Source organism: Artibeus jamaicensis, unplaced genomic scaffold (assembly GCF_021234435.1).
Source record: "Artibeus jamaicensis isolate MK-2021 breed Jamaican fruit bat unplaced genomic scaffold, CSHL_Jam_final contig_402, whole genome shotgun sequence".
NCBI classification, from domain to species: domain Eukaryota; kingdom Metazoa; phylum Chordata; class Mammalia; order Chiroptera; family Phyllostomidae; genus Artibeus; species Artibeus jamaicensis.
The window spans coordinates 11,783,996-11,928,174 of NW_026521818.1; the positions used below are offsets into that span (position 1 = coordinate 11,783,996).

At 37.3% G+C, this 144,179-nt stretch overlaps 1 protein-coding gene across 1 annotated transcript; it reads right to left on the minus strand.

Annotated features, from left to right (window-relative positions):
* Positions 1–32,347: 32,347 nt before the first annotated feature.
* On the minus strand, positions 32,348–110,572 carry DTWD2 (DTW domain containing 2). The gene is given in 14 exon segments (XM_053665280.1): positions 32,348–32,374; positions 32,377–32,455; positions 34,279–34,295; positions 38,225–38,266; positions 38,859–38,917; positions 38,920–38,986; positions 72,837–72,937; positions 72,940–73,028; positions 76,826–76,877; positions 76,880–76,919; positions 82,431–82,520; positions 99,517–99,527; positions 110,327–110,426; positions 110,429–110,572. Coding segments are annotated over 14 exon segments (918 nt in total).
* Positions 110,573–144,179: the final 33,607 nt, after the last annotated feature.

Here is a 144,179-nt window from a genome sequence, read left to right on the forward strand (position 1 = left end):
GGCCAAGCTTGCTTTAACAGCCAATAAGATATTTTCTTTTTTTAAATTTTTAATGAATTTATTAAGGAGGCATTGGTTAAGAAAATTGTACAGGTTTAAGGTATATGATTCTATAACACATCAGCTGTACATTGTATCATATGTTCACCACCAAAAGCCAAATCTCCTTCCATTACCACTTATCCACCTTTTACCCTCTTTTACCCATTCTCACCCACTTGGCCTCTGTGACTGACCCTACACTTGTCTATGGCTAAAAGGGTTTTTTTCTTTGCTTAGTCCCTTCACCTTTTTCACCTGGCCCCATAACCTCCCTCTCCTCTGACAGCTGTCTGTTCTCTGTATTTATGAATCTGTTTCTATTTTGTTTGTTACTTGATTTTGTTCTTTAGAATCCACATATAAGTGAAATCATATGGCACTTGTCTTTCTCTGACTAGCTCATTTCTCTCAGCATAATAATCTCCAGGTCCATTCATGATAGAAGGAGGGTAAGATTTCCTTTTTTATGATTGTATAGTATTCCATTATGTAAATGTACCACAGCTTTTTCATCCAATCATCAACTGATAGGCTATTTCCAAATCTTGGCTACTGTAAATAATGCTGTAATAAACACAGGAGTGCATATATTCTTTCAAATTTGTGTTTTGGAATTTCTAGGAAATATTCCTGTAAGTGGGAGTACTGGGTCAATGGGAAGTTCCACTTTTAATTGTTTACAAATGTCCAAGATTTTATTGCCTATGTTTTCTTCTAGGATTTTTATAGTTTCAAGATGAACATTTAAGTCTTTGATCCATTTTGAGTTTTTTCTTGTGTGTGGTGTAAGAAGGTGGTCTATTTTTATTTGTTTGCACATATCTGTCCAATTTTTCCAACATGATTTATTAAATAGACTATCTTTACCCCATTTTATGTTTTTGCCTCCTTTGTAAATATTAATTATCTATAAAGCATGGGTTTATTTCTTGGCTTTCTATTCTGTTTCATTTATGTGTCTGTTTTTTGTCAGAACTATGCTGTTTTGACTACTATAGCTTTGTAGTACAGTTTGATATCAGGTAGCATGATTCCTCCAACTTTGTTCTTTACCAACATTGCTGTGGCCATTTGGGGTCTTTTATGGTTTCATATAAATTTTTGGAATATTTTGTCTAGTTCTATAAGATATGCCCTTGTTATCTTGATAAAAAATATTTTGATTGCTTAGGTGGTGTGGACACTTTAACAACATAACTCATCTTACATGAACATGGAATGTTTCAATTTATTTGTATCATCTTCAATTTTGTTCTTCAATCTCTTATAATTTTTTGAGTACAGGTCTTTTACATTCCTGGTTAACTTTGTTCCTAGGGTTTTTTATGTAATTGTAAATGGGATTGTTTTCTTAGTTTCCCTTTCTGATACTTCATTATTGATGTATAAAATATCATTGATTTATGGATATTTATTTTGTATCCTGGTACTTTAATGAATTCATTTATCAGTTGCAGTAGTTTTTGGTGGAATCTTTAGCAGTCTCTATATACAGTATAATGTAATTTGAAAATAATGAAAGTTTTACTTTACCCTTTCCAATTAGATGCCTCTTATTTCTTCTTCTTATCTGATTGTTATGGCTAGTATTTCTAGTACTATGTTCAGTAAGAGTGGTGAAAGCAGACATCTCCTTCTTTTTCCTCATCTTAATAGAAACAATTTTAGCTTTTGCCCACTGAGTATAATATTGATTGTGTGTTTGTCATGTATGGTCTTTATTACATGGAAGTATGTTTTCTCTACTCTCACTTTGCTGAGAGCTTCTATCAGCTGAGAGCTGGATTTTATCAAAAACATTTTTTGCATCTATTGATGTGATCATGTGATTTTTATCCTTCATTTTTTAATATGGTGTACCATGTATATTGATTTGCAGATATCGTACTAACCCTGCATCCCAGAATAAGACTCACTTGTTCATGGTATATGATCTTTTTGATGCATTGCTGGATCCAGTTTGCTAACATTTCTTTGAGGATTTTAGCATCCATCTGTATCAGGTACATTGACCTATAGTTTTCTTTATTTGTAGTGTCTGTATATGGTTTTGTAATTACACTAATGCTGGCCTTGTCAAGTGAGCTTCAGAGTCTTCCCTCCCCTTGATTTTGTTTGGAATCGTTTGGAAAGGATAGGTGTTAGTTCTTCTTTGAATGTTTGGTAAAGTTTGCCTGTGAAGCCATTCAGTGCAGCACTTTCATTTATTGGGAATTTTTAAATTATTGCTTTAAATTCATTAGTTGTAATCTGTCTATTCATATGTTCTGATGCTTCCTGATTCAGTGTTGAAAGACAGCATGTTTCTATGAATTTATCCAGATTGTCCAATTTTTTGGTATAGAGTTGTTTGTAATGTTTTCTTACAATTCTTTGTATTTCTTTGGTGTTAGTTTTTATATTTCCTCTTTCATTTCTGATTTTATTTATTTGGGTCCTCTCCCTTTTTTTCTTCTAGATGAGTCTGGTTAAAAGTTTGTCAATATTATCTATTCAAAGAACCAGCTCTTGGATTCATTGATCTTTTGTACTTTTTTTTAGACTCTATTTTATTTACTTATGCTCTGATATTTATTATTGTCTCCTTTCTGTTCCATTTGGGCTTTGTTTGTTGGTTTCTTTCTAGTTTCTTTAAGTGAAAAGTGAGATTGTTTATTTGAGATTTTTCTTGTTTCTTAGGGTAGGCCTGTAATGCTATGTATTTCCCTCTTGGGACTGCTTTTGCTGTGTCCCATAGATTTCTGGTTGTTGGGTTCTCATTTTCATTTGTTTCAAGATATCTTTTGATTTTCTTCCTAAACATCATTGTTAACACAGTTATTGTTCAGTAGCATGTTATTTAGCCTCCCTGACTTTGTGTGTTTTTCAGTTTTCTTCTTATGACTGATTTCTAAGTTTGTACCACTATGGCTAGAGAGATGCTTGATATGATTTCAGTCTTCTTAAATTTATTGAGACTTGTTTTGTGTTCTAGCCTGTGGTCTCTACTAGAAAATATTCCATGTGTACTTAAAAAGAATGTATATTCTGATGTTTTGGTGTGAAATGCTCTAAAAATATCATCAAATCCACCTGGTCTAGGGTGTCATTTAATACTGCTGTTTCCTTGTTGATTTTCTGTCTGGAAGAACCAGTCATAGATGTCAATGGGGTGTTAAAATCCCCTGCTATGTATGGCTGTGTTACTGTCCATCTCTCCCTTTATGTCCATCAAGATCTGCTTTATATTTTTAGATGCTCCCATGTTTGGTGCATAAATGTTTTCAAGGATTATATGCTTTTGTTGGATTGCTCCCTTTTAAATTATGTAGTGTCCTTCTTTATCTCTTACAATAGCCTTTGTCTCAAGGTCTATTTTGTCAGGTGTAAGTATGCTACCCTAGCTTTTTAAAATTTCCATTTGAATAAATTTTTCAGTTCCTTTACTTTTACTCCTGAGGTTGGTCTCTTTGAGACAGCATATATGTAGGTCTTGTTTTCTTATCCATTCAGCTACCCTATGTCTTTTGATTGGAGCATTTGAGCCATTTACATTTAAAGTAATTATTGATAGGTACATATTTATTGCCATTTTATTCTTTTAAATAGACTCCTTTTTTTTTTCACTCTTCTTCTTAAGGAATACCCTTTAACATTTCATGTAAAACAGGTTTGGTGTTAATAAATTCCTTTAGCTTTTTCTTGCCTGGGAAGTTCTTTATTTCTCATTCAGTTTCTTGTTCAGTCTTGCTATGTAAAAGTAGTCTTGGTTGAAAAGGTCCTTTCTTTTGATCTCTTTGAATATTTCTTACCAATCCCTTCTGGCCAAAAATGTTTCTGTTGAGAAATCAGCTGACAGTCTTATGGAAGCTCCCTTAAAATTTACTGTTTTTCTCTTGCTGCTTTTAAGATTCTCTGTCCTTAACTTTTGGCCTTTTAATTATGATATCGCTTGATGTGAGCCTCTTTGGGTTCTTCTTGTTTGGGAGCTCTGTGTTTCATGGACCTGTCTGTATTTTCCTTCGCCACATTAGGAAAGTTTTCATTGTTTCTTTAAATAGGTTTTCAACTTTTTGCTCTCTCTTCTTCCAGCACCCCCATGATGCAGATGTTGGTATACTTGCAGTTGTCCCAGAGGCTCCTTACACTACCCTCATCTTTTTTGTATTATTTTTCCTTTTTGCTCTCATGATTGAGTGTTTTGTGTTATCCTATCTTCCAAATCACTGATTCAAGCATCTGCTTTATCTAACCTACTGTTCATTCCTTCTAGTGTATTCTTCATTTCAGATATTGTATTCTCTGGTTCTAACTTTTTAAAATGGTTTCTATGCCCTTTTTTATGCTTGCTATCTCTTTCTTGAAATTCTCACTAAATTCCTTACATCCTTATAACCATTTTTTTGAACTCTGTATCTGCTAAATTGTTAGCCTCCATTTCAATTAGTTCTTTTTCTGGAGATTTCTCCTGTTCTTTCATTTGGGGTATGTTTCTTTGTCTCCCCATTTAAGCTACCTCTTTGTGCTTGTGTCTATTTATTCGTTAAATCTGCTATGATTTCCAGTCATGGTACGTGGCCTTATGTAGCAGGTGTCCTGTGGGATCCAGTGGCACAGTCCCCTTGATCACCTGAGCTGGTTGTCCAGGAAACTCCTTTTGTGATTTACATGGATCCTCCTGTTATAATTTAGTCTTGATTTCTATTGGTCTGTTCTTGTGTGGGACTGACCCCCAGGCTGGCTGGCTTTGAGAAGTGATCAGTACCCAGTGCATGAGCTGCTGTGCAGGTGCTGAGCACAGAAGTAGAATCTGCCTCAGCAGCATCTGGTGCCTTCCAGGGTCTTCTTTTGGACATGCCACTTATGAAACTTAATTGGATGTTGTTCTGATGTTATCTGAAGCTGGTCACTCAGTGTGTTGCTTCTGGCAGCTCCATCCTGCTGAGATTGGCCTTGTGCAAAGAAGGCTATGCATTGCCCAGGCATGTGAGAAAAAATGGCCTCCATCCTAGAACCACACAACAGGAGGTATCCTGGTGGCTGTCCCTTCAGCTCTCTCCCCAGAGCCATAAATCCCAGTCTCTCCTCACACAACTCTAGCCTACTCTGCCCTCCCTGCACCAAAGTCCAAGATGAGTGGCTGGAAATAAGATTATTTTTTGTGTTGGCTTCCTAAGAGGGGCACCTATGTCCCTAGCAGACTTCACCTCTTCCTGGAAGACAGAATCCCCCTGATTTTCATAGCCATACATTATGTAGATGCCTCTTCATGGCTCTGGTACTCTGGACTGGGAAGCCTGGCTTGGAGTTGAGGCTCCACATTTCTCAGGGGGACCCTTTGAAGCTGAACTATCTCTCTGGAGTCTCAGCTGCTACCTGTGGGAGTGGGGCCAGGCTTTTTTGCATTTCCACCCTTCCTACCAGTCTCAATGTGGCTTGTTCTGTAAATCCTTGGTTATAAGACTTCTCTTCATCTAGTTTTCAATTGGTTATTCAGGTTGGTTGCTCTACATTTCAGTTGTAATTCCAGTTTGGTCCCAGGTGGAGGTAAGTATAATAATATCCACTGCCATCTTGGATCTCTGCCACTAAAATTTTGAGTATAGAATAGAATAGCTAATATTTAGCCAGTAAAAGTTATTTATTTATTGAGTCTATAAACTCCATTTCCATATAAAGGCAGGATTTTACACTAGTAAAAATATAATATAAAAAATTAAAGAATAAAGTGAAGACAAAAATCAAATTTTAATTGGTAAATACCTGTATTGGTGTTGGTTGTCCAACCATTTGTTGTATGGGTAATAGACAGCTGTAACATAATTTGCTCTTGGAAAAATGTGCTAGGCACCAAGCTTCACACATGATCCTCCACACAGACACAGTGGGCCCAGAATAGATGGAGCCTCCTTTAACCCCTTCAGTTGTTGATATTTACAGAGAAGCCTCCCTTTTGCCCCAGATGAGGAATAACAGACCATGAACAAAATTAGTAAGGGTCAATAGAATAAGAATCTGCAGTTAATCAACCATAGAAGGAAAGCTTCAGTGAAAGGAGCCAGACCCCTGTTTTCTCAGTATAATCAAATGCCTGACTCATGGAGACTCACGAAATTGACTTGTTTTTTATTGGTCTAATTGACTGATGCTTGAGTATTACATAAACCTTGTATGTCCCCAAGATAAGACAACTGTACTACATTACCAAAACCAGACATCCAATTACTTCAATCCACTTGAAAATAGCCCAGTGGAATGGATGGATATCTTTCCCGCTAAGATAGGCCTTTGTTTTGAAAGTTTCAGGGAGCTCTGTGTGAGCCATACTGAGGAACACCTTCTATAAGTTCTGCCAATGAGATAAATCTTTAGTTATAGAAAGTAAAGAAGAAATTATAACTACAAAATACATTACATATGTAATGATTACACTTGATTCTGTTTTGTTTACTCAAAGCTGACTCTAGTATGATATTTTCTAATTTTAAATCTATAGAATATTAAACACGAAAGGGAGTTTAGAATTTTTGTAGCTTAATTAATCACCCCAAAGAGAAACCTAGTATACAATATTTCTTGAGATTAGATATAAATGTGCATAATGAAAGAAGAAAAATAATTTTTGAAATAAAAATAAAATCTCAAAGTAGCACATTTCATTTTTAAGTAGTTCTAATTATTTTTTTAAATGCTCCTATAAATTGAAGCTAAATAGGATTCTTGAAATTTCTACTCAGTGTCACCTTCTGGAAATGCATGTGATTAATCTAGTATATTCACTTGCATACAAAGCTATATAACTGAATTTTGTTACATTTCACTTTTGCCCAATTTTTAGTATTTCTGATTTAAGGAAAACCTCACTTTAACTTCTATATTTATAAACAAACATTTTTCAAAAATTTTTCTGTGTATAATTAAAATGAGTAGTTTCTAAATATGTCTTATCCAGTATCTCTATCGGTAAATATTTTGAATAATTCAGATATATATCTGTGCATTATATACATGTTTTCCTTCATATTATATTAGTATAACACATATCAATATAAAATTTAATAATATTGTTTAGGAAAATAAAGAGTTCTATATACCCATTAAACATAATGGATTGTACATACACATTCATTACTACTCTCTTCCCCACCCCCAAAAAAACTGACAGCAGAACATTTAGAGATGAGAAAATTAAAATCTTACAATAATAGGGGTGGGGGAAGGAGATTGAGGGAAATAAAGTGACTGGAAAGGTCATCTCACGACACTGATTTCAGAAGGACTTAGAAACTAGAGACTGTGTCGAAGTCTTAGTTGAAACATGAGGATTGGTTGAAAGAATCCATCTACTTTCTATTTGGCTAAATGACTCCCCTCACCTCTCACCACAACCTATTTACATTCTAGCAGCAGACAGTGAGCTTACCCTCTAGAAAGCTTTGTATGGCTCAGTAAGGCACTTTGCTGATAATGACGAGGTTAAAATACTGGGTTGGCCAAAAACCCTGTTACATTTTTTTTATAACATAAAAAACACATTTTTCATTTTCACCCATGTAACTTTTAGTGACTTGGATATTTTGAGTATGTCAGCTATCTCCTGCTATTGGCCTCTAGTGGGTAGAGGCCAGGGGTGCTGCTAAACATCTTCCAATGCATAAGACAGCCCCACAGCAAAGAATTATTTGGCCAACTATCAATAGTACTAAGAAACTTTGCAAACCACTTTGACACACGTGATCAGTCACAGCACCTTCTCCACACACCACGCAAATCTTTTCATGCATTTCAGCTGCACTTGTACCTTTCTTGAAATAATAAAGCATAATGTACTGAAAATGTTGCATTTCCTCCATCTTCAATATTAAAATGGCTGCACAAAAATTAACTGATTTTGATGGTTTTCTTAAATGTATGCCGACAGGACGGCTGTCACAATATGTCTAACAAAATTGTTTTGAATGAAGGTAAAGACACCTAAGCACTTCCGGAGCCATCATACAGAAAAAACATAATGGACTTTTTGGCCAACCCAATAGAAAGGCAAGACCTCCAACCCCGCTTCTCTTACTCAGCAACCAAAATTCTAGAAATGAAGTTTATTCCATCCATGCATGAGACTGGATGTTCCTCTGAGGAAATGAAACTGCTAAAAGAAAGCTCCACTATTTGGTTATTCCAGCATGAAAAAACCTGCCTTACTACCCTATCATGAAGCTCACACATAAGCCACAATTGTACACATGGAAATTTCATTAAGCTTTTTAGTGTCTCATTTTTTAATATGAACAAAGAGCCAAGGAGCATCGGAAAGCTGAGGCAGGTTTCTGACATACAAAACATAGACTAGAACTAACAGAGAAAAAAGGCGCTCAGAAAACATAGAGCACAAGTTTAAAAAAATAAAAAGGCAAAGAAACCAAAAGAACAATCTACAATTAAAGCTCTAAAAAAAGATATTATATTCATGAAACAAAAAAATGGGTTATAATCAAAGAATAGTCATAGAAAAAGAAAGACATCTTAGAAATAAAAATGTTAGCAAAGAGTAGTTCACTGAAAGTACTGGAAGATAAGGATAACAAAATACAACAGAAAGTAGAACTAAAAAATAAAGAAATGGAAAAGATGGAAGAAATAGGAAAATTAAAATCAATGTGGAAGTTCCCATATATAATTAATTAGAGTTCTATAAAAAATGTAATAGAGAAAACAAAGGGAAATGAAACAAAAATAATACAAAAAAAAGTTTTCAAACTGAAAGATATGAGTGTCTAGATTCAAAATAACCACCTAATGCTCTGTACAATAAATGAAAATAGACTTACAATAATGCATATCATCTTAAAATAAATAATCACTGGAGGAAAAAATAACATTTATAAAAGTTTCCAGAGAGAAACAAAAGATTGGGAATCAACATGGCATTAGATTTCTTGACAGCATCTCTAGAAGCTAATCCCAGACGAAGGGATTGAAACAATCCCTTATGAAGAAAAATAAATTTAACTATATACTATCCTCATCAAAACTATCCATCAAGGCATTTTTAGACATGGGAGTTCTTCAAAAGCTTCTCTCCCACATGCTTTTTATGAGGGATCCATAGGAGAATGGGATCCACCAAAATGAGGGAGAAAAGCAAGCAAAAAGGACATTAAATAGTTCAACAAGGTAGGAAAACATCACCACCAATAGCAACAACAACAACAAGAGAGGCACAGAGAATCAATTCCGAGAGGGTCAAGAACAGTCAGGTATGTTGTACTGCACACCTAGAAAGCAACCAATACACTGCCTTCATAATGTAAACACTGAATATTAAACAAAATTTATATATCATCCTACTGAGACAACAACAGTAAGGCAAGAATATGAGTAAGCAGAACACATAATGACAAAACCTTCATCTTTCATAAAAAGTAAACAGATTATGTCTACAATAGAAAAGTCAAACAGAAGTATAGGGATAGATGGCAAAGGAAATAGCCTTTGGGGAAAAGAAATGAGTGTGGTAATGTGTATAACCAGAAAATGCTAATTTTCTGTTAAAAATTTTTTAATTTTTTAAGCTTTGTAAATGTATTTCATTCCCACAAAGGAAAATTGATGGCTCCGATATTTTTTTTTTGGCAGGGAGAGGATTATGGACTCTAAACATGCACATTCCATTTGGATCCATCATTTTATATAATAAGATCAATAAGATCTTATTTCAATAGCAAGGCTTCCTACAAGCTCTGCAAAAGAGAAGGGAGTCACCGGAAAATGTAGAATTCAAACAGAATGCTCTAGCCTATCTCAGATAATGCATTAATGACATTTCAAGGAGAATCAGGTAGTCTGCCTGGACTAAGTCAGCCCTAGGAATTTCCTTTTCCTATACAAAGCAAAGATTCTGGTCCCACAATTCCCAGAAATACTCCACATGGAACACGAGTTTAAAATTCAGGCCCCATGGTCTGCATGACTCCATGAATTTCTATTTAGTAGGAATTATAGCACTGATACCCAGGAATCTGTATTTTTACAATTGTCACAGGTGATTTAATGTCACCAATGCTCATGTCTTTAGAAAGACCATCAGGGTGTTCTTCCTAAGTTTGCTTTAAGGGCAGGCTTTAGCAAAGTTTATCTGTAAAGGACCAGGCAGTTAATATCTTAGGCTTCACCTATCACACAGTCTTTATTGCAGATGCTGATTGCTGCTACTGTAGTGTGAAATTAGACACAGCTAATATGCAAATAAATAAATGGGGCTATGTGCCAAGAAAAATCTAATTGGGAAAACTGAAATTTTAATTTTATATTGTGCAATTTTGATGTGTTACTAAATAATATTCATTTTATTATTTCTAACCATTTAAAGATGTATAAACCATTCTTAATTCTATGGCCTTACAAAAATAAATGGGAGCCCTGATTTGGCCCATGAGCAGCAGTTTACTGACCCCTGCTTCAGGGCACCCCACAACCACTGGGTGAGCAGTAACCCCAAGGGCAGTACCTGGGGAGAAGGGAGCTCCGGAAACCAGAGCTAGAAAAGATCTGTGATTTGATATGAATCAGCCATGAAACCCCTGTTACTAACAAAGCAAACTGAGCAAAACTGATCCTCCCTCCCTTTCACGCATACACAATTAGGGAGAATGATTTGTGAATTACTCGCATTCCCTACAGTCTTATCCCATTCATTCAGGACTTTCCTTGATAATTGTATTCATCTATTTCACCCAAATAAAAATACTAGGTGGGAAAGTTGAAGTTCACAGTGATTTCCTCAGTCTTCTTTCCTTCTAAGATCAGGATTGTTTTCCAGAATCAGGCTTTCAAAGGGATTTAATATTGTGTTAACTGTATGAGTTTTCAGGTTATTGAAGTAAGTCAGAATTTGGGGCATCCAGTAATATGTTCAAATTCTAAATTTCTCTGAATTACTGGTTACACTCACACAGAACCAGAATCTTAGCATTTAAATGAATCATTAATTCTTCTTGTCATTCATTTGATAATATTTATTGGATGCAAGAGTTAGTAAGATTTATATCATTACACTAGAAGCTGACTTAGAGGAACTGGTCTCTATAACTGAACATGTGCTCATAACCACAATGATTTCTACATTATTTTCTGGGGTTTCCAAAGCATTCTTTTGACCAAAACACTAGATGATTCTTCTCTAAGGTTTTGGGCTTCCATTACGATGATGTGGTACCTGAAAGGTTTTCTCTCTCTCTTATTTTTTTTCTTTTCATTCAGACACATGTAGATCAACAACTAATTCAATTAAAGATTAGCCTCTAAACGTCCGAATTAAGTTTCCCATCCTTAAGGTTTAGTATGAAAATACACAGCAAAGGCTGACATGCATCATTTTGCACTGTGTTATCATTAATGTGTTGTCATTGTCTTAGATTGTTTTGTGACTAACCAAATAAGCTTATCAGTACATTTTTATATCTTCAAGTTGTAAATGAGGGCACTTTGCAGAAATATACTTAGTTAAAACTATTTTATCAATTAAAATGTGCATATTAAGAGCTTAAATTATATATCTTTGATTTCATCATGAAAGGCAACTCATATTCCAAAATGTAGTGCAACTTAATTTTAGAAGTTGAAAATAAAAAGGAAATGAGTACCTCTGTGCAGTGTGTGTAGACTTAGTCAAAACTGAAATAATTTCATGCCCTTGGAAATGAATCATTTATAATCTGCTAGCAGCTCTGCCCCATGTGCCTCTTAGGTGCCCCTTCACATTGAAATAAACAGTTTTCAAAAACTCAATTAAACTGTAATTTATTCCATCTTTTGAGTAATTCTTTATGATTTGATCAATTATGCTACCTTGAAATTCCTTGAAATATTAAAAACAAATGCAAATGTCAGTAGCAACCAGGAGAGTGGATGTGTCGAAGGGCAGGCAAAAGTCTGGCACTGTAACCCTATATTCAGTTGCATCTCCCAGGTGCCCGAGCTATTTCCAATCCAGTCTGAATCCTCAAACCACATACACACACACATGCATTTCCTTCCTCCCTCTCCCTCCTCTTATCTCCCTCTCTCTCCCCATAATATCCTCTCCTTCATTTACTGCTCTAGACTCACTCTACTCCTGATGCTGTCCAGAAGAGCTAGCCACTTTTACACTTACATTTATCTTCCAAAATCAAAATAGTTCCTCAGATGTTCACTCGGTAACATAAGCTTTTAACTCCTTATCTCAACTTAGCAGTAAAAATAAATACAAAACAAAGCATCAAGATTTCACGTAAAAAAGTCCTCAGACTGATAGGAAAGCAACAGAAACATAACCACTTTTGCTTTAGTCTCTGGCACACATCTCCAATACCCTCTACTGGCCACTCCCAAGTATAAACATTCTAGGAGGGTACTGAGAACAATGAAAGGTGAGCAGCCTCTGATCGTAGGATCAGTTAGAGCCAGTGCTTCATGTGACTCCACTAACCTGCTGTCTCTTTCTATGGCCCATGTGATACAACTAATGAACTATTAAAGAACGTGTTCATTCTTAACTTGGTTACTATACATTCCTTGGGGTGTGTTCAAAACAGACACTATCCCTTCAAAGCAATTTCCTCAGCATTCCTATACAATGAAATTTTCCTCAAGAACTGGACTTGGAATCAAAATTATATAATATGTTTCAAGTGCAAATAGAAGCATCAAGATATATCCTCACCCTGCCTCAGCCCCAAGAAACAAAGATTTTGAACCAAGAAACTCAGTTTCTATTAAAACATTGAAATATAATTGTCACCTGAGACTTATACCAATATTTCTAGCAAACTTCCATGTCCATGGTAAAAGCTGAAGAAAAAGCTTAGAAGCAATATTCTCATGACTGTTAACAGTGTCCCATTTTTGTATCGTTCAATTCAACAGACATGGTGGGAGCCATATATCCACAGCTACACCTACAATAAACAACCTAATGATACTATTGAAAGAATGAAAACACCTTTCTCAGTCCTAGTTGTCTACAGGGAGATACATCCTTGATAGGACACTAAACAAAAGTTGCAGGCTCACATGAGGGTAGGAACCAGGCAGGGCACACGCATGACTGGTGGGCCAGGGACAAATGGGACCAGAGAGTGCCTGTTACAGGGGTTAAGCAAGGACCCCCACCTGACAGCTGCTGTGAAAGAACACAGGCTCAATGAGGCCAAATCTCCTAACTTTTTGAAAGAAGCAAGAAACCTGAATTTTTAAGTGAGATTTCCAATGTGAAATGCTGGCAACTTTTTTTTTTTATTTAACCATGTGCAGGTTGGAAAAAACTTGCTAGTCCATGCTTCACCAGTCGTTCATCGCAGCCCCTCCAACTCCGCCATCAGGAAGCAATTCTCTTAAATGATGAGCCTGTGACAAAACTGAGGCAGGCAGTGCCTCAGAATGCTGTCCCAATTAACTCCCTTCCTTAGGGCTAATGACTGAATACTTTGGTAAAAGGAATGTAGAGTCGTGATTAGAAGTAGGTTAAGGCAACATTCATTCTCTTCTTTCAAGATCGGACTCAGTGTATGAGAGAGAGTAGTAAACTAGGTTGAAAATGCAGGAGGCCCTAAGGAAGGGTGGCTGGCCTTACATAAATGGGTGACTTAGAGGTGTTAGCAAACACCTCTATAGAAGGCTGAGGGGATGAAACAAGGCTGGAAGCCCAAGCTCTACCAGGTTACACAGCTGTGATCCTAAGGCTTAAATTGCAGTTCCTGACTATGCCAGGGGAAGAGCTGATGCTTCCCCCCAATAATTTACCTGCAAATTCCCACATTCCAAGGTCTTGGCCCCTTGCCCAGAGCCTTTCATTCAATCCCATTGTATTTCTGTGCTCTGCCTCAGAAAGTGAAGGACAATGAGGGGTTCACATCTACTATTGCTCCTCCCCCATTTGGCTTTCTCCAAAATATGCTATAACAGGCCTGGGTGTGCAGTCTGGTCATTCACTATTACAAGGCCTTCAAGTAGATCTGGATAAAATTTTAGGGGGAGGGCAAGGTCTAGGCTTTAGCTGAGAAGTATACAAAGAAGAGTTTCTGATGTTTAAATATGGTCAAGCCCAACTCCCAAAGGTTGAAGGAAAAATGGGGATTCAGGCAGGACAGAAATCTAGCTACAAATGCATTTACTAGCGACTCTCCTTAATCAGAACTTTCTGTAATCAGTGACAGAGCAGAGTCCAGTAAAAGAAAGTGAGATGGTTTTACAACTAACAATGTGAAGCTGATTATTGTTGCTATAGAAAAGAAGACTGGTTACAGCAGAGAATGCTGTAACATTACAACTTGCATTTACACAATGGAATACTGCACAGCAGAAAGAAGAAAGGAGCTCCTACCCTTCATGGCAGCATGGATGGAACTGGAGAGCATTATTCTAAATGAAATAAGCCAGGCAGTGAAAGACAAATAGCATATGATCTCATCTATAAGTGGAATCTAATGAACAAAGCAAACAAAGGAGCAAAACAGAACCAGAGACATGGAAGAGGAGCGGAGAGAGGGGGATAAGAGCGGAAAGAAAGAGAAGGGTCTAATCAAAGAATATATTTAAAGGGACTTCTGCCAAGATGGAGGTGTAGGTGGAAGCACTGTACCTTCTCACACAACTAAGTTTAAAAACAACAAAGTTTTAGCAACAAAAACGCAGACAAAGCACAGAAAATTGAACTACACAGAAGTCTGACCACACAACAAACCCTTCAGCCAAACCAGTAAGAGGGGCAGAGCCAGCAGCAGAGTTCTGGAAAGATCCACCAGATCGACCCAGGTGTGCAACTCAGGTGCACCATCAGCCATGGGCAGATCCCAGGTGTGGAGAAGCAGGCAGACCCACTGAGGGCTCAAGGCTTTGGACCCACTGAGGGCTGATCACGATCACACATTTGCGCACAGATAAGCCGGTGAAGGAGCTAGCAGTGATACGGACCACGCAGGCCCCAGGGGCAGGAAGTGGCAAAAGGGACTGCCATTGTCCCTCTCTGACCCCACCCCCACATACAGTGTCACAAACCAGCTACCTGGGTGGCCCCACCCTGGTGAACAACTAAGGTTCCACTCCTCATACATAACAGGCACAACAGATCACAACATGGCTCAAGAACAACTCAGAGTCCCAGAGCTGATAAATCTAAGTGACGAAGAAACAGCAAAACTTTCAGATGCACAGTTCAAAACACTGCTGATCAGGATGCTCACAGAACTGGTTGATTTTAGTCACAAATTAGAGGAACATATGAAAGCTAAACTAATTGAAATGAATGGAAATGCACAGGAAACCACCAAAAGTAATGGAAAGGGGACTAGGACTCAAATTAAAGGAGTGGACCAGAAGGAGGAAAAAAATGACCAAACAGAAAAGGATGAAGAAACAAAAATTCAAAAAAATAAGGAGAGGCTTAGGAACCTTCAGGACATCTTTAAACACTCCAACATCCAAATTATAGGGGTACCAGAAGGAAAAGAGGAACAGCCACGGGTGGAAAATTTATTTGAACAAATAATAAAGGAGAACTTCCCCAATCTGGCAAAGGAAATACACTTCCAGGAAGTCCAGGAAGCTCAGAGAGTCCCAAAGAAGTTGGACCCAAGAAGGAACACACCAAGGCACATCATCATTACATTGGCCAAGATTAAAATGAAGGAGAGAATCCTAGAAGCAGAAAGAGATAAGGGGACAGTCACCTACAAAGGAGTCCCCAACAGACCGTCAGCAGATTTCTCAAAAGAGACCTTACAGGCAAGAAGGGGCTGGAAAGAAGTATTCCAAGTCATGAAATCCAAAGACCTACATCCAAGATTGATCTATCCAGCAAAGCTTTCATTTATAATGGAAGGGCAGATAAAGTGCTTCCCAGCTAAGATCAAATTCAGGGAGTTCATCATCACCAAGCCCTTATTATATGAAATGTTAAAGGGACTTACCTAAGAAAAAGAAGATAAAAAAGATGAACAGTGAAAGGACAGCAAACTCACAGTTATTAAAAACCACACCTAAAACAAAAGCAAACTAAGAGGACAGCTAGATCAGGAGCAGAACCACAGAAATGAAAATCACATGGAGGGTTAGCAACAGGGGAGTGGGAGAAGGAGAAGGGGGTAGAAGGTACAGAAAATAAGAAGCATATATGGTAGGTAGAAAATAGATAGGGGGAGGGCAAGAATAGTATGGGAAATATAGACTCTAAAGAACTTGAGACACATGGTCATGAACTAAAGTGGGGAATGATGGGGGAGGGGTGTGCAGGGTGGAGGGGAATGAAGGGGGGAAATAGAACAACTGTAATGGCATAATTAATAAAATATATTTTAAAAAGAATATGTTTAAAGGACCCATGGACATGGACAACAAGGTGGAGAGCTACTGTGGGAGCTGGGGGTGGGTGAGGCAGGAGGGAGTAATGGGAAAAATTGGGACAACTGTAATTGAACAACAAAGAAAGAAAAGAAAAGAAAAGAAAAGAAAACAAAAGAAGGAAGGAAGGAAGCAAGGAAGGAAGGAAGGAAGGAAGGAAGGAAGGAAGGAAGGAAGGAAGGAAGGAGAAAGAGAAAGGAAGAAAAGAAAGAGGAAGGAAGGAAGAAATGGGAGATCATGTGGCATAAAAAAATTATAACTTGCAACTTGCAGCAACATCATCAAAATCAGCCAAGATCAATTAATAGTCTTGCTATTCTACTTGTACACTCCTGCTATTTCAGGTCAGCATAAAAGTGACTGGTTATAATATTGGTCAAAAAACAATAAATTTTTGTTAAAAGATATTTGGACCTGTTAAGTTTATCCAGATGAAGTTATGTTAAGGTAGAGCTCACTGGCCTGTTCAGAAGTTTTAAAGTAGAAAAGATATCCACAATTATACAAGAAGTGGTAAGTTGTCTAATTACCTGTAAGAACCATGACAACTTTCAACATGAAAATGTTAGAAAGATAATACTTAGTTTATCAAGACAGATTTGATTATAGAGGAGTGAAATTTAGATGAAAAGAAAGATAATTGTGAAATAAAATAAAATTGTGAAACAAGTTTAACAATTATTTTGTTGTAGACTTTGAGCAAAAAAATGAAAACAATTTTTGGCCAAAAAAATTTAATGTTACAGAAAATATTAATCAGTAAGTAAATGAGTCAGAAAAAAAATCCCCACTTCTCTGAAAGCTTTACAATGTCATAAGTAATGTAAATGTTTACTTTTTCTTTCAAATTAGTGGAATCCTTCATGAAAAATTCATGCTACAGGGGCAATCAGGCTTAATGTACGGAAATGGTAAGGCATCTGGGTTCTTTTTCAACTCAAAAGAAAGAAATATTTTCACAGTAAGTGTAGGTTTACTTCACTTTATTATTCTCAGCTAAAATGTTTGAACACTTGGATAAATCAAATCAATAATTAAGAGGCAACTTTCTCACCTTTAAGAATATAGAATTTTTTTTATCTGGGTCCTAGATGTAATTCCAGTTCTAAAATATCTCATGGAATGTATAAACTCTTGAGCGGACAGGGAGAGGGACTTAATATTCTCAAGACTGATGTCTATAGGTGCAGCATTTTAAGGGACTTGAACTCTTCCTCCTTTGAACTACCCTTTGCCTCCCTTCTCTCCTGTTACCTCCAGTTTGTAAGGCTCTTTGTAAACCAGTGAAGGCTTTTTTTAAAATTTCTCATTCACGTATTTTTAATCAGGAAAAGGTAAGTAAGAAAAACGCTACATCTAGAAAGGCAATCCTAATATAGATCAGAATGTTAGGATCCAGAACACCCATTCTGTACAGGGAGTGTCACCATGGGTCAGCCCGCTCCAGGCTCAGCAGAGTTTCCTTTGGGTGGTAAACTGATAATATACAGCAACAGTCAGGTACCCTTAGGAGCTCCTATTCCACCAGTCCTAACAGTTGCTCTCGCTAATGGTTTTCCTCGGGTGAAGCTGATCCCCCTGTACTCTAATGTAATGACTAACCATTAGCTTCCACCTTCAGCACTCAGCTAAAACAGTCACAATCCAAAGTAAAGGGGAGTAATTGGGGAGTGAACAGAAAGGCTTAAATTTAAGTGTAAAAGCCTTAACCAATAAACTTAGCCTTTCCTTCAAAAGGCAATATTTTAAAATTCCACATACTGCAGAGACCAACGTTCACTCTTCCTGACTTTTGGGCAAATTAGACAGTCTGAGAGCAGAATATTTGATAATATGATATAGGTTTTATCATTAATTATCTACTTAAAAGGAGTGGGAAGATCCACCATGGACATGTTTGAGTTGCTGCCACAGAATATGTTATGGAATTCCTATCAGAATTTTTAAATCTGGCACTCAGGAGCCTGGCTTCTAATAAATCAGACAAAGTCACTACAAGTTGAGAGAGAGAAAGAACTTTCTAGATTATTTTTTCAAATATACAGGCAAATAAGTTGAAGGAGGAGCAAGAAGTTGATGAAAAAACTTTATCTTATAAAATCCTGCAAATTTGCATAGCTGATTGGTGGGATCCTAGCAATGCATAATGAGAACTTTTTTGTGAATTAGGAAACTCAGATTTCAGATTTTGATCCTTTGAGAAAATGTTTTGCAGAAGGAAGAGACTAGAGACCTATGTGACATTTCTTACTTCACTTACTCTATGCAGTCCTGAGATAAAAAAAGATTCTTCCCTGCAATTCCCATGACCTTTAGGCCACTTCCCAGCAGGGATCAACAAGCAACTACATATTCTCTCTCTCTCTCCTTCCCTTCCTCTCTAAAGATAAATAAATAAAATCTTTAAAAATAAAATAAAATAAAATAAAATAAAATAAAATAAAATAAAGGCAGTTCTGTCAAATGTATGATGTCCATTAATAAACAATTATTATAGGATTCCTCATATATCACTCTTTTCTTTTCCATATTATAAGGATATATTTGTGGCCTCTTTATTCCATAAATTAATTTCAGAAATGTTTATCCACATGTTTCTTCACAGATATTTTTGGCTATGCCTGCTTATCATAAACATCTAAATAATTAATGAAAAATATCTCATCAAGTCTTAAAAAATACATATACTTCCATTGGTATATGTTATGTATAGCACTGTACTTACAATCAGAAAGTATATTTTTTTCCCTCACCTTTTGAGGAAACTCTGTATTCACGTCGAGTAAGGCTGGTACAATGCCAGACAATAAGCACTGAAGCTCCTTCTGGCTCGATTTTAAGAGATTGTTTTGACAGCTATAATTGTGGCATACAGAAATTCATTTCAAAGACTATTCTTCAGGACTAAATTTATTAAATATTAACTATGAGCATTAAGAATATCATGCATTTTACATAGAATATTTTGGTTCCAACGTGATTTCCTCACTGTAATCACTCGTCAGCCCAACTCCTTGTCACTATCCTACTTGAATTAGAGAATAGGCAAGGCACTTTCCTGTGGAAATCAGCAAGTTAGCTGGAGCGACCTCTCTGCAGGAGGGTGCTGTAGACATGTATTACTATCCTTCCAAATTATATTCTGATGATAATAAAGTGAAGTGGGATAAGAAAAGAAAATTAATTTGCTTTATTAAAAACATCTAATGAAGCTTTTATTCACTTCTGACAGGGAATCACCACATGTTGAGCAGCACTCTGGGCTCAAGAGAAAAAAAACAGATTCCATTTTCCACTGAAAAAAGAAATGGATGTGACATGATTTCTGAAGTGGTAAATTAAAGAATTAATGACTGGATCACAGCAATAGACACAAATACTTTAATCAAACAAGTATATTTAAAATATTATTGTTGTATGCTTCCTTATAAAGATCCAGAGAAGATTATAGGGTTTACTAAAGACTACAGATGCCTACCACTGTGATTCAAAGCATTTTTAAGTATTTTTTTCTAATAGACATTTATAACTAGAAAGAGAAATAACTGGATGGTCAGGTTGTACAAATGGCTTTTTTCCTTTAAGAACATGACTTTTTTTAGGAACATGTATTTATTTGAGAATGTCTTAACACTATCTAGTATTCCTATCTAGAATCCAAAATATTGGAAAATGCAAGTAGCTAGGTCTTTTTTACATACTTAAAACAGTACCTGATACCTACTGTGTGTTAAACATATATTTGTTTAATGAATACTAAATAAGATGGATTAGAAAAGGAAGAAAGTTGAGCTCTGCGTGGTATATTTTTTCCACCCTTTTTCCTTTTACCTTGTCTTTATACAGGGTGGGTCAAAAATTGTTTACAGTTGTTCATATGAAAAATAATAAATCACAATAAAAGAATAAACTCTGTTTTGTGTGCTCACAACTGTAAACCTACTTTTGTGGTGCTCTGTAGCTAAAGTGCCCAGGGCTTCCTATAAAATGCATGCAGTCGGGGCTTGCTTCACCAACTGTCACTAATTCTTGTGAAACTGCAAATCAATTCATTGATTTGGTGGTGTGGGCAAAACATACACAGAATGGACAAATCCTTCAGGATTTGTACTGTATCTTAAAATTCATGGCTGATCATCAATAAGGTGACTATGTATTATAATTTCCACATTACTATATTACTATTTTTCTAATATCCCATCCAATAGATAAGTATCTTCATTTATATAATAAATTAGACAATTAACCTAATTGTCCATAAACTCTCCTATCCTCTGAGTGTCTCTCTGACCATAACTGCAACTTGCTGTTCCCTGAGGACATTGCTTCCACTGCAGCCCTCTCAAGTGGAGGTTACTCTTCCGCTCACTTGACTCACCCCTCAAAGCCTAGAGGTAGGGTATTGCTCTTTGATGGCCATTGTCACCTTCCATGCTACTTGCTGGCTGGCCTTCTCTTCCTTTTTTGTTAATAGCCTCTAGCCCTGCTGAACTGTATTATCAGACTGTATTACACCTCACTCTCACTCACTGGTAATTTCAGCACCTACTTCCCACCACTACTCATTGTTCTTAGGAAATCACACACCTCAAAAGTTACACATCCAATTCAATAATCTCTTGATTTTTTTGAACTATCTATATAAAAAATAAACTATTCCTTTATCAAACCTCAGCATCATTTCTATACACACTGGATATTGTTATCAGTAATAATTATACCACCATTGAAATTTCTATTTCAAACTTCATATTCTCTGATCCTCACTTACAAGCTTATTCATTATAGAATACCTATTCTGATAATTCTTTGACCTCATTAAGACTTCTAATCAATGACCATACTAATTTCCACTGTCCATGATCCAGATATCCTTCTTCCCTCTTTACCCAGCCTAGATTCCATGGTTTATCATTATAACACATTATCCCAATTCCCTGACCCTCTCTTTCCTTTGTGCCATCTAAAAACATCCCACTCCAATTATCTGCTTACTCCAGAACCATGCACCACAGCAGAATGTCACACACACACACACACACACACACACACCATATAACCATGCTGACCAGGTCTACTTCAAATTTGCACTCATATCTAAAAGGGGTACATAAGTATGCCAAACAACCCAACTCTCTCCCCCAGTAAATCCACTCTCTAGGTAACTATTCTATGAGCTCTCTATACACATCTCAATACCCCCCCTCACACTTAGTTGATAAATTTGCTATGCTATTCACAAAAAAAAAATGCAATCAAATAAAAATTTTCATATATTTTCTTCAAGCAAGTCTGCCAATCTATGCACATAGCTATCTCTAAAGTATGACATATCTCTAAAAAATTCCTCTTCTTTGGCCTCTCTGAACTATTATTTCTCTAAAAAAATTGTAAGTTATTTGTATGTGTTTCCTTATTATTTAGCATAAAACTGAAATGCCACCCCCTCCAGCAAGGCCTTTCCCATTATTGTGACTAAAGTCTCATCACACTATCTTACAGGACCCTTTGCAGTAGCTGTTATCAACACATAAAATATTTTTTATTGTTCTTTAAGTACAGTTGTCTCCATTTTCTTGTCACTACTTTCCCCTATTCCACTCATCCACACCTCACACCCTTAATCCTTCCCCCCTTTGGCTTTGTCCATTGGTCCCTTTATACTTGTTCCTTGAAAACCCTTCCCCTTCTTTCCCCCATTATTCCCCTCCCCCTTCCCCTCTGGTTACTGTCAGTTTGTTCTTTCTTTCAATATCTCTGGTTATATTTTGTTTGCCTGTTTGTCTTGTTGATTAGGTTCCACTTATAGATAAGATTACATGGTCCTTGTCTTTCACGACCTGGCTTATTTCACTCAGCATAATGCTCTCCAGTTCCATCCATGCTGTATCAAAGGGTAGGAGTGCCTTCTTTCTTTCTGCTGCATAGAATTCCATTCTGTAAGTGTAGCATAGTTTTTTGATCCATTCATTTACTGATGGGCACTTAAATTGCTTCCAGCACTTGGCTATTGTAAATTGTGCTGCTATGAGCATTGGGATGCATAAGTTCTTTTGAATTACTGTTTCAGGATTCTTAGGGTATAATCCCAGCAGTGGAATTGCCTGATCAAAAGGCAGTTCCATTTTTTTATTTTTTGAGGAAATTCCATACTGTTTTCCACAGTGGCTGCACCAATCTGCATTCCCACCAACAGTACACTAGGGTTCCCTTTTCTCCACAACCTTGCCAGCACTTATTTGTTGATTTGTTTATGATGGCCATTCTGACTGGTGTGAAGTGGTATCTCATTGTGGTTTTAATTGGCATGTCTCTGATGGCTAGTGATGTTGAACATCTTTTTATGTGTCTCTGTGCCCTTTGTACATCCTCTTTGTAGAAGTGTCTGTGCAGGTCCTTTGCCAATATTTAAATTGGATTGTTTGTCTTCCTGGAGTGGAGTCATGTGAGTTCTTCATACATTTTGGAGATCAAACCCTTGTCTGAGGTATCATTGACAAATATGTTTTCCCATACAATTGGTTCTCTTTTCAATTTGCTGATGTTTTCTTTAGCTGTGCAGAGAAGCATTTTAATTTGATGAGGTCCCATTTGTTTATTCTTTTCTTTATGTCCCTTGTTCTAGGGGACATATTGGTAAAAATATTGCTGCATGGAATATCTGAGATTTTCCTGTCTATGTTCTCCTCTAGGACTTTTATGGTGTGGTGACTTACATTTAAGTTTTTTATCTATGTACTTTTGTGTTCAGTGTAAGTCAATGGTCAAGTTTCATTTTTTTGCATATAGCTGTCCAGATTTCCCAACATCACTTATTGAAGAGGCTACTTTTACTCCATTTTATGGAGTAAATATGGTCAATATTCATTGACCATAGAGACTTGGGTTTATTTCTGGGCCCTCTATTCTGTTCACTGATCTACGGTTTTGTTCTTATGCCAATACCAGGCTGTTTTGATTACAGTGGCCTTGTAATATAGTTTGATGCCAAACTACTTTGACAATATATACATATATATATACATACATATACAATATATACATATATACATATGTAGTCAAACTACTATATATGATGTCCTACTTTGTTCTTTCTTCTTTCTCAGAATTGCTGAGGCTATTCATAGTCATTTATTGTTCCATATAAATTTTGGAAATGTCCATTGTATATCTCTGAAATCTGTCATTGGTATTTTAATAAGGATTGTGTTGAATCTATAAATTCCTTTGAGTAGTATAGACATTTTAATGATGTTAATTCTTCTAATCCATGAATATAGTATACCCTTCCATTTATTTGTGTTTTCCTTAATTTCTTTCTTCAGGGTTGTATAGTTTTCCAAGTACAGGTTTTTCATCTCCTTGGTTAGGTTTATTCCTAGGTATTTTATTTTCCTTGGTGCTATAGCAAATGGGATCTTTTTCCTCATTGATGTTCCTGATATTTTATTGTTGGTGTACAAAAATGCCTTCAGTTTCTGAATATTGACTTTGTATCCCACTCTTTTGCTAAGTTCATTTATTTGGTTGAGTAGTTTTTGGTGGAGCCTGTGCAAAGAAAACAAAGGATTTTCTTCATACAATATCATGTCATCTGCAAACAATGACAGTTTTACTTCCTCCTTTCCAATTTGGATGCCTTTAATTTCTTTTTCTTGCCTGATCTCTGTGGCTAGGACCTCCAGTACTATGTTGAATACAAGTGGTGAAAGCAGACATTGTTATCTTATTCCTGATCTTAATGGGAAAGCTTTTAGTTTTTGCCCGCTGAGTATGATGTTGAGAGTATGATTTTGGTCTGTTTCCAACCACCAAAACTTCAATTCTTGGACACAAGGATTCTGTTTTCTGCATCACTGTATTCTCTATTACTTAAAATAGGATCTGACACATAGTAAGAGCTAAATAAAACATCTATTAAATAAATGGTTTATTGAACTGGTTACTGAGAAACACTTTGTAAACCAAGATCTATCTACCTACTAATAGACATAAAAGACAGAACTTAAAGACACTTTTACTACATACTGAAACCTGATATTTTTATGGATACCCAAGGCTACTTCACTAATAATATCATCATGTCCATTATCCAAAATAATGGTAAATGCATGAAGAGGTGTATTATCCAATAGATTCTTTGATTCTAAACACTATGAATAATTCATATATCTCAAATTAAATATTTATATTTTAATAATGCTGTTATTGAGAATCACCCCAAAATAAAACACAGCAATTACATTTTTACAATAACTTTTTTCAATTCAGATAACTTTTTTTCAATTACAGTTTACATTCAATATTATTTTGTATTAGTTTTAGCTGTATAGCATAGTGGTTAGACAATCATATACTTTACAAAGTCTTCCTCCTGGTATTCTCCGCACCCACATGGCACTGTACATAGTTACTACAGTATTATTGACTGTATTCCCTATGCTGTATCTTATGCCCCCATGACTGTTTTGTAATCACCAATCTGTACTTCTTCAATCCCGTCACCATTTTTATTCAGTCCCTTTACCCCCCTCCCTTTTCAACCATCAGTATGTCCTCTGTATCTGTGAGTCTGTTTTTGTTTGTTTATATTGTTTTTTAGATTCCACATATAACTAAAATAATACAATATTTGTCTTTCTCTGACTGACTTATTGTTCTAAGCATAATACTCTCTTCTCCTGTTATGCACAAAAAATAAAGGCATTATTCAAAACAATTAAATCGTTAGTAATTTGATTATTACTTTTAAAATAAAAATTAAGTTTAATACTTTATTAATAGCTTACCAAAAATTAGGTATTATATGTCACACATGTTCAGCTCTAAGTAAATACTATTATATCTCATAGCAAAGATATTAATCAACTATAAGCTAAAATGAGGACTGATATTCTTAAAAGTAATAAAATTAATTAGCACAAATGAAAAACCACTGAGTGATATCATAATCCATTTTTCTTATTGGATTGGCCAAAAAGTTCATTTGGTTTTTCCATAAGATTGCTCTAGTAGCACTTAGTTGCTTTTAATTTCATTCAAAACAACTTTGTTAGATCATATTATGACAGCTGTTATATCATTTTAATGCATAATAGTATGCATTAAAAAAATCAAAATTGGTGAACTTTTGTGTAGCCACTTTAATACTGAAGATGGAAGAAAGTGACATTTTTGGCATACCATGCTTCATTATTTCAAGAAAGATACAAATGCTACTGAAATACACACACAAAAAAATTTGTGCAGTATATGGAGGTGCTGTGACTGATCGAATGTGCCAAAGTGGTTTGTGAAGTTTTGCATTGGAGATTTCTCACTGGATGATACTCCACAGTCGGGTAGAACCAGTTGAAGTTGACAGCGATCAAATCAAGTCACTAATTGAGAACAATCAATGTTACACCATGAGAGAAATAGAAGACATACTCAAAATATCCAAATTAATAAAGTTACTGGTGAAATTAAAAATGTGCCCTGTATTTTATGGAAAAAAAACTAAATGTTTTGACCAACCCAATACTTTAATATACTGCATAAACACTTCATAAATTAAAGAACTAGTCAATTTGTTAGTGTATTTTACTTTAAATTTATTCATTATTTCTATTAATCTTTACTTTTACCTCAAACACAAAATGGATATTTTTCTTCTATAGGAGACTCCATATGTCATGGGTAAAAAATATCTGTCATTGTTTGCCACATATTATTGGAATTTTCAAGAGTTCTGAGATTAACTAAAAAAGTATGAATTAAAATACATTAATACTGGTTTTGTTGAAGACTATAATTGAAGATATTTCATAAAAGGAAAAAAAGCTTATGTTTTAAATCCAAAATCAAGGTTTTTAATGTACATTTAAAAATCTTTCTTCATTGATTCTGATAAGAACTAACTTTAGAAATAAAACTATTTAATAAAGCCAAAATCAAATGCAACTTATATTTATAAAATCTGATGACCATGCTATAAATTATTGCATATCAACCTATGTTTCCCATAAAATTGCATACACACAAAAAAATGTTGTAAGAGATTTTCCACCTTGTAAATAACATATTTGGGGACAGAAATGGGTAAATGTGGTTTGCATGCATAATTAAGAAAAAGTAGTATGTCTGTGGTGGAATAATCCTGGGGCAAATGTGCTTTTTAAAATGTTTAATTCCTGCCCTGGCCAGGTGACTCAGTTGGAAGATGATCCTGTACACCAAAAGGTTGTGGGTTTCATCTCCAATCGGAGCACATACTTAGGTTGCTGGCTCAATCCCTGGTCAGGACACATATGGGAGGCAGCTAGTATGTATGTTTCTCTCTCACATCAATATTACTCTCTCTCTCTCTCTCTCCCCTTCTCCTCTCACTAGAAAAATCAATAAACATACCCTTGGGTGAAGATTAAAAAATAATAATAAAAAGTAAAGTGTTTGAATTCCTTAATATACTTGTAAATAACAATAGTAAATTATAATTTGTATTTAAAGAATATCAACTTTTTTATTCCCTTATTTAGTTTTTTATTTTAATTGTTGTTCAAGTACAGTTTTCTGCCCTTTATCCCCATCCTAGCCCTCTCCTGCTCCCTCCTGTCTCCACCCCCCTCCTTGTTATTGTCCATGTGTCCTTAACACTAGTTCCTGCAAACTCTTCCCCCTTTTCCCCTGAAATTCTCTCCCCTCTCCCCTCTGGTCACTGTCAGCCTGTTCTCAACTTCAGTGTCTTTGGTTATATTTTGTTCATTTGTTTGTTTTGTTGATTAGATCCCTGTTAAAAGTGAGATCATATGGTATTTGTCTTTCACCACCCAGCTTATTTTGCTTAGCATAATGCTCTCCAGCTCCATCCATGCTGTCGCAAAGGGTGGGAGCTCCTTCTTTCTTTCTACTGCATGGAATTCCATTGTGTAAATGTACCATAGTTTTTTGATACATTCATTTACGGATGGGCACCTAGGTTGCTTCCAGCATTTGGCTACTGTAAATTATGCTGCTATAAACATTGGGGAGCATAGGTTCTTTTGGATTAAAAATCCTTTATTTAAAAGTTTCTTTAACAGCCCTGGCTGGTCTAGCCAGTGAATTGAGCATGGGCCTGTGAAGCAAGAGGTCAGTGGTTCAATTCCAAGTCAGGGCATATGCCTGGGTTGCAGGCCGGGTCCCCAGTTGGGGGCATGAGAGTGGCACCTGATAAATGTTTCTCTCCTACATCGATATTTCTCTCCTCTCTTTCTTTCTTCCTTCTAAAAAAATAAAATCTTTAAGAAAAAAGAATAGTAGGAAAGCAAATAGGATAATGAGGATGATAAGAGAGGAAGAGGAAGAGTCTGGGAAGAATGAAAAAGTGTGAAGAGAAAGGGGGAAACCTGGGCAACCACAGTTAATAAAACTGGATTGTATAACAAAATTTACTAAGAGGTAGAACTTAAATGTTATTGCAAAAAAAAAGGTGAAGTGAGGTGAGGAATGTGTTAATTAGCTTGATGGGGGAAATCCTTTAACAAGGTATATGTATCAAATCATCATGTTGTACACTTTAAATATTTTACCATTATATCTGTCAATGATGCCTCAGTAAAGGTGAAAAAAGAAAGGAGGAAGAATATGCTAAGCAAATCCAATAAATAAAAATTTAGAGTGGGTAAATTAAAAGGTAGTGATTCGTTCTACACTATGGGACACAATGAAACGTAAAGTTTCATTACATCTAAAACAGTAATATTTATCCATAAAATATTCACTCATACCTATTTTTCAGGCATAGTAAAAGTCCAGAAATACAGAACCCTTAGGTTTCATTAAGTCACACCTAATTTTTCACTTAGAGCATCAAAACATTTACTTTTATACCAATGACAGCTGTATCAAAAAGTCAACTACTTACCTCCCTGATTCAGCATCATTCGATGGAAAGGAGTCTCTAATAACTCAGTCATACTTTTAAACAACCAATGTTGGGCTTTTCTACATAAATCACTATGATAGTGATTTAGGAAAAGAAAAATCTAACATTGTAATGGTCATGGCTAAGGAAACATAGGTCGGAGTCTTAAAGTGAGGCAACATGATTTTTTCTATTATAAGTCTCATATTCCACTTAAAACATATTGTCATCCAAGGTACAGAAAGCTGGCAAGCACTGTGACTTGCTTCATATACTGCAGTCCTCAACCCTTCATAGTGACGTGTGTAAGAAGCTCTCAAAATACCATGTATTACACAGTGATCTCAACCCGCCAAACACAGTCACCCTGTATATAAGAGAACACTACTTTCTGATTTACATGGTTTAAATAACAATTCACAAAACAATCTCCCCACAAAGTGTAAGTAAAGTATACATGTAAGCCTACTGTCAGTTACAAATCCACAAAACCAGGAATTAGTCTAGGCAAATCAAGGAAGTAAAAAACATCCGAATTTAAAAGCCAACTAATAAAACAAAAAAGTAACATCTTTTAAAAGCCAAACTAAATTTTTCAGTTAACCACCTCACATAATACTACATACTTTGAGAATATTGAGAAACTGAAAATATTCATCACAGATTTTAAAACTTTAAAGTTTAACGAGAGCAAGTAACTGAAGAAAACCTGTATAGTAAATTAAGTGGAATTATATTGCTGAGAGGTCAGTAAAAATAAAAACTCAGTAAAACAATGTAAGAGGTCAGTAAAATAATTGAAAAACTATATATGTTTTCATATTAAAATTTTATACATTTCCAAAATAACTAAATTTTAAACTTTGTTGCATTATAAAATACCCTAAAATTTTGTATTTAAAAGATAAAAGTAGTAATTACATAAAAATTAAAGTAAAATTTTAAGATTTAAATGGTGTCTTTTGCAGGAACTTTCTTTTCCTCACAAGTGTGTTAAGAAATGATTACACATTATTATATACTATTTCTTTTCTATTATACCTAGATAATCATTTGATAATAGGTGGTTTAGACTCGTGAGTTAATTTGTTTTTAAATCCAAGAAAACTCAACAGTAAAAGATATAAAGCTACATTTTAATACTTCAAAATACTTTCTGCAGTCTCCCCAAATATTTATCAGCATTCTAATTATGACCACCATTAAAGCTTTTAATAAGGGTCTACTCCAGGTCAATAATAAACTACTGAATAAGGATAAAAATGGTTAAAAATATCTTGGTGTATGTTAACATATTTTATATGTATCTGTAAAAGTCAGCTTGATATATATTAAGCTGACTTTTACATCTCATGTTCAGCTTTTCCTTACAACTTAAGACTGGATACAGGAAACTCTAGAAGTCACAAAAACCAAAACTAAGTCCCCTCATATTGGCAAAATGTGTACGTAACTGTACAAATGGGTAGATTTAAGTTAAATATAAGTACCTATTAGATACATGTCTCTTATTCTATACAAAAATCTCAGGAAGTATTTTCTTAAATATGTGGGAGAAATTTCTTCTCCCAAACTGAAAGTTTATGCCCCCTAAAAGATTTAAATAGGCATAGTTACAGAAATAAGATCTTGAAATTACAGTTGTATTATATTCTGCTTCAGTTACTTCTATATGAAAGCATCAATAAAACTAATTTATCTGAGTCAATAAAACTGTGCAATGAATACTGAAAATTTAAACTTCTCCAGAGTGATTAAAAATAAAAATGTGTGCTTTTTCAAAATTACACACACCTCCTTAAAAATTAGGGCTACTACCCAGAGCAATCTTATCAAAATACCAAGTACATTTTTCACAGAAATAAAACAAACAATCCTAAAACCTGTATAGAACAACAAAATGACCCAAACAGGCAAATCGATCTTATGAAAGAAGAATAAAGCTGGAGGCATCATGTTTCCTGATTTCAAACTATCTTACAAAGCTACAGCAATCAAAACAGCAAGATACTGCCATAAAAACAGACACAGAGATCAATAGGACAGAATAGAAAATTCAGATATAAACCCATGTACATATGGTCAGTTAATTTACAACAAAGGAGCCAGGAATATACAATGTGTAAAGGACAGTCTCTTCAACAAAGGATATTGAGAAAACTGGACAGCCATACACAAAAAAAGTAAAACTGGACCATTATCTCACATCATACACAAAAATTAACTCAAATGAGTTAAAGACTTGCATGTACAACCTAAAATGATAAAAATCCTAGAAGAAAAACGGGCAGTAAGCTCTCCAACATTAGTGTTGACAATAATTTTCTAAAAATCTGACACCAAAAACCAAAAATAAACAAGTAGAACTACATCAAACCAAGAAGCTTCTGCACAGCAAACAAAACCATCAACAAATTGAAAGGCAACCTACTAAATGTAAAAAATATATACACAAAGCATACATCTGATAAGAGGCTAATATCCAAAATCTATAGAGAATTCTTACAACTAAATGGCAAAAAATTCTTATTTAAAAATCAGTAGAGTATCTGAATAGACATTTTCCTATTGCATACAAACAGATGGCCAACAGGTACATGAGAAGATGCTCAACATCACTAATCATCAGGGACATGCAAATCAAAACCACAATAAGATCACACCTGTCAGAATGGCTATAATTTAAAAGACATAAAATAAGGGTTGGTGAGGAAAAGAGAACACTTGCACACTATTGGTGGGAATGAAATTGGTGCAGTCACTGTGGAAAATAGTATAGAAGTTCCTGAAAAAATTAAAAACAAAACTACCATATGATCCAGCAATTCAACTTCTGAGAATTTATCTGAAGAAAACAAAAACAGTAACTCAAAAAGACATGCATATGTACCTCTTTGTTCATTGCAGCATTACTTACAATAGCCAAGATATGAAAACAAGTTAAGTGTCCATCAATGGATGGATTTAAAAAATATTTATATGGATATGGAATGTTAATCAGCCATTAAAACAAAATCTCATCATTGTGACATAGATGAACCTTAAGGGCATTATGTTACATTAAGTGGTATAAGTCAGAGAAAGACAAATACCATATGATATCATTTATATGTGATATCACTTTTTTAAAGGTACATAGATACAGAGAATGACGGTTGTCAGAGATGGAGTTTGGAGGAGGGCAAAATGGGTGAAGAGGATCAAAAGGCACAAGCTTCCAGTTAGAACATAAATAATTCATGGGGAATATAACATACAACTCGATGATTATATTACAGTAAATAATACTGTACTGAATATTTTAAAGTTGCTAAGAGAGTAAATCTTAAATGTTCACAAGAAAAAAACTATGTAAGGTGACAAACATTAACAAAAGTATTCTGGTGATCATTCATAATACACAAATATCAAATCAGTATGTCATTTACACCTGAAACTACTATAATTTTATATGTCAATTGCTCCTTAATAAAAAATTAGGGATATTAATAGAACCTTTAATCGCATTAGCTGAGTTTAAGTTTAGTCCCTAAAGAATACTTAAGTCTCCTTATTCTGTTATATTGTTTTATGAAATAAGTAAATTCAATCTAAACTACTTGATTATTATTACTTTGTTACTTATTTCAAACTATAACGTTCATGTACACTATTGCAAATTGATGCCAGTACCTTCTAATATAGGTCTACACCTAATTATCTATCAAACATTAATGAAAACATTACCATTCCCATCAGACATAATTTCCTTCCACTTTAAAATAAAAACTTCTAACTCAGCTCAACAACGAATCACATCTCAAATTATGGATTTGAAAAAATGTAATAGAAGCATAGGTTAAAAATAAATACAAATAAAAATAAAATCTTGCTTTTCACTAAGTCAGTGTGATTTTTGTTTGTTTGCTTTTATGACTATATGGATTATGTCATTCTTCTGGGCAAGTTCAATGGGCAGCCCTCATTCCTTAGAAACTCAGAAAACCCCCGCAGGCTTAAACTGTCTGAGAACTTAATCTGATACTGTCAGCCAAGGACACCAGAAGTAGCACTGTACGAACATTTGTACTAAACTTTAACACTGTTCATTAACAGTGTTCCATTTTCCTGAGTTTGTGTTTGTTCTTTGGCATTGGCTTAGGATATAGTCCATTTTTCAGAAGGGCGAAGCAAAGTCTGTTAAGATTTTTTAAAAATCTAAAAAAAGTCTGGGACAAGTCATGGTATTCTACCTAGAATTTTTCTTCAGAAACTATTATTATTATTATTATTATTATTATTATTTATTTGCTTTTGATTACAAAAAGCAATAGGTACTCTAATAGATATAGGATGATTTCCAAATAAATAATTTATTTATATCCATATATTTTTTAAAGATTTTATTTATTTACTTTAGAGAGATGGGGAAGGGAGGGAGAAAGAGAGGGAATGAAACATAAATGTGTGGTTGCCTCTAGCACACCCCATAGGGGGTATATGGCCTGCAACCCAGGCATGTGCCCTGACTGGGAATCAAACTAGCGATGCTTTGGTTAGCAAGCCTGCGCTCAATCCACTGAGCTACACCAGCCAGGACTATATCCATATCTTATATTCCACTAAGTAACTCCAGTAAAAAGACCCAAATTGATTTTCCATATAGGTGATAAAGTCTGAATTTAGTTTTATACATTAAGGTATTCAAACCCCATGAAAAAGTGTTGCAATTATAACTCAATCTGTAACAAGCAGACTGCAAGAAATTTGTAGATAATAACAATCAGTTGATTCGTTTTTGCAATCACAGGAGGCTGCACGCTTTCTGCTCCCTGAGAACACTTAGATGATAGCAGAAATGGTTTACTAATGCACAGTAGTCCGTGCACCACAGACAAGTTTGGTATCTAGGTTTTAGTGCATTTAAAATAATTCTAACTGAATAGCACAGTCTAAATTTAAATACCTACAGGACCAGCCATTTAACATAAGCATGTGATTTGGGTGGATCCATAGGATAACAGAGAATGGTGGAGGTTGTAAAACACCTGGAGTATAAGCCTTTCCTAATGTTATTCAAAGTAGTGTTTTTAAATAAAAACACTGTACTGCTTTTTATAACATACAGAGACATCAGTGTTTTAAACACGTTTTGAGTCAGATGCTTTCCTTGAGCCTGAGACCCCTTATCTAAATTTTTAAAATAATAGCAACACTGGATTAAGCAGATTTTTAATTAAAAAAAAAAACAAAGAAACAAAGCCCTGGCTGATGTAGCTCAGTGGACTGAGCACAGGCCTGTGAACCACATGATACTGGTTCGATTCCCAGTCAGGGCAGATGCCTGGGCTGCAGGCCAGGTCCCAGCAGGGGACTCACGAGAGGCAACCATACATTGATGTTTCCCTCTTTCTCTCCTTCCTTTCCCCTCTAAAGATAAATAAATAAAATCTTTAAAAAAATACATATGATGATGATCAGAAAGACAGGAAAAAGCTGGGTCTCTGATGCATTGCCAGCCCTGGCAGTTCCTATTTACAGGAGAAAAAGAAATTCCTATATAACTCAACCACTGCAGTAAGTACTCTGTTACATAAGAAAAAGACCAGTATGTTGGAAAAGTCTGCATGACAGTGCTGTAGAAAGCCCCTTAGATATGTTCTCATAATTTCTTTTACTATCTTCATTTCTTCAAACAAGAGAAAAAATGTGGAAATTAATATATATTACTTCACAGAGTCAACACAGTAGAATGATTGTATTCTGAATTACTGTAGTTAGGAAATATATCTATGACTATATACAGACTAAGACAATTGAAGTTCTATTGCAATTTTATTACATTAAATTCTTAATGGACAGGAGAATAGTAATATTCCTGTGGTTAAGGGCCCCCCAATTTTTACCTCCTAAAGATAAGTGTCTATTAATTTTCTGAGGTAACTAAGGAATGAATTTTGGAGACAGACCTGAATGAGATTCCCCACTCCACCTCTGTGGTAGTCAGTAGGGCTATTCACAAATATGCCTGTGCTCCCTGGTACGTGATCAGACTGGATTTTCTAGCCCCCTTTGAAGTTAGGCATGGCTATATAAGTAGCTTTGATTAATGAAATGTGCTCACAAACAGTATGTGCCACCTCTGGGCGGAAGCTTTGAATGCAGTATATGCTTCATCACCTCCCCTTACCCCTTCTTTGGAGGGGTACCACGTCTTGAGAGTGGCTCCAGCAGCCTGGGTCCCTAGATGACTGCAATGAGCAGAGATCCTCCTGGCAATTCCAGTGGACAGGCAGCATGCAAGAGGCATAAACCATCAATGTACTATGCCAGGCATGTCAAACTCATTTTTACCAGGAGCCACATCAGCCCCACTGTTGCCTTCAAAGGGCAGAAGGTAATTTTAGGACAGTGTGAATGTAACTACTCCTTAACAATTAAGCAAGAGCTTGGTACTGCTGCCTGGTAGAAACAAGGTACGGGGCGGAATAAAACAAGGCGGAGGGCCAGATTCCAGATTCGGTCCACAGGCTTTGTGTTTGCCACCTATGTACTATGTATGCCATTCTAATTTTGGAGTTCTAAGTCACTGGAGCCTAATCCAGTTCATCTATTTTAACAGTGAATTTATTGGGGTGACACTGGATAATGAAATGATACAGGTTTCAGGTGCACAATTCTGTATAGTACATCATCTGTGTATTGCCTGCATGTTCACCATTCCAAGTCAAACCCCCTTCTATCACCATCAATCCTCCCTTTACCCCTTTTTACCTCCCCCACCCTACATCTCCTCTGGTAATCACGATGCTGTTGTCTGTATTTTGGGGGTGTATTTTTTAATTCTTTTCTCTTTTTTTACATAATTCCTCACTTTTTTTGGACCAGCCTCACAACCCACTTCCCCTCTGACAGCTGTCAGTCTGTTCTCTATCTATAAGTCTACTTCTATTTTGTTTGTTAGTTTATTTTATTCATTAGATCCCACATATGAATGGAATAGTGGTATTTGTCTTTCTCTGACTGGCTTATTTCACTCAGAATAATGCTCTCCAGGTCCATCCATGCTGTGGCAAAGGGTGAGTTCCTTCTTTTTTACAGCCAAGTAGTATTCCAGAGAGTAAAGTGTATCACAGTTTTTTTATCCACTCATACTCTGATGGACATGTTGGCTGCTTCCAAATCTTAGCTATCATAAATAATGCTGCAATAAACACTGAGATGCATATATTCTTTCAAATTAGTGTTTCAGACTTCTTCAGATATATTCCTGGAAGCAGAATTGCTGGGTCATAATAATCCAGCCTGTCTTGACTGATGTAATCATGTACTAGCTATATGTCCCCAGACATTATATAATCTCTCTTTGCCTGTTTTCTTCATTTATGAAATGAGGAAAAAAATGTCTACCTTGTAAGATTGTTATTATGGTACAGTAAGGTGATGCATTAAATGATGTTTGACACACTACTTGACAATAAATGATAATATTCCTATATAAATAGCATTATACCTGAGGCAATGTGAAGCTATGTGAGAGATAGACTGGTTCTAAGGAACAAAAAAATCCTCTTATGAAATTAACAAGTTAGAAAAAGGTTACTTGAGGGAGAGTCAAAGTTTTATAAATCCTTTTATCTGCAAGTACAAAGTGAGTTTTCAAGGGACCATTTTTACCAACTACTGGTGCTGAGTAGAGCTAAGGCACTTAGGCTATGGCACCAAGCTTTGCCATGTTATAAAAGTTCACAAGGTAAAACTTCGTAAGTAGAGATGGTTCTACAATAAAAAAAAATTCCCAAGATCAAGGCTTCCAGGGTACAAAAAGCCCTGGTCGATATCATTGTAGCTGAATGAAAATCACCAGCATTTAGTTCAAAATTTTTGTCAATCCAATCAGAAAGGCAAAAAAGGGCAAAGGGATTGACTATTTGAGCATCTAGTATCATGCAATTAACACACAATATTCCACTGAATTCTCACAACAACACTATGAGGTTAACTATTTTTATATTACAGATAAGAAAACAAGCACAAAGAGATTATATGAACTGCCCACTAGCAAAAAGTAATGATGGTAAATGATGAAGTATTAACTGAAACCTGCTTCAAAGCTCGTATCATGCTACTTCAAGTGTTAGAAGAACTGCTTGAAAATAAAAGATGAGGATGAATTAACAGAATAAGGCGGCCATTATTTTGAGGAGCTCTACCTCTACAGAATGAAGCCAGCTGAAAAAGTACTAACCTCCCCATCATCTTAAGGTTTTATAACGATGCCACTAATTAAAGGAAATTGGGGAGAAATGTATGACATAGATTTCTTCCCCAGGAAAGAAGAAAAACACCTATGTTTACAGCAGACAGTAATTGTGTTTCTCAGAGGAATGTACCAACTTTTTTCTATTATTGCTAGATTTGAATAGGCTGAACTTGGGGTTCCCCCACTAAGGTAATTCTGCCATCTGTAATAAGCAACTTGGGGTGTTTCATTATGCATTTCTTCTGCTTATACTCCAGCCAACCACCTTATCACCCCCTCACAAACCACACTGGTCGTCAGACCCTCTTTTCCTCCTCCTAGTGACTATGGCATGATGCTGCTGACGGAGGTAAACAGAGAACTCCAGGGCCTCACCATTACTTTGGCGTTTTATGTTCAATTTTATCTGTAGATAACAATAACAAAAGCTAAAGAGATGAAGGGCCGTGTCTCCATTGTGTACCTCAAATTTTGTCCGGTGTTAGGTGTTACACTCGGAACATAAGATAGGTTCCCTGCTAGAATGGTACATAACTTAACACCAGAAACATGTCTTATAAAACTGGGAAAGGGAGAAGCAGTAATGGCATTAGCAGCAGCAGTATTAGCACAAACCCTATCCTGAACCCCAGCTGCATTACAGTTATTAAACCACCACCAATATCACCACTAAAGCTGCTCTGTAGGATTGTAGTCAAGACTGAATTCCAATTGTGAGAATAAGGGATGCATGTCCACAGAGGACTGTTTTCAGAACCCAAAAGAAGGTGAGGACAATTTAAATCTATAGCTAAATAATATTATATTTTCCCCTCAAGATTTGAACTTTTAATTGGTCCTTGGTCTGACGGTGGCCGATCATAGTTTTCCATCAACCAAAAAGGAAACACAAAGGCTGCGTGGAAAGCAAGCTTAAACAATATTAAGACACTTAAAAACATCATAGTTTATTTTTTGTTGTTCATTTGTTTATTTTCTCTCTCAAAAACTTAGAGGAATAATGGTGAATAGACCAAAAAAAGACAAGCAGAGTAGTACATTAAGTGTTATCTGCCTGCGGCCAGGTGCACAGACATAGAGAACAAGGTTAGTATGGAGGGAGAAAAATCTGAAAATACTTCCTAGTCATTTGGGGTAAGGATTTGGGGTCCCTCATGAATATTTTTCTCAAAGGAGATGAACAGAGAAAGTGAAACTGCCTAGATCCCAAACGAAGCCAGCTGATAGGGACACACACATACAAAAAGCATACCCATGAAGAAACATCTCTGACTCTGACATTTCCATGTCTCGGGGAAGGAGAGAGGAGAGGAAAAGACAAGTGAATGCCTGCTCCTGGCATTCTTTAAGTCTCCTTGCTCTGAAGGCGTTTTTGGTCTTGCTTGGTAACAAGCCCAATTACTCTGACTTGAGCTTGTACCCACTATTGAAATTTTCTTCATGGCTAAGGCACCTTTTTATATAATAGTAACCATAGTATTTAACGAGAGAAAGAGAGAGAGAGAGAGAGAACGCAGGAAAGAGTATTTGGTGTCTGTGTGTGCATGTGTGTTAGTTAAAAAAACTTAATTTAGTCATATTTGTTATCCTCTGATTTTTCTTCTTGAGTTGTATTTATCACATTTCAGTGATTAAAAAAAACCTAACAATTTAAATTTGATTTCGCTATTTTTTTCTTTTGCCAGAAGTGCAAAATTACTTACATGTTCCAAAGACTGAGATGTTAATGAGTGCAATAAAACATTCTTTACTGATGATTATTAATCATCTATGAATCATCAGGCTTTCATGAAAATTAAATAAAATGATGACTGCAGGTTATAATCTTTTCAAATTTTTCTTAAGAAGTTTTATCTTTTTTACACTCTAAGTATGGTTAATAAGATAAACAGGAAGTTGGTATACCTCCTCAAATAAAAGAAACAAAGCAAAAAAGTAACATGTCCTTCTTTTAATTAAAAAGAAAAAAAGTAGTGTACAGAAGCATGAATACTAAAAGGGAAATACAAAATACTAAAAGAAAATTCTAGGCCCCCAAAACCTATATTTAATGTTGTGATACTCATATGTAATTTAGCATATTGTAAATGTTGTTGTTTGCACAGCTTAGAATAAACATATAAATAATTTTAAATAATGGGATCTGGAATGCTAAACTAACAGAAAAACACCAGAGAGGAAAAGACTATAAATATAGACAAATCTCTATCACAGATTCATTCCGCTTTTCACTTGAGTTACAAATTAAACAAGCTCTGCATTTCCAAACTTTGTAAATAAATTTTAACCAAAATCCTACTTCCAAAAAACTACATAACCTTCCAAAGACACACATACCTCTTGTATGTAATTACTTTTCTCCAAAATGGAAAGAGCAACAGCTACGCACTCCAGTGCGACAGAAACCTATGAGCTGGTTGCCCCCGAATCACATGCTGACTAGAAATGCTCGTTTTCAACTGCACCTGAAACTGGAACACAGAATAGAATGTCATTTTTGTACTAAATTTAAAACTATAAAGTCTACATTCTAAATACTAATTACTGCAATTTCCTTCTAAAATTTCCAGTTTAGAAATAGTAAATGTACCTACATTTTTTATATATAATACCCTTATGCTATTGTCAAATAGTAGCAGGAAGAGGATATCTTCGCATATATCTGACAAAGAAAATATACTCAAAATAAAGACAAATTCCTACCAAGCAAAAATGGATTGACTAATAACCCCTTCTCAGTGGGCAAAAGACTGAATAGACTTCACAAAGAAGATATAAGAATGGCAAATAGGTATGTGTAAAAGGGCTCAACATGATTTCATGTAATTAAAACACAATATTTCATACTCCCCAGAATAGTTAAAATCAAAATTATTAACAACACCAAATGGGGAGAATATGGAGCAAATGAAACTCCCATACACTGTGGTGGGGGTGAAAATGGTTTACTCACTTTGAAGAATCTATTTTATGGTTTGTCCTCCCACTATTTCTTAATGTAAATTGATAGGTGTATGTCTGTGTGGGTGTGAATATATATAAACACAGAGACATACAGATACCCACATATGTATGTATGTATATATATATATATATATATATATATATATATATCCTCTCTTTTTAGATAAACACAGCATACTATGTATATTTTATTCATGAAAATAACATTTTAGCTGAGAATGACTGAGTCAGATGTAAGAAAGACAATAGAAATTTGAGTGTCAACAATTTGGCTATCAGATTCCTATTTTAATTTAATTAAGTAATCTTACACTCATAAAGCCATATTCTACCCCACACTCTGATCAGAATCACATTTAAAGATGCATGGATGAGAATTTCAGTTTTTACTCATAAAACATATAAGCATGAGGACTGAAGGTAGACCGACTATACACAGCACCTTCCTAAAATCAGGTGTTTTATTTTCTAGGATCACTAGAGTCCTATGAGTCTCTCATTCCTACACCATCACACATGGCATCTTGTCCCTCAATCCCTTCCCTCCTTTGTTTCTCATTCAGTCCCCAAAGGATGAGAAATATGGGTCTTCTAATAAAAGTGCTTTTTATTCAAATAATTCTTCCCTCCAACTTGTTTTTTTTTTCCTCAGAAACAGGAAGAGAGAAGAGAAGGAAAGAAGAAGAAGGGGAGAGGAGAGGGAGAGAGAAAAAAAGGAGGGTGGGAGGAAGGGAGAGAAGTGGGTATCATAAAAGATTCACAACAAATGTATTTGGTTTTAGAACACATCCTTTAAATTACATTTGACTAATAATGTTTTAGATATGATCATGTTAAAGTTATTCTGCATTTCTACCAATAGACAAGATGAAAAACAGATGTGAGGAGGAAAAGAGATGGAGAGAAATGATTAAGAAATATGCATAATGATAAAAGAAAGCCTATGATTAAATAACTGTAAGAATAATTCATGATGTTGATTAACCGTCATGACTAATGGCTTAATATTTCATCAGGTCAACCTATATGGACAACTACTGTTTCAATACTCAATTTCAAATCATCACTTGAGGAATTTATAATAGTCATCTGATTATAAGAAAACCTTTGGAAAACATGCAAAATTCACAGTAAATTTTGTTTATTGGAATGACTTTGATTTTTAAAATAAATTTCTTATTTCAAAGAGGTATTTTAATTCTTACTGTGACCCACATGGCTAGATGAAAACTCGGAATTTGACATTTATCATATGCTACACTTCATAAGTTATATAAATGTCTAATCATGGGGTTGTACACCGGAAACTAATATAACATTGAATGCCAACTGTAATCTAAAAATTTTTTAAATTTACCCTGACTGGCATGGCTCAATATGCTGGGAATTGTGCCACAAACCAAAAGGTCACCAGTTCAATTCCCAGTCAGGACACATGCCTGGGTTGTGGGCCACATACCCACCTGGGGGCGAACGAGAGATAACCGATCAATGTTTCTCTCACACACTGATGGTTTTCTCTCTCTCTCTTTTCCCTCCCCTGTCTGTAAAATAAATAAAATAATTTTTTTTTAATTTTAAGGAAAATTACTTATGGCCAAGATGGAGGCATAGGTAGATACCCTGTGCTTCCTTGCACAACCAAAATAAGGACAACAACAATTTAGAAACAAAACAACAACCAGAAATGACAGAAAATTGAACTGTATGGAAGTCGGACAGCCAAGGAGCTGAAACAGACACATTCGTCCAGACCACTAGGCGGGGCAGAGTTGGGCGGCTGAGCGAGCAGAAAGGGGCCGAGGCACAAGAAGTGCTGACACCAGGCACGCAAGGCACCCAGGACACAAGACGGCAGAGGGCGACCCCTGGACACGCAGGCAGCAGCTGGCAGACCCCAGACGTGGGGTGGCAAGCGGGGACTGTGAAGTGAGGCACTGTGCACAAGCGGCCCCACATTCGCGTGCAGATAACTGGGGAGTGAGGCAGACTGAGAAACCCAGGGTCCTGGCACTGGGGAAATAAAGCCTCCAAACACAGATTAAAGACAACTGTGGAGGTTGAGGCTGAGGGAGAGACTCCCAGCCTCACAGGGGAGTTCAATGGAGAGACCCAGAGGGTCCTAGAATGCACACAAGCCCACCCACAAGGAACCAGCACTAGAAAAGCCCAGTTTGCTTGGGGGAAATGGGGAAAGAGACTGAGGTTGAACAAACAGCTGAGCAAGCACCATTGTTCCCTCTTTGACCCTGCCCCCACATACAGCATCACAACCCAGCGACTTTTTTGGGTTGCCCTGCCCTGGTGAACACCTAAGGCTCCACCCCTTATATGTAACAGGCATGAACAGACAAAAAAAAATGGCCGAAACAGAAGAACAGATCAAAGCTCCAGAAATAATACAACTAAGCAACCAAGAGATAGCCAACCTATCAGATGCACAGTTCAAAGTACTGGTTATCATGATGCTCACAGAATTGGTTGAATTTGGTTTGGCCGCAAATTATATGAAAAAATGAAGGCTACACTAAGTGAAATTAAGCAAAATGCACAGAAAACCAATAGTGATGGGAAGAAAACCAATAGTGATGGGAAGAAAACTGGAATTCAAATCAATGGAGTGAACCAGAAAGAAGAAAGAAACAACCAAACAGAAAAGAAGGAAGAAACAAGAATTCAAAAAAATGAGGAGAGACTTAGGAACTTCCAGGACATCTTTAAACGTTCCAACATCTGAATTATAGGGGTACCAGAAGGGGAAGAGGAAGAGCAACAAGTGAAAAACTTATTTGAACAAATAATAAAGGAGAACTTCCCCAATCTGGCAAAGGAAATAGACTTCCAGGAAATCCAAGAAGCTCAGAGAGTCCCAAAGAAGTTGGACCCAAGGAGGAACACACTAAGGCACATCATAATTACATTAGCCAAGATTAAAATGAAGGAGAGAATTCTAGAAGCAGCAAGAGATAAGGGGATAGTTACCTACAAAGGAGTTCCCATCAGACTGTCAGCTGATTTCTCAAAAGAGACCTTACAGGCAAGAAGGGGCTGGAAAGAAGTATTCTAAGTCATGAAAGACAAGGTCCTACATCCAAGCTTACTCTATCCAACAAAGCTTTCATTTAGAATGGAAGGGCAGATAAAGAGCTTCTCAGACAAGGTCAAGTTCAAGGAGTTCATCGTGACCAAGCCCTTATTATATGAAATGTTAAAGGGACTTATCTAAGAAAAAGAAGATAAAAAATATGAACAGTGAAAGGACAGCAAACTCATAATTATTAACAACAGCACCTAAAACAAAAACAAACTAAGGAAACAACTAGAACAGGAACAAAACCACAGAAATGGAGATCACATGGGGGAAAACAACAGGGGTGGGGAAAGGTACAGAGAATAAGTAGCATAGATGGTAGGTAGAAAATAGACGGGGAGGGCAAGAATAGTATGGGAAATGTAAAAGCTAAAGAACTTAAGACACATGGACATGAACTAAAGGGAGGGAATGTGGGTGGGAGAGAGTGTGCAGGGAAGGGGGGAATGAAAGGAGGAAATGGGACAACTGTAATAGCATAGTCAATAAAATATATTTTTAAATTTTTTAATTAAAAAAAACTTCCACAAATTTTAATTTTCCCACTCTCAACTTGGAAACAGCTTCTATTTCTTTGCATTTTACAAAAATCTATTTCTACTGCATTTCTATTTCTATTGCATTTTACAATAGAAAAAAATTGAGGAAATTTTTAAAAAGCTCATACATAACTAATAAACATCTTCATAAAACTAAATAAAAAGGATCTTTTTTAAAAAATCAAACAGCTGGACCTAAGGGTGTTAAAACCTATCTTTCAGCAATCAACCCGAAGGATATATTTCACATATATATAGATAATTATATATTAATCCATTATATATCACCATTACTAGTATAGGTTATAAAATTATAATAATATATATCATTTTAATGTCCAAATTTTGGAAGTCATGCTGTACAAAAACTGCTTCAGTAATTTTGAACTCTTTGGAAGTTGGTTCTCTATGGGTATAAGCTGTTTGAGTGCTCTTATTATAACTTCTTTCAAAACAGGAAAATCATTGGTTGGTGTAGAATTCTACCAGTATAAAGTGAGCACTCAAAATTCCATCTCAAAAACAGCCAGCTCTTCCACATCTTATTTCTAGACTTCTTATTTCTAGGCTTCAGATCTTTTTCACTGATTCTCTGAATTGACTAAAATTTGAATTCCTGGAAATTCTTTCGTTGTTATAATACCCTCACTTCTCTTCCATTAAATCTTAAATATACAAGGTCTCTCCAGAAAATGTCCAGCCATGTGATATGAAAAATAAAGACATTTATAAGCCCTGGCTGGTGTAGCTCAGTGGATTGAGTGCGGGCCTGCGAACCAGAGTTTCGCAGTTCGATTCCCAGTCAGGGTACATGCCTGGGTTGCAGGCCAGTTCCCAGCAGGGGACTCACGAGAGGCAACCACACATGGATGTTTCTCTCCCACTCTTTCTCCTTCCCTTCCCCTCTCTCTAAAAATAAATAAATAAAATATTTTAAAAAAAAAGAAAAATAAAGACATTTATTGATGAAGATACAATATACAAGAAACATTGTACATAGGACAACAACACCTCAGTCCCTTTCAAAATAGCCATCTCGGGATCTCACACCTACCAATTGCCATTAGCTACCCTGTTGTATTTTCCTGAGTCTCCCTGATGGTCTGAAATCTCTTCCCTTTCAAAGGTGATTTTAGTTTTGGAAAAAGCCAGAAGTCACAGGGCACCAAACCTGGGTTGTAGAGGGGTTGAGTCACCTGGGTGATTTGATGTTTCACTAAAAAACTCTGCATGAGATGAAATGCATGAGCTGGTGCATTGTTGTGATGAAGCTACATCACCAGTTGCCCTTAGCTGCCACCTGCTGAATCATCTGAATATTTTCCACAAGCTTAACACAAAATTTGATACAGATTCATTGCTCTACTCACTACCATTTTGAATGTAGGTACCACACTGTACACGTGCTCATTCAATGGTGTCTACCATCCCCACTAACTAGTACAGTGAAGTCTTGAAGTCATCATTGTTCATGCACGTGCATTCCAGTCCACTCTCCTTGGCTGCCAGGTTACATCGATGTCAGGCAAACTGTTCTTGTTATATTAACAATGTTTGGACTTTTTCCAGACTAGACAAATATAACGGCTGTTGAAAAAGTTTTCGTGACATTTACTTTCTTTGTATGACTATACAACTTAAAACATTGCATGACATTTATTCCCTTTAGAATTATTTTCTCCAAAGTGCTCTAAAAATGTCACTTTGAATTAAAGCATAATGTTTGGAAAGGATAACTTATTTATGTCCTTGATGTAGATTTAAATAACATGCTGAGTTTTGCTCTAGTTGATTTTTTTCTGTACCCTAAAGAAATTGCTGAAAATATTTAGATGTAACAATTTCAGATTTTACATTTATAGAAAACAATGCTAGAATTGTATAGAATAAAAGAAAGTAATCCTTTTAATATTCTTAGAAAAGGACTGGATAAACACTACATATTTTATATGTAAACACAGTTAGTGTTTGATCCATATGATCTAAGTGCTTTCTGTAGATATCTCAGCTTAAATGTAGACGTACTTTTTTCAGGGGGTTTTCCTAAAGTACCCATTTTTTGCCTCTTAAATCCATTTTATTTTTTTTTACTTTCTTTACTTTATTTTTTATTTTATTTATTATAGCTGTCCCGCCTTTTCCCCCCTTACTCTCCTCTGCTCCATCCCCCTGACTCCCAGAGTCACTCCCTGCTACAGATACTTTTTAAATAATATGATAAACTGTCTAAATTTCTAGTTCTTGTAGAATCTGTGTGCCATCCATGACTTCTTCCTTCCTTACAATTTTACTAATGTCCCTCAGAAGAGGTAAATTATGACTAGTATTTATTTCCTGATCCTGACATTTTAATGTAAAAGTTAATCATTGATTAAAGTAGTGTTTTACCAACTTAAGTTTAAATTCAGACACAGATCCCTAACATCTTTATACAGGTCCTTTCTTCACTTCTCATTTTCACATCTGCTTCCCCAGCAAAGTCACAATCCCCCAGATTCTTAAATCTGGGTGTAATTAACTTCTGGGTATAATTCATAGCTATATTTAATTTTCTCGTGGTTGTGCTCATTAATTCAACCAATGTTTACTGAGTACTAGCCACTGTGTTGGGCACTGTTCCTTACACCAGATGACAGTGGCAAGTAAGCAAAATAGACAATCCATGTCAGGGTGGAGCTTACATCATGTGGCAGTAAGTAGCCATGTAGAAGTACATAATTACAAATTAAAATTGTGTAAGTAGAATATAAGAGTGCTTTAAAATGGGGATGAGATTGAAGTTGGAGTTCACAGAGAACTTTCTAGCATTTGAGAACTAAAGGGTATGTAGTAGTCAGTGAGAAAAGAGAAAGGTAAGGAAATGTTCATACTTAGTCTGGCTAGTAGGTAGTGATGGAGGTGAGGAAAAGGGCAGTATCGATGAAGTGGACAATTTATAGGCCATGTTTAGGATTTTGCTCAGTGGAAAGCTAAGGATCTTAATCTGAGTGACAATGTGGTCATTTTTGTTAAAGACTTTTTAGAGTAGTTTTAGGTTCACAGCAAAATTGATTGGAAAGTACAGAAAGTTTGTGTGTGTTTTAAAATATTTTATTATGACTTTGGTTTTTCCTTCATGATAAAATATAATGATGCGGCCATATAAAACTTTAAATTCAATATATTCCATTGAACATAGGAGGGAATATCAGGATACATTTGTGATAAAACGTGGTACTTCCTTCACCTATAATCCACCCCTGCAAATCCTGTATGATTCCTCTGAGTGAAGCCCAGAGTCTTATGCCTCTTGCTCCAAACACTGCCTATTTATTATTTATTTGTTAGATTGAAAGGCACACTAGTTTGTTTTTTAGAGAATCACTTGCTGACACATAGAAAATGATGTAGGAAGACTTAAGCGAAAGCAAGATGTTCAGATAGGAGTTTGCAAAGATTCAGAGTGGAAATGATGGTGACTTGAAAGTGATATTGTTGGAGAGAAACTTACAAATAAAAGTTACACTATGTCAGAAGTAGCTGCAAAATATGTTTTAAAATAATTTAAAATTCATGCTAATAATTACAAGATTTTGTATGTTTGTGTATCTGGTTTAGAATGTTGACCTTGTCTAGTAGAAAGAGAACTAATTACTATAGATGAAATTAGGTTTCATCTGTATTAGTTCTATATGATATAGAACTAGTTAATATAGATTAAATTAGGTTCTAGACATTGCTAATAAATTAAATATACACACAGAGTTTTTACATGGATTAAGGAAGTGATGAGAGACTTAATAAGATAGAAGTAAATTAAACTACAGAAAAAGCTTTCATTAAGCAGATAGTGAAAAACAATAAAACAATAAACCACAACTTGTTAAATATTGTGTATCATCATAGTGATACTTTTATTATAATTAATGCCTTTCCGCAAAGAACTGTGGAATTAACATATGTCATTAATTTACCATCAATAGAATTTTCATTTAAATTACTTGAAAAGATGAGTAATAAGCCTTGGGAAAATTCAGTTTCAATTTGAAATTAGATTATTTTTCCTAATGAAAAGAAATTCTTGTAATTTGATAAGAATTCTCCATTTCACATTCTCTTCCCACATTCTCTTCATTGTGGATTTCAGCTATCAGTGTGTCATCACTTTTTCAGTGATAATTTTCTAAGTTTATATGTGGTTTATATGTCATTAAAACGAATTAATTTGTCAAATACAGGATGTAACATTCTGCATATATTTTTCATAGTACAAAGTTGACAGAATGCTGCCATCTCTCAGAGGAGAACAGATCGTATCGTTAATGGCTACTACACAGGACTTTATGTTGTGCTTGAATGGATCATTTAAGAAATACCAGTTCAGTTTTGGGATTTCACTAGTTTGCTTAAATTGTCTGAAAAAGTAATTAATAGTACAAAAATATAGGTATTCTCTAACATCTCAATGTGTTGACTATACTTGAATGGACAGTAGTCAATAAAGTTAAATTCCACAACACCACAAAATATAATGCATGTTACATTTCTCTTTAATAACTTTTCAACTCTCACACAGAATGATTACTGAATATTTGAGTTTTAAAAACTTATTTATCAACCAGCAGCTATTTATATTCCTATCATTTTGTTAGGCTGATGAGAAGATAGTAAATTCAGGGTTACAATTTAGCTGAGTATTGTCCTTTAAACAATGGTCAAATATTGTGTTTGCATTTATATTTACTTGACCTTGTACGTGCAGTTGGGTTTGTGTTGCTGTACAATGAAGATGGAAAGAACACGCATGTGATTCAGTCAGGGTACTGACAGTGTCTACCTCAATGATGGGAGATAAAGAGAATCCCAGAATATTAGATCCTGAAGGAATCTGAGAGATAGATTTAAACCAATTATTTCACATATTAGAAAAGTAAATAACCTATGCAATGTTACACAATTAATGACAACTATCCTCTGCTTTCCAATTTGATATTAGTGTTTTGCATCATAGAGACAACTTTTAGTAGTAAGAAAGGAACATTTGAGCTAATACTTATCAAGAGAATTGTAATAATGTGTTTTATTTTCAGATGTGCATAAAATATATGTAGAGTAAGGAACACTTGCCACTCTTATAACAATCGTTCAAGTCTAGACAGAGAGCACTGATGGCACCCCCCCAAGGCCAGGCCCCTGTCCCCTGGGTATCACTGTCCCCACTGCTACCATTTTTTTTACCCCTAGAGGGAACCAGAGCCTGACCTTATTGTAATCGCCTCTCTGCTTTTACATGTGGATGGATGCATACCTAAATGATATTGTTCTGCCTGTCCTGAACATTATGTAAATCAAATCATACTACAGTGCTCTCTTGTGTCTTATCTTTCTTCAGCACTGTATCCTTAAAATTCATCCATGTTACAGAACATTCCTGTACTTGTTCATGTTCATCGTCATGTAATACCCCATATGTGAATATATCATAATTTATCCATTCTGTAATTGATGGACCTTGAGGTTCTTTTCAGAGGTTTGGAGCTACTAAAATAAATGCTGCTATGAGTGCTCTTGTGTGTGTATCTTGATGCACATGTGCAAGAGCAACTCTCAGATATATACCTGGAAATGAAGTAGACGGGTCATGGGTTAAGCACAATTTCATCTTTACTAGATTTAATCAAAGTGCCATACAGTGATGGTAACTATTCATGTAACTCCCAGCAATGCATGGGAGTCATCCTCACAAACATTTGGTAAGCTCAGCTGTTTTAAATGTTTTGCCAGTCTGATGAACATATAGTACTTTTTTATTTGGTCTTAATTTTCATTTCCACAATTGTTATCGTGGTTTAACACCTTTTTAATATGCTCAGTAGCCATTTAGATTTTTTTCAAGTGCCCTTTGACACCCTTTAACCATTTATTTAGCTTTTTGACTTTTTTCTATTGATTTCTAGGAGTTCTCTATGTATTCTGGATTTTAAATATTTGATAGTTAGTTATGTATATTGCAAAGATATTCCCTCTATGCTTGTCTTTTAACTCTTTTCATACTGTGTTTTGATCATGGAATTTTATATTTTAATATGGTTGAATTGTTCAGTCTTTTTTATGGTTAGTATTTTCTGCACTTTGTTTATGACATTTAATCTTATCTCTAGCTCAGAATCTCTTATATTATCTTTTAAAACCTTTAGAGTTTTAACTTTTACATTTGCCTAAATCTACCTGTAATGGGGGTGTTTTTTTTGGTGTGTTTGGTGTTAGTTATGGGCCCAACTGAACTCATTCCCATATGGCTGCCAGGATTGCTGTGCATTTATTGACCAGCATCACTTACTGGAAAAAGCACTTTAACATTTGTTGCATGTGTGCATGAGTGTGAGAACATATTTCTATGCTTTAGATTCTGTTCCACTGGCCTGTTGATGTTTGTCAATTCCATACTGTGTTAATGTCGCTTTACAATGAGTTTGACTGATAGGCTAAGTCCTTCTACTTGGTGCTTTTGCCCTTCACCTTAACATATAATTTTAAAGTAAGTTTTATGAAACTCCACAAAAACCTCTTCAGATTTTTGGTGAGGTTACATTAATGCATGAATCAAACTTTAATAATTAACATCTGTATAATAGTCTTTGATTCTAAGAACATAGTATGTCTCCTCTTATTTAGGTTTTCTGCAATATTGTTCAGTAAAATGGAGTTATTGAGACACTAGTATATAGACATTTAGTATTTTATATATTTGGTTCAATTGTAAGTGAAGAGTCAAACTATTACTTACAAATAATCCAAGGGTTAAAAGTGATGATACTCTGCAACCCATAATTTCTTATCTCTTAGGTACCTGTACCCTGCATTGCTCAGAGGAACATGATGACCTACTGTTACCCAACTCTTTTTATGTCTGTCACTCTCACTGCTGCAAAATCAGTTAAACATTATAGACAAGTTACATGTGTGCAGAGGTAGAGGAAGATGAGAAAATACATTGAAAACAATGGTCAGATAAAACAGTTATGTATGAAATAGACATTTTCTATTTTAAAAGTTATTTTCAAAAATCATTACAAATCATGGTCTGCCTTTTCTGTTACATTGTGTTGTTTAGGAGTGTTTCAAAGAAATATCTAAAGATATAGATAAAAATCTACTTTGGTGATTATTGTATACATGATACTCAGGATATGTACTTAAAGGCTGAAAGAATAAAAAATTAATATACTCCTTGGCTATAAATGTTTTGTCATGGGGTTCTAACTCTAAGAATATTTCATTTACTTGGCAAAGTAATTTGTCCTTCTCTGATACTTCTAAGACTGCTTTTTTTCTTTCCACCTATTCCATTGCTCTTCTTTAATCCTGTAAAAGCTGACACTCTTCTCGTTTTGTCCTAAATTCCATCTCATCCTGTACCCTTGGCCAGGCTACTCATCTGGCTTTATTGCAGTCAAGCCAAGTTGACTTCACACTTATGAGGTCTGTCCGGAAAAAGCCCAGCCATCATTAATACAAAAGAACGGTTTGCATGGGCTCAGGCATCATTGTGCTACAAAATACGTTTTTTGTATATTGTGTCTTCTTCATTAAATGTTTCTATTTTGCTTATTATGTGGTTGGATGTGTTCTGGACAGACCTCATATACACACATATTTATTCCACCATTAAAGTGGATATACTGAAAGCTTCTAAATTGTCAGCCCAAGACATATGTATAAACTTGATATAAAGGGAGGCACTGTTTCATGCTCATCATATCATTCCCATGTTTCTGAGATATTTAACATTCTATATAAAGTTTTAAAATTTTAAATACTTTAAAATAATCATAGAGACTTTTAATAGCCATAGAATTTATATTTTGTTCCTTTAAAATTAAACTGTTTATCATCTTTAACTTTTTCTAACAACATGTTTAGTTATAGGCTCAAAAGAAATCTTAAAAAGATGAAGTGTCATGCAGACCAAGGACACAACTTATAAAATAAACCTTTACTTAAAATAAATGGTTTGGGAACTATTTAATCATGCTGCATGGCAGTAGATAATTAAGTACTACATGTGTAACAATAAGTATAAATTAGCCATCTTTTGATCAACCAAAGGTCAATTTTAGTTTTAAACTTAGCTATATGTGACCAGTACAGAAAATGATTGCCCAAATTTGGACTAATTAAAATTCTGGTGAAAAATAGAGACGCTTAACAGAAAGTCTAAAAAGACAATAAATAGTGGGTCTGGTGATTTTAAAAAACAAATGTCCTTAGTATTAAGTCTGACATGACAGCTTAATATTATGGTATTTATTCTTCCAGCACTGTAGTTTATAATATGCAATTATAAAAATTTTTAATATCTACAAAATGAAATTTGTAATATTTGAGTTATAAAAGTAAAGACTAAAACTGACATCCCTGAATCTCATAATAATGATTCAAGAAATAGAATATAACCAAAATGATTGATACCCAAGATACTCTTTCTATGTCCTTCGTGCATGCGCGCATGTGCACACACACACACACACACACACACACACACACTATAAATAGGTTGATGGATGTATACACAGATCCATACCTACAATTTTACTTAAGAATGTCCTTAGCAAATCAGTAAAAGTTCTCCTAATAAACTCGACCTCCTCTGGAATAACTACTACCCCACATTTTTAATACATTTTGCATTTAAGTATCCTAAATAAAACACATTGTTCAATTTTGCCTATTTTTGAACACTCTCCCGTGACTTGTCTTTTCAACAACATTATATTTTAGGAATGCATCCACACTGATTCCTATAGCAACAGTTCATTCATATTCATTTCTGTCTAACAGCAGCCCTGTATGTGAACTTGCCACAATTAACACATTCCTTGAGACATTTGTTTAAGAGTTATTTGCTATTATAAACAAAATAATAAAAACTTATGTGCCCTGGTATAGAAGTACAGGAGTTTCATCACAATATACACCTAGAAGTAAAAACTGTCACCAAAGTATTGGGTTATCATAGATAAAGAGAACAGACTGAGGGCTGACAGACGACCGGGGGTTGAAGGACTGGGTGAAAGGGTGAAGGGACTAATTAGTATTGGGTTAGCCAAAAAGTTCTTTTGGTTTTTTCTGTAAAGTGGCTCTAGTAGTGCTTAGGTGCTAACTGTAACTTCATTCAAAACAATTTTGTCAGATTGTATTGTGACAGCTCTCATATCAGTGCATTTTTTATAAATTATCAAAATTAGCCATGGCTGGTGTAGCTCAGTGGACTGAGCACGAACCTACAAACCAAAGGATCGCAGTTCGATTCCCAGTCAGGGCACATGCCTGGGTTGCAGGGCAGTTCCCAGCAGGGGATGCAGGAGAAACAACCATACATTGATGTTTCTCTCCCTCTCTCCTTCCCTTCCCCTCTAAAGATAAGAAAAGAAAGAGAGAAAGAAAGAAATGTTAAAAAAAAAACTGACAGAGGGGAAGGGGGAGGAGATAATGAGGGGAAAGGGTGAAGTGTTTTCAGGAACAACTATGAAGGACACATGGACAAAACCAAGACAGGGTAGATTCAGAGAAGGGAGGTGGGGATGGCTCAGATGAGGGGGAAAGGTGGGGGGGAAAGGCAGAAAACTGTACTTGAACAATAACTTTTTTTAAAGTAAAAAAAAAAGAAAAGGAGTATCAGAAAGGATATGTAGAAAGTGGAACCCTTGTTCACTGTTGGTGGGAGTGTAAAATGGTACTGGCACTGTGAAACATTGTGATAGTTTCTTTAAAAAGTTAAGAATAGAATTACCAACTCATCTAGCAATTTCACTTGGTATGCAGCCAAAAGAACTGAAAGCAAGTCTCCACAAGAGCCAAAAGGTAGAAAAGCAACCTGTGTCCATTGACAGATTAATTCATTTAAATTTCTAGGTAGCTTTGAAACTGGTGAACTTACTTTTAGATAGAATGCTATCCTAAGAATATAAATTAAAGCAAGTCACCCAAATGTAAAATCCTGATTCATGAGCTTTGTGCCCTAATTTTATTAATTACTCTTTCATTCAGAAGTAAGTAAATAAGTAAAAAAAAGTATTTAAAATATGTATAGTTCATTTCTGAGAAGATAAAAATAGAGCAAAATACACAGATGACTAAATGTGAAATTTTGCAGGGTGTAAAATTCTTACACATTATATAACAATTTTATCAATAATGAGATTTCATTAGTAAACTCTAGTGCAATAAAAGATTTTTTAAAATATGTCTTCTTCTGAGCAGATTTAGCTAATTTTTCACATTTGTATTCAAGATGTTTTCCAGATTTATAAAAAATTATCATAACTTTTAAAAATTATTTTCATTATTAGTATGGTCATATAGTAGAAAAATCAAGTATTTTTAAGCCATCTGTTCCCACTCCACAATCTGCATTACTTCTGAAACAGAGGCAGTTTTTACCCACCATGCCCTGTAACTGAGACACATAATCATACCAGTTGCCAAACTACACCAAGCCTGCTATGCAAACAGCTCTTCTTTCTCTGAATTAATTGTGTACAATGGGCCAATTTAACATATTACTTCTCCAGGATTACCTTTGCCAGCTGATGGTTGTTGCAAGAAAGTCTATAGTGCATATACTGCCACTCTCAAAATGTGTGTATTCTCAATTGTAAGAACGCAAAACATTTCCGAATGGTGCACTCACCTGAAGGAATGCAAGCAATCAGAGGCTTAAAGACCATCAGTATCATGTTATGGCTCACTGGAGGTTATAGCAATTAATAGATACAAGCACAGACTCATTTCATGTTACTAGATCCTTACACATATTACCACAACCCAGTAGGATACATTGGATCAGGCATTAATATTTAATAACTAAAATGTATTACAAACCTCGCTTACAGAGTAGTTGAAATGGCCAGGATAACCACGTTACTAGTGACTGAATTAAGACCAAACTGGCCTTAACTCAAACTTATTCTCAACCTCAAGCATCCACAAAATGCCCACAAACTTTTAAGACAATAGTCAAGCTCAATGCTAATGAAAGAAAATATATTGTAACCTACATAAGTAACATTAAATTTTCTAAGGTAAGACATTTTTAAAAGCAAAATGAAAAATGTGAAATTAACTACAATATATTTTATTAAACCCAAAAGATCCAAAATAAAAAAAATTGTTTTAACATGTAATCATTATAAAAATTGAGATTTTTATTTTCTTTTCTTAAAACTAAGACTTTGAAAGTCATTGTGAATTTAATATATACAGAGCATATTAATTAGGATGCTATACTATAACCATAAATATTTAGTCAGTACTTAGATTTTATCGATATGAGTTTAAAAAGTAGTTCACACATCTAAGTTGTTCCACACATACTTCAAAGTTTTCCAATAACATATCCATGCCCCACATAAATATATTCATTCAATATTTGCATTTACATTGACTAAATTGGTTCATCTTTTTAAAAATTGCTGCTTTTATCACTCGGCTGGCTCAGTGAACTGAGTGCTGGCCTTTGAACTGAAAGGTCACCAGTTCGATTCCCAGTCAGGGCACATGCCTGGGTTGCAGGCCAGGTCCCCAGTTGAGGGCATGCAAGAGACAATGGGTGGATATATCTCTTGCACAATGATGTTTCTCTCCCTCGTTTTCCCCTCCCTTTCCCTCTCTCTAAAAATAACTAAATGAAATTTTAAAACATCACTGTTGTAACTTAGAAGCAAAAGCATATCAGTTTAAAAACTATGATTGTCTAGTGAGCAAATTCATTAAATCTTGTGTCAACTCAGTTTCATTAACTCCAAACTCAAAAAGGGTATTGCATAAGTTGAAAAATCACTTCAAATGTATCAATTACCAACAAAGCATTCCTCAATTTTTTTTGCAATTTCCTTGCCTTGAGCTTCAGATTTACCCATATAAACTATGAAATGGTGAAAAAACTTTAATCACAACACCATTTTGTTGTTTTGGCTTGAATATGTGGCAAACATTTGTGACTTGGATTTAACAATACAGAATTTTTGTGTAAAATCTTCTACTATGCAACCAACAAGAATTATCAAATAACAAAAAAATGATTAAGTTCACTGACTTCTATTTCTTTCAATAGTCCCACCATTAGCCAGTGATGATTCATAGCATTTGTACATATATATGGAATTATTTTTAGCAAGTGAATACATGAAACTTTTTAGAGAGACTATTGAGAAAAACAAAGTATAAATGTATTCAATATGTAGCACCCAATGAAATGAAACAATAAATAAAATATTTCTTGACAACTCCAATAAATCTGAATTTTTGACCTACTATAACTGGGATACTGTCTACGTGAAATAAACTAATTTTTTCATATTTGGCTGAAATTCTTCTTGGCCATATTTGAAAGAATCAAAAAATATCTATGCCCTGAATTCAATTTTTTAGGTTACAAACTAACTATTTTTCTTCCTATATTTGAATTTATCCAAAGTACTTTTTACCCAAATTATTAATTAGGCTGTATCTCTTTTATCACATGGCATCTAAGGCTAAATAAAAGTATCTGCAATATTTCCAAATTTGGATCTTATTATCTCATGAGCAACTGTAGGGTGGCTAAATTAAAAATCTTTCATTCTTTTTGTAAAATATCTTCTTTCTAGCCCTGGTTGGTGTAGCTCAGTGGATTGAGCACAGGCCTGCGAACCAGAGGATCGCAGTTCGATTCCCAGTCAGGGCATATTCCTGGGTTGCAGACCAGTTCCCCGCAGGCCAGTTCCCAGCAGGGGATGCATGAAAGGCAACCATACATTGTTTCTCTCCCTCTCTCCTTCCCCTCTAAAGATAAATAAATAAATAAAAATATTATTAAAAAATAAAAAGGTCTTTTTCAGTTTAAAAAAATAAAATAAAATAAAATATCTTCTTTCTAACACTATTTCCACAACAGAAATAATTTCTTTTACCATCTCACCATCTAAAAATGACTTACATGTGCTCATGTAATTTTTTAAAAACCTAAGAAACCTCTTAAAAACTTACTGCAAATAATAACTTAGAAAGATCTCCAGAAAAAAAGGTCAATATACAAAACTGAACTGTATTTTGATATATTAGCAACAAACAATTAGAAACTCAAATCAACAACATTCATGTCATTATATATAATAGCATCAAAAATTTGAAATACTTATTGATATATTTAATAAAATACTTCTATGTGCAAGACCTAAACACTGAAAACCATAAGCTTGCTAAAACAAGTAAAGAAGAAAAATAAACAGAAAGATATAGCATGTTCATGGATTGAAAGATTCAATTTTGTTAAGATGTCAGTTATTCCAAAATTGATCTATAGATTTAATGCAATCCAAATCAAAATTACAGTAGGCATTTTGATATACTAACAATAGAGTTCTAAAACTTACATGAAAACACAAATGGTTAAAAATTAGCCAAATCCATTGTTTGAAAGATTTTATTTATTTTTAGAGAGAGGGGAAAGGAGGGAGAAAGAAAGGGAGAGAAACATCGATGTGAGAGAGAAACGTCCATTGGTTGCCTCTTGTACCCACCCCTACTGGGGAATGAACCGGCAATCCAGTCATGCTTTCTGTCTGGGAATCAAAACTGTGGCCTTTCACTTCACAGAACAATGCCCAATGGAGCCACACTAGAAAGACCCAAATCAAAATTTTAAAAGAACAAAGCTGAATGACTTACAATACCAGACTTCAAGATGGACTAAAGGTACAGTATTCAAGATAGTCTGTTATCAGTATAAGGAAAGACATAGAACAATGGTATTGAATATAACATATAGAAATTGACTTATACAATAAAGGTTCAACTAATTTTCTTTGAAAGGATGCTAAGGCAATTCAATGAAAAAAATGATAACATTTTCTACAAATGGTGCTGGAATAAATGTTGGATGTTCACATGGGAAAAAAATTAAACTCAACTCCATCTCACACTTTGAACAAAAATTAACTCAAAATTGATTATATAAAGGCAAAACTACAAATGTTCTAATAGAAAGCATAAAAAAACATGATTTGGAGGTACAAAACTGTTTCTAAGGACACTAAAAATATGAACCATAAAACAATTACAAATTTTACTTCACAAAACTATAAACTTCTGCTCTTTGAAAGATAATAGTTACAAGTAGAAAGACAAACCACAAAATGGAAGAAAATATTCATATTGCTCATATCTGACAATGTGATTGTATCCAAAATATCCATAACTGAATTTTTAAAAGAATCCATAAAAAGATATATGAATGGTCAATACCCCAACTGAAACCACAGTGATATACTACTAATCATCCAGTAGAATGACTAAAATTTTTTAAAAAGCAAGCATGTGGCAGATAAAAATCAGATATCTCAAGATTAAAGGATCCCAGCCCCACACCAGGCTTCAAGCCCATGGTTCCAGTGCCAGGAAAAGACATCTCCCTAACTTTCAGCTATAAAACCAGCAAAGATTGAGGCAGTGGAAGATAGAAACTGCTGGACTCCCTGGCAGACCCCCTTAAAGGGACCATTCACAGACTTATGCAGACTTACTCCCTCTGAGCTCCAGCACAGGGGCAGCAAATGAAAGGCATCAGACACATATGGGGAGGAACTAAACTGTCCAGCACCAGGGCTGGGGGGCCACTTTCGTCCAGAAGGAAGTGTTGGAAAAGGCCATTGTTTACTTTCTGAGCCCTCCCCCAATGGAGCCACAGAGCCTGAGGGCAATATATCTGAAACTCCATCAACCTGGCTCAGTTTGCCCTAACTTAATAATTCTCTGAGGCCTTGCCCTACCCAACTTTTGGGCTCACCCAAGCAGCTTCTAGTGGCATTTCCAGTGAATAGCTTGTCTTGGCGCATGCTTCAGATCATCCTAATTTTTCTCACACAGCAGCATCTGTCTTCAGCAAGCCTGGTACATCTTGCTAAGTTGCCCCAGACCCACCACTAGCATTAACTGGCATTGGTTTACAGCCTGGCCTCTCCTTGGAACCTACAAGCCCACCACACGTAGCAGCCATCTGCAGATCTCTTTGTAGCTTACACTGCGTTACTCCAGACAGACCACTGACCATGGCAAATTTGGTTGTACTAACAGCAATCAAGGCTCAACTACAACAGAAAGATATACACAGTCCACATAGTGGGTGCACCTTGAGTACCCAGTTTGGGTAATAAGGGAGGTTGTGCCACTGGACCCTGGACACCTACTATATTAGGCTACTCTACCAGGACTAGGGGATGTAATATGTCCACCTAATACACAGAAACAAATACAGGGAGGCTTCCAAAATGAGGAGACAAAGATACATGGCCCCAGTAAAAGAACAGAACAAAATTCCAGAAAAAGAACTAAACAAAATGGAGGAAGCAAGGTACTAGATGCAGAGTTTATAACACTAGTTATAAGGATGCTCAGTGAACTTAGTGAGAACTTCAACATCATAAAAAGGGGTATGTAATCCTTAAAAAAGAACCAGTCAGAGATGAAAGATACACAAATGAAAATAAAGAACAATTTACAGGGAATCAACAGTAGAGTGGATGAAACCAATGATCAAATCAGAGATTGGAAACATAAGGAAGCACAAAACACCCAATCAGAACAACAAGGAGAAAAAAAATCCAAAAAAAAATGAGGATAGTGTGAGGAGCCTCAGGAACACCTTCAACTGTACCAACACTCACATCATGGGGGTGCCAGAAAGAGAAGAGAGACAGCATGAAATTCAAAACCTACCCTAAAAAATGACAGAGAACATCCCTAACTTGGTGAAGGAAGTAGACATACAAGTCCAGAAAACACAGAGAGTCCCAAACAAGATGAACTCAATGAGACCCACAGCAAGCCTCCTCATAATTAAAATGCCGAAGGTTAGAGACAAAAACAGGACATAAAAGCAGTAAGAGACAAGCAGTTATTTAACAAGGGAGCTCCAATAACACTGTCACTGATTTCTCAAAAGAGACTTTGTAAGCTAGAAGGAATTAGCAAGAAATATTCAAAGTGATGAAAATCAAGGACCTACAACCAAGATCACTCTACCCAGCAAAGCTATCATTTATAATCACAGGACAGGTAAAGAATATCTCAGACAAGAAGAAACTATAGGAGTACATAATCACCAAATATGCATTATACAAAATGTTAAAGGATCTTCTTGAAGCAGTAGAAGAAAGAAGATGAAATAAAAAAAGAAGATAACCACTGCCACCATCACCATCAATAAAATGGCAACAAATACATATCGATCAATAACTGAATCTAAAAAATAAAATACGTAAGTAGAACAGAAACAGAATCATAGACAGAACATTTTGATGGTTGCCAGATGGGAGGGGGCATCAAAGGAATGGAGAAAAAAGGTGGAGGTATTAAGAAGTACAAATCAGTGGTTACAGAATAGTCATGGGGATGTAAAGTACAGCACAGAAAACAGAAAAGCCAAAGATCACATACGTATGACCCATGGACATAGACAATGGTGTAGGGATTGCCTGAGGGGGTGGATTGGGGGATGGATCAAGCAGGGCAAAGGGGGAAAAACTAGGACAATTGTAATTGTATAATGAGTAAAATATATATCATAAAGCACATAAATATATAACTACAACTCATTTATACTTAAAAAGAGATCAAATACTATATCATAAACTGATACCCAGATTTCTATAAACCAAAAATTTACATTTTGAAGTGAAACTGAATATTTACAGTTGAATTTATAGTAACAATATATCTGACATGTGCACTGACAAGCAGTACCCGCAGCATCATGGATGACATATGAGACAAATTCACACAGACTACCGAGTCCTATGGAGGAAAAGGGCTGGCAAGCCTACTCCCTCAAGGGAGGAGAGCCTCAAAACAGCCTCACCACCCTCTCAAGGGGAGAGCGGCTTGGAGCGGCCTGGCAACTCTCTCACCAGGGGAGAGAGCACCCCGACCCTTGCCTAGTCAGGCTTTTATTGGGATTTTTGCACAGGAGTTCAGGTATAGCTTATTAATCATTGTCAAGCAGTAAACAGTAGATAGTATACAAAGAACCATTAGGGTTTCTTCTAAATCAGGGCCTGCCAGCTAAAGGGCTACAGAACTTTGGGAACATAAACTCTTCTTCTGCTGGGGCCCTTATCATCTAACTAAAAGCATTCTTAAACAAAGCAAGTCTCACAGGGTTTCACATATTCCTTCTCAGGCCTAATTACCCAGGGTGCCCACCATTCCCAGCACAAGGCTTGCACCACCCTCCCCATTATAGGTTTTTAGGCTTAAGTGGATTAGAGCCAATAAGTGCTTCTCCCAGAGGATATGGGGACTGGGCTTTGTTATAGTAGCCACAGGGCGTGGGGGTTAAGGGCCTATCACTCCCTCCTTGTCGCAGCCCTGAGTCCTGCCATGATGGCCTCCCAAGTGATGGAGTATGGCTTAGGTTGCCCCCCCAGGGGGTCCCACCCATCACCAACTTCCTATCATGCTTTGGGGGCAGGGGGATAAAGCAGGGGCAGCATCTGCTGCCAGAGACAAGCCTTGTCTCCTCAGTGACTTGCATCCCAGAGGTTGCACACTCAGCCTTAAACGGTTGCAATTCCTGAAACCAGGCAGAGCAGTTCCCAACATATATCCAGATACTTATAAATTTTCTTCAACATTACTGTCTCAATGAATCTTATTCACACTTAGAAGATATACATACTTAAAATGTTTCTGATCAAGGTATACAGTAAAAACAGCACTCATTTGGGAAAAGTAGATTTAATACCCACTAGAACCAATCTATAATATTTTTAATATATATTCTATCATGTATACAGAAATCACTGCCATATGGATCTTAACATTTGGACTGCCTGCAAAGTCGTTAATGATCCAAAGGACCAGATGCTCTAAGCTTATTAATCATTAAAAAGTTGATGATATCCTTTCATGCCACATGAAGGGATTTTTGGTACTACTGTATGATCTTTCTATATATTTGACATAATCATTGGGTGTGTCTATACATTATTTCATATAATCAAAACCAGATTTTATAACTAATTATTCTTTGTTTTTAATTTAGTCATAAAAATACACTCAATATTATTAGTTATACTGAAAACAATGCACCCTAAAAGCTTTCTTTGTCACCAAAAATTTGGTTATTAATGTTCTGTCCTCTAATATAAACTTAGATCAGTGTTCCTACAAAACACTGACAACAATATTGCCTGAAAGGTTTTCCTGGGAAGCAAATAAGATAAAAATTAAATAGCTCTGAAAACTCTGAACCGCCATGCAAATGGTAAGGATTATCACTGTGTTTTCATAAGTACAAAAAGTGTCTATAATATTTCTTCTTTTAAAAATATAAGGACAGAACTTATGAGAAAGGAACATATACTGTGCACCATATTAAGGAGAAATAAACAGCCTTCTTTTATCTACTTCTCCTATTTTCCTTTAATTTTCTTAAAACATTAGTTATAAACTACAATCTAAAGGAGGTACAAATCAGTGCTATGGAGTTAAAAGGAGTTTAATTCCAAACACTAAAAAATTAGTAATAGTTGAGGCTGGTCTAAAAATATATTAAGAATACCAGTATGATCTGGTTCTCTGAAACCCATTAGAATTCTCAAGTAGAGGTCAAGGCCCTCCAAATCTCTAACTAGCTTTCTGACTACCCCTATATGTCTTTTAAAGGTTGAGTATTATAAAATAGCAGACAAAATTAAAGCAGTAATCAAAAAACTCCCAACACACAAAAGCCCTGGACTGAATGGTTTCACAGGAGAATTTTACAAAGCATTTAAGGGTAAACTAACCCCTATCCTTCTCAGACTATTCCAAAAAATCCAAGAAGATGGAAGACTCCCAAACTCTTTTAATTAAGCCAGCTTCAACCTAATCCCAAAACCAGATAATAACATAACAAAGAAAGAAAACTTCATGCCAATATTTCTGATGAACATAGATGCTAAAATTCTCAACAAAATACTGGCAAACCACATTCAGCAATATGTTAAAAAGATCATATACCATGATCAAGTGGGATTCATCCCTGGGATGCAAGGATGGTAGTGTATTCACAAATCAATAAACATAATATATCACATAAACAAAATGAAAGACAAAAATCACATGATCATACCAACAAAAGTGGAAAAAGCATTTGATAAGGTACAGCACCCATTTATGATTAAAACACTCAGCAAAGTTGGAATAGAGGGAACATTCCTCAGCATAATAAAGGCCATATACAAGAGGCCTATAGCCAACATCATACTCATTGGTCATACTTAGATCTTTCCCACTAGGGTCAGGAACAAGACAAGGATGTCCACTTTCACCACTCTTATTCAAAATAGTATTAGAAGTTCCAGCCACAGCAATCAGACAAGAAAAAGAAATGAAAGGCATCCAAATTGGAAAGGAGGAAACAAAACTTTCATTATTTGCAGATGACACAATAGTATACATAGAAAATCTTATAGACTCTACCAAAAAACTGCTGGACCTAATAAGTAAATTTGGCAAAGCAGCAGGATCCAAAGTCAATATTCAGAAATCAAAGGCATTTTTGTATGCCAACAATAAAAGATCAGAAACAGAAATCAGGAAAAAAATCCCATTTGATATAACAACAAGAAAAATAAAGTCCTAGGAATAAACCTAACCAAGAAGGTAAAAGACCTATACTCAGAAAACTACACAACACTGAAGAAAGAAATTAAGGAAGACACAAATAAATGGAAGCATGTACCATGCTAATGGATTGGAAAAATTAACATCATCAAAATGTCCATAATACCCAAAGCAATTTATAGATTCAATACAATTTCTGTTAAAGTACCAATGACATATTTCACAGATATAAAACAAACATTTTAGAAATTTATATGGAACCATAAACAACCCGAATAGCTGCAGCAATTTTCAGAAAGAAGAACAAAGTAGGAGGGATTACAATACCTGATATCAAACTGCATTACAAAGCCACTGTAATCAAAACAGCCTGGTACTGGCAAAAGAAAAAATAAATAGACTAATGAAACAGAATACAGAATAAAAAAATAAATCCAAGTCTCTATGGTCAATTAATATTTGACAGAGAGAAAGAAGCATAAAATGGACTAAAAATAGCCTCTTCAACAAATGACATTGGGAGATCTGGACAGCTACATGCAAAAAAAATGAAACGATCACAAACTTACACAATATACACAAAAAATTCAAGATGGATAAAAGACTTAAATATAAGTCATGACACAGTGAAAGTCCTAGAGGAAAACATAGGCAGAAAAATCTCGGATATTCAATGCAGCAATATTTTTACCAATAAGTCCCCTACAGCAAGAGACATAAAGGAAAGAATAAAGACATGGGACCTCACCAAATTAAAAAGCTTCTGCATGGATAAAGAAAACAGCATTACAATGAAAAGAGAACCAACTACATGAAAAAACGTATTTGCCAATGATACCTCCAACAAGGGTTTCATCTCCAAAGTATATAAAGAACTCACACAACTCTACACCAGGAAGACAAACAACCCAATTAAAAAATGGACAAAAGACTTGAAAAGACATTTCTCCAAGGAGGACATATGGAAGATCCAGAGACATGAAAAGATGCTCAACGTCCCTAGCCAGCAGAGAGATGCAAATTAAAACCCCAATGAGATACCACTTCACACTGGTCAGAATGGCCATCATGAACAAATCAACAAACAACAAGTGGTGGAGAGGATGTGGAGAAAAGGGAACCCTAGTGCACTGTTGGTGGGAATGCAGACTGGTACAACCATTATGGAAAACCAGTATGGAATTTTCTCAGAAAACTAAAAATGGAGATGCCTTTTGACCAGGCAATTCCACTGCTGGGATTATATCCTAAGAACCCTGAAACACCAATCCAAAAGAACCTATGCACACCAATGTTTGTAGCAGCACAATTTACAATAGCCAAGTGCTGGAAGCAACCTAAATGTAGGTTGCTGGAAGCAACCATCAGTAGAGAATGGATCAAAAACTATAGTACATTTACAAAATAAAATACTATACAGCAGAAAGAAAGAAGGAGTCTTACCCTTTGCAACAGCATAGATGGAACTGGAAAGCATTATGCTGAGTGAAATAAGCCAGGCAGTGAAGGACAAATATCATATGATCTCACCTTTAACTGGAACCTAATCAACAAAACAAGCAAGCAGAATATAACCAGAGACATTGAAATTAAGAACAATTTGACAGTAACCAGAGTGGAGGTGGGAGGGGATGAAGTGGGGAGGGAATGGGGGTAAGGGTTTTCTGGAACAACTATAAAGGATTCATGGAAAAAATTAAGGTGGGGTGGAAGTAGGAGAGGGAGGTGAGGATGACTGGGGTGAGATGGGGAGAGGAGGGAGGTAAATGCATGATGCTTGCACCAGCCCGCAGTGCCCACGGTGTCGTGGATGAGACATGAGACAAATTCACACGGACTACTGAGTCCTGTTGAGGAAAAGGGACAGCATGGCTACTCTCTCAAGGGGAGAGCACTGACCCTTGCCTAAACAAGCTTTTATTGGGTTTAATTTGCACAGGAGTACAGGTACAGCTCATTAATCTTTGCCACGCAGTAAGGATCGAACAATAGATAGCATACAAAGAACTATTAGGGCTTCTTCTGAGTCAGGGTCTATCAGCTAAAAGGCTACAAAACTTTGGGAAATGAACTCATTTTCTGCTCAGGCCTTTATCATTTAACTAAGAGCATTCTTAGCAAAGCAGGCTTCACAGGATTTTACATATCCTTTCTCGGGCTTGATCACCTGGGGAGCCCACCCTTTCCAGCACAGGGCTGTACTGTCCTCTATCACTGTTTCAGGCTTAAATCAGGCAGAGAATTTTAGGAGACTTCTCATGGACAGAATGAGGACTCAGGCTTCGTCAAAGCTGAGGGGTGAGGGTCCATCACCCCCTTTCTCCATAGCCCCCCAAGTCCTTCCCTGGGGCCTCCACATGATCATGCCTGTCTTAGGTCATTCCCCCCTTGGGGAATCTTACCCGTCATTGGCTAACTGACCAAGCACTGGGGGCCAGTTATGGAAAAAGGAGCAGATGCAGCCCTCCTGCCAGGGAGATAAGCTTTTTCTCCTTAGTGGCTTATGGTCCAAAGGTCGCTCACTCAGCCTTAACCATGGAGGGTTTACAGCTCCTGAAACCAGTCAGGGCAAATTTTCAACAAACGCAGACAATTGTAATTGAACAACAACAAGGCAATTAAAAAATAAAAGTAAATAAAAGTTCAGTATTGTAAACTATACATATTATCATTACGAAGATTAAATTCCATTAAGAATAAAATTGAGTTCCCCATAAATACTTTAAAAGGTTATGATGTACCAGAAAAAGAAATAATAGAATCTCTATCATTTTAATCATGACATAATCTTATCTACTAATGAATATCTCAAATTCAGTCAAGTAGAATTGAAGAGTTAAGGAGAAACAACATTTTGCCTTAAAATATAACATTTATATTAGATAATTTTTGAACACCAAAACCTGTAGATCTCCTTATTTTTTAATATTTTTAACTGTTATTCTATTATAGTTGTCCCAATTTTTCCCCTTTTCTCTCCTCCACCCATTCCACCCCCCCAGTCAATCCCCACACCATTGTTGATGTTTAGAATTATAGCCAACATCTTTTAATGCACACCATTAGTGTCTATATTAAATTTGGGGTTACTCAAGGCAAGAATAAATAATTTGATTTAAAAGACATGAAACAATCACCAGATACCACTTTATGCCATCATATTACCAAAAATAAATGATAAAAAACAATGATAATATAATAGCTGGGGCTGTTCAGAGTATGAGATCACAGATACTTCCAAAGACTGTTAGTGGAGGCTAATCTGGTAGTAACTTCGGACCTAAAATTAACTTCTAAGAATGAAATAAAAATTCTCACATGTTCAAAAAGCTAAAGTGTTCAAAGATGTTCACTAAAATATAGCCATGACAACCTGAACGTTCAGTGAAAGTAATGGTTAAATGAATTATACTTATAAGCAGTATTGACATAGAAGATCCACAAAATAATGCCAAGTACAAAAAAGAAGTTCTAGAGTAATATCTCTAAATGGGAACCATTTTGTAATACATGTTTATGTAGCAGAAATAAAATATTTTTGTTTGTTTTGTAACCAGCTGCCATTCAGGGTTCTCCCAGTGTGTAGGAAAATTCCTTGAACAAAATGTGGTGTATAAAGAGACAGTGAATCAGGGACTTCTGGTCAAGAGGATGGCACAGATGCAGGCAGGCCCACACCAAGTGGCCCCGGGCCTGGCATTAGCAGCAGCAAGCTTTGGTTCACAAGTTGGTTTCATCTAGGCACCTCCAAGAATGGCTGAAAGAAGAAATACTACCCATACCAACTGTTCTCAGGGATATGAAGAAACAGAATTTCTCATACACTACTAATGAAAATGCAAAATGGTACAACCATTTTGAAAAACAGTTTGGCAGTTTTCCAAAGTTCAACACATTCCTATCATGTGATTCCAGGGATTCCACTCTTAATAAAAGCAAAAGAAAAGAAAGCATATGCCCATACAAATATTTTTAAATAAATATTAATAGCTACTTTATTTGTAATAGCCAAATCCTGAAAACAATCTACATGATCATCAACAGATTCATAGGTAAACAAAGTGCAGCACATCCACACAATAAAATACTATTGGGTAGTAAGAAGGAATGAACTTATGACTCACCCAAGAAGAATGAATTTCAAAATAAGTATTCTGAGTGGAAAAATTCACATTGTACCAAAAATATATAATATATAGCTTTATTCAAATAAAATTCTAGAAAAGGTGGAGAGGAAGGAGTAAATGAATAGTGACAGAAATAAAATTATAGGTTGCCTAAAAATGGGGGAAGGATGGGAAGAAAGGGTTACAAAGCTCAGCAACTTTGGTAAGTGATGGATATATGTTATCTTCATGGTAGGGATGGTTTCACAGCTACATACACATGTCAAGACTTGACAAACCATACCCTTTAAACATGTAGTTTATTGCATGAAAGTTAAAAATAAAAGAAAAAGGACTCTACATTTCAAAATTATACAAAGCAATGATATATAAAATTTTTAAAGGTTTTATGAGAAGAAAGATAAATGTGTGGAGATTATTCATATAGGCATTTGTACACCAGAATAATCCAAACAATGGAACTGTGGTGACAGTGTGTTTACTGGGCTACTAATGACAAGTCAGCGATATCAGAATAGACCAGGTCACTATCCTGTGGGCAGGATGATGTAAATGACAAAGAACAATTTAAAAATTACCTTTGGAGACTATGCAGCAACCATTAAGCAGGAAATACTCCAACATGGTGCAAAAACAGAAATTCAAAAGGGAAAAACAAGGACAGGTAGACCAAATGAAATTCTATATCATGCTCTTCTTTTTTATCTATAACAAATTTTTATGGAAAGTTACCTTGCTCTATATGTCTAAAAGATCAACAAGTAATTCCAGAATAGATCAAAATTTCAATTCAGTTTATTACTGACTGATTGTTTTTATCATTCATTTCTCAATAAAATTTCTGTACATGGAAGGACACAATCAACAGTAAAAAGGCAACCTGTTGCTTTTCTTCCTGTTTCCAGTTCTGCACATAAAGAGCTTGGAAAGTTGCCACTCATCCTAACAATGACCAAAAAAAGCTAAAAAAGCTTTTTGGGGGATGACAATGTATATGCATTACAATCCCATTTTCCTTTTCATGGGGGCATGCCTCCAAATTAAGTCATAGAGATTTGTCCTAGCTCAGGCTGCTCTAACGAAATACCATGGATTAGCTGTCTATCATCATCTTCTGGGAATTCTGTTGTTATGAGACTTAAATAGGAAATTTAGAGCTCAGCTAGTAACTATGTATGGCGTAAAGTTGTACTAGACTTATGGGATCACTTCATACATTATGTAAATGTCTAACCACTATGCCATGCACCTGAAACTGAAAATAATGTATTGATTGTCTATTGTAATTAAAATATTTTTTAAATATTTTTTAACAAAAGAAACCCAGAACTCAGATTTTAAATCACCAGTATTGAAAACAATACTCTGTAAATATTTTCAGGATTCTGCATATTTGGGGCCTTTTGGGCCCAGAGCACTGGCCCATTGGTTAAAGGATGTTTGAATGGGGCACATGCATTAAAAGTGAATGTATATATGTTATTGTATTGTACACAAGCACAGAAAAAATTTGGAGGCAAACACAACATACTCATAATTCTAAACACCTGAAGGTTCGAGGTGGAAAGTATAGTTATGGGGTTACCTGGAATGGAGGCAAAAGCAAATATGAACTTTTACTTGAAAAGTAAAAGTGATTTGTTTCAACAGTTGATAGGCCTCATATTACTGCACATACCAGGAGTCATCAGTTTCCCTCTCCTCCTTCTAATGTAAAATATTTAGTTCATGAAATTATATCTTTTCATGGATTTAATGAGTTGTCCAATAAATATAAAGAATGTGTAGGCCATAATAAAAGTTTCCATGCATAATATCATGTTAGCTGATAATTACCACTTAGATATGGATAAGTGTGTGCAACTATTTCTAATCTCTCATAAGAAAGGTATATAAAATATATCTAAAAGTTATGTAGGCAAAGTATAATTTAAAATAACAAAAATTAAGCCTATTTAATGAAGTCCCAGAGATAAAACACTTGAAAAACATACTGATATGGCATTAGATGCTTAGCCAAATTGCAGCCGATTTTCCAAAGCAGCCCTACCCATTGTAAACATGGTTCCATAAAACATCTTCTCTGTCATTAAAATTAGGGGTTAGTCTTAACCTCTTAATATCAACATCACATTTGATATAAAAAACCTTTAAAAATATGTGTTATAACTCTTTACTGGTTCCACCACTTAGTAGGTATATGACCTTGGGCAAGTCATACTTAGCGTTTCTGCACCACCTCGGTTTCTGCTACTACAAAATAGAAATCATAAAAATACCTACCTTATGAAATTTGTTATGACAATAAAATGACTTAACATTGGTATTTAAAAAGTGACTGGCATAATAACCACTATAAGAATGTTTGGAAAAGTAAATCAAATTAAATTAAATTGATAGAGAACAGATTAACAGGTTTTTGACTTCTGAAAATATTTCTAGTATTTGGTACCCAGGGAATCTTAAGCACTGCATCCAGATTTGAACTTTATTTTGTACTCAAGGCCTCCAGTTTTTTCCTCCTCATTTCTTTTTTGCTGAGTATTAAAAAATCTAATAGTCAATAAACGAACAAACAAAACATAAAATGAACTTCATCAAAATTAAAAGCACTTCAAGAAACACAATCTAGAAAGTAAAAAAGACCCACAGAATGGGTGAAAATAATTGCAAGTCACGTATCTAATTAGGAGCTGTTCTACAGATCACTTACAACTCAACAATAAAAAGAAAAATCACTAGATTTAAAAATCAGCAAAGGATTTGAAAACTATTTCACCAAAGAAGATACACAAATGACTAAGTACATAAAAAGACACTCAACATCATCGGTCACTAGGGAAACACAAATCAAAACCACAATGAGCCCTGGCCATTGTGGCTTGGTTAGTTGGTGGGGCATAATCTTGCAAACTGGAAGGTCACAGGTTTGATTCCCAATCAGAACACATGCCTAGGTGGCAGGTTTAGTTCTCAGTCAGGATACGTACAAAAGGCAACTGGTCAATGTTTCTCTCACATCGATGTTTTTCTCTCTCTTCCTCCCTCCCTTCCTCAGTCTCTAATATCAATAAGCATGTCCTTGAGAATTAAAAATAAAAAACACCACACAATGAAATATCACTTCATACCCACCAGGATGGCCATAATTAAAAACAATATAGAATATAACTAATGTTGGCCAGGACAGGGAGAAATTGGACCATTCTATATTGCTAGGGGAAATGTAAATGTAAAACAGTGTAGCTGATTTGAAAAACAGTTTGGCAGTTCCTCAAAAAAGTTAAATATAGAAGTCCTGCATGACCCAACAATCTAATCCTAGATATGTTCCAAAAAGAACTGAAAACAGGGTATCACACAGCAACTTGGACACAGATATTTATAAAAGCACTATTTTGCAATAGCCCCAAAACAGAAACAAACCAAATGTCCACCAATGGATGAATGATAAAATATAGTGTGTGCATATAATAGTATATTAACCATAAAAATGAATTTCCGATATCTGCTACAACACAGATGAACTCTGATACAAAGGCCCAAAGACTTAATCACCAATATAGTAAGCCTTTGGCATTCCATATTTTACATTCAACTGTTCTGACTTGGCCCTAAGGACACTGAAGTTTTGGAACATGAAATACATATTTTGCTGCAGTACTAGTTTAAAGCATACTTATTGTAAGGTACAGTACAGAAGTCACTTAACAAATAGTAAAAACAGGCTATTCAGTATCCATATCTCAGTGAGACTCTATGGTTCCCTACTTCTAATTCTCCAGAATCTTTTACACACTCTAAATGTAAAAAAAAAAAAAAAAAAAAAAAAAAAAATCCTTCTCAGGGGAAAAGGTCATTTAAAAGTATGCCAATTCCCTATAGAATTGTATACCTGAAATCTATATAATTTTATTAATCAATGTCACCCCAATAAATTCAACACATTTTTTAAAGTATGCCAATTCCCAATGCTGGTAATAGAAGTAAACAAAACTAAAGTTTTGGACAAAATTAAAAGGCTTATCTGAAGAAAATGAAAATACCAACTTAAAAAGATATGTACAAGCCCACTCTAATGTTCACTGTAGCATTATTTTAAATAGCCAGATATGGAAGCAACCTAAGTGTCCACAGATGAATGCACAAAGAGGAGGGAGATTTTGTTATTTTAAAAAACAGGAGAGAAACCTTGAAGGCATTGTGCTAAGTGAATTAAATCAAAGAAAAACAAATATGATATTATACCACTTATATTTGTAATCTAAAACCAAACTAAAACAAACAAAAAACAAGCTCATAGATACATAGAATAGCGGTTAAAAAAAGTCTGGGGTTAGGGATAGGCAAAATGGGTGAAGAGGGGTTAAAGGGACAAAGTCCTAGTTATGTCTTGGGAATCTAAGAATAGTGACTGGTTAATAATACAGTATTATATATTTCAAAGTTGCTAAGGAAATTGATCTTAGAAGTTCTCATCACAAGAAAAATGATAACTATGTACTGTGGTGATGTGAACTAGACTTATTTAGAAATTATTTTGCAATATATGCAAATATTGAAATGTTATGCTACATACCCAAAACCAATATAATGTTATGTTTCAATTATAACTCAATTTAAAAAATTAAAAGAATGATATATTTGAATTTTTAATAGATTAGATATGTAACATAAACCAGTTTGTTACAGTTCTACATAGACACAAGAAAAAAGTTTTCAGGGAAATGTCTCAGCCAGTGAGTGTTCCCAACAGTGTTCTGCTTTCCAAGTGAGAAATTGAGCTTTAAGTGGAAATTTAAAAGACAGTAGAATAAGGAAATGCAAATACTCACTAAAAATGAGTTTATGAAGAAAGCCAAGAGCCTCTACAGACATTTCCATATTCACCTTGGACTGACTCCTAGCAAATGTCAAGAGTCTCCTGAGAAAATTCCTCTGAGGGAAGAGATTCACTGCCATGTGGTCTGGATGTATTAGAAATCCAGATTCAAAGGAGGCCAAAAAACAGGTTTGTATTAGAGTTCTTTCATTCTTTAATTATGTAAGTATGAAGTTAACATATGGTTACATATTTGGAAAACAAACATGTATTTTTCTGTAAAGAAAGCAATATTTGGATTTTAATTCTTATTTCTGTTTTTTTTCTGCTATTTTCTCTCACGCATATGGAGCAAAATATTTATATTACCACAGAAATTGAATGGATCAACTAAACTAAGTAACAGCTATGATAAATTTATGCAAAAAGCAGATATATGGATATATTCATATTGAGGGTATGGTAAAAATGACTAATTATATTAAGAAATGAAATCTCATTAACTTAAATTATACTATTTGTATATTTTGGAAACTTAGACAAGAACTGACCTAAATCTTCATTTTATACTTTTATTTTTTACTTGATGAACAAGAGTTTAAGAGAATTATTAAAATACTCATATAGAAGCAGTCCAAGTGCCCATCAGTAAATGAGTAGGTAAAAAAAAAAAAAGTTGTGGTGCATTTACATAATGAAATACTATGCAGCCATAAAAAAAGAAGGAACTCTTACCCTTTGCAAAAGCATAGATGGACCTGGAGAGCATTATGCTAAGTGAAATAAGCTAGTCAGAGAAAGCCAAATACCATATGATCTCACTTATATGTGGAATCTAATGAACAAAATAAGCCGATAAACAAAATAGAAATAGAAGCATAGATACATGGAACAGACTGACAGCTGTCAGAGGAAAGGGGTGTGAGGGGACTGGATGGAAGAAGGTGAAAAGAATAGCCAAAGAACATATATTCATGGCCCATAGACACAGACAGCAATGTGATGATGGGCAGAGGGAAGGGGGTGCAGGGGCTGGATGGAAGTGAGCAAGGGTGGGGGAGGAATGGGAACACCTGTAATAGTATCAACAAAAAAAAATAAAGTTAAAAGTAAATTAACTAATTTTAAGAAATACTACTGGTTTACCTGTTTGGGCAGTGGGAACAAGGAATTCTTATCAAAGGTGTCCTTAGCCTGGCTCCATGTGCCATCAGTGACGATGCCTGTAGAAGGATAAATAGAAGACCTAATATAAATTCTTCCAAATTAGCAGCTTCAGCCCCTGGATATAATAATAGCATACCAGAATTCTGACAAACCCTTGAAAGTTCAGGATCTCTAAAAGATTTTTTTAAGAAATCTTTTTAACCTCATAGGTTAACAAAAGTTTTATTATTCTTAGACTTCCGCCAAGATGGAGGTGTAGATGGAAACACTGTACCTCCTCCCACAACCAAGTATTAAGCCAACAAAGTTTTAGTAACAAAAACGCAGCCAAAACACAGAAAATTGACCTATACAGAAGTCCAACAACAACGAACCATTCAGCCAGATCGATAAACCAGCAAAAAATCGAGCAGCAAGACAGACCGCGCAGGCCCCAGGGGTGGGAAGCAGTAGAGGGGACCACTATTGCCCCTCTTTGACCCCACTCCCACATACAAACTCACAACCCAGCAACCTGGGTGGCCCTGCCCTGGTGAACATCTAGGGCTCCACTCCTCATACATAACAGGCGCGAACAGACCAAAACATGGCTCAAGAAGAATTCAAAGTCCCAGAGCCAATAACTCTAAGTGACCAAGAAATAGCCAACCTATCAGATGCACAGTTCAAAACACTGGTGATCAGGATCCTCACAGAACTGGTCAATTTTAGTCACAGATTAGAGGAACAAATGAAGGCTAAACTAATTGAAATGAAGGGAAATGCACAGGAAACTAATAGTGATGGAAAGGAAACTGGGACTCAAGCCAAGGGAGTGGACCAGAAGGAAGAAAAAAATGACCAAACAGAAAAGAATGAAGAAACAAGAATCCAAAAATATGAGGACAGCCTTAAGAACCTCCAGGACATCTTTAAACATTCCAACATCCAAATTATAGGGGTACCAGAAGGGGAAGAGGAACAGCCACAAGTGGAACACTTATTTGAACAAATAATAAAGGAGAATTTCCCCAATCTGGCAAAGGAAATAGACTTCCAGGAAATCCAGGAAGCTCAGAGAGTCCCAAAGAAGTTGGACCCAAGAAGAAACACACCAAGGCACATCATCATTACATTAGCCAAGATTAAAATGAAGGAGAGAATCCTAGAAGCAGCAAGAGCTAAGGGGACAGTCACCTACAAAGGAGTCCCCATCAGACTGTCAGCTGATTTCTCAAAAGAGACCCTACAGGCAAGAAGGGGCTGGAAAGAAGTATTCCAAGTCAGGAAATCCAAAGACCTACAACCAAGATTGCTCTATCCAGCAAAGCTTTCATTTAGAATGGAAGGCCAGATAAAGTGCTTCTCAGATAAGATCAAATTCAAGGAGTTCATCATCACCAAGCCCTTATTATATGAAATGTTAAAGGGACTTACCTAAGAAAAAGAAGATAAAAAAGATGAACAGTGAAAGGACAGCAAACTCACAGTTACTAAGAACCACACCTAAAACAAAAGCAAACTAAGAGGACAGATAGATCAGGAGTGAACCATAGAAATGAAGATCACATGGAGGGTTAGCAACAGGGGAGTGGGAGGAGGAGAAGTGGGGAGAAGGTACAGAGAATAAGTAGCATGAATGGTAGGTAGAAAATAGATAGGGGGAGGGCAAGAATAGTACGGGAAATATAGAATCTAGAGAACTTGAGACATGTGGACATAAACTAAAGGGGGGAAAGGTTGGGGAGGGGGTGTGCAGGGTGGAGGGGAATGAAGGGGGGAAACAGAACAATTGTAATGTCATAATCAATAAAATATATATATTTTTAAAATCTTACTATTCTTGTTGAACTTCATTCAGAAATACAGGTAAAAATACATAACAAAGCATTTTGGGACTGGAGATGTAACAATAAATGGGACAGCCTCTGTGTACAGGAAACAAAATAAGCTCGAGGGGAAAGGAGACAAGTTAAAGGGCCATTTAATGCACAGTAAACAGCATCTCCTTCAAACCAGTAAAAGGCATCTACAAAAAAATGTACTGCTGATACCATATTTAACAATGTTCTTTGAGACTGAGATAGAGGTAAATATGTTGTCTTTCACCACTTCTAATATACCTCAGACTGAAGGCCCCAATTATTGCAAAAAGGCAAGGAAAAAATGTTATAAAGATGTGAAAGGAAGAAGTATCAATGACCCTATTTGCATATAATAATGATACTTACATAGAAAGACCTAGGGAATCTACAAAACAATTTCTACAACTTAAAAATCAATTTAGAAAATCACTGAATACACAGTTGATATGTAAAACCCAAATGTTTTCTTACATAGTCAAAAACTTAAAAGTAAGTATTTAATTCTACTTACAAAGGACACCAAAACTAATATGTCTCATAATCATTTCCCTATGGCTATACCACATACTCTAAGAAAAACTTAAATTAATAATTACCACATTAATATTAAATCAATAATCTTAATGAGCTTTAGTTAAAAATACATCAGTGTATAATAATTTACTGAGTAAGCACTATGTTAGTCACTGTGGGAAAAAACTGAACTAGTTAATAGAGTAGGCTCAAACAGGATGAGCTACTTGAAACAGTATCAAAGTTCTCATCCTCAAACACATTCATGGAGGAGTTAGATAGCCATACATGTTCCAACTTTACCACCATAGATACTCAACACTTTTCCAATAAAATAACCAAGGTTCAAGTTGGCAGGTTAGGTGGAACAGGTTCCACCTATATGTATCACACCTACCCAAGAATTACAGAGAAACTATCATTATAAAGAGTGAAAGGGATGTCACAGTGTAAATGATGTGGCTACCCCCAATGTGATGAGCTCTGAACCTCATTTCCATGCTCAACAAAAGGGCAAAATTCCCAATAGCAGCACCAAGCCCAGAGCAAATTTCTCCTCTACGGGCAAGGCGATACAAAATCTACAACAGAAAACTCCATATGAGAAAATTGTGCCTAATCAACAATTTTAGAGAACAGAAAAAATGATTATACAAAGTTCTAACATAATGTTATTTAGATAACATGAAGCTAAACTATAAAGGAAGCTAAAATAACACAGAAAGGAAAAAGCTTGGTCAATTCCCTACGCTTCATAGTAGAACAAGTCTTACTTTGCATTTTCATAAGTAAACTGAAAAAAGAAATCTCCATATTTTCAAGAGACATTAAATTTTGCATCTAAAAATACATTTAACTATGCAGACAGGATCAAAGTAATTTGTAAAAGCTTTTTGAATGGACAAAAAAGCAACAAAGGTGATTCAAAGGTATAAAAAGACTTGAAGAAAAATTTAATATATATATAATATATATTTGTACCTATTTATGATAACAAGTTTGTAATAGAATGTGAGCTAAGATCCAAGAATGCTATATCTTTGTCAATGAAGATATCAACTAATGGCTGCTGTATAATAGACATATCAACCATAAAAATACTGGGTCTCATCAAAAATAATGTTTTAAATATGGCAAAAGAAGGTGTTTTATCCTTAATATATATGGTGTGCCTATAACTACAATAGTAAATATAGTACTAGTTAGTCACTGCATCTTAAGAAAGTTTTAATGGGCTAGAAATAGATATGAGTTTACTTATATTAATGTTCATCATAGATAACACAAAAAAGCTAAACTAAAACTAATACAAATACCCTACCATCCTGAACAAAAATGAAATAAACAGTAAATATACATGCCCTTTTAAGCTCAATAAATATATATTAGTACAGAATTCAGATAATGCCATCATTCCTTTGTTTACTCCAGTTTGGTCTGTTTGGGAAGGTATTTTTGCTTATGTTTTGCTTTGTCTTGTATTATTTGAGAGAAAAGGCAGAACTTAAATTTTTTGACCACTTAACAATGTATCATGTTCTAGGTCTAAAGAATAAGCTTCAAAAAGTCATTTTTTGTAAGATCTGTGTGGAAAAAGCTATTTTAAATTACCTTCCTTCACGGAAGCAATGACCAGTCTTGACTTTACTCTTGTCCTGGGGAAGCATGCTGCTAGTAGAGGTACCGTCTGAGATACTTGGCTTTCCTTCAGTTAAAAAATTAATTAAATATAGATTTTCTTTATTAAATCTATTTTTATTAAATCTTAATTAAAATATAGATTTACTGATCAAAATAAGATTATAATAAGTCATTGTTAAAATAATGAAAATGGAAATTTCCAGTACATATCTTCCAGTATGTAAACTGGAAGATCACCACATAGATCTTTATGCCCAGAAGGCAAGGAAGCATTCAGAAAACAAAACAACTGGGCACGTCCATGGCACATGGAAGCCAATTGTAAAGAGCTCTCAATGGCCCAACTGGAACAATGTGAGCAACAAAGTAATCTAGTATTCAGATCATAACCCAAAGTATAAAATAAATATAGAGGACTTCCGTCAAGATGGAGGCATAGGTGGAGATGCTGTGCTTCCTCACACAACCAAGTTTAGGGACAACTAAATATTAGCAACAGAAAACACAGCCAGAACACAGAAAATTGAACTTTTTGGAAGTCTGATAACAACAAATTCTTCAGCCTGACCAGTAAGAGGGGCAAAACCAGCAGCTGGCAGAGCGGGGTAGCACAGGAAAACTCAGTCAGATGGACTCAGGTGCGCGGAATCCAGGCCCAGGGTTGGACCTGGTGGGCAACTCAGCAAGCAATCGCGGGGAAATAGCAAGGGAGCAGGGCTGCGGGTTGACTGTGGGCGTGCATTCGTGTGTAGATAAACAAGCGAGGGAGTGGGCGCTTGGTCGAGAGCCAGCAGCCCCAGCAGCAAGCGCTGGTGGAGGGCACCGCCATTTCCCTGCTCTAACCTGGCCTCCACATGCAGCGTCATAATACAGCGACCTAAGTGGCCCTGCCCTGGTGAACAACCTAAGGCTCTTCTCCTCACCCAGTGGGGAGAAACAGCAGAGGGGGCCGCCATTTCCCCACTCTGACCCCGCCTCCACTACAACGTCACAACCCAGAGACCTGGGAGTCCAAGGCTCTGCTCCTCACACTTAAAGGGTGTGAACAGACTAAAAATGGTTCAAGAAGATCTCAAAGCCCCAGAGCCTATAAATCTAAGCAATGAAGAAATAGTAAAACTCTCAGATGCACAGTTTAAAACACTGGTGATCAGGATCCTCACAGAATTGGTTGATTATAGCCACAAATTAGACAAATATATGAAGGCGAAACTAATTGAAATGAATGGAATTGCACAGGAAACCAATAGCGATGAAAAGGAAACTGGGTCTCAAATCAATGGAGTGGACCAGAAGAAAGCAAATAATGGCCAAACAGAAAAGAGTCAAGAAGCAAGAATTCAAAGAAATTAAGAGAGTCTTAGGAACCTCCAGGACATTTTTAAACGCTCCAACATTGAATTATAGGGGTACCAGAAGGGGGAAAGGCACAGCCACCAGTGGAAAACTTATTTGAACAAATAATAAAGGAGAATTTCCCCAATCTGGCAAAGGAAATACACTTCCAGGAAATACGGGAAGCTCAGAGAGTCCCAAAGAAGTTGGACCCAAGAAGGAACACACCAAGGCACATCATCATTACATTAGCCAAAATTAAAATGAAGGAGAGAATCCTAGAAGCAGCAAGAGCTAAGGGGACAGTCACCTACAAAGGAGTCCCCATCAGACTGTCAGCTGATTTCTCAAAAGAGACCTTACAGGCAAGAAGGGGCTGGAAAGAGGAATTCCAAGTCATGAAATCCAAAGACCTACAACCAAGATTGCTCTATCCAGCAAAACTTTCATTTAGAATGGAAGGACAGATAAAGTGCTTCTCAGATAAGATCAAATTCAAGGAGTTCATCATCACCAAGCCCTTACTGTGTGAAATGTTAAAGGGACTTATCTAAGAAAAAGAAGTTAAAGAAACATGAACAGTGAAAGGACAGCAACTCACAGTTATTAACAACCACACCTAAAACAAAAGCAAACTAAAAGGACAGCTAGATCAGGAGTGGAAACATAGAAATAAATATCTCAAGGAGGATTAGCAACAGGGGAGTGGGAGGAGGAGAAGGGGGGAGAAGGTACAGAAAATAAGTAGCATAGATAGTAGATAGAAAATAGATGCAGGGGCAAGAATAGCATGGGAAATATAGAATCTAAAGAACTTGAGACACATGGTCATAAACTAAAGGGGGGTAATGGTGGGGATGTGGGGGTAGGGTGGAGGGGAATGAAGGGGGGAATAGAACAACTATAACAGCATAATCAATAAAAAAATTTTTTTTAAAGTTACAACTACATATATACATATATACTTCCTAATATAGAAAAGTATTAGTTAAAAACTCTTTATATACAACACATTCTATAAAATACACATTTTTTTTTTGCAGGGATACAGTCTCAGAAACCATACAGAGCAGTCCCCAACATGAAAGGGCCTCAGACAATAGGCGACCTTGGCCTACATGTCCCAAGAAACCCCAGAACCGACACACCCAGTGGCCAGCTTCAGACCACACCAGAGCACCACTCAACCACCACCACACCACAAATGACACACCCAAAGGGCATACTCAGCAGGCACCAGAGCCCGGCTAAAGCAAATCCTGCTCCATAGGGTTAGCCCCTACAGACAAGCTCTCCCACTGTGGTAATGGCCAGAACTTACAACCAAGCAGCCTGAGGATCAATCTCTCTGACTGACATGTCAACAGCAATCAAGGCCCAATACAACAGGAGGGCACACACAATCCACACAAGAGACAAACCTAGAACACCCAGCTCAGGTGACCAGGGAGACTGCACCATTGGGCCCCAAGGGACACTTACTACATAGGCCACTTTGCCTAGACCAGGAGATGTGGCAGCTCTAGAAAATACCTAAAAAGAAACACAGGGAAGCTGCCAAAAGAAGAGAGAAAGAAACATGTCCCAAGTGAAAGAACAGAATGAAACTCCAGAAAAGAGAACTAAACAAAATGGAGACAAGCTACAGGATGTAGAGTTTAAAAAATTGGTTACAAGAAATGCTCAATGATCTCAGTGAGACCTTCAACAAGAAGACAGGAAACAAAAATGGAGATAGAACCCATCTCATGGGTGGATTATGAAAATGAAAACATATATGGTATGCCCTAAAACAATAAATGACTTTTATATTAAGTACAAAATATAGAAAAGTGAGATAGGCAAAAAAAAAAAAATTGGACCATAATAACTTATAAGTTAGAAACAATCCAGAGTGGTTTCCTTTAAAAACCCCTAAGACCTGACTGCCTCCCATTTGCCTGCCTCTCACTTTGGAGAAAAAATTCAGCCTGGACTTCCCTCCAAGGTTACAGTCTTACCCCATTCCCAAAGGTCATTCAGCAAGACAAATGCTAATGCTGAGACTTCCTAGGAATGAGCCTTCCTAGCACCATGGGACCTCATTATCCAACCAAAAGACTGGTCATAAATGCATCCTTTGGATTAATTTAAGACCAAAAGGGGATGTGCGGACAAAAAGGAGCCACATACAAAACCTGATAAGCTCAGGGGAGGCCTGTGTGGCAGGTCTACAAATCAGAGACTTAAAGAAACCACATAAAATGGTCCCGAATCAAAACTTTTTAACTAAAAGCAGTTCATGGTGGGTAGTTATGTCCTAGTCTAGAATTTTCCGAACAAAGTCAATCTTTACCATAATTGAGCCTAGTTATCTTTTTGCAACTATGATAACATATTTATGGAATGTCCAGTTAACTTCCCTTTTTCTGAACCGCTCAGGAACAACCATGCACAAGAGCAGAGACCACAAATCCCCTCATTATTATTGGAGACCACAAATCCACCCATTTTATTATTATCACAATAATTTTTGACTTAACTACCATGTACCTACCTACATAAAAGAAGTATGCGTCTATCATTTTACTTTTTACCCAATCCCAGAGATTTCCTTGCTTTGCTTTTCCTGACTCCCCAATCTATCACCAACACATTTCATGTGACCGACCCCCTTATGCCTCCTCCTTTGACCATAATGTATAACAAAAAAGGCAAAACTGCCACTTTCCAGAGCATTTTCTCCATATGTTGAGGTTTTGGCAATTATTATCAGTGTGGCTCAAGTAAACTCATAAAAATTCTTTAAAAAAAAGAAGAATCAATCAGAAATGAAAAATACAATAAATGAAATGGGGAATAAACTATAGAAAATCAACAGGAAGTACATGAAGCAAATAACCAAATCAACAATTTGAGAAATAAGAACACAGAAAATACCTAATCACATGAGCAAAAAGAAAAAAGAAAGCAAAAAAATGAGGATAGTTTAAGGGCCCTTTGGGACAACATCAAGCATACAAGCATTCACATTATAGAGGTACCAGAAGGAGAAGAGAGAGAGCAAAAAATTGAAAAACTATTTGAAAGCTATTGATGGAAAATTTTCCTAATATAGAGAAGGAAATAGACATATAGGTCCAGGAAGCTCAAGGAGTCCCAAACAAGATGGCCTCAAAGTGGTCCACACCAAGACACATCACAATTAAAATGCCAAAGATTAAGGCAGTGAGAGAGAAGCAGATAGTTACCTACAAGGAGTTCCCATAAGACTGTCAGCTGATTTCTCAACAGAAACTCTGTAGGCCAAAAGGGACTGGCACAAAATATTCAAAGTGATGAAAAGCACAGACCTACAACCAAGATTACTCTACCCGGCAAAGCTCTCATTTAGAATCAAAGGACAGATAAAGTTTCCCAGACAAGAAAAAGCTAAAGGAGTTCATCACCATCAAACCAGTATTATATTAAATGTTAAAAGGAGTTATTTTTTTAAAAAGATCAAAGCTATGAAAAGTAAAATGGCAATAAATATATATCTATCAATAACTGAATCTAAAAAACTAAGCAAACAAGAACAGAGACAGAATTATGGATATGGAGAGAGTTTTAATGGTTGCCAGATGGGTGGTATGTATGGGGGAAAGGGTAAAAAGGTGAGGGGATTAAGAAATACAAGTAGGTAGTCACAGAGTAGCCATGGCGGTGTACAGCATAGGATGGAGTAGTCAAAGAACTTATACGCTGACCCATGGACATGAACAATGGTGGGGGGACTGCCTGAGGGAGTGGGGGGTATTGAGTGGAGGGGTATAAAGGGGAAAAATGGGACAACTCTAATAACATAATAAAATATAATTTAACAAATAAAAAGAAAATAAAATGCTGAGATTTATTTCTATTTTAACAGAAGACATCAATGAACATAAGCTATAATCATAATTTCAAAAGCACTGATTTTCCCAGCTTTTTACTCACAAAAAATCTCATTTTTCCTTCACACAAAATCACTAGAGTTCTAAATTTATATACCATTCAAAACAGTTTTTATAAAATAACACCATTTTATCTATCTCCAAAGCATATGGTACTACATTACCAAATAGCATATAAAAAAAACTATTTTTCCCCAAAAAAAGCATTTATCATAAATTTACTTCCAGAAATGCTGAAGAGCTGGGAGGAATGAGTATGTTCATATGTGTGTTTCTACTTGTCTACTAATACTCTATTTGAACTTGTGTATTTTACAAAATCTTACCTCTGCTGAATGGTGAATTATGTACAAGTGAGTAGGTGTGTGCAAAGGATGCACTGGTAGAAATGGACACAAAGACACCTTCTGAGGCCACTTACAGGGCACGAAGAAAAAAAAAAGGCCTGTAAATGTTTAAATAAAAAGGCCTACAATGATACAACAATAACCTAAAACTTGAACATAACCCAAATTCATTTCATAAAGACATTTGGTAAAGGCATTCTTTTAAAATGAAACACCACGAATATAGTCTCCCAGACTTTAGATACAAGACTTTGAAAAAACCTTTGAGTAAATTTTTTTTTTACCTTTTATACAAATCAAAGTACTTCAAAAAATCTTGTCTTAGTTATCTGTAGTAAAATAATACTTCTAAGCACTGCCGTGGCCTCTTTATTAATGAAGCAATACTTCTACTAACTTGTATTCCAAATCAAGAACAGATCTCACATTAGAGAAAAACCTAGCAACTTTTCTAAATCATCTGAAGCTGGAGGGAACAATATAATGACAAAAATTAGAACAATGTTTTTATTGCCTAGAACAGTGTTCTAATCAAATTTAGCCATCAGTCAACATGGAGAGCTTAATGATTGTGAGAAGAAACCCAAACAGCAGCCCCAAAATTATAGTTAGCAAGAATTATGTCCACGAAGTATCTGACTATTTTCCCTTGTGCCACTGCTTAGTGCTCTACTACGGGTTCAGAAACACTAATGCTCATTAAAAACGCAGATGGAATGAAAGGGTGCATTCCCTATCTGAGTCCTCCAGCCTAGGGTCTCTCTTCTCCAAGGGCAACCGATGACCAGTTTCTTGTGTGTCCTTCCCAAAACGACAGGAACATACATGGATATTTTAGCATTACATCCTACATTTGATTTGTTCATTTACAGCACAAAATTTAGCAAGCAGCCAGACACAGTAAATCATGGAAGTAAATCTTCACAACAAATCACTATTACAGACAGATGTTATAGGACATTACAATAGTACACAAGTGAATGCTACATAAAAGGGAATTCCCCGGACTTCCGCCAAGATGGAGGCATAGGTGGAGACGCCGTGCTTTCTCACACAACCAAGTTTAGAGACAACTAAATATTAGCAACAGAAAACATAGTCGGAACACAGAAAATTGAACTTTTCGGAAGTCTGTTAACAACAAATTCTTCAGCCTGACTGGTAAGAGGGGCGCAACCAGCAGCTGGTGGAGCAGGGTAGCACAGGAAAACTCAGTCAGATGGACTCAGGCGCGCGGAATCCAGGTGCAGGATTGGACCTGGTGGACAACTCAGCCAGCGACCACAGGGAAACAGCGAGGGAGCGGGGCTGCGGGTTGACTGTGGTCGCGCATGCGTGCGTGGATAGACCAGCGAGGGAGTGGGCGATTGGACGGGACCCAGCAGGCCCCAGCGGCGAGCAGCATCGGAGGGCACCGCCATTGCCCTGCTCTGACCCCGCCTCCACATACAGCGTCATAATCCAGCAACCTGAGTAGCCCAGCCCTGGTGAACCACCTAAGGTTCTGCTCCTCACCCAGTAGTGCAAAACAGCACAGGGAGCCGCCATTTCAGGGCTCTGACTACGCCCCCACATATAGCGTCACAACCCAGCGACCTGGGAGTCCAAGGCTCCGCTCCTCGTACTTAACAGGCGCGGGCGCAAACAGACCAAAAATGGCTCAAAAAGATCTCAAAGCCCCAGAGCCTATAAATCTAAGCAATGAAGAAATAGCAAAACTCTCAGATGCACAGTTTAAAACACTGGTGATCAGGATCCTCACAGATCTGGTTGATTATAGCCACAAATTAGAGAAACATATGAAGGCGAAACTAATTGAAATGAATGTAATTGCACAGGAAACCAATAGCAATGAAAAGGAAATTGGGACTCAAATCAATGGAGTGGACCAGAAGAAAGCAAATAATGGCCAAACAGAAAAGAGTCAAGAAGCAAGAATTCAAAGAAATTAGGAGAGTCTTAGGAACCTCCAGGACATCTTTAAACGCTCCAACATCTGAATTATAGGGGTACCAGAAGGGGAAGATGAACAGCCATGAGTGGAAAACTTATTTGAATAAATAATAAAGGAGAACTTCCCCAATCTGGCAAAGGCAATAGACTTCCAGGAAATCCAGGAAGCTCAGAAAGTCCCAAAGAAGTTAGACCCAAGAAGAAACACACCAAGGCACATCATCATTACATTAGCCAAGATTAAAATGAAAGAGAGAATCCTAGAAGCAGCAAGAGCTAAGGGGACAGTCACCTACAAAGGAGTCCCCATCAGACTGTCAGCAGATTTCTCAAAAGAGACCTTACAGGCAAGAAGGGGCTGGAAAGAGGTATTCCAACTCATGAAATCCAAAGACCTACAACCAAGATTGCTCTATCCAGCAAAACTTTCATTTAGAATGGATGGACAGATACAGTGCTTCTCAGATAAGATCAAATTCAAAGAGTTCATCATCACCAAGACCTTATTATACGAAATGTTAAAGGGACTTATCTAAGAAAAAGAAGTTAAAAAAACATGAACAGTGAAAGGACAGCGAACTCACAGTTATTAACAACCACACCTAAAACAAAAGCAAACTGAAAAGACAGCTAGATCAGGAGTAGAAACATAGAAATGAAGATCTCAAGGAGGGTTAGCAACAGGGGAGTGGGAGGAGGAGAAGGGGGGAGAAGATACAGAAAATAAGTAGCATAGACAGTAGATAGAAAATAGATGGGGGGCGGCAAAAATAGTATGGGAAATACAGAATCTAAAGAACTTGTGACACATGGTCATAAACTAAAGGGGGGGTAATGGTGGGGACGGGGGTGTAGGGGGGAGAGGAATGAAGGTGGCGAATAGAACAACTGTAATGGCATAATCAATAAAAATAAATAAATTAAAGAAAATGAAAAAGAGAAAAAAGGAAATTCCCAACAGCATACTAACTACTAACTACTACAAAACTGACCATGATCTCCTCCTTCTGTAACATTGCTTATGCAGTGTTATAGCCTGAGGTAAAAAAAAAATGCTTATATTAATGAGTGTTTGTAAATTAGTTCAATATAGCTACCTCATTCTGCAAGACACTGTCAAACCTATACTCCTGCTGAACAAATTATCTACACCACAGGTGGCAAACACAAGACCCTTGGGCTAAACCGGCCCTCCTCCTTGTTTTATCTGCCTGGCACCTTGTTTCTACCCAGCAGCAGTGCCAGGCTCTCTCTTAACAGTTAAGGAGTAGTTACATTTATACAGTCCAAAAATTACATTCGGCCATTTGAAGGCAACCGTGAGGCTGATATGGCCCCCCGTGAAAATGAGTTTGACAGCCCTGATCTACACGATCATCTGACACAAAGGTATAAATGTGTTTTACAACATGACCCCACTCCCTTCTCCACCATCAAAACTAAAATGGATGATTAACTCAAGGAAAACCAATATACTTTCCAGTGACATATGAAATGATGTGGTGTGATCACTGTCCTACGCTGGATTCCCTCTCAGAAATGTGAGCAGATTTTAGGAAGGGAGTCATTCAGTGGTGACAAAAAGAGTAAACACAAGTAAGCACAGAAAAGAGGACAGAGTGATCAACTGAGCTAGGTATATTGACAAGCATATCAAGGGTACCCACATCAAGGGTGACCATTGGAAAGAATTCTTCATTCCATACAAGAAAAAAAAAATGAAGAACGTTCAACCTCTAAAATTTTAAGTTTCTGACTTTTTATGTGAAACTCTGTATATGACTGAAATGCATAGATATCAGTAAAATTCTTTTATCAAATGTAATTTGAGATCAGATGGAACCATTTAAAAGTTCAAAATTTAATTTCATATTGATTTAAATATCTGTAAGTTGCATGATTCTAAGAATATAAAAGAATACAAAAATATCCAGTGTCCTATCAGAAACACCAATAGACCCAAAGAACTGCAAAACCCAATCAAGTAAACATGCTGATGGGAAGCTGCAGATTTCTGTGGGTGGCAGGACACTAAGTAAATAAACCATGAAAATGACATCTTTAGCTCATGATATATACGGTGATTCTAAAGTGTTTAGTATGAGTTAGGGTAGTGCAAAAACTACTCCGATATTGGCAGCTCTGGGTTTCATGTCTGATCAAAACCTCTGTTCAGAAAAGATAAGAAAAAAATATAGTCGATTACCCGGGATGGTAATTTCCTTACTGAGAAAACATCTTTGAACTTTAGGAATATTTAGAATTAAGTAGTTTGAAGAGTTTCACTTCCAGTGATACAAGCAAAATTGGCAAAAACTATTTTTAAAAACACAACCATTTAAAGTCTGGAAATTGTCCTAAGGTTGTATTTGAAAAAATAAATATTATTCGAGAACATCTACTAAAATTTGGTATTGGGACAGTTTATGGCATCTGAGCCGTAACCTGTTTCCTGCCTTGCCCCAGCTCCAGTTGACAGAAGCCCCATTCCACGTAGTGTGGCCCACAGAACAGAGCTCCCTCTCAGCTCTTAATCAAGGCTTACTGTGTACCTTTCACAGAGAAAGGTACGTCATCAGCATCCAACTCCATCCCCTCCAACTCCAAGTTAAAGAGGCTCAAGTCCTGGTGACTGTGGCTAAGAGAGCAGAGGCTCCCTTCCTCCGCCCAGGCTCCACCTATAAAACAGAAGCTTTACCACAGGGTGGTAGACTGAGATTGCTGGGGCCACACTATCCTCACCCCGGTTTGCTCATAGGAACCCAGAAGTAGCAAGCCAGAGGCTGCTGCCCAGTCCTGTGCCCGGAACAGAACGGGGCTCAGAGCGTTTGCACTGGACGACAAGCAGACTGTAAGGGCTCTGAAGCTCTTTCAAAAGTAACTGACTGTATTTGAAACAGAGTGTGAGGAAGTTCAACCTTAAGGGTGCCTTAAAAACAGTGCCCCTCTTCACTGAGAGCAACAAGCTAAATCACAAGTCAGCTAGTTCATGAGAAAAAAAACAAGGAGATAAAGCTAAGAGGAGCGCACCTGCAGTCAGAACAAACCTCACAGAGTTGCCACAAAACTACCCTCACCATAATTTAACACCAGACCACTGAGCAGCTTATGCCCTGGGGCACCACACCAAAATGCGGAGCAGTCAGCTGGTAATTAGTGGAGCCTGATGGGCAGGAGGCCAAAAGAAGAAGGCAGCTTTCAAAGAAAGATCTAGGCACTCAGAGAGAACTCTGCTAAAACTCGACTAATAAAACAAACCAAAAAAAAAAATCTGAACTGCACAATTTAAAAGGATAAATGTCATGGTATGTGAATCATATCTTCGTAAAGCTGTTATTTTACAAAATGTAAAGTGCAACGGAAAAAGAATGTTCAACCTAATTAGTAAGACAGGCATTTTTACCACAATTTGACACTATGTTATCTCAAGGTGGGTTTCCTCCCTACACAGTAAGCTACATGAAGGCAAGAACTTGGCCTGCTTTTCTCACTTTTATATCCCAGCTTCTAGCAGAGTAAGCTATCAATGAATACTGCTGAATATATAAAGGAACACTGGAATGCCTTCTCCTCCTACATAATTTCTCATTCTATCCCTTCATTTTCTTGCATTTCAAATGTTGATCTATCCTTCACTTCCTCTGTAATACTTAAGCAGTTTCTGGTATAAATGAAATTTAGAGTCTCAGATCTTCCTTTGTTATAATTTGTGATCATTCCAGTAATCAATAATGTAAGAGGCAAAAATATCTACTGTACAAAATATTGACTAATAAAAGAACAGCCAAGCACTTTATGTGTAAACACTGTAACTGTGATTTAAGCTAAAACTAATTGTTTTGGCTCGTACTGTGACATGCTCATAAAACATCATTGCCTACTTATTTTAAAGCATGTCTCCTTTATTAACCTAAGTCTAATTATATTTACCTCAAACTAATAAAACTATAGCTCTTTAAAACATTGTGCATTACAATTGATCAACTTTATATTTAGCGAGTTATGTTTCAATATGAACTTGTGCTTATTAGCTTGAACTTCAAACAGCAAGTCTCCTCACACTTTCCTCTTCCACAGAGGCCTGCACACACTGCGCTGGTGATGAGTGGTCCAAATGTGAACAAATGTGAAACCATCTCTTAAGAAACTAGTGGGTAAGTGTACAGTAACTGCTCTCCTCATTCTAAAATCCTTTTCCAACAAACATTCTTCCTACACCCAGGTTTAATTCCTAAATATTTAAATACTTCAAATTGATAATGAATTCAATAATACGTAAGTTCAGCAAATTTTTATTCTAATACTCACAGTACATCTAACTGGGCCAGATACTAGGCACCTGGGACAAGAAAACAAAGACCCCTGCCCTCAGGGAGCTTCTTTGTTCTCCGTGTGCGCCGGAAAGCTCCTTCCTTCCTTTGAACTCTGATAGTTTGGGGGGGGGGGGGGGGGGGGGGGGGAACAACAGAAAACTACATATTGAAACACTGTTTATAAATAATGAACACTCATTTTTTAAAAAAGTCAAACCACTTCTAGAATTTGTATACATCTAAGAAAGAAAACTTGGGCACGGGCTTGGGGAATAACTTACTAAGATGCGTCACTGGCCGTGCCATTGTCTTGCTATGTGATCCCGAACACGTCCTGGGGCTTCCAATTCCCTCTTTTATAAACTAGTAATAAAGCTCCAAGAAAGTTCTGGGGGAAAGCTGCTCACGAATTGTAGGCAACTGTTATAAAACTGTAATCATTTACGACTATCATTTTTTTGGCTAATGGATAATAGGATGAGAAAAGTAGAGCTGAGGTTTTCCCCTCTTCCACCTATATAGTAAATTGGAAATGTATTATAAATACTGTTTTCCATCACTGTGGCTTATCATCTTTAAAATATATACAACCCAGTTAATGTAAATTATATTCTTAAAATATAAATAAAATCTTCAAGCAATTTATTTCCCTGAGGAAATTTTATAAAATGAGCTTTTTTCCCCCTTTTCTCATTAAGGATTATAGGGATAAATATGCAGGACTCCTGTCAGGCTGAGACGCCGGCTTTCGCAGCCCATGCTGCAGCACAAGGTAACCTGTCACCTGGTGCGCTGTCTCCAACAGCCTGCAGGCATCTGGAATTACGGCTGGCATGTGACTGGAAATGCTGGAACCTACAACAATATTTTCCAAAACTTTAATCAAATTTCCTATAAAACTGAAAACTATTTTTCTCATAGTACTAGTTTGAATCAATAAAATCTCACACCTTTGCTGGCATAGCTCAGTTGTTGGAGCGTCATCTCATATACGGAAAGGCTGGGGGTTCAATTCCTGGTGAGGACACATAGCTGGGTTTCAGGTTCTCCCCCCAGTTGGGGCACGTATGAGAGGCAACCGGTGGGTGTTTCTCACATGCCTCTGTCTCTGTCTCTCTCTCTCCCCCTCCTCCCTTCTTCTCTCTCTAAAATCGACAAGTAAAATCAACAAGCACATTTTAAACTTCTTTTAACAAAGAAAGAAAATCTCACATAGACAAACTATAAAGATTAGTGAACACATTTGTAAGGACTACTATTTTTAAAGGATTTCTTTTACCCACTTGAAAAGGAAATGTAGGACACAGAAAAATAGTGCACCTCATTTCCGAATACTCAACAAAATTTTTCTAGTCCCAACAGAGTAAAAACGCAAAGAACAAAGGGTTTCATGCCTTCAATAAGTTGAATAGACACTCCATTACAGAGAAAAATGCCAAGTTGGTAATTTTTAAAACAAGCTTTGAAAAACTAAATACCACAGTGCCCTCTACTGTCATGTTAAAGGACCTTAATTTCTATAATAAAATAGTTTTGTACATTTCTGAAACTTTGGTCAATATAACCAAATAAAAAAGAAACAGCTTTTCTTAATTAATATATTATAGTAAACTTTAACTTCATAAAGAGAAGAAAAATAGGTGACTTATACTATATCTAATTGCTTCAAGTATATCTAGAAATAGTATTCTCATACCCCCCAAATTGTTTTTCTCATTACATTATTTTATTTTATAACTGCCTCAGGAGTAGAGGAAGGATAAGCTTAGAACATAAAACCATGTTACAGGAAAGGAACTAACTCTGTGAAGGGAATAAATATCTTCAGTGAGACCTGCAGAGACCTGTGCCCCAGACGACATGCCTAAAGCAGTGCTCTCCAAAGAGGGTTAAGTATAATGACACAACGAGGCGCTACAGAAAGTATTAACATTCCCTCCTTGGGCTGGTGTGTTAGATGATAATGAGTAAGGATGTGTGGGGTCCTGATAGGAAAGGAGAAGTTCCGTAACATGGAGTGTTAACAATGGCACTCCCAAAGAAACTGGAGGCACCCACAAAGACTCTGTTGAGGAAAGTCAAATTACACAATCACAATGAACAAGTACATGGCAGAGCTGCTTCCTTCTTAATCTCACTTCAAAATCTCCCTTGGAATTAAAAATCTAACCGGATATGACAATAACTTTAAAAAGTAGAAATTATAAAGATTAATTGCACTGTAGATTCACATTTCACTATCATTAACTATGAACCTCACCAAAAGGATATATTAATGCCTCAAAATAATGGATAATGATTGTCCATCACAATTAGCAAGACTTTTTTTTTTTAACCCTCACCTGAGGACATTTTTTTAAATTTTATTTAGTTATTTTTCTTTTTTTTATTTAGTTATTTTTCAAGTACAGTTTTTTGTCTATTTCTCCCATCCCAGCCCCCCCTGCCCTGTGCTCCCCACCTCCCTCCCATTTAGGACATTTTTTTTCATTGCTTCAGAGAGACTAAGGGAGAGACGGAAACATTGATGTGAGAAAAAAACATTGATTGGTTGCCTCTAATACACTCACAGACTGGGGATCAAACCCACAACCCTGACTGGGAATTGAACCTGCCACCTTTTGGTTACAGGACAATGCTCCAACCAACTGAGCCACACTGGCCAGGGCAAGGCATTTCAAATAGGTTATTTCATACTAGCTCTTCCTTTTTTTATATTTATTTTTGTGCATGTCTTATGAAGCACATCATACATTAATATATAGAAACTGTATATAATCATAGATAAACATGTAGTATACCTGTTAGAATTATACCTTTTTTTAAAATCAACTATGGGATGTAATAAAAATAATTTAGAGTTCACTGGCCTAGGGATACGCTTGTCCCTTCTACAGAATCTATAATTAAGAAAAATTTTAGTAAGTGTTATTACAATTAAAGAAGCCTTCAGCGGAACCTGACGCTTGAAAACAAAAGCCTTCTGCACAGAGAGATGACTATAAACAGCAGCTAAATAAAGCCCCTCTAGTCAACATAAAAGTGACAGACCAACAACTGGGGAGCTGATCACAAAGTAATCACCTGTGTTGTTAGGCTATTATTTACTTTCTCCTCTTGTATATAAATACAAATATAAAAATGGCAAACATCTTTCTTAATAGTAAACTAAGTTAATCACTCTTTCCTCTATAAACTCCTGGTTTTTTATTTTCATACTTTATCTTAAATACTAGTTATTTAGGTATGTTTTCTCTCATACTTGTTCACTAAAAATTCTAGAGAAAACAATTTCTTGCTTATTTTTCTGTAACCCAAATTGTGTACTTATTGGATACTGGCTATTAAATAAATAATGACAATCAATAAAGACTTTCCACGTGATTTACCAACATGACCTTCCAGGTCCACGTGTAGCAGAATTCTATGCTTCTTATCCACTGGCCAACTAAAGGGAACAGCATAAATGTCCATCCTGACAATCAAGAAGTCAAAGGTTACAGTGGTCCCAAGGACCAGCTATCTCCTCAGTAAAAATATTTTACAAAGAATAGCATATAATGAAGGAACCATGTTAGTAGGAAATATATATATATATATTAAATCCTTACCTAAGAACATTTTTTCATTGCTTTTTTAGAGTGAGAGGAAGGGAGAGAAATATCAACATGAAAGAGAAGCATCAGTTGGTTGCCTCTCGTACATGTCCAGTCTGGGGATCATACAACCCCGAGCCAGAGATTGAACCCACAACCCAGGCATGTGCCCTGTTTGGGAATTGAACCTACAACCTTTCTGTTACAGGACAATACTCCAACCCACTGAGCCACACCAGCCAGGGCCTAGGCAATATTTTCATGAGTCTATTCTTTCCTCTCCTTTCCCTTTCCTAAACTCTGTATTTTAAAATACAGACTTTGTATAGCTGATTTATTAAGAAAGTATTCCTCCTAATTTTATATAAATATTCATTTCTTCAAAATAGCAAAAGGAGATTGAGGATTTTCTTTGATGTGAGAAAGAAAATATAATAAGTTTTAAGTTAGAGTTATTTGAATACAGTAATGCAATGAGTAAGCCACTAATTTTGATGGCCTTCAAAGACATGTTTTTCCACCAATTCAAAAGAACCTATGCATCTCAATGTTCGTAGCAGCACAATTTACAATAGCCAAGTGCTGGAAACAGCTTAAGTGCCTATCAGTAAATGAAAGGATCAAAAAGCTGTGGTACATTTACACAATGGAATACTATGCAGCTGAAAGGAAGAAGGAACCCCTATCTTTCATGACATCATAGATGGAACTGGAGAGCATTATGCTAAGTGAAATAAGCCAGATGGTGAAAGACAAATATCATATGATCTCACCTATACATGGAACCTAATCAACAAAAGAAACAAGTGAGCAAAATATAACGAGAAACATGGAAATAAAGAACAAAGTGACAGTGACTTGAGGGGAGGGGAAACGGGGATAACTGGGAGAAGGGGAAGGGTCATCAAGGAACATGTGTAAAGGACTCATGGACAAAGACAATGGGGGGAGGATGGAATGGGGGTGGTGGATAGGGCCGGGGAGAGCAACAGGAGGGAAGCAGGGGCAACTATAATTGAAAAACAATTTTAAAAAAGGGAAAAAAAGAAGTGTTTTTCATCAATGTAACATTTATTTGTAGCTTTCAAAAGCCCCAGAATGAGGCAATTTATTTATGGTGACCTGCAGCATTAACAAATGCAAAATTATTTACTATAGAATAAATAGAGCCATAAAATACCCTTAATCTCAGAGTCTAGAAAAACTACTACCCTGGGGACTTCAGCCAAGATGGAGGCATAGGTGGAGACGCGGTGCCTTCTCACACAACCAAGTTTAGAGACAACTAAATATTAGCAACAGAAAACATAGCCAGAACACAGAAAATTGAACTTTTCAGAAGTCTGTTAACAACAAATTCTTCGGCCTAACCGGTAAAGGGCGAAACCAGCAGCTGGTGGAGTAGGGTAGCACAGGAAAACTCGGTCAGATGGACTCAGGCGCGGAATCTAGGCGCAGGGTTGGACCTAGTGAGCAACCAAGCGAGCGATGAAGTGAGCGACCGCGGGGGAAACAGCAAGGAAGCAGGGCTGTGGGTTGACTGTGGTCCCGCATTGGTGCGCGGATAGACAAGCGAGGGAGTAGGCGATTGGACCGGAACCCAGCGGGTCTCCACAGCAGGCGGCGGGGAGGGCGCTGCCATTTCCCTGCTCTGACCCCACCTCCACATACAGCGTCATAACCCAGCAATTCTGAGTGGCCCGGCCCTGGTGAACCACCTAAGGCTCTGCTCCTCACCCAGCAGCGCAAAATAGCACAGGGTGTCGCCATTTCCCGTTCTGACCACGCCCCCACATATAGCGTCACAACCCAGCGACCTGGGAGTCCAAGGCGCCGCTTCTCACACTTAAAGAGCGCGAACAGACAAAAAATGGCTCAACAAGATCTCAAAGCCCCAGAGCCTATAAATCTAAGCAATGAAGAAATAGCAAAACTCTCAGACGCACAGTTTAAAACACTGGTGATCAGGATCCTCACAGAACTGGTTGATTATAGCCACAAATTAGACAAATATATGAAGGCGAAACTAATTGAAATGAATGGAATTGCACAGGACAGCAATAGCAATGAAAAGGAAACTGGGACTCAAATCAATGGAGTGGACCAGAAGAAAGAAAATAATGACGAAACAGAAAAGAGTCAAGAAGCAAGAATTCAAAGAAATGAGGAGAGTCTCAGGAACCTCCAGGACATCTTTAAACACTCCAACATCCGAATTATAGGGGTACCAGAAGGGGGAAAGGAACAGCCACCAGTGGAAAACTTATTTGAACAAATAATAAAGGAGAATTTCCCCAAGCTGGCAAAGGGAAATAGACTTCCAGGAAATCCAGGAAGCTCAGAGAGTACCAAAGAAGTTGGACCCAAGAAGGAAAACACCAAGGCACATCGTAATTACATCAGCCAAGATTAAAATGAAGGAGAGAATCCTAGAAGCAGCAAGAGATAAGGGGACAGTCACCTACAAAGGAGTCCCCATCAGACTGTCGGCAGATTTCTCAAAAAAGACCTTACAGGCAAGAAGGGGCTGGAAACAGGTAGTCCAACTCATGAAATCCAAAGACCTACAACCAAGATTGCTCTATCCAGCAAAACTTTCATTTAGAATGGATGGACAGATACAGTGCTCCTCAGATAAGATCAAATTCAAGGAGTTCATCATCACCAAGCCCTTATTCTATGAAATGTTAAAGGGACTTATCTAAGAAAAAGAAGTTAAAGAAACATGAACAGTGAAAAGACAGCGAACTCACAGTTATTAACAACCACACCTAAAACAAAAGCAAACTAAAAGGACAGCTAGATCAGGAGTGGAACCATAGAAATGAAGATCTCAAGGAGGGTTAGCAACAGGGGAGCGGGAGGAGGAGAAGGAGGGAGAAGGTACAGAAAATAAGTAGCATGGACAGTAGATAGAAAATAGATGCGGGGGCAAGAATAGCACAGGAAATATAGAATCTAAAGGACTTGAAACACATAGTCATAAACTAAAGGGGGGGTAATGGTGGGGATGGCGGGTAGGGTGGAGGGGAATGAAGGGGGGGAATAGAACAACTGTAACAGCATAATGAATAAAAAAATTTTAAAAAAAAAGAAAAACTACTATCCTAACATGTTACATACACCATGCTAAATACTTTACCTTCATTTAATTCCCATAAAAACCTGCTGAAGAAAGTAGCATTATTGCCCTAATTTATAGATAAAGAAACCAAGGTTAGACAGGTTAAGTACATTTCTCAAAAGTAAACACAGCTTGGGCTAGAACCCAGTTCTGTCTAATTCAAAAATGCATGCCCTTAATCAATACTTTTTGTCAATTCCATATAAACATTTAATGTTCAATGAAAAGTTTTAATATATAATTTTATGTAGATGTCTTCAGTCCCAGAAGGCCCTGTACCAGAATTAAAACATTTGGAGATAAACAAATAAACCTGAAGCATCTGAAAGAGATGATCAAGAAGTAAAAGATAGAAGCCAAAACACTCATAAAATTCTCCAGTATATAATGACTACAGGTAATTAAGGATATGTGGTTAAAGATTCAAGAATAAATACACAAAGGCCAAGCTGCAGGAACCAACAGTACTGCAGAAAAAATAGACGGAAATTAGCAAAAGAAACATTTCAAACTTGGAAGACAGCGGAAAGGATGATCAAGGTATTTGAGCTGGACCTGGAAACAGAGGATTTCAGACATCAGAGATGAGGAAGAAGCATTTGATACAGAGAGAATAACAGGACAAAGGCATACAGCAAAACATAAAAAACAACTGTTTTGGGAAGTAGTTCTGAGTACCTGAAGAAGGGGTTTTTGAAGGATATGGTGGAGAAAGAGATGAGCAGGCAAGCAGAAGTCTGACCTGCAGGGCTGTGGATGTCACTCTAGACTCTGAACTCCATTCTTTATCTAAAATGTAAGCATGGAAGGTCTCCAGAAAAAGAATGAAATAAGCAGACCCGGATGTTAAAAGTTGAATTAACTTTCTGAAACGGAATTAGAAAGATGGCAAAGTGAAGGTTAGAAAACAACTTCAATTAATACAGAGTAATAGCACTGAAAAAAGCCAGATACTAAAGAAGAGTTTAAATACCACCTACACACCCTGGCCAGTGTGGCTCAGTTGCTTAGAGCATCATCCTGTAAACTAAAAGGTTGCAAGTTCAATTTTCAGTCAGGGCACAAACCTAGGTTGGGGGTCTGATCCCCACCCCTACCACCCTGCTACTCCTTTTCCATTTTCACCCATCCTGACCCCCCACCCCCTTCCTAAAAACAATGAAAAACGTTCTCAGGTGAGGACAAATAAATACCACCTCCACTGTGAAGATCCAGGTAGTGGGTCCCTCCCACCTTTGTCCTCCTAAAACATGATTCATGTTATAATTACCACACAATTGGCTTATACAAAGTCCTCTCCTTAAAGTCCCCTGAAGGCAATAGCCAAGTTCATTCATTTTGATACCCCCAGTACCTATGGATGAAAGGCTCTAGTTTGGAGGCAGTAACTGGCTTTCCTTGATACTGTGGCCAAAAAGCTATCTTTATACTACGATACAGATTCCTAGTATCTTCCTTAGTTTCCTAGACATATAATTAGATCGGGCTGTTTCTCTACCACTTTGCCAGATTTACAAGAGTCAACCTCAAAAGAAGGCTATGAAATGATCAAGTTTAAAAAGCATCAAACAGTTACCTCATCTATGTGTATGGGTTGTGGTTTCTCATAAAGGGTTGTGAGGAATTTCCATATACACTCCATTATATATTTCTATAATGGGTAACTGTTTCTATTGATCATATACCATTTGTATTTTAAGAAAAAAATAATGTTTTCAAGAAGAAGAATTAAATAGATGCCACCTCAATAATCTGTGGTTTTTTAATCTTTTCACCATTTCCTTATGATCACACACACATAAGTTAGTTGATGATGTGCTACAATACCAGTCTCATCTCTTTAGTACATATATAAACAAAGTCAAAAATAATTATGAAAGAAAACAATCGAAAGCTACACCAAAGTTCATTAAATTAATCAAAGTAACCACCATTAGAATCTATCTCCTGGTAGGCTGTTTTCCCTAGTAGATCTCTAGAATTACAAATTTAAAATTCAATCAGTAACAGTGGTATGAGTTATAATTCTGAAAAGGTTATATGTATACAAGGACAGGCAACACGCAAAACACAGAATTATCTTTTGGAGGGTGGGCCCCTTGTAGTAGGCGTCTACTGCTAGGTGAGTGTTCTAGGAACCCATCTATGTCAGTGTACCAGCTGGTGTTGTTGTGAGAGGCTGCATTTGGCTTCAGTGGATTTTTTTTTTGAAGAGTCTCTTTCAATGCATTTGCCCATTTCCTGATGGGTGATTTATGAGCACACCTGCCCACACTGCACTGAGTGTTCAGCAATTTCTGACCAAAAATGTCATGCCCCACCCACCTCCCTATTCACCTGATCTCATTCTGAGTGACTTATTGTTTTGTTTCCCTGGATGAAAAAAGTCTTCAAAAGGAAACATTTTGTCAATGTGGAAGAGGTGAATCAAAAATAGCAGAAGCATTAAAAGGCATAAAAATCAACAAGTACAAAGACTGTTTTGAGTAGTGGGAAAAAACATCTCGATAGGCATACTGAATCAAATGGAGAGCACTTTGAAGGTGACTGAATTTTAAACATGTAAGAATAAATACACAATTTTTTATAAATAAACTGGGTTTTGGGGGGTCTTTTCATACTAGGATTAAGCAAATAATATGACAAAGATATGCCATATATGCTATAAAATAGATAATAGAATATGCTATATGCTGTTGATAATGCCATAGATACTGAGAGTAAGGTTTCTCACTGTCAAAGGAAGAAGTTACAAATAAAGAAGGAACAGAGGCCAGGATGACTGCTGTGGTATTCGATGAACTCATGATATGTGTGTATATATATTGGACTACGTATGTACACAGACACAGAGATTCCAAAGTAGAGATGTAGAAGCACACAGGGGTCAGGATATATACACGGATATTCTAGCTCTACCCACAATACCCAGTGATAATGGACAAACCTCCAGCCCAGATCTTAGTCTGGGAGAGGGGAAAACACAGGGTGGCCTGGACCATCTTAGTGCACCAGAAAGCAAGTTCTCAAGAAAAGATAAGCCTGTCAAAAAGAGTCCTGGAGTGGAACTGAAAGGTCTCCCAAGGGCCCCAGAGAATAATCTCAGAAAAAATAAATAAATAACAGTACCACTGAATTATAACCCAGAGGATAAAATAAATATCCATAATTCCATACAGACATAAATAAATTGAATAAATAGGAAGAAACAGTGTTTCCATATGGAAAATTCCAATCAATAAATATAAAAATAATGATGTAAGTAGAACATTATCATTAGAACACCACAGCAATAACTGTTATAGGCAAGATCTACTGATGGATGCAAAAATTAGCAGGCAGAAATTTGAAGAAAACAGGATATCTGGATAGTCTCAAAATAACCCCTTTCCAACATACTTATTAATTTCAAAGGGGAAAAGGATAACTTTCCAGTAAAGAACTCAGCAGACGCCACCTTCACAAAGTGACTGGGGTTAATCCCATCAAGCCACAGTGACATCACATACTCTGTGCTAACAAAGACATGTCACACTGCCAAAAAGGAATAGCCTCATTCTAATGATGGAGAAACTATGAGTCAAATTCAAACTGAGAGACACTCTCTGAAAATAACTGGCCAGTATTCTTCAAAAGTATCAAGACCATGAAAAGCCATCCTCAAGGCCTGAGGAGCCATCACAAACTGGAGGAGACAAAGATGATTCGACAATTAATGCAACACAGGTTAGATCCTAGACCCGAGCAAAAGGACATTAGTAAAACTGATGGATTCTGAAGCAGTCAATAGTGTTGCATCAATGTTCATTTCTTAGTTTAGATAACAACTCATTGGGAGATAATTCTCCATAAGTCATTTGTATTTCTGTACGTCTTACGAACATTGTCATATGACATACAGAAATAGCTACGCTTTTGTTCTCAACTATGTTTTCAAAGATGTTTATATAGTGAACTGCCTTTGAAGACTGAGATGTCTTCCAAATGGAGCAAAGGGCAGGTTTGCTTGCAACCATTACAAGAGATTCAGGAGCTCTAAATTCAGGGGTCTTTAGCCAAGATGCAAAACCACTGGGTGCAGAGCATCTATCTACCTAGGCCCCTCTGTGAAACCCCTACAGGACTTAGGATAGGAGGAGAGAGCAAGGGAAAGTGTCAAACAGGAAGCTCACACTAGGTGCTGTGCCATGAGTAAAGAAAATCTTTGTCTTTGACCCAAGAATCTCATGTCTTTTGCCAGCACCCATTAAACTGGCAGGCTAACATGTCCACCTGCAGATAAGATAAAACCTCAGACCCTTTACAGTTTGTGACAGCACTATTGTTATGTACAACAACCATACTGGGTTATTGGGAGAAGGGTATGTAGGAACTTCATGTATAACCTTTCATTAAGTCTAAAATTACTTTTAAATTAAGAATTAAATCAATTACTATCCAAATACCAACACTTCCATTTCAAGTAGTGTAGGGGACCACTTTGTCTTGGCCTGGCAAATGTGACTCAGCTCTGTATGGAAAACCTACAGATGCTAAGTGGTGGGCAGGAGCCAGACCTTCAAACCGCCCACAAACCCCAAAAACCAAAACAAAAAGAAAAAGCCAAACATCTCCCCCCCTCATTTTATTTTTTTTTAAACCAAAAATAAAAAGGAGTAGTTGTGCCTGTTCCCTTTTTCCACACAGGGTCGTTGTCGCCTGTGCATTGATTCTCATTGTAAACCACAAGCGGACTCTGCTGGACAGGGTCTGCCACAAAGTAGTAGTAGTAATAATAATAATAATAATAATAATAATCATGGAGTCATCACCACCATTGTGTAATTTCTATATATTACATCAGGTTATCCTCTCAAAGCGTTTATAATTTGTTGCAGAGTGAAGGATAGGAGAAATGGATAGAGAGACAATGGGTAAAGGTGATGTAATGTACAGCATAGTAACTGTAGTTAGTAACACTGTATTTCATATCTGAAAGTTGATCAGAGAGTAGATCTTAAAATTTCTCATCACAAAGAAAAATTTAACTATGTAATGTGAAAAATGTTCACTAGCCTTACAGTGATCTTTTTGTAATGCATACAAATATTGAATCATTATATTGTACACCTAAAACTAAAATAAGGTTATATGTCAATTACGCCTCAATTTTTAAAAAGTCTTGATTTGCTACAGCAACAGTAATCACTGCATTTCTTTTAGTGATTTCTTCTGTTTGAGGGTTTGCTTTAAACATGCAATTTCAAGTACAATACATTAACAATCACATATATGCCCTGTTTGTTAGCTACGTGCCATCAACTTTGTGGAGAAATTAACACCCTTGGGCATTGCTCTTGAGAATGTAAAATGGTTGAAGCTTCTATGGAAGAGTTTGGCAATTCCAGAAAAATTTAAATATAGAACTAGCATGTAACCCAGGAAGTGCACTCTGAGGTATATATGAATGGACAATGAACAAACAAGAGAACAGATAATGGACAAACGAAAGTGGTACACACATACAATTCAACCATTAAAAGGAACGAAATTTCCATACATGGATGGACCTTGAAAACATTCAAAGTGAAATTACAGGCACAGAAGGACAAATATTATATGATTAATTATGTAAAATACCTAGAATAGGCAAATTTATAGAAGTGGAAAACAGAATTGAAGTTATCAGGTACAGGGGTGAGGGGAGATGGGAAATTATTATTTAATGGGTAGAGAGCTTATGTTGGGAATGTTTTTAAAGTTTTGGGCATAGAAAATAGTGATGGTCACATAATATTATGAGTGTATTTAATACCACTGAATTGTATGCTTATAAATGGTTAAAATGATATTATGTTATGTATACATTAACATAATTTTTTTTAAAGATTAGCCTGCCAAGTAACGTGTCCACACAAACATATCAGACACATTTCCATCAGGCCAGTCCCTCTTTACAAGGGGACTCATTTCCATACCTTTTCCCCATTGTCCCTTCACTACTCACCGGACGCTCCCTTCCACGCTTACGTCACTCCACTGCTCCCTCTTTGCCCACAACCTTTCACTAGAGAAAATCAAAAATAAGCAAACAAAAACTCAACAGAAGGAGAAAATTCTCAACAGTGATCTTTTTTATATTATTTTCTTTTTTAATTACGGTTTACATTCGATTTTCTCCTGTTAATTTCGGACGTACAGCATAGTGATTAGAAAATTGTGTACTTTAGGAAGTGCTCTCCCCAGTGTTTCAAGCACCCACCTGGCATCACACATAGTTATTACAATATTATGACTGGATTCCCTATGCTGTGATCAGTGTTCTGTGACTATTCTGTAGCTACCATTTTGCACTTCTTAATCCCTTCACCTTTTCCCCCAGTTCCCCAATTCTCCTCCCCTCTGACAAGTTTGCCTTTCTAACTGAAAAATGAGAAATCACTAATGCAGATGAGAAACTGACCATAAGCAGATAAAGGACTCAGGAGATAAAAGTTCCATCTTAAAAAGAGACAATAATTAAAACTGCTCATCCCCAAAATAATTAAAGCGGCCAAGGACAAAGAAAAATAAAAGAATCCATGGATTACAGGCAAACACTTCACTCAAAACATTTATTATATGCAAAAGGAGAACAAAGCAGCCACACTATTAATTTCAGTATAAATCATTATTATGTGGTGTGCTAATAAAAATAAGAAAGCTACAGCAGCTGTGCCTCTTACTAATCGCTGGACCTTGAAAGTCTATAAAAGGAAATAACTATTTAAATCACAAAGTTATCTTATATATTGAATAAAAATGTAGATGCAAAAGCACTTTGTAACCTGTGTATTCTTTAAGTAATGTCCAATTGTAGACTATACAATTTCTGAATATGTTTTCTCACACATAAGCACTAACAGAATTATAAATATTAATTTCAGGCAAACATACCTCAAAGAATTAATTTGCTTTGATGTTCTTTGAAGAAAACTATCAGAGAGTAGTGATATAATTCTTCTTTTTCTTGGGGAAAATAAATCAAACATTTAGAAAGCTCTAACGTGATTTTTAAAATTGGTCACTCCTCTTTGGAGACTTCATTAAGTTTAAGGGAGAAAATCCCTTTTGACATATACCATCTTTGCTCAACTTCAAACATATTATTAAGTTTACAAAGCAATCTATAAATCAGTTCACTTTCTACAAATATTACAAATGAACTACTTCAAAGAATAAACATATTTTCTATATTGACAGAAAAGAACAAATTAACTTAATAAATTTCTCTTGGGAGTAAAATATTTTTTGAAGTGCGCAAAGAATTAAATTTTCAGATTATCTGAGTTTTTACCCTAAAAATTATCATCAATAACCTAGTTGATTTTAAATTTACCAAAACAGTTTGTTTTTTTAATCCTAAATGTTAACAATTCAACAATCTTAATTATTCTAAACTGCCTTGGGAATTACCAGTCTTCACTTTTACCTGACAAACAGGCAGACTGGCCACAATGATACCCAGAATCAGAAACAAATGCCTAAGCCCTGGCTGGTGTGGCTCAGTAGATTTAGTGCCAGCCTGTGAACCAAACTTTTGCTGGTTCAATTCCCAGTCAGGGCATATGCCTGGGTTACGGGCCAGGTCCCTAGTGGGGGAGTATGAGAGGCAACCACACATTGTTTCATTATTTATCTTTCTCTCTTTCTCCCTCTCTTCCCCTTTCTCTAAAAATAAGAAAAATTAAATCTTTTATAAAAAAGGCATTGATAATTATGCACAGAGAGCTAACACTTCCAGTGGTAATCATATTGCAATATATAAGTGTATCAAATCAACACATTATAAACCATAAACTTAAAAATATGATATACTTCAATTACATCTCAATTCTTTAAAAAGAAGAGGCAGAGAATACTGAAGTTCAGGCAACTTGTCTAAGCTCGAAGTAAACCTACTTCAGCTTAAAAAGTACGGAAATTAGAGATATTCCTGCAGGCGCAATGGCTCCACTTAACCGTTGACTACAAGTACACTGCAAAGAAAATCATACGTCTTCTTCAGTAAATGTGAAGTGTGGAGCAAGGTCAAGTGCTTGCATGAGCTGGGAATCAAGTGCCCTGGAGCTGGAGACACAATTCTGCTGCTCGCTTATTACCTCCACCTCCTCGTGATTTAACAATATCATCTCTAAAGTGTGGTTACAAGAAATGTCATAAATAAAACACCTAGGCCAAGTAGGTATGTTACAGATGGTCAGTGCTTAATAAATGGATGCTAACTACATCAGTGCAGTTTAATAGAACCCCTACAACTTTATACTTTTAAGAAAGAAAATATTGGAGAGAGAAATAATTTTGCCTCCAGGTGTAGCTGTGTCAGTGTGTGTGCTCTCCCTCTTTCAGATGGATAACAAAAATACTCTGTACTTAGCTACTATTCCATTACTTTTATGACCAGTGATTTGCAAGCGGCTTCCACATCTTGTCCTCAGGCACAGAGCAATATCCATGGAAGATATAAAAGAGTAATTAATATGTTTAGCATCTTTACTGAAATGAGGTCCTAACTCTTCCTAGTCAAGCCTTTCACCACTGTATCACCTTCCAGTGTGCATTTGTAATAGAATGGAGTATGAATTATAATACCTAAAAGCCATCTGTAGAAGTCAAGCTTGTCATCCCCATCCAATATAAAAATACTTCAGTAACTGGTTTGGTGGGTTCTTGCATTAGGCTCAAACCACCTAATACAGTTTATCTGGCCCACCCCCATGCAACCACCACTAATCTCTGCAGCCTTGTCTCTCACCTCATTTCTGCCAGTGCTGGGAACTGCTCTGACTGGTTTCAGGAATTGCAACCATCTCCCACAGATAAGGCTGAGTGAGCAACCTCCAGAATGCGAGCCACAAGGAGACAAAGCTTGTCTCTGGTAGCAAATGCTGGCTCTGATTACTTTCCTGCCCCCAATGCATGGTTGATAGTCCATGACGGGTAAGACCCCTCAGAAGGGGGGCAACCTAAGCCAGACACGATCACTTGGGAGGCCATCACAGAAGGACTCAGGGGGGGCTGCAACAAAGAGGGAGTGATGGACCACCCCCCCGGCTACTCTGACATAGCCCAGTCCCCAGGTCCTCTGGGAGAAGAGCTCCCTGGCTCTAATCCACTTAAGCCTGAAAACCTGTGATGGGGAAGGTGGTGCAGCCCTTTGCCTGGCTAGGCTGGAATCTGGGGTGATCATAAGAAAGAATTCCTAACAAACCTGTGAAGCCTGCTTTGTTAAGAATGCTTTTAGTTAAATGATAAAGGTCTGAGCAAGAAATGAGTTTATTTTCCCAAAGTCTTGTAGCCCTTTAGCTAATAGACCCTGACTTAGAAGAAGCCCTAATAGTTCTTTGTATACTATCTACTGTTTACTGCTTGACAATGATTAATAAGTTGTACCTGAACTCTTGTGCAGAAGAAAAAAAAACAGTAAAAGCCTATCTAGGCTAGGGTCAGTGTGCTCTCCCCTTGAGAGGATAGACAGGCCATTCCGAGGCTCTCCCCCCTTGAGGGAGTAGCCTTGCCAGCCCTTTTCCTCCACAGGACTCAGTAGTCCATGTGAATTTGTCTCATGTCTCATCCATGACGCCACAGGCACTGTGAGCCAGTGTACACGTCATGCCCACCTCTCCAAATACATCACACTCTGTACACTGTACCTCTGTACAGGCTGTTCCCTCCAATGGGGACATGCTTTTTATGAATGCTACAGCTTACAACAACAAATTAATTTGGGATCTTTTAAAGATTACTCCATTTATGGATAGATATGTTGTATTTCTAAGGGGCATGATTTTGCTGAGAAGTTGAAATGACTTTACACTTTCTGAACAAAAGCAATTTTTTAACTTCTCTAGGCTGTAATAATTATAGTAATGAGTTTAGAGAAATGAATACTGTTTTAAATAAGTAGCCAAATAATTGTAACTTAGTGATTACTCAAATCTAAGCATGCTTTTAGATTTTTTTTTTTGTCCTCATCTGAGGCCATTTTTGAGGAAAAAAAAGGGAGAGAGGGACATCCATGCAAAAAAAGAAGCATCAATTGCTTGCCTCCTGGATGTGCCCAGACTGGGGACCTTAAGCACCCAGACTGGGACTGAACCCAGAATCACAACCTAGGTATGTGCCCTGACTGGGAATTGAATCCACAGCCCTTCAGTTACTAGATGATAATTCACCCAAACAAGCCACACCAGCCAGGGCAGAATGCGTTTTAGATTTTAAAACTATTATAAGCAGGGGCTTCCAGCCAAGATGGAAACATAGGTAAATATGCTTCGCATCCTTGCACAACCAAAAGAAGGACAACAACAAATTTAAAACAAAAAACAACTAGGACGGCCAAAAAATAGAACTGTATGGAAGTCGGACAATCAAGGAGTTAAAGAAGAAACATTCATCCAGACTGGTAGAAGGGGCGGAGATGGGCAGCCAGGGCAGAGAGGATGGGTAGCAAGGCAGCGGCTGGAAGACTGAGTGGTCCCACATTCATGTGCCGATAAACTAGGAGGAACAACTAGGGAGTGAGAGAGACCAGGAAACCCAGGGTTCCAGCACCAGGAAACAAAGCTTCAAAACCTCCAATTGTAAAAACCTGTGGGGGTTGGGATAGTGGAAGAAACTGCCAGTCTCATAAGAGAGTCCTTTCGAGGGGCCCATGGGATCCTAGAACATACACAAGCCCACCCCACTGCAAATCAGTACAGAAACGTGCAACTCACCTGTGGGTAGTGGGAGAAGTGGCGGAGGGCAGGGCCAGAGCCAAGCAAGTGGCACCGTTCCTTCCCTGGCCCCTTCCCCACATACAGCACCACAACACAGCAAAGTGGGTGACCCGCCCTAGTGAATACCTAAAGACCCACCCCTTATAATGTAATAGGTGCACCAAGACAAAGAAATATGGCCCAAATAAAATAACAGATCAAAACTCCAGAAAAAGAACTAAGCAATAAGGAGACAGACAACCTATTAGATGCAGAGTTCAAAACACTGATAATGAGGATGCTCACAGAAATGATTGAGTACAGAGACAAAACAAAGGAAGAAGTGCAGGTTATGCAAAGTGAAATAAGGAGAAATATACAGGGCCAAGCCCTTATTATATGAAATATTAAAGGGACTTATCTAAGAAAAGAAGACAAAAATTATGAACAGTAAAATGACAGCAAACTCACAACAATTAACAACTGATGCTAAAAAAAACAAAAACAAAAACTAAGCAAACAACTAGAATATGAACAGAATCACAGAAATGGAGATCACATGGAGGGTTATCAGCAGGAAGGAGGAGGGGAAGAATGGGGAAAAGGTACAGGGGATAAGAAGCATAATTGCTAAGTACAAAATAGACAGGAGGATGTTAAGAATAGTATAGGAAATGGAGAAGCCAAAGAAGTTATATGTACGACCCATGGAAATGAACTAAGGGGTGGGAAAGAATGAAAGAATGTTGGTGGGAGGGGGGTGCAGGGCAGAAGGGCATAAAGGAGAGAAAAAATGGGACAACTCTAATAGCGTAATCAATAAAATATCTTTAGAAACAATAAAACTACTATGAGCATACATGTAAAGAAGTTCACCCATGAAACTAATGAAACACTAAGAGCCAAATGAAATAAAATATAAAGAACCCTCAATGTTTATAATTCATTGAAAACACCACATAATCTCCATATTTCTAGAATTGCATTTTCAGCAATTAAAACAAACAAAATGCATAACAAACCAAGAGGGACAAGAGGTTTCATGAGGTAGAAAATTTCACTAGAAAAAGCAAAATGCATAAATGGTGATTCTAAAATCATGACCCTAAAATATTAACTAAATGTAAATGAAAACAAGCTAAACTCCAGCAAGTTACTTTTATTTTTTAAAAAGCAGATCAGGTAGGTGGTATGGAGGGATGAAATGCAGAGCAAAGAGGATTTTAGGGCATGAAAATACTCTGTATGATATTACACTGTAATGGTGGATATGTATTAGAAATTTGTCCAAACTTAGAATACATACAACACGAAGAGTGAACCCTGATGTAAACTCTGGGCTTTGAGTGATGATGACATGCCATTTTGGCTCATCAACTCGAACAAGAGCACCGCTCTGGTGGAGCATGTTGGTAATGAAGGAAACTGTGATGAGTGGGACCAATGGGTATATAGGAAATCTCCATACCTTCCACTTCATTGTTGCTGTAAATCTAAAACTTCTCTAAAAAATAAAGTTTATGAAAGAGGAGAAGCAGATCAAAAAACTCATACACCTTTGCTAACCATAGGAGACTATTTTTTTTAAGTATACACAGCACTTGTAATTAGTAGTTTTAAATAGACTAAAAACTACATGATAAAGCTAGCGTGAAAATTTAGCCTTGGGTTTATATTTGAAACACTTTTCTTTGAGCATTTTTAAGTGTTATCTCCTAACACATTTAGACAACTTGTTTAAATAAATTGTATTCAGCAGCCGTTTTGCTCATATGTACAGCCCCTCCCAGAAACGAATTATTCATTCTCCTCAAAAGTCCACTGAGGATCTACAATACTGGGTTAACCAAAAAGTCCATTTAGTTTTTTACCATAAAATAAAAGATACATTCCATTTTCACCAGTAACTTTATTAATTTGGATGTTTTGAGTATGTTGGCCTCCTCCCACGTGGTATAACACTGATTGTTCTAAGTGAATGTCTCAGTTTGATTGCTATCAACTTAAACTGGTCTGCCCCGCCCTGGAGCATCATCCAGAGAGAAATCTTCAGCACAAAACTTTGCAAACCCCTTTTGACATATTGGATCAGTCACAGCACCTTCTCCATATACTGCATACATCACTTTTTGCATTTTTATCATTCTTGAAATAATAAAGCATATGTCAAAAATGTTGCAAATTTTCTTCCATCTTCAATATTAAAATGGTGAGACAAAAATTACCAATTTTGATAAGTTTTTTTAAACACATGCTGATGTGATACTGTAACAATACAATCTAACAAAATTGTTTTGAATGAAATTAAAGACAACTAAAAACCATCTGACAGAAAAAAAACAAATGAACTTTTTGGTCAACCCAATACTTATACACCTAGAAACTATGAAAGTTCCTTATACTCAAGATCCATTCTTCTAAGGTCTCATGATCCTGTCATGGGAAAAAGTAACAATGTCCAGAGTAGGATACTCCCAGCATTCAAGGAGTACAAACCAACAAGTGTGCCCTATACCCCTTCTTGGAATACTCTTCTCCTGGCTGGATCCTTCTCATCTTTCAAATGTCAACAGACATACTCTCTCCTCAGAATCTTCCCTGATACCCTCCTGCTATTTTCTGTCACAGCAGCCCACACTTTTGATTCCCTGCATTTTTCTCAAAACTGTAATTACATATTTGGTTTCTTATTTATTGGTTTATCATCTATATCTAATAAACAGCCTGAATACTCCATATGAACACACACTCCACTGTATTACCAGTGATTAGCACTCAATAAACACTGGTTAGAGGATTGCATAGTCTGGTACTCAGGAGAAAGGTATGGCCAACAGCAGCAATTTTCAAACAGTGTGCCATCCCTTAGAATGTCAAGTAAAAAAAGTGACAACAGACAACACAACAATAGCCATCTGCTGCGAATGTATCAAAATTATACCTGCTTTTTTTTATCAGACCAGCAAAAAACATATATTTTTGGTGTGCTGCAGAATTTTAGTAATCAGTTTATATGTGTCATGAAATTTTTAAAAAGTTGAAAATCATTGGGCTAGAGATATTGGGGTAGAGGTCATAACTTACCCATGAAAACTGGTAAGATCACCTGTGTGAAGTTAGAAGAAAAGAGAATCTAGATTCAAGGCCTGCAGAAACCTGACACTTAGAGTTTGCATAGGACAAGCAAAGACAACTAGGGCAGAGAGGTCAGATAAATCAAACGGAAGACAAAGGAAGCGGAAGCGTGCTTCAACAACAGAGCATTCAACAGCCAAATGCTGCCAGGAGGTGTAGTAAAAAGTGAACAGAAGAGGATCCACTGGATTTCATCTCATGGAGATTACTGGTGACTTCAGTGAAAGCCATTTCAGGACAGTGTAGGATCTGATGACAAAATGCAGAGCGGTTCCAGGTGAGGAAGTACAACCACTAATAGTTAAAACTGTGAGGGCAGCAGTGAGATAGGTGATAGATGGAGAGCTTCGGGAGCCAAGGAAAATGATCCTGAACACCCAACAAGTAAAGAGAACAGTACAGGTGAATAGCAAAAATTCAAACAAGGAAAGCAATCCTCACAATCCTTTAATGCAGCAGCACGATGGCGTAATCCTGAAAAACACTTCAACAGCTGGGCACACTGCGAGCGTTCAATCATGCTGTTGGTGGTTTAATAAATTGTCTCTTCATTAGACTGTAAGTGCCCCAAGCAGGACATAGACCATGTCTGTTTTATTCATGGCTGCATTCCCACGACCTAGCACAGTGCCTGGCACACAGCAGGTGCTCCATAAATATTTCTGAGTGAATTCATAATTCTGAATACAATCTTAACCACTCTAGTAGCCACTTTGTCTCAATCCTCTCGTTTTTTTTAAGTCTGGCGGAAAGTGACGACTGTCATTCAAGCATGCTCAGAGTCTTGCGGAAAGGTTAAATAATAACGAACCTAAATAAACGGCTTCTTATTAAAGAACTGTGACAACTATTTCAAAGTGATAGCAAGGTCAACCAGCCAGGCCAGCGACTTCCTGGCAGGAGCACAAAGATGCCAAAGCCAGCACTCCTCCGAGCCAGAGCCACAGCAGCTGCCTCCCGGGACCGGGGCGCAGCAGCCTCGAAGCAACCTGGCCTGAGGCTCCGCCCCCACCGCCAGTGGGTCACAGGCAGCAGCTGCATTCAGACCTGCCCTCAGTGGGCTCCAATGGCAGCTCCTGACAGTCCGCACTGGCACCGTATACCTCTCTGCCCGGGGCAGCCACTGCCGGTGCTACGGTGCTGCGTTGCCCTCCCTCCGATCCTCCTCTTTAGGCGTCTTCGACCTCGAGGACGAGGCCACTGGCTGAGGTCCCTGGAAATTCGATCTTCTTTCCAAGGCTACGTGGCAGGAACGCAGATCTGCTGCCAGAGGGCGCCACATGCTAGTGTAACCTTTTCTCTCAGAAAGGCGTGTGCACGCCTGCCACGCACAGGGGCGGGTCCCTGAAGCCTGTGCTCGAAGTCCCGCCCCACAGCATAGAAGGAACGAGCCTATTGGTCAATAGCCAGTGGGACTTTCACGTACGACCAGATCAGGACGTGAGGGTTGGCCTCGGGAACAGTTGAGAATAGGTTAAAGTGGTTGGGACATGTAAATGGTTACCCTCTGAAAATGCCGCAGGTAGCAATGAACCTGCCTTAATTTCTTTCACTTATTTAAAAGTGAAAATAAAATACAGTTCTCCGTTTTCCACCTTAGCATAGCACTTTAAGAACTGGCTGGGTGAGTGGGCACAGCAGTTGCAGCAACTGATGACAATAGTTAATAGCTAAAGTCCAACACAAGGGAGGTTGTATCTAATGAAAACTGAATTCACCCTTGTCTCATGCCAGTTTTGCTCTAGAAGGGCAGAAACTTGTGTCCTGTATCTTGGACTTCTTGATATTTCTCCTGGCATCAAGCATAATGTTATATAGTAGACAGCAAATATCTGTTTAATGAGGTTTTAAATTTTCTGAGGCCTCTAAGATCAAGAGGCAAATGGAGGGCAGGGATTTTATGGATCAAGAGAAAAAAGCCACAGAAAGAGAACTATCTTGTCCAACTCTGCACAGCTCCTGGATAACAGCAGTATAGCCCACAGTTTTGTAAAGCCAAAATGAAGCCCATCTTAGAATGGAAGCAGAAATTCTACTTTCCCAAAATGCTTCTTTTCATTCAGTAATAATTTGTTACTGATACCAATAAAGTAGATTTACCACTAACAGTAAGAGAGCAGTATTGTATTTCTTAAAGTGTTAGTTTCACTAATATGTTCATAACAGAGAACATATTAGGTTCTCTGTTATCTTAAAATTAAGCTTGTGAATAGAATACAGGGCTACTGTTTTCAACTATCTTGCATTCTTTTCCCCTGCAAACAACACCCATCATTTCTTTGGGACTACTGTAAGGGAGGGGTAGGAAAAGGCTGAAATATCTACAGGCGATGGATGTAGGGTGGGAGAAGGACCTGACACTTACGCCAGCTGGAATTGAAAAATAAGCAAAACCCATGGACGATAAAGAGGAAGATGAATCAGAAAATAAATAAACATTGGCTGCAGATTTAGGTTGAAGAACCAACTTTTTAACCACCAGAATTTGATTCTTGTGACAAATTTTCATCTCTCATTTCTAGTTTCAAGATGTGGAATGTTTTCCTAAGTCACTTATGGTCCCTCTGGACTCCCAAATAAACCCTCTTATATTTGACTTTAACACCCCATGTCAGATCACTGGCTCTACCCTTGACAATATTCAAAATCCAACCACATATTATTTCTGCCCTGGGTCAAGCCCCATCACCTCTTGCCTAGGATTTTACAATAGGCACACAAGTGGTCCCCTGCTCCATTCTTGTTTCTGTGTAACCTATTTTCACAGAGGTTGACCAGAAGCAAAGAAAACTCCCATGCGGAAGGAATACAGGTTGAGAAGGGGAAAAAAAGGCATTTTTCTCATGAAAAGCAAGAAATTAGCCCAATATTTAGGTATATGAACTCTGACCTTGAAAGCTTGAGGAAACGTATTCCCCACCCAGCCAGTACTACTTTTTGTGAGGTTACCAGCCTGAGACAGACCATGGAATATGAATAAAGACCATCAGTGACCTAACCTCTGGGAAATGCCAAGATACCAAGAAAGGGGTTAAAAGATCCTTGAAGGAATGCAGCCAACTTCTCAATGCAGCGATGTTGCAAAACAATGTACTGAGATGTTGATCTATGTTTTGTTTATCTTCCAACTCCTAGTAGGTAACCAAATCATTATGATTCTTTGTCTCAGGAGAGTTTGAATCATAAAACTGATTAGAATATCAAGCCTGAGAGTGTGTGTGTGTGTGTGTGTGTGTGTGTGTGTGTGTTGCTGTGGGGGGGGCCTGGGGGCAGGTGCTGATTATAGGAGGGGATTGATAAGTGCCATTGAGGTAAATGGAAAAATTGCTAAAGGGAAGATTTTTCCTAACGGGGAAGGAGACAAAGGAAAACCAAACCCCACCCCTGTGGTGCCCTTGACCCCAGATCTCCCAGCATTGTGAAGACACTGCTGCTACTACTAGAATACATGGGACCAGGATGGCAGAGACAATAGCATCTCAATGGTAGCAAATGATAATAGAAAGTCTGAACAGCTCCCCTGACGTCTTGGCTGAGAAAAATAAGGGTTTTCCGGAACTACTATAAAGGACGCATGGACAAAACCAAGGGGGAGGGAGGAAGGAAGGGAAGGAGGTGGGTTTGGAGGGGGTGGGGGAGGAGTGGGGAGAAAATACGGACAACTGTAATTGAACAACAATAAAATAATTTAAATTAAAAATAATTAAATAAACTCTCTGATAATAATAATAAAAAAAAAACAGCCACTTTTAAATGGAATGAGACCTGCTATCCCAGAGGAACGGCCCTGCGTATCTTACTCCTCAAACTTTTGGAATGTTAAAAGTGCTACTGTTGGTATTTAGCTAGAAAAAGGGAGCAAAGGGAACTAGACATAGAGTTTAATAAATTGGAAAGCATAAGCCTGTTTGCTTGTTAACTAAGAAGCACAGTTTATTCCCCCAGGGGATTACAGCACTGCACTGCCAAGGAGATTAATGCTCCTCCCTCCACCCCTTCAGTACCAGATTATTGGAAGGTACTAGATGAAAGAGGCCTATCCATTTAACTAGAGAGTGGACCTAGCCAAAGCCCAACTTGGGAAGTTGATTGGTCATTTTCAGCAAGCACCTGGCTCTCCCCAAACCCAAGCCCCTGGTTATAACCCCATGGGAACAAATAAACTCTCTCTCTCACCTGTGGCCCACACTCACATGGTACACGCACCTGTTCTCTCCTTGGCCTCCAACACTGCCATGGTCTACTGCTGGAAACACACTAAACTAGTTGGATGCTGAAATGCACTATACAGTAACATGGAGCATAAACTCTGGGCAGTGGCCTTCACTCTGCCCCTACTGAACACAAAATTGTACTTTCTCTGTAATTAGGCAAATGGAGATGAGACATTGGGAAGCCAGGAGGGGAACTCTCTTAATTGTACATCATCATTAAACCATACCACAGAGCCACATTCTCAGAAAATTTTTTTCATTTAGACACTGCAAGAACCCCACTTCCACCAATTAAAAAAAAAAACTGGGCCAAATAACCTCTGGGCTGGGCCTCAAGTACCACTGTATCCCAAACAACTGTTTGCAAAAATAGCAAGAAAGCAGACATTATGACTGCAGAACTGAAAATTAAAGAACTTTAGCCCTGGCCAGTGTTGCTCAATTGGTTAGAAAGTTGCCTCATAACCAAAAGTTGTGGGTTTGATTCCTGGTCAGGGCACATACCTAGGCTGCAGTTTCGATCCCTGGTCTGGGCACATAAAATATCCAGTCTGGGTACATATGGGAGGCAACCGATCGATGTCTCTCTCTCACATTGATGTTTCTCTCTCCCTACCTCTCTCTTGAAAAGTGATGACAAAACATGTATTTGGGTGAGGAAGGAAGAAAGGAAGGGAGAAAGGAAGAAAAGAAAAGTATGCCTTTAGAATTAGCATCACTGTGTTAATTTATCTTCACCTATAGAAATTCCTTCTATTCCTATATTTGTTCTCCTTCCCTTTCTCATAAATACCCTCCTACTAGGTACACTATTTAAGTTTCTGCCTAAATCAGTGCCTCCTGAATAGCTATTGTCTGGGATCTCAAATAAATGTTTGTTGCCTTCCACTTGGGCCTTTTATTTTTAGTAGGTTAACACAGCACACGGTAAACTCTGTGGGGACTTGTCACTGGTAGAGGAAAGGGTCTTGATAGTGTCTGAGACTGAATACTCGGCCAGCCCAACAGGAGAGAATTCAGTATTGGATAAACTTTGATTGAAGTGAAAGAGATATAAAATTTCTTGATTTATTAGTTGTTATTGCCCCTTTAACTAATTTAGTGGCTCGAAACAATACACATTTATTACCTTCCAGTTCTGTATGTCAGGCATTTGACATGGATCTCACAGGACTAAAATCTAGGCCAAAGCAGGCTTAATTCTTCTGGAGGCCCTGAGAGAGAATCCACTTCCTTGCTCATCATTCAGGCTGTTGGCAGAATTCAGTTCCTTGTGGTTGTTATTTACTTGCCGGCTGTCAGCAGAAACCTGTTCCCAGCTTCTAGAGGACAACCATGTTCCTTGACTTTCAGGGAAGGCAAATCATTATCTTTATTAAACCTCGTAGGGTCCCTTTTGGCTGAGCCTGATAATTAAATTGACATAATATAAATCAACAGAAGAAAAGCATACACATTTATTTAATGCAAGCTTTTCATGACATGACAGTCTTCACATGGCATGAAGACCTAAAGAAATTATGAAGCCAATTTGCTTTGATGTAACATCAAAGAGAGGTATAACAAAGAGAGGCAATGGTGTAAAAGTGACTCAACTATGTGCACAGGCTAAAGGAAGATAAGAATTATTTTAACGAAGTCTGTTTGTGTAGAATTCTCTTGATCTCAACTTCCTGGCCTGGATAATTAGAATGCATATTTCTTATGGTGTAGGAAGGACATGTTTCACATAGGTATTTCATCTCCTGCTCTTAAGAAAAATAAGGAAGGTCAAAGTGTTTTCCTTGTATTTGCTGTGTTTCATGAGCCTTTAATGCAAAATAATCAATATGCCAGAGCAGCAAATTTGGGGGATGGCATACTCGGAACTCCATCTAGTGAATGGTCCCCACGCTACATCCTCAAAGGCAGGAATGGCAGGTTGAGTCCCTCTCTTGATTTTCATCTCTCCTGCCTGTTCCCCTTAGTCACATGTCTCTGACTTCGTTTTCTACTTCAATTTCCACTCAGATAATCCAGGATAATTTCCCTATTTTTGTTAAGTGATTAGCAACTTAATTCCATCAGCAACTTTCATTCCTTTTGGCTGAGTCAAGTAACACAGTCACAGGCATAAGACCAGGGAGTGCAGGTCATAAGAGCCACAATCTTGCCTTCCACATTTGCACATCTCAAGTTAAGGTAGCAGATCCATATAAAATTCACATGAAAAAACTGTAAATATATGCCCAGGCTAGTATTGACATTTATATCAGGTGCCAGGATGGAGATTTCTCAGGGGGTGTGTTTTTCCTGTGTCTGACAAATCTTCTGCACAATGGCCAGGCGAACCGCATTTTGGGGGAAGAAGAGTATAGAACATTAACAACTAGACATCAAAGCCTAAAGTGGTCTAAAATGTCAAGTAAAGTAAGGAGGAAATGGTTTCTCTAAACTCCATTTCTTCAGTTTCTTGAGCTACCTTTTCTGAAGAATATATTTCTGACCTTTTTTTGTGTGAATTGGTAGTGAGTGCAGCGATCCTCATATTTAGTGCACGTTCCCTGGGTATTATTCTGACATAAACTCTTCTTATATGACCTTGTCACTGATAAAGAAGTGATGGCCTCTTCCTCAACCTCTGGGCCCCTGGGCCAACTGTTGTTCCAACTCCAGTGAAGGGGTTAAGGATTCTTTTTCTCAGGGCAGAGCCTTCCTTCACAAGTCATGTTTTCCACACAGGTGTCTCCCAGGTCACCCGCACCATTTCTTCATTAGTAAGACCATGGGTGTAATGCTTTTTTTTTTCCTTTCTTTCCTTATCTTTCTTAACATCAACTCTATATTTAAAAAAAAAAAATCTCTTGTTTTCTCTCCATAGGTCTCCTCAGGGATCTATTCTAATTTTTGTATTTCCTGGCTGTGCAGTTTTGCTTTAATATTTTCTCAAAATTCTAGGTTTAATTAACTTGGAAATTCATTATCCCTTATCTACACATATAATTTTGAACTTCTGCTTACATAATTATTTTTTAAAGTATCTTCTTTTCTTAGACTTCTTTGTCTCATGAATTATTTACTACCAAATAATATTGTAAAAGGAGACATTTATTTTATTTTTTGACGTGAATATCCCCACTGCAAGTTAAATAATTAAAATTTTTTAAAATGCCCTGGCTGATATGGCTCAGTGGGTTGGGTGTTGCCCCACAAACCAAAGGGTCAGTAGTTTGATTCCCAGTCAGGGCACATGCCTGGGTTGCAGGCCAGGTCCCCAGTTGGAGCCCTGCAACAGGCAACAGGTTGATGTTTCTCTTCCTCTCTTCCTCTCTTCCTCTCTTCCTCTCTTCCCAGTCTCTAAAAATAAGTAAATAAAAAATTTAAAGAATACAATTCAGGGGACTTGAAACTTTTAAATTTAATTTATTTAATAAAATAAAATTAGCTCTGTTATTAGAAACAACTAATTTTGGAGCAGGAATGGAACTTACAGGTTATCTGACACATTATTTATCCAGCCTAGTTTACACTGGGGTCACCTGAGGAGCCCCACAGTAAGCCAATTAAATCAGCACCTCTGCAGAGGGTGCCCCCCCCCCCCAGTATCACTACTTGTCAAAGCTCACTGGGATTCTACTTTGCAGCTTCAGTTGAAAACCACTGCTCTGCTTAAGATCCTATTTTTTACAGATGAGGAAACTGAGGCCAAAAGAGACAAAAGTAGCAAGGCACAAAATTCAAGCCTCCTGACTTTAAATTTAGTGACTTTTCCATACCTGCCTTGTTCTCCATCATTGGGGTGATTAAAATCCTCTTGGGAACTTTCTCAATTATTTGATAAAGCTCCAGGTTCTACTTCACACTGAATGAAGCAGAATCTGTCATCTTTAGCTAGTTCAGTTGAGAACCAAAGTTAAAAACAATTGCACTTTATCTAGAGTAATGATTTTTATTATAAGAAAAGGGCATAATCAAGAATTCTCTTCTCCATCTTTTAAAATTGATCACTTTTTGTTTTTGTTAGCTTACAGATAGACATATAAATATAATTTTTTTAAATATATGACCATCCTATTTGGGGGAATGTTTTTTTTTAAATATTTTATTTATCTTTAAAGGGGAAGGGAAGGAGAGAAGGAGAGAAATATCAATGTATGGTTGCCTCCTGTATGTTCCCTGCTGGGAACTGGCCTGCAACCGAGGCATGTGCCCTGACTAGGAATCGAACCGTGGTTACTTGGTTCCCAGGCCCATGCTCAATCCACTGAGCCACACCAGCCAGGGTTGGGGGATGTTTTCACCACAGCAGTTATTCATTGTGACTACCAGTCTCCTTTCCCTTGTTTTCTTCATTTTTTTTTAATCCTAAATTCTACTAATGTTGAAATGAGGCAATAAGTAAACGCTAAAATTAAATAGGAAAAATATGATACAGAATAATTACAACTAGAATGAATAATACTACCAAGAAGTTGGTAGGTAAATTGTTTAGTCTAGAAAAGTATTATTTGATGAATGGTTTATTAATAATTTGATTAGTTTTAGGAAAATCACATTTATTCATTTGTCAGGCACTATCTAATAAGCATGTTCCATGCAGTAGCTCATATCATCTCAGCAATAACCCTGCAAGGTGAACATTCTGGTTATCTCTACTTTACAAAGAAGAAACCCAAGGCATACAGAGATTAAGTAATCTGGCCAGGGTCCCATCATTAGGAGTTGTTTGAGAATTTACAAACTGGAATGATTAGCAAAGATGTTTGTGTTTCTCCTTATACAAAACACTAAATTGGCATAAGCAGTTCTAGAAGTCAAAGACATTAGTTACAAAGACCAACTAAGCAGGCGCTGGGGTATCTTTAAATTGTATATTCTATATTAATTCAACCTATCAAGACCACTGGTTTCCTGGTGATTTTCTGAAAATTTTAATTTCAAAATTTGATACTAAAAAAAGATAGATAACCTAAATAGACCAATATCACCAAACAATTGTAAAGAAATTACTTCCAGTAACACCACAGGGGCAGCCGACAGCTGCTGTTCTGCTGCTGAATTTAACCAAGGATGTAAAAAACCTCCTCAGCTTTTTGGATGGGTCCTGTCGGCTGCCTTAGGCACAATGCCCATGAGTGACACTATTCAAGGATGATCAGAGGGAAGGTGGCACTGTTGGCATGTTATCTGCAGGTCACAACTGCAAAAATAATACTCTCTGTTAAAGGTAGGGGATGATTAATAATTTTTCTCTGTGTACGTGGAAGAACAGCACTCAATATTATGGTGATAATAATACCTTGGCTTTATAAGCTCTCTCTTGCCAGCAATGGCTTCAATTTACCTTTCAGCATGTCTGCAAGTAGAGAAAAGTAATGTTATGGGGGTTAAAGAAGATGAGAGACAGAAAGTGACTCATCAAAAAGTCTGACACGTACTCAGTGGTCAGGCCAGGCAGATTCTAATTACCCTTCAAAGACTATGTCCATTCGGATATTAACATCAAACTGTCATAATATGCTTTTCAGTGTCTGAACCCAGTGAAATCTACTTGTTCCTTGTGTCCCATCAAATGGGCCGGGAGCCACCATGGCTCATCCTCTCCACACAGTGACTCAGAGACCCAGAGCCTCCTTGCCTACATGTGGCCCCATCACGGGCCTTGGAGGACTGCTGACCCTCTACATTCATCTGGCAATGAGCGCAGAAAAACGGTTTGTAGGACAGACAAACAGGCAATATCAGGAGGTCCCAGAAGGAGCCACTCACGGCTGGTTCCACCTTTAGTCAAACCTGAACCACACAACAAGGAGAGAGACTCAGAAATGCAGCACAGCATGAACACTGTTAATCTTGGAACCCAGGGCAGCACGCCCACCCACTGGACCCTGTATCTGTGCAGTCAACTCCACCCACCTTCTTCAGGAAGAATATCCAGAGAGAAGAATAAAAAGTGCCTCGTGCCAGCTAACATAGCACTTCAAAGGACTAGGGGGAAAGAACTCACTACTTATTTATATAAAAAAAAGTCTACTTCCTTCTTTTTCTTCTTCTTCAAAGAAGAGAACACATCATTCTGCAACCACCAAGATAGAGCAGGTTCACAGCCAGCCATCCCCTGACTGAAGACAACAGTGAGCTTGAAACTAAATACAAAAGGCCGGTAACTGTGCACTCTGGACAGGAGGCAGCAGCAAGCAGACTGGGGCAGGGAGTCAGAACTGGACAAAGAACCAGCACAGAGGAGAACTGATTAGTTTCCCTCCTTGATCTCAGCTTTGCTGTAAAGGCCATGAGTCTCAGCACTGCTCCCTGAGCAGGATGGGAATGACACAGAGAGGACTGGATGGGGGTACTGTAGGAACCAGAGTGGGGGACTGCCAGGGACCCTTCCTTCTTCTCCTGTCCTGGCCCTGCTCCTACCCTGAAGCTGCACCCATGGTCTGGGCATAAGCTCCTAAAATGCCAAGAAAAATCTTGTCTCTGGCAAAGACCTGGGAAAATGGGCCCCTGTGTGACACAATTTGGGGGAAATCCTGCTTCTTTTTCTTCTTCTTCTTCTTTTTTTTATCTTACCACTTTGCCCTGAAAACCACCAAGATATGTGAGTCTTCAACACAGCACACGGTTGGGTTGAGGAGGAGAAGAATCTAAGATACTGAGAGAAACCAGACCTTCTAGCTGAAGGGCCAGGGAAGATGTGCTGATGGTGTGAGCTGGGCTCTCACAGAGCACACCGCCGAGGCCAGCACGGGCTCTGCGCCACGCTGGTGCTGAGGTCACCCCCACAGGCACTGAGACAGAACCAGGCTTTGAACTTAATGCTCTCACAGACCTAAACAGTGGCCCCTCAACCTCTGCTGTTCAGTGGTGGGAAGACAGACTATGGAATTCAGTTCAATGAGGGCAGCACATTCATTGCTAGCTTCATCCAAAGTTTGGAGGGAGAAAATAATTGGATTTGAACAGGCACAGAGGTCAAGTGGAAGAAAGACAGAGTTCCTGAGCCCAATCTGCAGACCTGCCGCACCATGGATTTTAGTTCAGAGAATAAGTTCATTTCTGCAAATAAATCTATTTTTCTTTTGTGCTTTTAGTTTTTTGTCTGTTTCCTAGGTAGAGACCAAATTTCTTCTCTGAAAAGTAAGCATAAGCAAGTGAAGCGCAGCTCTCAGCTCTCCATGTGGGGTGGGGGCAGGTGCTAATTCAGCCTGAGTTCCAGTGAGTGCACAGACCCAGCCGGACCTCAGCATCCAGGGAGACAAGGCTCGGTTCTGCACCTAACTGGGGTCAGCCTGTATGTGCTGATGGCCCGCCAACCCTCCCAGTTCAGATGTTAAATGTGGAGATACTGTGATTCACACCCCTGTGATAAAATCAAGGTGTACTATCCTGTTTTAAAATCACGTGGGCTTCCTTAACCACTCCAACATGCTTATGACTAAAGGGAGAGATTCTGTTCCAGTCATCACTGGGGACAGGGGACAGGGGTGGGGGGGTAATAGGCCTCCACAGGGAATTGCTGCAAGAGTCCCCCAAAACACCGCCCCTCCCAGGAGACCTGTGGGACACCATTTATCACAGAAGCACACCCGTGGCTAGGACATGGGAACCTAAACTTGTGGATCTGTGTGGTCCCTTTTCTGTCCTTACACCCAGTTGCCCTACTGTGTGTTGTGACTTGTTCTACAGGCCACCTCACATGCCTGGAGGTGGGCAGGAATAAAAGACAGAGAGAGATAAATGGGGAGGTCTCTGCTTTCTCTAGGAGCTCAGAATAACTGAGAATTTCTATGGGAAAGACCAGAATTTTCTGCCACACTCCACCATATTTTAGGTATTTATGGAGCACTCTCCTTCCAGCAATGGCATATTTAACTACCTCACAAAAGCCTTCAACTCCTCTCAGGTTTCCTTGCTCTGCTTCCCCTCCATGAGACCCCTACTCTATGCGTTGGGTCACTTGGTGAGTAAAACCATTGTTTGCCTATGGGGATAGGAAGTACCAGACAACATGACCTCAAATTAAAAGAAAAATAATACTCACCCTCACTGATGTGTCTTGGAAGTCAGCCCAGCTCTGACTGCACAAGTCTGACTTGAGAACATTCTAATGTTGCTTAACAGCAATTCTTTGACTTTCTCATCCTTAATCCTGCCTGCTATCAAACGAGCAGAGACATACAAACTTGGGAAGCTTTCTGATGATATTACTCATAGAGTGGGAGCTAGAACACAATGAACTGCAGGGACAGGCAAGAGGAAGTTCATTCTTATTTGTATTTGACAAATCGATCAGTATGATTGTGATATGATATGGGCCATCTGTTCCATTTACCTTATTAGTTTCCCTATTAAGGGAGATAAGATGCTTAGGTATTACGTGGCTTCATCGTGGCTAAGGTGAATCAAGAGTAAGTTGGCTGCCTGCCAAAGGTACTTGGGCAGATAATAGTCTATGCAGAAGGTTATAGTGAATGTTAAATCTGTAAAACAATTCAAATTATAGATAGTCTTAAATACTTTGACAAAAATTTGGTCTTTTAGATACAATGAGGAGTCTTGAAGAGTTTTTGGAAACAATAATAATATGACCTCACCTATAATATAATTATATGTTATTTGTTTTATAACTTTGTTAGCAACATGATGGATATATTAGAGTGATGGGGTTGAGGTATAAAATTAGTTAGCAATATAATATTTACAACTAAAGTGGAAACCCATGAGCACATGATGGATATTGATGAGTTATACAACTGAAAGTATGGTAGAATTCTAAAGGATTCTAGGTTAAATTCCTTTAATAGCCCAGTAGAGAGCAAAAAAAAAGTTGCTAATTGGTATTAAGAAAATATATGATCCCAAAATTTTGTTTCATAATTACACGTAAAAATTATCATTGAGTTTCGTGAAATGGCAACAAAGCCATGTGGTAAATGTAGTAGGTGAAAAGGTTGCAGCGCACCCTGATATTAGTAACACATGTTTGAAGGTTTGGGGGTTGAAGGAAAAGGAGAGGCAAGATATATCATCACCTAGGGTCTGTGTGAGTGTTTTTATTACTTTTTTATGTATTAATACCAACCCAAGGACATGTTTATTACTTTCAGAGAGAGAGGAAGGGAGAAAGAGAGAGAGAGATCAATGTGAGAAGGAAACCTTAATCGGTTGCCTCTCACACACACCCTGATCAGGGCTTGAACTTACAACCTGGGCCTGTGTCCTGCCTGACCAAGAATCAAAAAACCCATCCTTTTGGCCTACAGGATGACACTCTAACCAACCGAGTCACTAAGCCAGGGTCTTTGTGTTTTGTTTTGTTTTTGTTTTTAATGAAGCATGGCTCTGAAGACAAAGAGCAAGCTGATTTCCCCTTTACATCAAAGTGGTGGTAAAATTCTGGTCAAGAGGGCAGTGCAGACAAATGCAGTAGACAAACACGGTACTTGCATCCTCCCACAACCACATCAAAACACATCTGAACTCCACAACAACCATCATTCAGAACCACCTGCAATCTAGCTCAACAGAAGTGCTACCACTAAGGATATAAAGAAGAAGCCACGTTAAGATGGGTAGGAGGCACAGATACTGGTGATGAGTTGGTGTCATGGATAAAAATCTGGAGGGATATCTCAGTTGCAGCAATCCCCCTGAGGAGCAAGGGATCAAAGTCCCACACCAGGACCCCCAGCCCAGGTTCCAGTGCCAGGAAGAGAAGTCCCCATAACTTATGGCTGGAAAAACTAGTGGGGATTGAGGCTGAGTGAGAAAAAGGGCTTCTGAAGTCCTAAGCATTCCACTTAAAGGGCCTGTGCATGGACTTACTTAGACTGGCTCCCTCTGAGCTCCAGCATTGGGACAGCAGCTTGAAAGGCACCAAGGCTACATGGAGAGGAGCTGAATCATCTCGTGTCAGAGCTAGAGCTAGAGGAAAAGCTTTCTCCCAGACAGAAGTGCTGGCAGAGGCTATGTTCTTCTTCTGGGTGACATGTACAAGACTCCATCAATCTAGCTATTAGTTTGCCCCACCATGGTAATTAGGTGAGACCCAGCCCCACTCAACTTGAGGGCCCACCAATCTTTTTCCAGTGGCTTTTCCATACAAATGACCTGATTTGCCTCATGCTTCAGACTTCCCTAACATCTTTCAAACAAGCAGCATCTGGCCTTAGCATGCCCTGTACCTCTCACTAAGTGGCCCCAGTCCCAGCTTCAGCAATAGCTGGCCTTGGTTTGCAGCTTAGCTTCTCCTGGACACATCCAAGTGTAGCAGTGGTAGTAGCCATCTGCATATCACTTTGTAGCTCATGCTGGATGGAACATAGGCAGTGGCTGACCTTGGATTGCAGCTCCCAGGAGGCCCCAGAGCCAACACAGCCAGCAGACTGCTTCTGACCAGATCAAAGCTTATGGAGATAGTTGCAGCCAGCAAACAAACCACCTCCACAAGCAATACACTCAATCGGTAGACTCAGGTGGAAACCAGAGCCGCAATGAAGTAAGTCCTACTCAATGGGGTGGGCCCCTACACAGCTGATCCTCTGTGGTGTTTGCAGCTAGAACTTGCAGCTGATCAGACAAGGGATAAATCCCTCCAACTGACGTGCCAACAGCAATTAAAGTTCAGCTACCTAAGGAGGCTGTACACAGCCCACACAAGGAAAGGGGGGCACACCTGCAGTGCCCCGCTGAGGTGAATGGGAAGGTTGTGCCACTGGGTCATAGAGGACACCTTCTACATTAGGCCATACTGCCAAAGCTGGGAAAATAAGTAGTTTGACCTGATACATGGAAACAAAGAAGGGGGGCTGCCAAGATGAGGAGACAAAGAAACATGTCCCAAATGAAAGGACAGAACAAAACTCCAGAAAAAGAATTAAACAAAATAGAGATAAGCAATATATTAGATGTAGAGTTTGAAACACTGGTTATAAGGATGCTCGGTGAACTTAGTGAGAGCATCAACAGCATAAAAAAGGAGATGGAAACCATAAAAAATAACTAGTCGCTAAAGGATACACTAACTGAAATGAAGAATAATTTATAGGTAATCAACAGTAGAGTAGACGAAGCAGAATATCAAATCAGCAATTTGGAATATAAGGAATAAAAAAAACACCTAACAAGAACAACAAAAATTTACAAAAATAATGAGGATAATATAAGGAGCCTCTAGGACAACATCAAGCATATCAACAGTCACATAATGGGGAAGCCAGAAGAAGAACAGAGAGAGACAGCAAGGCCTTGAAAACCTATTTGAAAAAAGAATGACAGAAAACTTCCCTAGCTTGGTGAAGGAAAAGACACACAAGTCCAGAAAGCACAGAGAGGCCCAAACAAAATGAACCCAGGGGGGCTCACAATAAGACACAACATAATTAAATGGCAAAAGTTAAAAACAAAGAAATAATCTTAAAAGAAGCAAGAGAAGAGCAGTTAGTTACCCACCGTGGAGTTCCCATAAGACTGTCAGATGATTTCTTAAAAAAAAAAACAAAACTCTGCTGGCCAGAAGGGATTGTCAAGAAATATTCAAAGTGTTGAAAAGAACTATAATCAAGATTCCTCCACCCAGCAAAGATATCACTAAGACATATTAAAAAGCTTCTCAGACAAGAAAAAGCAAAAGGAGTTCATCACCACCAAACTAGTACTACATGAAATGTTAAAGGGTCTTCTTATTTGTTTTGTTTAAAGATTTTATTTGTATTTAGAGAGAGGGGAAGAAAGGAAAAAAGAGAAGGAGACAAACATCAATGTGTGGTTGCCTCTCACACGCCCCCTCAGTGGGGATCCATCCCACAACCCAGGCATGTACCCTGACTGGGAATCAAACCAGTGACCCTTTGCTTCACAGGCCCATGCTCAATCCACTGAGCCAGTCAGGGCTAGAAGAGTAGTATTTTTAAATAATTTATATAGATTGATGCTTTACCATTAGCCCACTGAGCTATTCTTTTCAGAAACTCAAACTTTTACTATTTATAAACATAATCAAACCATTTGCTATTTGCATTTTTATATACAACCTTATTTCCCTGCTGGTTAAATCTTATTGTTGTAACTTTTTAAAATATTTTTATTTATTCATTTTAGGGAGAGGAAAAGAGACATCACTTTGTTGTTCTACTTATTTATGCATTCTTTGGTTGTTTCTTGTATCTGCCCTGAATGTAGAGAGAACTTGCAACCTTGACTAACTGAGCTCCCAGGGCATTCTTAAAACTCCCGAATTGCCGCCAGATGGAAAGCAGGTTATCTGTTGAGAGTGGCCCCATTCGAACATTCTGACACTTCCATCTTGAGCTCCTGTCAGATCTTCATTATAAAAGGGGAAATATTATAAAAGTATTTTATGAATCTTTGAAAATTTACTTTTTTAATCCAATGTGAAAATTTTTATCAAAGAAACACCTAAGAAATGAGTCATAATCAATATACTGAACTTACCCTTGTATGAAATTTCACTTGAACACTCTTAATCTTGAAAACATAGTTATATGATGCACTTTTATTTGATTGAGAACATATGTTCATACAAAACAACAGAAGCGATTAAACCAGGCCTCTATAAATTTTATTTCCTTTTGAAATTATTTCAACAATGTTTTAATGCCTTTTAGTAAAAAACTTTTCTGATAATCACTTCAATTCTTGGGATTACTAAAGAGCCAATTCTTATGTCATACTATTAATGTTCAAATGAATACATTTTACCTGAAAGAAAAGATTATAGAAGGCCTTGAACATCATGATAAAAAAACACTTCTATTAGTTATTCTGACTGACTTGATATCTCAAAGTATGTTATTTATTTCTTTAAGAAATATGACCAAGCTAAATAATTACTAATTCTTCACTTCACCATTTACTAATTGTGTGATACTAGGAAACTTATTTTAATCTCCATGAGCCTATTTCCTTCCTGTAAAAGGACTATAATGATACCTACAGGGCTCAATTTATGTTAAGAATAATTATCAGTGTTAATGCAGCACAGAGCTTCTGAGAAATTTTATTAATGTGTATAAAGATCTAGCACAATGTGGTTCTCTGGGCTAGTCTTAACTTCACTCACACCTCTTCTACAACAAAAATAAATCATTCATCATATCCCCATGTAACAGCATTTTCACCAAATAGGGGCTTTGTGGTGACATGTCCCCAAAATGTACAATGTAAGATTCCCCAAGTGTGACTCTCACAACACATTCACTCAAGTGTTATAACATCTGATATTCTGACATTATTTGTATATGTAGTTTTGTTTTACTTCCTCATTTTCTGGCAATAGCCTCATCTACTTCAGCATTTTGTGACTTCAGCATAAACTTCCTTCTGCAAAACGTGTTTGAAAACAGGCATGTTTCTTCTATACCATTATCTTTTGAAAAGCTTAAAAAATGCATGGTAAAAAAAATTGAGTTATAACCATTCATAAAAAAATTTATGCCAAGCATACCTGCTCATAAGTTTTAGCTCAAGGTATTTATGTAGCAAAAACAGTGATTTCCAGTGATAAACATTCCTAAATGGATCATCAGTGGAAAAGCAACTTAGATAATATAAATTCTAATCTTAGCTCTTTCTAATATATGTAATTTCATAACATCAAGGTATTAATTTTACTCTAAGTAATCTCAATTTTGTATATTATGAAATTAGGAAAACAATAAATATCTACTTAACAGTGTGGGAAAATATGAAAGTTTTATGGTATCACAGAAAGAGAAATAGCCCCAGAGTTAGAAGATTTAGCTTTTAAGCATAGTCTTGTCACTTAAAATATTCACGTTAATTTAAACAAGCCACTTCACTTTCAGAGGCTGCCATTTTTTCTTATCCATCAAACAGAGACAATAATATATATCTTATTTACTTTGCAAGGCTGTGGAGAAGAACAAAATGGAATAGTGTTGGTAAAAAGACTATAAATTGTGAAGTGCTATATAAATGTAAATTATAATTTCAGAAATAAGATCAGTACTTTGTTAGATTTATATTACCAGAAACTGTGGTTCTTCTGTGGTGTCATGGTAAAAGAGTTTCAGGGACTTCACATAGGAGGAGATAAGCAATAGTGGCAAGATTTATTCGAGCAAAAAGAGACAGTACAGTCTTGGAACGACAGAGAGCAGGCAGGCTATAGGGTAGTGGCTGCATGAACTCAGGAAAGGAAGTTGCACAGGCAAAAGGGGAATCTTCTGCAACTGCTTGCAGCTCCTCTGGATGCAGGTCTTGTGGGGACCCTTAGCGTTTAGCAAAAAGGAAGCAAAAATACATGTTCGCGAGAAGAAGGATGTAGTAGTGCCCCAAGGAGGGTGTACACTGGGTTCTTGGTATAGCTCCCATACATTTCCTTCGGTTTGGGAAAGACCCAGCTTTCTTTCAAACTACCCAATGTTTTTCCCGGCTTTTCCTGGCCTTGTGCATGTGCCCTCTCCCGCACCCGATCTTTCCTGGATTGTCCAGGAACTTGTGCCCTTCTCCAGTCTGATTCATTTCCCAGACTTTTCCAGACTAGTCTCCTCCCCCTGTGTGGTAACTATTTTGATCCCGCTGAGCATGCCTCATAGTTCTGCTTCATCATTTGACTTCTACTGTGCACATGCTTAATAAAAGGAATTCCTCTGCCCTATCTTGGCATCTACTGCACATGCACTCAATGAAAGGAATTTCCCCTCACCATTTTCTCCCTCCCCTTGTTAATGTGGCAGAACAATGCCGGTTGTACCCCAGGGAGGCTGTAAGGCTATCTTTCTTGCCTAGTGGACTAGGTAGGATATTGTCTAGAATGATGCCAGTTATTCCCTGGGGTGACTGTGAATCTGCTGTTTCCCAGTTTAATCAGGCTTACCCAGATGTCTGGCTCCCTTCCCTTTCATTAAAAACTAACTAACTGCCTACCCGGATAGTTGCATCTGCTTCAGTACAGAATTCAACAAAATGCTTCTGTTTCAAATTATCTAAAGGAGTATGTCAGTAGCAAGGCTACACGTGTTTATTTTTGCACAAATTTTGAGGTTGGTATTATAATGAAATTCAAAGGATATTTAGTTTGGAATTCTATTTTGGTAAAATCATATATAAATGCTATTTCAATGATTTACATTTGTTTTGAGAAATATCGGGTTTTTCCCTGGCCATATGTTCTCCATTCCTTTCACCACCGGTCTTGTCCCCTTGTTCACTGCGTGAACAATAAACTAAAAACCTATATAGAAGCACCAATGGTCATCTTCGTGTTCCGGACCTCTTGGAAGTTTGCAAGACAAATGGATCTGAAAAGAATTCATGGAGTTAGCTGTAGTAAAAGCAACATATAGCACAGTGGTGGCTCATTTTATTTGCTGCCCATTCCTTAATTAGGTAACCCTCAAGTATTTCTAGGGTAGAGTCCGATGTATGTTTTATTTTTTGTAATCAAAAGTACATTTAATATCACCACTAATTTCAAATATGTATTTCCATTTCTGTATTCTCTTTAACAAACTGTAGAAATGATCCCTGAAAGTATAATCTTCCTGTATCCTATTTAATATACCAGATTCTTATATCCAACTACATATTTGATAACTCCACATAATTTCAATGTTGGTACTTGAAGTACAGCTTGAGCAAAACAGAATTCTTGGTGTTTATTTTGGCACCTCTTTCCCCCAAACATGTTTATCACCCTAGTCTTTCTATCTCAATTGATGACTCTATTATCACTCAGTTACTCCAACCAAAAATCTGAGAGTTTCTCATGATTCTTTTTTGCTTTTGTCTGTATATCTAAACCATCAGCCAATCTTTTGACCATGTTTAAAATATATCCTTAATCTCGTGCTCTTTTTTTCACATTTCTGTTATCATTCTACTCTAAGCAACTTCTCTCTCTCTCCCCCACACACACTCCCATATGCACACATACACACACAATTTGAGCCATCTGAAAGCAGGCTGAAGATACAATGTCTCATTACCCCTAGGTACTTCAGTGCATAATTCCCTAATACAAGGATATTTTTTATGCAGCCATATACAGTTATTAACAAGGAAATTAACATAGATTTAACTGTTATCTAACCTATGGACAATTAATTCTAATTGTCTAAATACAATATATTCACTTTTAACTGTTCTAAGTCTACAGAAGAAGCATAAGTACTGCGCTCTGCCTAGCTTGGACTGATTGGTCCATAGATACAGCACGGTTACAGCCTTACTTCTCTTAATTATGTATAAGCTACCCCTAAGAATAAATATGTGACTTGAGAAAATAGGCACTTGGCTCTATCTAGCACTACCTTGATGTCAAATCTTTCAATAGTAACTTAAAATATCTGGTGCTCAGTTTCCTTGGCTATAGCTATTTAAAAAATAGGTTATTAGATTGATTTCTGAAGAGCTAGAATTCTATAATTCTATAATGATGGTTTGTTTCTGCTTCCACATTTTTTGCATCAGGATGAAACCTAACACCATTTTCAGGTTCCTTGTTAATAACTGTGTTCTTGGTGTCAAGGATAGGGTAATGAAAGGCACAATTTTTGAGCTCAAGATCCTTGCTGGCTACTATTGGTGCTCACATGCAGGGTTGTTGCTTTGAGGGAAAGAAATGAAAAAAAATCTCTCCTTTCTCCCTATTCAAGGATTTTGAGTCCATGTATTAATTATGGAACTTTAATTTTAATAACCAAAAGTTACTTAATATTTACTTTTGTAATACTTTACCTCAGGTATATTTAAGGATGAAGAGCAAAAGACAGATGCCAGGTCGCTTTTAAGCAAAGTTCATATTTTCCCTTATATAGCACTTAAATTGAAAATACAGAACAACTTAAAAGGATGACTTTTTGTTGTTAGCTCAAATGAAGAATTGCCAACAGGTGTCATGTTAGACCAGCGATTTTCAACCAACGTGCTGTAAGAATTTTTAAAGCATGCAATACCTGACTATTTGGTCAGGAACATGGACATCTTTTCCCTTAGATTATCAAATTTAAAAAAAAAATGACAACAGTCAACACAATAGCCATCCAGTGTGAGTGAATCAAAATCATACCTATTTTTTGTCAGATTGGCAAAAAATGTATTTTTGGTGTGCTGTAGAATTTTAGTTATCAGTTTATGTTTGCCATGAGATAAAAGAGGTTGAAAATTGCTGTGTTAGACCAAAATGCTCTCCTGGTCTCTAAGCTGTCAGGTAGGAGGTGTTTGTTCCTCAGATAATTTTAAGGTTGAAATTTTTATCCCCTTAGATAGTTTAACAAATGAAACGAAACTCATAAGCCTAAACCATAAAGTACACCCAGCTCTATGCCCATATCAAGTAAAGATTCACTTCTGCATTCCATGTAGCATATTAGAAATTTGTGGGATTTGGAAAAGCATCTCATATCAGTTTGGAGAGTAGTTGGAAGGGACACAAATCAGGACAGGAGAGAAGAAGAAGGAGAAGTCAGGAAGGCAAAAGAAGCAAGCACAAAGCATGAGGGGAAGCAAGGAGGGAGGCAGAAAGAGAGGCAGAAAACAGGAAGGCACGTTAATCATTTATTGAACATGTACTAGGTCCCAAGCATATACTCAATCCTTTTATATGCATCATCTCATTTAGTGCTTGTACCCTCTCTTAAATTCAGAGAGTTAAGGATTTACACATGCACAAAGTAGAAAGTCATAATCTAAAGCGAAATCTGTGACTCAAAAGTCTGAACTTTCCTGGACACCACACTATCTCAAAGGTGCTTTTTAATCTGTGCAGCAATCGTTCATGTAAGAGCTAACTCAATAGTCTTTCCTGCCTAGGTTGAATGAATAGATAAATTTCACTTTCAAAACAATCCTGTGAGATAAGTATTGTTTTTTCCTTTTTCACAGAGAAGGAAACAGAGGGTCAAGGGAAGTTAAATATCTCACTGAAAGCCAAGGGCTTCAGCAAACATCAGCATTGTCACTTGGTGTATGCCACAGGCAAAAGGGTCCTTTATTTTCTAAATATCTGACAAAAAGGTGAGCTCGTTGGGCCAGAGTGCACCTGGATGCATAACAGGGCTCTGCTTCAAGAGAGAGATCCTATGCCCTGCTGCTCTGTCTTTTACAGAGCAAGATGAAAATGGACTTATAAGTAAGGGACATAAAGTCTGGGCTTGGGCACTAAATGGTTTGCACGTCGGTGCCAGTTATCTGTAAACAATAGGTGTTAGTTCCTGTAGGAGGTTGTTTGGCATGCAGTTCTTCCCATTGGGAAGAAAGAAAATGACTGGTGCCACCTAATGTTGTAAACACAGCCCCTTCCACTGGTGAGGGGAGAGTGGTCCCTTGCAGCTAGTTCATCTAGACAACCCAGAGAGAACTTCTAGGATCACTTAGTGGACAATCTGGCTTCTCTTGACTCATTCACTCAAAATAGTGGCAGAACCAGAACTTGAACCCATGTCTTTCAATTTCAAAACCCAGGTAGAAGTTGAAAAATTAGCTCTAGAGAGTGAAGACAACAGCCAAATTCAATGGTTATGATAAATTCAGGCTTGTTTCACATGACTTATTTGGGATTTCAGGTGCTCAAATGGTGGGTTATAGTTATACAGGTAAAATGCTACCACCCTGGTTCCAGGTGATGAATATACTCATAGTGTCTCAGACACAGCTAAGGACTTGAGGAGGAAGTTGTCTCCAACTAGGGGAGGAAGGGCACCTTAGAAACTGACAAAGGGGGACACAGGAAGTCTTTCCCATGAAACTCATTAGTTAAAAGACAACCTCATAAATAACTGCTCTCTGTTCTTCACCAAAAAGCTCCTTGTAAAAAAGTCATCAGCACAAATACAGAAGATCAAAGGGAATTTCTGCTTTAAGAATTTTGGAAATGGGAGGGAGGTGGGGAGCACAGAGGGGTGGGGTGGGAAGGGAGTAAAAGGCAGAAAACTGTACTTGAAAAATAATTAAATAAAAAAATTAAAAAAAGAAGTTTGGATCTTTCCTAATAATTTACATTATCACTTTTGTTTCTAAAATGAAGTAGACTATTTGTAAGGAGTCATGTTATAAATACTTTTCTGAATAATTACCTCATGATTTAAAATTTTTTCCAGTTAACTTTTTAACTATATTTTTAAGATACATGTTAATACATGTTTCCTCATACTAGTTTACAGTTTCCTCTATTATGTTTTTGTGTTATCTCTATAGTAGATTTAAAGCAAAGACTTGCATTTTCCTTTATTCTCTAAAAAGCTGAGAGCTGTTTCGGGTCAGGTGAAAACCATTGTTATTAAATTGGTGTTGATCTAAGAATGTGCCTGTTTTTATTTCTTTCCATCCTACAAATGAACCAGAAATGACAAGCAAACAATAACCGGATTTTCCTAAATCAAACATCAAACTTTTTTTTTTTTACAAATAGCTTATTTGATGAAGTGATATCTCCTTTTGGCCTGAAATCAAAATCAGGACCGCAGTGTTTGTTTGTTCCTACACTCGAATCTTGGGAACACAGATCTGTGGGCCAAATTACACATTGCTGATGTACGTGCTCCACAGAGATCATTCACAGATAGATCGCTCATTCGCCCTGTAAATGGATTTATTTTTTCTATGCTTTCCTATGCTTTATTTCCTTCCATCTTCCTTCTTCATTTTCCTTCCCTTTTCCCTTTATAGCCTACAATTTAACTCATAAATAAACCTAATGTTAATAGTAAACTTCTATTTTATGATAAAAGTGGGAGAACTGAATGTTAAAATACAAATATGAGAAAGTAAATTTTACTGAAGTTGTACTATATTTTACTTCCTACATACAGTTTACTATACTGTTAATGTAATGTGTTTTGAACCAGTATATAGCTGTTTTTTTGCAACACCAGTTCTTGGTACTTGCAATCAGTGGGTAGGTGGGTGGGGTGTGTCCTAGATTAGGTTCTCCCAGAAGCATATCGTGAGACAACAATCTGAGTTTAAATAATTTACTTGGAAGGTGAATATCAGCAGAGGAATGTGCAAAGAGGCAAGAAAGGAAAGGAGATTATAGATGTGGGCAACTGAAACTATATCCTTCTGAATAACCCTGGTAGATAGGTAGAATTTGCTTTTGAGTCATCCCACTGAGAACGAAGGCTTTCCCTGAGGGAGAAGGGAGACACAAATGAAAAGCATACATACATGTGCATTTATACATAAGAGGGGAATTCCCCCCAAAATACTGGAATTGCATTCTAGTGGGCATGCTCCTTTTAGTACTGGCTTGCCCAGGTAGCTGAGTGTCCTAGGAACCCATCTGTATCATTCACCAGTTGGCCTTGTTATGAGAGGCTGGGTTTGGCTGCAGCAATTTTTTTCTGAAGATTCTTTTAATGTGTTCCGCTATTCCATGGTGGGTGGTTTGTGAACACACCTGCCCACACCATGCTAAATGTTTAGCAGTTTTTTACCAAAAACAGCATGACCCTCGTGCCCCTAGTCACCCTCCTATTCACCTGATCTCGTCCTGAGCAACTTTTTTTTTGTTTCCCCAGAGGAAAAAAAGTCCTCAAAGGGAAATGTTTTGACCATGTGGAAGAAGTGAAACAAAAAGCAGCAGAAGCACTAAAAGGCATCAAAATCATTAGTTCAAAAATTGTTTTCAGCAGTGCAAAAAAAGTCTTGATAGGTGTAGTGCATCAAACGGAGAATACTTTAAAGGTAACTGAAGTTTAAACATAAAAGAATAAATATACAATTCTTTATCAATAAATTTCTGGTTTTTGAGGGGTCCCCTCTAATATGTGTGTATGGATATATATACACAAACAGGGTGATAGTGTGTCTAGCAGGATATTGAGTGGTTTTGTACATTGGATGGATTAAACTCTTAGAGGCAAGAGCCTGTATCTGAGAGAGCTAAGATAGTTGGTAGTGGCCCAGAACCATATGAAGAATTCTCAAAAGAGAAAAATAATTTTCTCTTCCTTTGTGGACAATGTCATTTTAGAGCTATTATCTACTCTAAACTTAACATATTTCACATTTTTATTAATCAAGATTTCCTAAAAGTTACTTTTCCCTTAACCAATTCAAGAAAGCAGGAGAAAACAATTTTTTCTTCATTTTTATAAAAAAAACATAAGAAACTAAGTAGGAAAATTTAATATTGGATAAAAAAAGAGGCTTGTGGTAGTAGTAGGAGAAGCACTAAGTCAAAAACATAGTCCCTTGTTTACAAAGCTGAGCGAGGTTATCTGTCAAATAGTGGCAGAAAATTCAAATGGGAATTTTCACTGAGGACAACTACAACTCTGTAAAAAAATATAAACCTCTGATCATGAGCATCAGCAAACTAACAAGTTAATGAAGTACTTGGTCAAGAAGTAAGCCAAGAAAGAACTCCAGAAAATAAACTTCATATGGGGGGAGTATTCTGCTCTAGGTATATTTTACAGGCCCTGAAGATGTAGCTGAAAGACTGAGTATGTAATATTCATTAACATATACTTGCTATTCTTTCTCCTCTTAGCTTCTTTAAAGGTATAAAATTACACTAAGTAATAATTCTAGAAATTTGTCATTGGATTTATAACATCTACAGATGTTCTAGATATAATATGTATAATAATAATACCACAGAGAAGGGAAAATAAATCTGTATCTCACTGAAATTAAGTTAGAGTAAATTAACAGAGTAAATCTAAAGCTGATGCTAATAATTTAAGGCATATCTGGTAACCTCTACAAATAACAATGAAAATAGTAGAAAACCCATCATTAATAAAATTTAAATGATAAACTAGAATATATTTATTTAATGAAATAAAAAGAGTAAAAAGAAAGAGGAATAAAAAACATGAGATATATAGAAAACAAAAAATAAAATGGCAGATATAAACCCAACTATATCAGTGACTACATTAAATATGAATGGATTGTAGATGACATGATACTGTATACAGACAACCCTAAAGATTCCACTAAAAATCTACTTGAACTAATAAGTAAAGTCAGTAAAGTGGCAGGATACAAAATAAATATCCATAAATCAGTTGCATTTTTATATACCAATAATATTATCAGAAAGGAAAACTAAGAAAATGTAAACACATGAAAATATATCAAACTAAAAAGTTTTTTCACAGCAAAAGAAATCAACAAAATGAAAAGACAACCCACTAAATGGAAGAACATATTCACCAATCATACAACTAATAAGCAGTTAATATTCAAAATACATAAAGAATTTATACTACTCAAAAAAAATCAATTAAAAAGTTTGCAAACAGCCTAAATAGACATTTCTCCAAAGGGGACATACAGCTGGCCAATAGATATATGAAAAGATGCTCAGTGTTACTAATCATCAAAGAAATGCAAATTAAAACTACAATGAGATATCACCTCATACCTGTCAATGGTTATTAACAATATCAACAAACAATAAGTGTTGGTGAGGATGTGGAAAAAGGGGAACCTATGTGCACTGTTGGTGGGAATGGAGGTTGGTGCAGACACTGTGGAAAACAGTATGGAGTTTCCTACAAAAAAAAAATGGAACCTACTTATGACCCAACAATTCTACTTTTGAGAATATATCCAAACAAACCACGAAACATTCATTTGAAAGAATACATAAACCTGTATGTTCATTGCAACACTATTTAAAAGAGCTAAAATTTGGAAGAAACCCAAGTGCTCATTAGTAGATAAGTGAATCAAAAAGCTATAGTACAGCTTCCAGCCAAGATGAAGGTGTAGGTAGATATGCTTCACTTCCTTGCACAAACAAAAGAAGGATAAAAACAAATTTAAAAACAAAAAACAACTAGACCTGCCAGAAAATCGAACTGTATGGAAGTCTGACAACCCAGGAGTTAAAGAAGAAACATTCAGACTTCCACCAAGATGGAGGTGTAGGTGTAAGCACTGTGCCTTCTGACACAAACAAGTTTAAAAACAACAAAGTTTTAGCAACAAATATGCAGCCAAACCACAGAAAATTGAACTATACAGAAGTCTGACAACAACGAACCCTTCAGCCAAACCGGTAAGAGGGGCAGAGCCAGCAGCCGAGGGCAGATTCCAGGTGTGGAGTAGCAGGTGGACCCACTGAGGGCACAAGGCAGTGTACTCACTGAGGGCTGACCACGGTCACACATTCACTCACAGATAAACTGGTGAAGGAGCTAGCAGTGAGACGGACCACACAGGCTCCAGTGGCAGGAAGTGCCAGAGGGGACCGCCATTGTCCCTCTCTGACCCCGCCCCCACATACAGCATCACAAACCAGCAACCTGGGTGGCCCCGCCCTGGTGAACACTTAGGGCTCTGCTCCTCATATGTAACAGGCATGAACAGATCAAAACATGGCTCAGGAACAACTCAGAGCCCCAGAGCTGATAAATCTAAGCAATGAAGAAATAGCCAAACTTTCAGATGCACAGTTCAAAACACTAGTGATCAGGATGCTCACAGAACTGGTTGATTTTAGTCACAAATTAGAGGAACATATGAAGGCTAAACTAATTGAAATGAAGGGAAATGCACAGGAAACCAGTAGTAATGGAAAGGAAATTGGGACTCAAATCAAAGGAGTGGACCACAAGGAGGAAAAAAATGATCAAACAGAAAAGGATGAAGAAACGAGAATTCCAAAAAATGAGGAGAGGCTTGGGAACCTTCAGTACATCTTTAAACATTCCAACATCCGAATTATAGGAGTACCAGAAGGGGAAGAGGAATAGCCACGAGTGGAAAACTTATTTACACAAATAATAAAGGAGAACTTCCCCAATCTAGCAAAGGAAATACACTTCCAGGAAATCCAGGAAGCTCAGAGAGTCCCAAACAAGTTGGACCCAAGAAGGAACACACCAAGGCACATCATCATTACATTAGCCAGGATTAAAATGAAAGAGAGAATCCTAGAAGCAGCAAGAGATAAGGGGACAGTCACCTACAAAGGAATTCCCATCAGACCGTCAGCAGATTTCTCAAAAGAGACCTTACAGGCAAGAAGGGGCTGGAAAGAAGTATGCCAAGTCATGAAAGGCAAGGACCTACATCCAAGATTGCTCTATCCAGCAAAGTTTTCATTTAGAATGGAAGGGCAGATAAAGTGCTTCTCAGATAAGATCAAATTCAAGGACTACATCATCACCAAGCCCTTATTCTATGAAATGTTAAAGGGACTTATCTAAGAAAAAGAAGATAAAAAAGATGAACAGTGAAAGGACAGCAAACTCACAGTTATTAAGAACCACACCTAAAACAAAAGCAAACTAAGAGGATAGCTAGCTAGATCAGGAGTGAACCATAGAAATGAAGATCACATGGAGGGTTAGCAACAGGGGAGTGGGAGAAGGAGAAGAGGGGAGAAGGTACAGAAAATAAGTAGCATAGACAGTAGATAGAAAATAGATGGGGGGGAGGGCAAGAATAGTATGGGAAATATAGAATCTAAAGAACTTGAGACACGTGGTCATAAACTAAAGGGGGGGAATGGTGGTGGAGGGGGTGTGAAGGGTGGAGGGGAATTAAGGGGGGAAAGAGAACAACTGTAATGGCATAATCGATAAAATATATTTTTAAAAAATCAATTGACCATAAAAAAAAAAGAAGAAACATTCAACCAGACTGTTAGGAGGGATGGAGACAGGCAACCAGGGTGAAGAGGATCCACAGCAAGACAGCAGACTGGACAGGTAGAGGCAGCAGCTGGCAGACTGGGCAGTCCCACATTTGCATGCCAATAAACTAGGAGGAACAACTGGGGAACATGACAGGCCACAAACCAGGGTTCCAGTGCCAAGAAAATAAAGCATCAAAACCTCTGTCTTGAAAATCTATGGGAGTTGTGAAAGTATGAGAAACCACCAGTCTCATTGAGGAGTCTGTTGGAGGGGCCCTAGAATGGTGCACAAACCCACCCAACCAGGAATCAGCACAAGGGCAGGGTGTTCATTTGTGGGAAGTAGGGGAAGTGACCAAAAGCAGGTTGTTCAAGTGGCATGGTTCCCTCTTGGACCTCTCCCCACAAACAGTGCCTCAATGCAGTGAAGTAGGTTGCCCAGCCCTGGCAAATACACAAAGCAACACCCCTTAAAACATAACAAGTGTGCTGAGACAAAAATATAGCCCAACTGAAAGAACAGATCAAAACTCCAGAAAAAGAGCTAAGCAACAAGGAGATAGCCAACCTATCAGATGCACAGTTCAAAACACTGGTAATCAGTATGCTCACAGAAATTAATGAGTACAGCCAGAAAATAAAGGAAGAAGTGAATGCAATACAAAGTTAAAGAAAGAGAAATATACAGGGAACCAACAGTGAAGGGAAAAAGACCAGGACTCAAATCAACAATTTGAAACAAAAGGAAGAAATAAACATTTAACCAGAATAGAATGAAGAGACAGTACTTAAAAAAAATGAGGACAGGCTTAAGAACCTCTGGGACAACTTTAAATGTTCCAAATCTGAATCATAAGGGTACCAGAAGGAGAAGAGAAAGAGCAATAAAGTAAAAACTTATTTGAAAAAATAATGAAAGAAAACTTTCCTATTCTGGTGAAGGAAATAGACATACAAGTCCAGGAAGTTCAGAGAGCACCAAACAAGTTGGACCCAAACAGAACCACATCAAGACACATCATAATTAAATTGCCAAGATTAAAGATAAGGAGACAATCCTAAAAGCAACAAGAGAAAAGGAGAGCATTACCTACAAACGACTTCCCATAAGACTGTCAGCTGATTTCTCAAAGAAAACCTTGCAGGCAAGAAGCGGCTGGAAAGAAGTATTCAAAGTCATAAGAAGCAAGGACATACATCCAAGATTATTCTATCGAGCAAAGCTATCAGTCAGAATGGAAGGGTAGATAAAGTGCTTCATAGATAAGGTCAAGTTAAAGGAGTTTATCATCACTGAGCCCTTATTATATGAAATGTTAAAGGAACTTATCTAAGAAAGAGAAGAAGATAAAAACTATGAACAGTGAAATGATGACAAACTCACAGCTATCAACAACTGAACCTAAAAAAAACAAAAACAATATCAAAAACAGACTACACAAAAAACTAGAACAAACGCAAAATCATAGATATGGAGATCACATGGAGAGTTTTCAGCAGAGAGAGGAAAGGAAAGAATGGGAGGAAGGTGCAGGGACTAAGTAGCATAATTGTAAATACAAAATAGATAGGTGGAGGTTAAGAATAGTATAAGAAATGGACTTCTGGCTAAGATGGAGGCATAGGTAGACACACCGTGCCTCCTCACACAACCAAAAGAAGGACAACAATTTAAAAACAGAAAACAACAGAACCGACAGAAAATTGAACTGTATGGAAGTCTTACGACCAAGGAGTTAAAGAAGAAACATTCATCCAGACCTGTAGGAGGGACAGAGATATGAAGGCAGGCAGAGAGGACTCTCAGGCAGGCAGCCACTGGAGGACCAGGGCACGCAAGGCGGTGGCTGGCCAGCAAGGCAGCAGCTAGTGGAACCGGTGGTCCCACATTCGTGAGCAGATACACCGGAAAAAAGGACTGGGGAGCAAGACATACTATGCGGCCCAGAACTCCAGCACAGGGAAATAAAGCCTCAAACCACTGACTGAGTACACCTGTGGGGGGTTGAGGTGGCAGCAGGAGAAACTCCCAGCCTCACAGGAGAGTTCATTGAAAACCCACAGGGTCCTAGAATATACACAAACCCACCCACCTGGGAATCAGCACCAGAAGGGCCCGATTTGCTTGTGGGTAGCAGAGGAAGTGACTGAAAACCAGCAGAGAGAGAAGCAGGCGCCATTGTTCTCTCTTGGACCCCTTCCTCACAAACAGTGCCACAATGCAGCAATGGGGTATACCCCCACCCTGGTGAACACCTAAGGCTCTGCCCCTAAGTACGGAGCAGGCATGCCTAGGGAAAAAAATGGCCCAAATGGAAGAACAGATCAAAGCTCCACAGCACATACAACTAAGTGAGGAAGAGAGAGCCAACCTATCAGATACATAGTTCAAATCACTGGTGATCAGGATGCTCACAGAATTGGTTGAATTTGGTCACAAATTAGATTAAAAAATGAAGGCTATGCTAAGTGAAATAAAGGAAAATCAACAAGGAACCAATAGTGATGGGAAGGAAACTGGGACTCAAATCAACAGTGTGGACCAGAAGGAAGAAAGAAACATCCAATCAGGAAAAAAAAATGAAGAAACAAGAATTCAAAAAAATTAGGAGAGGCTTAGGAACCTCCAGGATGTCTTTAAACGTTCCAATATCCAGGTTATAGGGGTACCAGATGGAGAAGAACAACAGAAAGAAATTGAAAAATTATTTGAAAACATAATGAAGGAGAACTTCCCCAATCTGGCAAAGGAAATAGACTTCCAGGGAGTCCAGGAAGCCCAGAGAGTCCCAAACAAGTTGGACCCAAGAAGGAACACACCAAGGCACATCATCATTACTTTAGCCAAGATTAAAAATAAGGAGAGAATCTGAAAAGCAGCAAGAGAAAAGGAGACAATTACCTACAAAGGAGTTCCCATCAGACTGTCACCTGATTTCTCAAAAGAAACTACAGGCAAGAAGGGGCTGGAAAGAACTATTCCAAGTCATGAAATCCAAAGACCAAGAGTACTCTATCCAGCAAAACTTTCTTTTAGAATGGAAGGACAGATAAAGCACTTCTCAGATAAAGTCCAGTTGAAAGTGTTCATCATCACCAAGCTCTTTCATTATATGAAATGTTAAAGGGACTTATCTAAGAAAAAGAAGATAAAAAATATGAACAGTTAATGGACAGCAAACTCACAATTATTAACAACCACACCTTAAAACAAAAACAATAGCAGTCTAAGCAAGCTACAACAGGAACCAAACCACAGAAATGGAGATCACATGGAGGGTTATCAACAGGGGAGTGGGAGGGGAAGGGATGGGGAAAAGGTACAGAGAATAAGTAGTGTAAATGGTAGGTAGAAAATAGAAGGAGGAGGTTAAGAATAGTATAGGAAAAGTGGAAACCAAAGAACTTATATGTATGACCCATGGACATGAACTAAAGTGGGGGATGGCGACGTGAGTGGGAGGGGGTGTGCAGGGCAGAGAGGAATAAAGCAGGGGAATGGGACAACTGTAATAGTATAATCAATAAAAAATTATTTTTAGAAAAGAGTAGTATAGGAAATGGAGAAGCCAAAGGATTTAGGTGTATGACCCATGGACATGAACTAAGAAGGTGGGGGAATGCTGGAGGAAATGGAGGTATTGGGCAGAGGGAGATCAAGGGAAGGAAAAATGGGAGTACTCAAATAGCATTATCAATAAAATGTACTATAAAAAATAAGCTGCAGTACACTTACACAACGGAATACTATGCAGCTCTAAAAAAGAAGGAATTCTTACCTTTTGGGACAGCATGGATGGTTGGAAAGTATTATGCTAAGTAAAATAAGCAAGTCAGAAAAACACAATCATCATAGGATTTCACTTACTTGTGAAATTTAATTAACAAAACAAACAAACAAAATAGAAGCAGACTCATAGATACCAGGTACAGACTGACAGCTGTCAGGGGAGTGGTGAGTTATGGGACTGGATGAAATAGGGGGAAAAGCCCCCAAAACTCAAAGACACAGACATAAGTATGGTGATTATCAGAGGGAAAGTGAATGGGAACAGGTAGGATGGGGTAGGGGGGTTAATAAATGGTTGTGAAAGACTAGACTTTAGATGCAAACACACAAAAAAGACTAAAACTAAAAATGTAGAAAGAGCCGTATCATACAAACTAACCACAGAAACCCCAAGTGTCTACACTAATATCAGACAAAATAGACTTTAATACAAACAAAAATGCAATCAAAGTGCGCCTAGATCATTATCATTTTCACCTCTATTCAAACTGATTCTCAAAACCCATCCCAGTTCCCTTTTTTAAAAAAATTGGAACAAATTCCTTTTGTCTATAGCAATTCTGGCCATTCTTCAAAGTTCAGTTTCAGTTCAACTTCCTCTGTAAAGACTTCCCTGATCATTCCCAAAACTCTCTCCCTTGCTTCCAAATATCTCCAGTCAATATTGTGTATATCATTTTTAGTAAAAAGACAATGTCCAATCCATAAATGAGGATTATAAACAAACCAAATCGACTTCCTTTTAACTTTGTGGTGCTCAGCCCAGGTCTCCTCTCATCGTACCTCATTTCTCCTATGTATCAGCTCCCTTCCCCATTCCATAATGCTTTCTGTAGCAACTTTACTTCCATTTATACTACTGTGCCTTAAGTGACTTCTCCTTTTTGTAGAGGAACTGAAAAACGATTTACTCTGGAACACGTAACAGATTTCTACGACCATATTAGCTTATTCTCACAGTAGTTCACTACCTGAATTTATTTTAAGTATTTAAGGTAAAGTTAGTAGTAAGTTTATGATTATGTATATGTGGTTTGAGATTATTTTACTTTGGTAAGAAAAATATGGTCAAACAATGCAGCCGGTGCTTTGGAGCATCACCCAGATCTCTCTTTGAAGCCCTCATTCCCTCCAACTGCCAGGTATGTGAGCTACTCATGGCTCACCACTGACATTGTCCTCTGCTGAAGAGATCTGCCTTGCCCAAGGTTAGATGCCCTTCCCAGAGATGAAGAGCTTCCAATGAACAGTCCACGTGGGTATGCAAATTCCCATCCCCTAACCTCAATTTAGTACAACTCAGAAGAACCATCCCAGACCCGGTTTTCCATGAATTCTTTAGGAAGCATCTGTTGTAACTACGTTGAAGTTCACCTTTTCCTACTGACCAATCCTGTTCCCCTCATTCTTACCAGTGTTGTACACAAGAGCATTTCAGATAAACCTCTTGAGTGAAAATCTTTGTCTTAGAGTTTGTTTCCCAAAGAACCGATCTAAAATAAACAAAGCATGCTTGGCATGTGTATCAGTTTCCTGAGGCTGCCACAACAAAATACTGCAAACTGAGTGCCCAAAACAACAGTATTGCCTCACAGCTCTAGTTCTAGAAGTCTGAGATCAAGAGGTCAGTGGAGCCATCCTCCCTCCAAAAGCACTAGGGAAAAGTCTGCCCCAGGCCTCTCTCCGGACTTCAAGTGGTTCTTTGGATTGCAGTGGCATGATTCCAATCTTCACCTGGAATTCTGTATCCCTGTCTGTGTCCAAATTTCCCCCTTTTACAAGGCCACATTGGGTTAGGGCCCACCCTAAAAACCCCTTAACTTGATCATCTGCAAAGACTCTATTTCCATGTAAGATCACATTCACAGATACTGAGGGTTAACATCTTCAACATCTTTCAGGGAGAAGTATGTTTCAACCCATAGCAGTGTATTACAAGAATTAACTTAAGTAAAATACCCATCTCATATTTAAGGGCCTTTCAAAAACATAAAACATAAAAACTTACATAGGCCATACAGTCTCATTCTCATCAGCCTGGGACTAAAAGAGTTATAGTCCAATAGCATGTCTCTGATTTTGCACTGACAAATTTACAGTAACTCCAGCTCCTCAAGGTGTTCCCAGATTGTTTGGGGGATCCTAAGGGGGGTGACTCTCTGGCACTCTGTGGACTACTTTTTTTTGTTTGTTTTTAGTTTTTATTTTTATTTATTTTTTAAATATATTTTATTAATTATGCCATTACAGTTGTTCTATTCCCCCCTTCATTCCCCTCCACCCTTCACACCCCCTCCACCACCATTCCCCCCCC